The sequence below is a fragment of the Dysidea avara genome, chromosome 2, assembly GCF_963678975.1.
Source record: "Dysidea avara chromosome 2, odDysAvar1.4, whole genome shotgun sequence".
Lineage (NCBI taxonomy): Eukaryota > Metazoa > Porifera > Demospongiae > Dictyoceratida > Dysideidae > Dysidea > Dysidea avara.
The window spans coordinates 11618805-11762983 of NC_089273.1; the positions used below are offsets into that span (position 1 = coordinate 11618805).

A 144179-nucleotide genomic window follows, 5' to 3' on the forward strand; every position below is an offset into this window, starting at 1 on the left:
AATCAAACCACCAATACTTTAAGTTGATGATAGATTACTTGAACAATTTTGAGAGTGAATATCGTGGCATACGAAGAACCCTACGAACTGCTGCAACGAAAAATCACGTGATTTAAAGACATTTGTATCGTTTTCTACCAGAAGAAAGTGACAAATTTGGCTGCCACGCTGGTGTTATTCAAGTTACACTTAGCCTAACACATGACAATAGTTAGATAGTTGATTGGAGGATATCGATTTTTTGCGTTGCGGACCCTAACTAAGAAACGCACAGTGCCTACGTCATTTCCAGACCACAGATCGTAGAAACCCCTACGTCATAGGTGGGTTGCGCGCGTGAACCTCCGGTACTACGAATGTTTTAGATCACTCCAGAATACTATTTATAGGTCAATTATGTCATGCGGTCTAGAGGCACTATAAAAGAGCGCACAAACTACAGAGATCTTTATATGTCAGGCCAGGATTCGGAGTGCGTGGAATATTTTTATTTAAATACATTTTATAAACCAGATTTTATAAAGAAAAACAAAGCTATGCCACCCCTCGTACTACCCCAATTGGGGGAGCGAGGGGCAGAGATTGGTACGTGATTTTCAGTATAGTGTAGGGGTCGTTGAGCTAACGCTGTACCAGTCTGATATATAACAAGGGAAAGTTAGTTAGCAGTAAGTAGAATTATAGCTGAGCTATAGACTATCTTCAGAATTTAGTTGCACAAAACTGACAAAATGGTTGCTGGTTCCAGACTATCACATTAGTGTACTCCGGCAGCCAGACCACCTCTCATCTCAAAATAAATAATTTAGTTGTTACTGTATACGCATTTTAATAGATAAACAGATTTCTGCCGATGACAAACTACATGCCGTTGATTATATAATCCCAAGCGAAGAGAAGAGCAATCTACCACTAAACGATGAAGAAATACACAGAAATGTGACAAAACCAGCTTATCATTGGCATCAACTGAGTGATTCTTTGTGTCTACCACGACCATTTTCAGAGTCTTTTCTAAGGTTTACTGCAGCTCTACAGCCACCAGATGATGTTCTGTCAGTATCGGATATCAACAATGTGAATATTTCTACTATCTTTACAAATGATTCACATTTGTTAAGTTTTAATTGTACTTTGAAGGATGCATTTGAATATGGTGACACATTAGATACTGTAAGTAAAAGTAAATATTCTATTATAACTTCATTAGCAAATATGTATTTCCTTTTTAGCAACCATTCTGGCTTCTGATTGAAATAACTACATCATCAAAGCAGGCAACCCCAGAGACCTATTATGAACTAGCAGATAGTGATGAAATTCGACAGCAGGTAATAATGTGATATAATCCAATTTTATTTATTATTTTTGTTTAAGGTTATGCAAAAAGCAATGAAGAATAAAATCAAGCCGCTGAAATACACACTGGCATTAATGTTTCAAGTCAGTGGTAAACGATGTGTAGTGCCTTGTGAGCCAGACATAGTGATGTTGCCGTATGATTATGCTGAGATCATTGCCATACCAGATTGCACCGGTGCTTTTTTTCATATTGACTGTAAATGATTAGATGTCAGTATTTAGCTTTTTTGATTGATTTTATGAAAGTAATTATATATTGCTGTGCAGAAATCCAAAGAATCTCCGAACAATCGGTTACAGCCATTCTTCAGTTGCCTGGAGGGACACATTTCAGTACATAGACAATATACATAAAACTAAACAAAGCAAGGTATAACCGATACCAAGACAAGCAAAGCAAACAACTTACCACACAAAACCATGCATATAGTTACAATCATGTTAATATTGTCAAAGGAGTGAGTCACAGTGCTGCTTACGGACATCCACATACTTATAAAATGGAAAATTAATACAGTCATGATCAGTTATAGACAGCATTTTAGGTGTTTTGAGACTAAATAGACGAGACGCATCTTTAATCGCTATAGACGGCTTGAAGACAAGCTAGACGAGATAATTGCTCGAGACGATCACGTATTAAGTGAGAATCCCTGCAAGCACATTATATTCACTGAAGACTGAAGTGTCTATAGCAATGAAACCCTACGAGGCTATCCACTCTTGCCCATAAATTGTCTGCTATGACCACATGCTACTCCTGTACTTTATTACCTGTTGATTAGGTGTAACAGGCTGTTTAACCTTATAAATTACCTGTAATTAATAATAATAATAATAATAATAACTAGTGGTACCCGCGCAAAATGCGCGTGATACTAAGACAATTGTTATGTCCTATTGTGTGAATTTGTACATTGCTAATGATCAAGGGTAATCACATCATTACATACCAACAAAGACATGATTACGCTAGCTACTGATGTGCACGCATAATTTCCTCAATTATGTGTGGCACTAACAATGTTGGTGGAGTTAGGGAATTTCTGCACATCTGTGCAGTACTCATGCAGAACACAGTTCTAATGAAGGTGGTGTATCAAGATGTGTCCCAATACAACCATGCACATACATGAAAAAGATTAGTTTTGAGCAGCAGGGATGTACTCAACTTCATTTTGATGATGTTGCATGAACTAACATAAAGTGTATGAGTGTGGTATGAGGATCAATTTACCAATAGTTGATGCATCACCACAATGAGCTATGTTATAATTCAACTTGCTTTTGTCGCTTACATTTTGTATATTTATGTAGTCAATTTGAGTAACTGAATTGTAGCTACATTTCTACATCCTAGTCATGGTACTATGTTTACTTATTGCACGACAAAGTGTGTATGCAGTACAGTATTGAGTATGGGTATTCAAGTTTATCAGCTGTACTGAGCAAGGTCAACACAACCATGTGGATTTGGATAGAGAAGAGTTGTATTTTGTTGCGTTCCAAATCAAGGTGCATTACCAAGATGAATCCTTCATATGAAAAGTGGTTACTCTAGAGAGATTGACTGATTGAAAATTGATTGTTCGTAGAGAGGTTGTGTGTGTTCTATTAGGGTAGATATCACGATTAGGGTAGTTCAAAGTAATAGAGCTTCTAGAAGTTTCAGCTCTCCCTGTGGAGTTACCGAGGAGTGAAAATATGTCTCCCTGCACATTGAAGACTGCAATAGCACTCAGAAGGCCATAACTCAGTGCTCAAGAAACACATTAACCTGAAACTTTTTCCATCCACTAAGCTATGTTGATGCTCACTTTTGACTAAATTTCAAGTCAATAGCCTTTTCCACTCAAAAGTTATGACTCATCAAAGTTGATAAATCGGATGTGTGCGGAAGACCCCTTTTCGCAAGGGTTTCGTTACTTTCACATCGTTTGATGCCCTACGTAAAATTACGTAACAACACTGCGCTATAGGCGCTTTTATAAAATAATTATTATTACGCACACTGACACGCTTTATCAAACCTCGATTCTGGGGAGAGGTGACAGCAGCCAGTGGCCTGTGATGACGTGCTACTAAGGGGTCTGCCAGGATAACTAGAAGTGAGTTATGTATGCATGAGTATGTATCACATCACCACCAAGATCACCACTGTTTGTCTGGTTGTAATGTGCTATGAGCAGAATTCTTAACATAGACATGGTGATAATTCCTTTAGTCCAGATATATTTCAACTTGCCTTGGTCAATTATAGTAGAGGGGCAGAGGCTTAGATTGTCCCATGCAGTTGCAGTGGTGTTGATGGTTTTGCAGTGTTGGTAGTTGAACTAGACCTACAGAATCCCCCCCTTCCCCTTAGAATTGCCTGTGAGCATAACTACGTAGCTAATGGATAATACTATAGTACAATTTCTGAAACAATATTAACTGTAAATTTACAACAGGAAAATTTTTACAAAAGTAAAATTTGACAAATTAGTTAATTTGACCAATAAGCACCTCAAAAGTCAGTGTTTAGACCTGTTATTTTTTGCTTTTCATCAAATTTTATTTCGTCAAAGCTGATTAATAATATTGTGAATTCTTCAAATTTTTCTTTCGTCAGTACTTCCTGTTGTATCTGTAAAACTTTGTTAAATATCTGCATACCTAATCATCTGTGCAGCGCTGTCTGCCTTTCATTTGTGACAGTTAGCTATAGTGTGTGGGTCATGCCATTCTACAGGTGTATGTTATATATTACTCCACCATTACTGAAGCTCAAAGCAGCCACTGAAATCAATTTATTGTCATGCACAGTGCTGTATAGGTTGAGTAGCTGTATTGCTTGATTAAACACCTTAAATTAATTTTTAATATTTCATTGAATTAGTTAATACAGAAATATTGGCATTAAATTACATTTGCAATCTTTGCTGATAGTACAGTCTCGTGCAAGGCTTGAAACATGCTATTACTATGTAAAGCTGCTCCTGTACAACTGTAACTACTGTATCTATTAGACTGAATGTTGTTTAAAAATCCATTGCTTTCGTATCATGTACAGCACAGCGTGTTTTGTACTGCTAGGGACATTAAGTACGTATAGGCTTCAGATGAAGTGATCCAATTCATGTATGGTAACCCAGGGGTTTAAATCAAAGGTAAAGTGCAGTTGTGATTCTGTGTACAGTGAATATGTATGGGGTTTGTTGGAGAGTCAACTACGGAAAGGTTGTGAATAATACTTAATGGTGAAATCGTACTTAGAACAAGTAATGTCCCCTCTGTTGGAGAAGCGACAAATTCCTGGTGATAACAATCTGACTGAGTGTACAAATGATAATTATGAAGTTGTAGATGATGACACTCTTGAACTGTCTAAACTTACATGAACATTATTGTTAGTGTCTCTATTGATTATGCATTCACCCTCCCCCCACTGGATGCATCAATAATTACAGACTGTCCAGTATAATAAATAAAGACATAATGGTTTGGTTCCAAATTCAGAAAAGAAGACCAAATGGTGTGTTTCCTAGTACATATAAAACAGTGAATAGGCCCCGGCCGATTATGCCGGCATAATTTAAAGCATAATAGGCAGGCAAAAGCATCGAGCATAATGCTGGCATAATAGGCAAAATACACAAGCATATTGTTGTTTAATTTTACCAAACCTAGGCCATTCCATCATTCTTTGAGTTCCAGCTCGAGTTCCTGCAAACAACGATCTCTCGAACACTCTTCTAGAAGATCCAGCCATTAAGTAGCGCCTTAATACTAATAACTATAATTATTACAGAGTGGCGCTATAAATAAAGTGCCATGGCAGCTGGTGAAGGTGTACTAGCACAACTCAGTGAAGCGTCGTCTGCATCGAGTGATGAACAGGACAGTGATGTCGATGATCATGATACAGTTAGTTTAATATCTTCTACCTCGGGGACGTCTAAGACAACATCGCTAAGTGAATGTCATGGGGAAAGTAGGAGTACCTCTGCTACTGATAACGCTTTAAAGAGAGCTCCATCATCTCTTCTCTCAGTATTACAGCAAGCTAAAACATCAGATTTAAGTCGAAAAAGAGCAATTCGCAATAATCCACCTAAGGGAAAGAAAAGAAAAGTATCTACTGGCACTGGTTCATCTGCATCAACTTCAATGAAATCAGTGACCCCAAGAGATAGGTGCAATCGATTCCCGAAAGAGTACTTGACTGTGTCTGGTGGAAAGCTCTTTTGTGGATGTTGTAGAGAGGAGGTGTCAATGAAGCTTAGCAGTATAAAGCATCACATTGATTCCAATAAGCACAAAGTGAACAAGGAGAAAGAAGCCAAGAGAGTATGCGGTGACAAAACTTTAGCCCAGCAGTTGCAAGCATATGAAAGTGAATCTCATCCTAGAGGTGAAACTCTATCTGAATCGCACAAACTGTACAGAATAAAAGTAGTGACAGCTTTTTTGAAATCAGGAATACCACTTCAAAAGGTTGGCGGACTGAAAGAAGTTTTGGAGATTGGTGGATACAGGCTGACAGATGAAAGAGGTATGCGTGACCTAATACCATTTGTTCGTACTAATGAAGGGAATAAGATCAAGGAAGAGCTTTCAGGGAAATTTGTTTCCATAATTTTTGATGGCACTACCAGGCTTGGGGAGGCTTTTGCTATTGTACTACGGTTTATTTTAGCAGACAAAATTGTGCAAAGGTTGGTAAAGCTACAAATACTTGCAAAGCCAATGAATGGTGAGGAACTAGCTCGTGAGGTTATTAGTATTTTACAAGTTACGTATGGAGTAAAGTCAGATCAGCTCTTGGCATGCATGCATGACCGCGCATCTGTTAATGGTGCAGCCATGAGAACAATAAACGTAGTCTTTCCCTCACTTGTTGATATAGGATGCTACTCTCATACCATTGATTTGGCAGGAGATAAGTTTGATGTTCCAGTACTTGATGAATTTTTTCGACTGTGGGTCAGTTTGTTTGCTCACAGTTCACGGGCAAAAGTTGACTGGCGGACAACAACTGGGATTTCAATTAAGTCTCATAGTTGCACAAGGTGGTGGAGCAAATGGGAAGTGCTGCACCAAGTTTTCAAATATTTCGGTGATATTGTCTCATTTTTACGAAATACAGAAGCATCACCTGCAACTACAGTCAAATTACTGCAGTTGTTTTCTGACAGGCAAAAGCATGAGTATCTGCAGCTTGAACTAGCAGTAGTTATTGATGCAGGTGAACCATTTGTCAAGGCTACGTATAGCCTAGAGGGAGACGGGGCTTTGGCATTCAAATGCTATGAAATATATACCAAACTGCTTAGTGCTATAGAATTACAGCACTATCCCAATCTCTCTGCTGTGGCAAAAAGGTTGACAGGCAGTGTGCATTCCTTGCTTGACAGGTTTATGAAGTATGGGAAAGATAGGGTTACACCTGTTGTGAAGTATTTTAAATCTAAATTTTCAAATGAACTGTCTAAGAGTCTATCAATTTTTAAAGCTGCACGAGTCTTTGCTCCATCAAAAGTGAAAGAAGTGGCACCAGATGTTAGCATTGTTAATTCATTATCAGAAATAACCTTTTTGAACAACAAAACAACATTAGACAATCTCAAGTCTGAACTCCCGCAGTACATTGCGGTATCTGCAGATACATCGCCAGAAGTAGATGTCATGTCCTGGTGGGCTGAACATTCACAGGAGTTACCGCACTGGTCATCCGCTGCAATGATGGTTGCTCTTATACAGCCTTCATCAGGTGCTGTTGAAAGAGTATTCTCAATTTTAACAAACACTTTCAATGCACAGCAAGAGAGTTCCCTTCAAGATTATATTGAAGCATCCCTCATGCTGCAATATAACTATTAGTGACACTATCAGTGCATGTAAAAAACAATCAGTAATTATACTAAAACAATATACATGAATGTTATGTACTGTACTTGTAATGTAGCATAATAAGAAATGATGAGCATAATTTTGAGCATAATGGGCTATACTTTTGAGCAGTGCTCAAAAGCATAATGGGCAAATTTTTGAGCATAATAGGCCGGGGCCTAACAGTGAAATTGTCAGACCACATAGGACATTTGAAATAAAAGCTTCAGGGTGTTTTAGCAGGTCAAGCATTACTACAAATGAGCCACATTCCATTCATAAATTATTAGGGCTACCATCTGAATGTAATAGAGGTAACATACTGTACATGTTCTGTTACAGAAAGAAGTTACGGTAATATTGGATCTACTATAAAGATGTGATAACAAAGGGTTAGTTATTTGTAAATAAAAAGATGTGATATTTAAACAACAATAATATGATCAGTTACAGCATGTACATAAAACTTGGAACAAAAAGTTATTGAGCGATGTACCACAGTCTAGCATCACACTATTGCAAATGCTGCAGCTCTTCAGCAAAAAAAGTCACCCTTGATGATAGAGTTCTATGTACAATATGAGGAGATACTGGCCAATTTCACCTGCTGTGCGAGTAGTCATGACTGACCCACAATTAGACGATGACATCATTGCTACCTGCATTAACAAAAACAAACAAAACAATTACTATTGTATTTCATTTTACAGAGTATGTCTAAAAAAACTTTGCAAAATGACATTTGTATTAGGAGAACGGCAGAATTCTACATGGAAAGTTACTACTGTCATCAAAATGAAGAAGTGAACACATACATAGCTACAGAAAGAAACTCAGTCATTACTGATGTGCGTAACATGCGTATGTGGGTAAAACCCAGTGGGTTTTTCCCTGAATCATCTTGGTGCTGGATGGTTCAAAATTTTTACGTTTTGATTTCTTGTTGCTAGCCCTCACTCTCCATTGTTGTATTTAGTCTTTCATTATATTCTATTCACTTATGAATGTAAGTTTTCAGGTAATCGTGCTCCTGGACTTACGTATGGTTATTGTCTTGTATCTATGGTTACTAAGTATGTTGTTGGTTGTTTGGTAACAATGATAGATAGCCTGCTACAGTTGCTAGTGGTGCAAAAACCCAGATGTTATAGATTACAATGGGCAAACAGGGTGTGGGTTATTTGGAGTATGGTGGAGGGGGTTAGACTGTGACTTCAGAATCACCTGTTTAATTGTAGTGCTAGGCTTATAAAACAAAACACTAGGGGTATCACGTATCACTTACTAAGTCAATCTCAATCTGTGATTGTGGTCAAACTCACAGTCAACAGTCAAGACTACAAAATATCACTACAGTGGGAGATGGGAAGAAGTGTTAAAACTCAGAGTTACCTATAAATAAATATTAAAACTTAGGAGATAGAAAAACTTAAAATGTTTCAAAGCTCTGTAACAATTTCACTGTGATTTCAATGATGTATCTTTCACAGTTGTATATCAGAGGGGTAAGACAAGATCACGTGCACTACAAAGCACTAACAAAAATATTTTATTAAACCATAGTCATACTACCTATTGAAAGTAATAGATCATACAACAACGATTGTATTGTAATCATTGATGCCTACTGTTACTGTTGATGTGAAAGTCATGAGACAAAGTGGCAGTAAAGAGGGGTTTCTAGGGGTCTGGGCATACTCCCCAAGAATTTTGAAACATAAGTGTGCCATGATAGAACCTGGAAATGATTTTAGAGAATGAGTGAGATCTGGAAATAATTAGCAAGCTGAAGGGACAAAATAACTATGTATATAATTATGTGCATGAAAGCATTGATTTGATGAATGTGTTGATTTTCAGTTTATAGTGAACTGTAAGAAAGAAATTAAAACTAGTAAGGTAATTTTTAATCAGAGTAGTAGACCATGAAATAGAAAATTTTTGAAAATAGCTATCTCAAGATGTATCTTTAGACTTTTAGTCAATCCCTGTGGTAAATTGTAAAAGAGTTAAGAGGTACAATACGTAAGTATACTTTCCTGTAGTAAACCTGGCTATTTTGTCTAAATTTTAGAACTAGCCCAATCACCATTTGCAACTAGCCAAAAGCCATTTACAACTAGCTTTTTGGCCACAACTAGCCCCCCTTTTTAGCCCTTGCCGTAACAGTAGCATCTTTCCAATCATGAATCACACCATTGCAAGCAACAAACTAAATAGAGCAAAATATGTATCAAGCCCCTTCCTCTACTTTTTGTACAGGGTCTATTCAGTTCACATGAAATACTTTAAGTACTTGTGCAACATTATTACACATTCACGTGGTCTTGTCCTACTCCCCTGGTTATTATATAGGTAGCATGTATTAAGAAATTTTAAAGCACAGGACTGGTGTGTTTGGTAAATGGATATAATAAACCTAAATAGCTTCAACACTTAAAGCAACAATGAAGGTGTACGGATTTATATCTAGCTGGCTCACATGGCCCAGACAGCAGCTTTCTTGGTTTACTATAGCTAGTTATACTAACTTTTAAAAATGCTAAATGGCCACATTGGATGTGGCCAGGGATGAAAACCTAACAATTAAGCCTAAAACAGCAGGCAAAATTTCAGGAAGATGCATTCAAGTCAGGTCAAAAGCTGTAAGCCAAAGGCTAAGGTAAATTTTGTCTTTGACGCAGATCATCCAATAGTGAGTGCTTGTGTGACACCCCAGTGAAACAAACGTACACTAGGTCCCTATTAAAAGATGGTCACCAGTAGGTTGAAATATCCCTGAAGTAAATTATCACCATGCTTGTGCTAAGAATTCCGTTCATAGCATTTTAAAATAGTACACTCAAGGATAATGGAAGGTAACAGAGGTGATGTGATACATAATGCATACATACCTCTGTTATCCTAGGCCTGGCAGACCAATTAGTCGCACATCATCTTCAGTCATCACAAGACTGGCTGCTGTCACCTATTGAGTTTGACGTGTTTCAGTGCTTTATCAATGTGTCTATAATGTTGTTACATAATGGTATGTAGAGGTGCATCAAACAATGTGAAAGTAACAAAAACTGTTTCAGAAATTGTAAGATTATGTGAGTTTCAGACCCTTGGGAAAGAGGCTACAGTATTATCCATTAGCTACAGTTATGCTATTCCTCTAGTAAAGAATACTTCAACTATGAACACTGCTGCAAAACCATCAGCATCAACACCACTGCAACTGCATGGGACAATCTGAGCCTCTGGCCTTACTATAATTGACCAAGGCAGGTTGAAATATATCTGGAGTGAAGGAAATTGTTACCATGTCTGTGTTAAGAGTTCTGTTCATAGCATTACTAGCGGTATTGCAGCATAAAACATTACAACCAGGCATATTAAAGTGATCTTGGTGGTGATGTGATACATACTGCTGCATACATTACTTACCTCTGTTATTCTGGCAGACCCCTTAGTCACAGAACACTAGCTGGCTGCTGTTACCTCTCCCCATTAGATTCTATGTATCTGGTTTGATAAAGCGTGTCCCCAGTCAGTGCTTAATAATTATTTTATTAAAGCGCCTCTAACGCAATGTTGTTACGTAATTTTACGTGGGGCATCAAACTGTTAGGCGCAATCTGTGAATTTGCGCAGTTTATAAATTGCGCTGCGCATTTTGTGAATTCATAAAATGCGCAACAATTTATAAATTGTTGCGCAATTTGTGAACTACCGTAAGAGCTGCGCATTTTATGAACTCTTTGGATTCTGGTCCATTCAGTGTACCGCCATTACGTTCTTGGCTGATCAAGTGCGTATTATGGCTGCTTTCAGAGAGGTGTAATAAGCCCCACAGATTGGGAAGTTTACTGCTCTGCCCACAGATTGGTAGATGGCATGGATTGCAAATGATGCTACCAATAATTATCGTGTTTACGCCTGGTTATTAATGATTCTAATGGTCTAATGTGATCCAATTTTTTTCATTTTCTTTTATATAACTTTAATAAGCCCCTTGATAGCTATATGTTTACTACAAGGAACATGGGTCAAGACGGTTCCGCTTCCTCTGTATTGACTATCTCTCCCTCCAAGGTTCCTTTGCGTACTCTGCAGTTGGATTGGATAAGGTGTATTCTGTCTGATCAAGTTCCTGCATGGAGCACACATCCAACACCACGCCCCTGATGTACTAGATAGAACACAATATTTATATTCAGTATAGCTAGATCTAATTGATTTTTTAATATTCAAATTCAGCTTGTGACTAAGTTACAATCTTAACTTGGAATTAGCTCCAATACAGCAGTTAGCTATACACAAACACAGGCCCATTCTTTGAACAGCATGGCCCTACAAAGTTAAAACTGTTTTCGTCCTGTGAGATTGTCACTTCATGCCTTCTTAAGCACTGTCTGTGGTACCCCCATGAGCAACTATTGCACCTGACCTACAGAGTTCACACACATAAATACAAGATTCGTTAATGTAACTAGAGCAAAAAACCTTGATCTCACAGAATGTATTTATACATGGCTTGTGTAGTTATAACTAGGAGGTTTCACTGGTCAAAAAAGCTATAGCAGTCTACACAAAATTGGTAATGATTTGTACCTCTGAGACTCCGACTCCATGTGATCAGGTGGTGATGACGTATCATCTGTAGGAGATGCTATAGGAGATACAATTTGATTTGACATTGGTTTGTCAGGTAACAGTGGTGGCACGCTTTGACATGCTTGCTGTGGTGACATCCTTGAGCTAGATAGTGGTGATGCACTTCTACTTGGTCGCTGTGGTGACATCTTTGAGCTAGATGGTGATGTACTTCTACTTGGTCGCCGTGGTGACATCCTTGAGCTAGATGGTGGTGATGCACTTCTACTTGGTCGCTGTGGTGACATCTTTGAGCTAGATGGTGATGTACTTCTACTTGGTCGCTGTGGTGACATCCTTGAACTAGATGGGGGGTGATTAACTTCTACTTAGTTGCCGTGGTGACATCATTAAGCTAGATGGTGGTGATGTACTTCTACTCAGTTGTTGTGGTGACATCCTTGAACTAGATGTTGGTGGAAACACAGTTGGTGGTAATTCATCAAATAGCAGTGACACATCATCTAGTTGAAAGCGCCACATGATTTTTTTTACATCACTATTGAACCACTAACCATCTTTGATAAGATCAGTTAAATCCTCTTCCATTATACAATGGTCAACTCCTTCGGGAAGTTCAGCAAATGGGTTGGTGGCTGGCCAAACACCACTTCATATCAGCTTTGTTTTAAAGTGCAACACACTTGAACATTTAAATTATCTGCAAGGGCACATTACATATTAGTTGGGCTCATACTAGTACTTACATTGAATACATGGCAGCCAGTCAGTCCAAGATACACAGTTGGAATCCTTGTGCTCACATTTAAATGCTTGCAACTGCATTTCTACAAGATGGTTGCCCTTTTCAATTAAACCTTGTGACTGTGAATGGCGAGGTCTACCATTGATTATTGTCACTTCTCCTGGCCACGACTTCAATATCTCTCTAATAACTTCATTAACAAATTCCCTTCCATTATCTGACTGCAATATTTTGGGGAGCCCAAAATATGGGAAAACCTTGTGCGCAAGCCCACTAGCTACTTCAATGGCACTCTTGTTTATCAGTGGCCATAGCACGTGAAACTTTGACCAGTGGTCCATGTAATGTGCAATGTAGCAATAAGAATCATCTGGCATGTGCCTCATATCTATCAAATCAATCTAAAATAAGCAAGATTGAATAATCCTCTATGTAAATTATACTCTCTCCCACAACAAACCTGACAACGTGTTAAAAATCCTGATGAAATGATTGGCTTCAAAGGAGTAGCACAATTCTGTGGCTGCTTCAGCTGGCAAATATGGCATGTGCTACAAAAATATTGAGCTGCCTCCCTTGGCAAACCTTCATACATTCTTTGGACCTACAATAGTAACACAATTAGAAATTATGATAATTGTGGGAAAGTTTGTTAAATACACATACTTAAGAATGCCGGGAAATATAATTAGACATACAAACAAAAGTGGGCAAAGTGTGAAATAGGTACTGCTATCAAATACTAAAGAAAATAAATGGTGCCTCCCAGAATGTTGTAGTTGAAAACCACACAAATACGAGATGAAAATGAGTTTTGAATAGTCTTAGTGTATCAAACATCAATCCTGTATTTTTAAAAATCGTCAAAACCCATTTTTTGTCTGCCTGACTGTCTGTCTGACTTGTCACAATGTCAGAGGCCAAACCAAAGCAAGCAGTACATGGCCACCACAATAACAAACTCACGGATAAACCTTTCTGGTTCTGACAAGTGTCTGTTTTCTGTTATATTACATGATCATCTCCTTCATGCAAGGAAACCATAATAATAAGGTGTTAAATTTCTGTATAGATACTTTCCTTAGAAGAACAAGTCAAACAACTATTTGACATTTAAACGACTGACAGATACAATACATGTAGCTTCAATGATACAATGACATGACTGGACCACACTCTTAAACAATCAGAACACATACATGCCACACTTCAGAGCCACACAATTATGTCCTTTAATTGCAGTCAGCTGCTGTTGAAAACAAAACAATGGGAACTGCACTCCTATACCTTTAAGTATTGAAATCAAGACACTCTAATAAAGCAGTCATAGCCAAATGTGTATAACATAGCTATGCCATAACAAGAACAGTTAACACACTAGTGCAATCAGAAACAAGTTGATGTTGTGCTACTTCTAAAAACCAAGCACCATGCAGCTAGCTAACTCATCTGGAATTAACCATTACTATTTTACTATTTTAATCAATTCGTTATATCCCTGATAGATATATGCCAATATATTATGGTCAACATCCAAACCAAATTTTCAAACTCTTCTAAAGTAATGGCTATGAATATAAGCACTTGTAGTCAGTATATTCACTGTTCAAATTGATTTCTTTGCTAAATTTTCTACTGTATAGCACTATATTCCCAAAACTACTTCCACAATAGGCTAAAACATTAGTTGATCATCTCAGCAAAAGCCTGCATTGCACGCACGTAATGATTTCTTTTATTATCTCAGTATTATTTCCAACTCAGTACTCCAAGGAATGGGCTCACATGTTTAGTTACAAAATTAAATTAAACGTGGCTTTAATATAAACATAGGACCACCCCATCTTCACTATATTATGCAGTCTCAGTGACCAAAAAACTTGGTGACACTTTAATAATATGACAACATACACAATTCCCATACCTCTGCAAGCGTTTTCTTGTAGCCTACACGCCCATTTTCCGTTGAGTGCACACGCTCTAATATATCAAAACTTCTCAGCTGTTGCCACTATGCGATGATGACCAAAGACAGTTTTGTCATTATCATTCTGTAATATAGTTTTGTGAAGAGAGGCACAAAAAACCATCATTTCTTACTCTTTGCTTGGCTGGCAGACATAGGACATTTTCTAACTTCAACTCTGGATAGTTTAATAAAGCAAACTTCTTCGTTTTAATAATCCAGAATTTGAAGGAGTTTGAAATATCACTATGACTTCAGTCTTTCAATTCCATTCAAAACGTCTATGATTTTCTTAGCCTTCTCCTCTGATACTGTCTTGCTTGTAGTGGTGTGATCAAAATACTTCGTTCTGCAGAACTTTTCGAACAGCTCTCTGTGACCTTCTTTCGACATACTGACTAGCTAGCTAACTCGTTGAAGCTCACACCTCGCAAGCACGAGGAGGTCTCGTGAACCACCAGGTGTGAAACGAAATTAGGTCTTAAATCGCGTGAACTACCAGGTGTGAAACGATAGTAGGTCGTAAATTGCACACTCGATCGCACCGCACCGTGGCCTCATTCGAGCTGCGCAATTTATAAATTGTTGCGCATTTTATGAATTTACAAAATGCGCAGCGTAATTTATAAACTGCGCAGATTCACAGATTGCGCCTAACAAAACGATGTGAAAGTAACGAAACCCTTTTCGCAAATCCGGTCACATATTGTCCACGATTCGTAGCCTGGTAAGGTAGATGTATGTTCAATTAGAGTAGTTGAACGTAATCTTCCATTCTTCCTCTCTCATAATGGCGAATCTTCCTGTTAGGTAGCCTGATTGGAGTGATCATAGCTCGTTAAATTGCCACACCTACTACGACTGTTTCCTTCTCCCTTACAGTGGTGTTGCTGGTAATCCTACGTTTTAGGTCTGTCTGTAGTCCCTGACCTGCTTATATTCGTGTCGCAGTAGCTGACACTTCTCTATCCTTGTAGTGGACAGCACAGCAGGGTGCAGAGTGTGTGTATTCCCGGCGAGTCTTCCCTCTGTAGACTGTCAAGTAGCCCGATCATAGCTCGTAGACTTGCCACACCCACTACAAAACTCTCCTTTTATACTGGTGGGTGTGATAAAAAAAACTTTTTTAGTTGCCGGATGATAGCGTACACACCAGATCACATGATCAAATCCTTTGACAATATTAACATGATTGTAACTATATATTCTTTATTATGTTCCATTATAAAGTTATGGATACATACAGGTATCATACAATCAGTACTATATGTTAGGAATCATGGAGGTTTGCATATTCTCACAGTAAATATAATCTAATCCAAAACAGCCAAGCTGTAAAAAAAGAGTGCGGCCCTGAGAAAGGCTATGGTGAAAAAAGATGTGAAATCCAAGGTGGCGGCCAAGAAATGGCTGTGATGGTAGGTTAATGGTAAAAATTTTAATAACGACAATTCAAGTGAATTTTGTGCCAAGACCAAGCGGCACCAAATTCACTGAATTGTTGTTATTAAAATTTTTACCATTAACCTACCATCACAGCCATTTCTTGGCCGCCACCTTGGATTTCACATCTTTTTTCACCATAGCCTTTCTCAGGGCTGCACTCTTTTTTTACAGCTTGGCTGTTTTGGATTAGATTTCACTTCTTTTTGCATTTGTATACCCCAAAGCTGGCCTATGGCCAGCTTTAGGGCTTTTTAACCTGTCATTTTTTTCTTTACTACAGGAAGAAGAAAAGATGAAGCAGGGTGATTTCTTTGTAGCTGACCTCTCTGCAAGGTGATCCTTCTAGCTGATCCCTCTACCGGATAACTTGTTTGTAGCTGAACTCTCTACAGGGTGATTTGTTTGTAGCTGAACTCTCTACAAGGTAACTTCTTCTAGCTGATATTTCTACAGGGTGATTTGTTTGTAGCTGAATTCTCTACAGGGCGATTTGTTTGCAGCTAAACTGCTGAACTCTCTACAATGTAACTTCTTCTAGCTAAACTCTCTACGGGTGGCTTGTTTCTATAGCTGATCTCTCTACAGGGTGACTTGTTTGTAGCTGAACTCTCTACAAGGTGATTTGTTTGTAGCTAAACTCTCTACAAGGTAACTTCTTCTAGCTGATCTTTCTACAGGGTGATTTGTTTGTAGCTGAATTCTCTACAGGGCGATTTGTTTGCAGCTAAACTCTCTACATGGTAGTTTCTTTGTAGCTGAACTCTCTACAATGTGACTTCTTCTAGCTGAACTCTCTACAGGATGACTTGTTTCTAGCTGATCTCTCTACAGGTTGACTTGTTTGTAGCTGAACTCTCTACAGGGTGATTTGTTTGTAGCTGAACTCTCTACAAGGTAATTTCTTCTAGTTAATCTTTTTACAGGGTAATTTGTTTGTAGCTAAATTCTCTACCGGGCGATTTGTTTGCAGCTGAACTCTCTACATGGTAGTTTCTTTGTAGCTGAACTCTCTACAATGTAACTTCTTCTAGCTGAACTCTCTACAGGGTGACTTGTTTGTAGCTGAACTCTCTACAGGGTGATTTGTTTGTAGCTGAACTCTCTACAAGGTAACTTCTTCTAGCTGAACTCTCTACATGGTGACTTGTTTGTAGCTAAACTCTTTACAATGTAACTTCTTCTAGCTGAATTCTCTATGGGTGGCTTGTTTCTAGCTGATCTCTCTACAGGGTGACTTGTTTCTAGCTGAACTCTCTACAGGGTGATTTGTTTGTAGCTGAACTCTCTACAATGTAACTTCTTCTAGCTGAACTCTCTACAGGATGACTTGTTTCTAGCTGATCTCTCTACAGGGTGACTTGTTTGTAGCTGAACACTCTACAGGGTGATTTGTTTGTAGCTGAACTCTCTACAAGGTAACTTCTTCTAGCTGACCTTTCTACAGGGTGATTTGTTTGTAGCTGAATTCTCTACAGGGCAATTTGTTTGCAGCTGAACTCTCTACATGGTAGTTTCTTTGTAGCTGAACTCTCTACAATGTAACTTCTTCTAGCTGAACTCTCTACAGGATTACTTGTTTCTAGCTGATCTCTCTACAGGGTGACTTGTTTGTAGCTGAACTCTCTACAAGGTGATTTGTTTGTAGCTGAACTCTCTACAAGGTAACTTCTTCTAGCTGATCTTTCTACAGGGTGATTTGTTTGTAGCTGAATTCTCTACAGGGCGATTTGCTTGCAGCTGAACTCTCTACACGGTAGTTTCTTTGTAGCTGAACTCTCTAAAAGGTAACTTCTTCTAGCTGAACTCTCTACAGGATGACTTGTTTCAAGCTGATCTCTCTACAGGGTGACTTGTTTGTAGTTGAACTCTCTACAGGGTGATTTGTTTGTAGCTGAACTCTCTACAAGGTAACTTCTTCTAGCTGATCTTTCTAAAGGATGATTTGTTTGTAGCTAAATTCTCTACAAGCAATTTGTTTGCAGCTGAACTCTTTACATGGTAATTTCTTTGTAGCCGAACTCTCTACAGTGTAACTTATTCTAGCTGAACTCTCTACGGGTGGCTTGTTTCTAGCTGATCTCTCTACAGAGTGTCTTGTTTCTAGCTGAACTCTCTACAGGGCGATTTGTTTGTAGCTGAACTCTCTACAAGGTAACTTCTTCTAGCTGATCTTTTTACAGGGTAATTTGTTTGTAGCTGAATTCTCTACAGGGCGATTTGTTTGCAGCTGAACTCTCTACATGGTAGTTTCTTTGTAGCTGAACTCTCTACAATGTAACTTCTTCTAGCTGAACTCTCTACATGGTGACTTGTTTGTTGCTGAACTCTCTACAGGGTGATTTGTTTGTAGCTGAACTCTCTACAAGGTAACTTCTTCTAGCTGATCTACTTTTCTACAGGGTGATTTGTTTGTAGCTGAACTCTCTACAAGGTAACTTCTTCTAGCTGATCTACTTTTCTACAGGGTGATTTGTTTGTAGCTGAATTCTCTACAGGGCGATTTGTTTGCAGCTGAACTCTCTATATGGTAGTTTCTTTGTAGCTGAACTCTCTGCAGGGTGATTTGTTTGTAGCTGAATTCTCTACAAGGGAACTTCTTCTAGCTGATCTTTCTACAGGGTGATTTGTTTGTAGCTGAACTCTCTACAGGGCGATTTATTTGCAGCTGAACTCTCTACATAGTAGTTTCTTTGTAGCTGAACTCTGTACAACGTAACTTCTTCTAGCTGAACTTTCTACAGGGTGATTTGTTTGTAGCTGAACTCTCTACAAGGTAACTTCTTCTAGCTGATCTTTCTACAGGGTGAATTGTTTGTAGTTGAATTCTCTACAGGTGATTTGTTTGCAGCTGAACTCTTTTACATGGTGGTTTCTTTGTAGCTGAACTCTCTACAAAGTGACTTCTTCTAGCTGATCTCTCTACATGATGACTTGTTTCTAACTGAACTCTCTACAGTGTGATCTGTTAATAGCGGAACTTTCTACTGGGTGATTTGTTTGCAGCTAAACTCTTTGCATGATTGTTTCTTTGTAACTGAACTCTCTACAAGGTGACTTCTTCTAGCTGATCTCTCTACAGGATGACTTGTTTCTAACTGAACTCTCTACAGTGTGATCTGTTCATAGCGGAACTTTTTACTGGGTGATTTGTTTGTAGCTAAACTCTTTGCATGATTGTTTCTTTGTAACTGAACTCTCTACAAGGTAACTTCTTCTAGCTGATCTCTCTACAGGGCAATTTGTTTGTAGCTGAATTCTCTACAGGGTGATTTATTTGAGCTGAACTCTCTACATGATGGCTTATTTGTAGCTGAACTCTCTAATAGGTACCTTCTTCTAGCTGATCTGACTACAGGGTGACTTGTTTGTAGCTGAATTCCCTACAGAATAACTAACAAAGTAATATAACTGCGTACATTATAAATGCAGCCGAATGCTTTATTAGGGTGACTGTTCTATTAGAGTATCTCGATCTCGCATTTGCTGCACCTAGTTGCCTTTCGAATCATAACGCAGTGATTTGTTATCCAATTCTTCTGTACTACTGCAAGGACTTTCTATGATGATTATTCCAGCTACATACTGATTTTCAGCTCGTTGCTCTAAGCGGTTTGCCTGGTAGATACGAAAACTAATAGTTTTTTTATTCATAAAAATCGATCGCGTAATTTTGACACAGGTTGGGTTTCGTGTCATATCTCCATGGTCTTTATCCCGATTCCTTTCAAACCACAAAAAGGCACTCCTACGATGGTTGCTCCATCTACATATCAATTTTCAACTGATTCCTCCAAGGGGTTTACCCTGTAGGTGTGACAGACCTTCGACCTTATTTTATCGGTCATAACTCCATGCATGTTCATCGGATTCCTACCAAAGTTGGTACGGAGATCCGCCTTAATGAGCCCTTTAAGTGTGCCAAATTTCAGCCCGATCCGAGCACGCATTCGTGTTTTATGGCGAATTTTGCGAAGTGTGCGAAATGAAGATGAAGAAGAAAAAAAACGAAGAAATTAAAACGGAATTTTGTTCGCTCGTATCTCAGAAATGGCTGGAGCGATTTTCTTCAAATTTGGTATGTAGACTACCCTAACTGGGCGGCACGTCTCCAGCAAATTTGGTTCCAATCGGATAAGGGATCACAGAGCTACATAGGTGTGAAAATTGCGTTTTCTTTCTTCCGGTTAATATACTCACGGTGTGGCGCACCGGCTTCTTGGGCCGCACGACACACTATCGTGTGTCTTGATCTAATCCAAAACAGCTAAGCTGTAAAAAAAGTGTGCGGCCCTCAGAAAGGCTATGGTGAAAAAAGATGTGAAATCCAAGGTGGCAGCCAAGAAATGGTTGTGATGGTAGGTTAATGGTAAAAATTTTAATAACGACAATTCAGGTGAATTTTTGTGCTACTTCACAAAATTTACCTGAATTGTCATTATTAAAATTTTCACCATTAACCTACCATCACAGCCATTTCTTGGCCGCCACCTTGGATTTCACATCTTTTTTCACCATAGCCTTTCTGAGGGCCGCACACTTTTTTTACAGCTTAGCTGTTTTGGATTAGATTTAATTTCTTTTTGTATTTGTATACCCCAAAGCCGGCCTATGGCCAGCTTTGGGACTTTTTTAACCTATGTTTTTTTTCTTTACTACAGGAAGAAGAAAAGATGAAGTAGATGTACTTTAAATATTTTATCAGTAAATGTACAAATTATATATATAATACATAAAAATTATATTGATTACAGAAATCTCCATGGTGGTTTCTTTGTAACTGAACACTCTACAAGGTGACTTCTTCTAATTGCTCTCTCTACAGGGTGAATTGTTTGTAGCTGAACGATCTACAAGGTAACTTCTTCTAGCTGATCTCTCTACAGGGTGATGTTTTGTAGCTGAATTCTGTACAGGTGATTTGTTTGCAGCTGAGATCTTTACAGAATGGTTTATTTGTAGCTGAACTCTCTAAAAGGTAACTTCTTCTAACTGATCTTTCTACAGGGCAATTTGTTTCTGGCAGAATTTTCTACAGGGTGATTTCTTTGCAGCTGAACTCTCTACATGGTGGTTTCTTTGTAGCTGAACTCTCTACAAGGTAATTTATTCTAGCTGATCTCTCTACAGGGTGATTTCTTTGCAGCTGAACTCTCTACATGGTGGTTTCTTTGTAGCTGAACTCTCTACAAGGTAATTTCTTCTAGCTGATCTCTCTACAGGGTGATTTGTTCGTAGCTGAATTCTGTACAGGTGATTTATTTGCAGCTGAGCTCTTTAAAGAATGGTTTCTTTGTAGCTGAACTCTCTACAGGATGATTTGTTTGTAGCTGAAATCCCTACAAGGTAACTTCTTCTAGCTGATCTTTCTACAGGGCGATTTGTTTGTAGCTGAGTTCTCTACAGGGTGTTTGTTTGCAGCTGAATTCTCTACATGGTGGTTTCTTTATAGCTGAACTCTCTACAAGGTGACTTCTTCTAGCTGATCTCTGTACAGGGTGATTTGTTTGTAGCTGAACTCTCTACAGGTGATTTGTTTGTAGCTGAACTCTCTACAAGGTGATACTTCTAGGTTATCTCTCTACAGGATTCCTTGTTTCTGACTGAACTCTCAACAGGGTGATCTGTTCATAGCTGAACTTTCTATTGGGTGATTTGTTTGCAGCTGAACTCTCTAAATGGTGGTTTCTTTGTAGCTGAACTCTCTACAAGGCAATTTCTTCTAGCTGAACTCTCTACAGGGTGACTTGTTTCTAGCTGATCTCTCTACAGGGTGATCTGTTCATAGCTGAACTTTCTACAGGGTGATTTATTTGCAGCTGAACTCTCTACAAGGTGAATTCTTCTAGCTGAACTCTCTACAGAGTGATTAATTTTTTGCAGCTGAACTCTCTACATGGTGGTTTCTTTGTAACTGAACTCTCTACAGGGTGATTTGTTTGTAGCTGAACTCTCTACCGGGTGATCTGTTCGTAGTTGAACTCCCTATAAGGTAACTTCTTCTAGCTAATCTTCCTACAGGGCGATTTGTTTGTAGTTGAGTTCTCTACAGGGTGATTTGTTTGCAGCTGAACTCTCTACATGGTAGTTTCTTTGTAGCTGAACTCTCTACAATGTGACTTCTTCTAGCTGAACTCTCTACAAGGTGACTTGTTACTAGCTGAACTCTCTACAGATGATTTGTTTGCAGCTGAACTCTCTACATGGTGCTTTCTTTGTAACTGAACTCTCTGCAAGGTGACTTCTTCTAGCTGATCTCTCTACAGGGAGATTTGTTTGTAGCTTAACTCTCTACAGGTGATTTGTTTGCAGCTGAACTCTCTACATGATGGTTTCTTTGTAGCTGAACTCTCTACAAGGTGATTTCTTCTATAGCTGATCTTTCTACAGGGTGATTTGTTTGTAGCTGAACTCTCTACATGATGGTTTCTTTGTAGCTAAACTCTCTACAAGGTAACTTCTTCTAGCTGATCTCTTTACAGGACAATTTGTTTGTAGCTGAATTCTCACATGATTGTTTCTTTGAAGCTGAACTCTCTACAAGGTGATTTCTTCTAGCTGATCTTTCTACAGGGTGATTTGTTTGTAGCAGAACTCTCTACAAGGAAACTTCTTCTAGCTGATCACTCTACAGGGAGATTTATTTGTAGCTGAACTCTCTACACGTGATTTGTTTGCGGCTGAATTCTTTACATGATGGTTTCTTTGTAGCTGAACTCTCTACAAGGTAACTTCTTCTAGCTGATCTCTTTACAGGGTGAATTGTTTGTAGCTGAACGATCTACAAGGTAACTTCTTCTAACTGATCTCTCTACAGGATGATTTGTTTGTATCTGAACTATCTACAAGGTAACTTCTTATAGCTGATCTCTCTACAGGGTGATATGTTTGTACCTGAATTCTGTATAGGTGATTTGTTTGCAGCTGAGCTCTTTACAGAATGGTTTCTTTGTAGCTGAACTCTCTACAAGGTAACTTCTTCTAGCTGATGTATCTACAGAGTCACTAGTTTGTAGCTGAATTCTCTACATGGTAGTTTCTTTGTAACTGAACTATCTACAAGGTGACATCTTCTAGCTGATCTTTCAACAGGGTGATTTGTTTGTAACTAAACTCTCTACAAGAAAACTTCTTCTAACTGATGTCTGAACAGGGTGAATTGTTTGTAGCTGAACTCTCTACAGGGTGATTTGTTTGTAGCTGATCTCTATACTGGTTACTTATTTCTAACTGATCTCTTGAATTCTGTTCAGGGTGACTGCTCTATTAGGATGACTGCTCTATTAGAGTATCTCGATCTCGCACTTGCTACACCAAGTTGGATTTCGTGTTATAACTCCGTGGCTTTAAGTCTGATTCTTCTACACCATTGAAGAGCCTTTCTAAGATGATAACTCCATCTGTACAGCGATTTTCAAAGCATTACCCCAAGCGGTTTACCTGGTAGGCGTGGCAAGCAGTCGTTTTTTATTAGCTAATCTCGATTGCGTAATTGTTACACACTGTTGGTTTTTTCGTTGTATCTTCCTGGTTTTTAGCTCGATTTCTTTCAAACCACAAAAGGTTTGAGGTTCAATAGTTACCCTATTCACCCACCGATTTTCAGCTTCTTCCCATACGAGGTTTACCCTGTAGGCGTGACAACATATTGGTCTTATTTTTCGCGAATAATCGCTCATATCTCTTTGCCTGTTTATCGTATTCCAGCCAAAGTTGGTACAGAGATGCGCCTTTATACCCCCCTTCTGTGTGCCAAATTTCAAGGCGATCGGATAAGACTTTCGCGTTTTATAGCAGTTTTTGTAAGTGTGCGAAAAGAGGAAGAAAAATATGAAGAAAGAAAACGAAGAAACTAAGCCAATTTTTGAAGTCGCATATCTCGGGAACGCTTGAAGCGATTTCGCTCAAATTTGGAATGTGGAATGCTGAAGGTGGAGGGAGTGTCCACAGCAAAATTCGTGTTGTTTCATCAAGGCAGCACAGAGCTACGGAGGTGCGAAAAGTGCGTTTTCTTTCTTCCTGTCAATATACTCATGGGGTTGCGCGCCGGCTTCTTGGGCCGCACGACACACTACCGTGTGTCTTGATTATGTTGACTGGAAACCAGCCTCACAATACCGTCATGGTTCCTTGGAAGTACTGGTGAGGTACAGCTGTATAACCAAGCTCAAAATGCCTTCATTAATATTGCAACCATAATTGTTTCCATTAGGTTGCTCAGTACAAAAAACTTAGAACTGGAATGAACAAGGGGAATCCGACTGTTCAATTAAAACAAAGCATTGCGATGGCCGGTGATGGTATTGACGCAATGTGATTTCTGCCCAGTGCATCAATTTCCAATTATGGTAAAAACAGCTACAGTAATTATCAGCTTCTACTTATTACCAATCCAATTATTGATGCAACTCTACTTTGTACAATGCTCTATTAGGGAGTATCAGTCTGTTCTCATGAAATCAAGTTCCATAGAGTTTGAAATCTACCTAATATGCTAGCGTAAAGCATTGTGCTTTTTATTATGCTGGCATATTTGATGCAGGCCTATATATTCCACACACATTAAATTTATCTCTATACTTAGTTGAGTCACAACTACACATGAGGAAGAGCTATAGCTTGTAATATTGTCATATGTACATAGTTAAAGTATGAAGATTTTTTCAGGTTTGCATATACAGTACATATTAAATACACGTGCATCTTCATCAAGCTGATATAATTGGAGTGTGATAAAACTGAATAAATTAATGTCAAGTTTAGTAACACAATATAATGTTAAGTTTAAATGCTATGGATTTAGTGTAAAATACTTGCGCCTTGTTCCCCCATAGCACATTGACCTCTTTCTAATAAGTTATAAAGTGAAGGCAACCTACGTACCTTTAAACTAGAAAACATCAACTATTGTCCCAGAAAAGAAACAAATTGTCACCATGCAATTACTGTTTGACATCTGTTGTTTGCAAAGTTTTTGAATCTAGTATCCATGAGGGCATGGCATTGTTAGAACATTTATTCAACAATGGTTTGAAGTCACTGTGTCTACACTTTGCAGTCTTGTATGACGACCTCTTAAGTTGATTATAATATTATTAGCTCATGCTCAGTACAGAGAGTGTTTGGCCATATTTTGACTACATGGGTCTCTCTAGATTGGTTTAAACCAAATTCTGCTTGCTGTAATATATCAATAGTGGTTCCATGAATTTTGTTAACCAGTTTCTGATTGTAACTTGGAGTGGCAGCACCAGTTTCCTATACTACCCTAATGTCAACCCCTATTGTACATGTCTCACACTCACCTTTGATGAACATCTGAAGCTGCAGCTTTGGGGATATGTAGTTATGCTTTAATTGGTACACACAGTTTTTTACCCTAATAATATTTAAGTGTATATGATGCATTAAGACAATTTTAAATAGTTTCTTAACTTATTCGTTTAATGCATATTATTGCTGAAAGGTGTTTATGCAGCATGTGACATTCATATGTAAATTATTATGGTATTACATAGTACACAATTATGGGACATCATGCAAGCATTTAAATACTATAGTTCTTGTTACATGCACATTGCTAACTCCTTAAACGTCCTCTCATCTGATATCATGTACACAATAGCACATCTTTCACAGACTATCACAGAAACACCAATCATTAGTGCATACTTTGTGAATATAACTGTTAATATGTTAAGTGTTGTGGTGCTAAATAAAGTGGAACATGACATTATCACTGCAATTTTTTATTAAAAGCATTTGTGACTTTGGACACTTTTGTGGAATTGTTGTTCTTTGATAGGCAACAGAGCAAAATTCCACTAAAATATTGTGCACAAGATTTGGGTACTGATAACAAGGGTGAAAAATATTACACTAATGCACTGTATTGTGTAATAGGAGTAACAGTATAAAGGTCAATGGTACCCTTGCAATGTCCATCAGATGCCACATAAACTTCTTCCTGCATTATCATAACCAAAACTCTGCTGATGGTAAAAATAGTCGTCATTATAAATACTACAGCAATCAATCTCCAAAACAGTTTTTGTGTGGCTTTTATAGCAATAAAAGTGTAAAATGTTGCAAAAACAACCTCCATTTCTATAAAATTAGCACCTTGAAAGCTACTTGTTTCAAGGATTAAAAGTGTAATGCAAGCTCCATTCAGTGTCTTTACTGTGAATCTTGTTATATTGTGGGCAATCATAGCCATTCCACATACCACCCATATGATGGTATTAGCAAATGGATTGGAAGTGATGTATACTTATTTTGCTTGACTATAATAATAAGGATTGAAATATTCACAAAAGTTACAAGTAAGGTGACAAAATATTCCATAATTTGTATAAATAGGCTTGGCTTGGCATTCTTTCCTGGTTCACAAAGATTATTGATAGTAGTATCATTGACCTCCAGTAAAACTGCAGTAGTTTTCTGATCACAACTAACAAGATATTGATCATTGTAATAGGCAATATTCAGTTCATCACCAGTCTTTGTGATCTTTACTGTACAGTTATCAACAAGACAATATTCTGCAACATCCATTTTACTGATATTGAGGTCACCATAAGGGATTGTGCAGTTGATCAGATCCATTGAACATCCATTAGCCAAAAGGATTGCTCCAAAGAACAGAGTTGCTGTCAAAAACATTTTTGAGTTAAGGTGTGGAAACTGTGGATAAGAAGTGTGTAAAGGTATGCTTTTATAGGTGTCAAATGAATACAGATGCATCAGATATATAGATTGTCTTATACACCAATAGCAATTATTATTGTAGACATGGAATCTGATTACATGGAATTGAGTTACATGCATATCAGTGTATTTTACAATGAAATAAATACTCAGGTTATGGCAGTGTTCTAGGACTGTTAGGGGGGGACATCTCCTAAGACTTCCTTTAAAATTGTGCATAGCAACTTGACCACATACTGTTTTTAAAATGACATGTAAAACCATCTTCAGATTCATTCTTAAACAGTTTAATAGATAAACAGTAAAAGCTACATTGGTTATGGCTCTGAATTATTGCTAATAATTATACTACTATACAATCATGTAATCAGTGTTGAATAAAAAGTCAGTTAACAGTTTAATGAATACACCCATACTTAACATGCAGGTGGGAAATGGGAAACTATGAATCTATTGGAGTGGCCTAGAACTTCAAGGCAGGAGGACGTAATACCCAAGCAAAATCAATGTCGTTTTCTTACCACTGCCCAGTCCTCACTTTTGATGTCAGTTGTGGAAATAGCTGACCCAAATATTCTTCATTAAAATTACCAATAATGGAACTACACCATCGAGACTTGTTGCATGCAATATTTGTTCAGGTGCAATAGGACAATTTGTAAAGTCAACCCAGTTATATATAGTGTTGAAATCAGGTCAGGCTAACTGGGTCACATCTTGGTTTGATCATCTGCTTTATGTACATATATATTTGAGCCTGACCCGAACCCAAAGTAGAACAAGTATGAAATTAATCAACAAATTTGGTGATGTAGAAGCGTCATAGTCTAGTGCTACAGTAGCTTCTTTTGTGAGCCACATGAACCTGTAGGGATTATATATTACTGTCTATAGGCATACATAGTCAGGCAATTATCATTAGGTGTATTGCAGTCTGCAGGTATGCATGAAACAGTGTAGTTTGCTGCTGAGAAGATAAGACTATATTATGTATTTGTAATTATTTAACAAAGCTGGACTTCAATAAATGTATAATATATCATGTCATATTGCAATAGGGATGGCAGCTAATTATTGCTGTCTTTGTTTGTGGCAGTTACTGCCTGCAGGCTTATATACATGGAGCCACACCCCCACTAATTGATTGGAATTGCATTTGGTATTAAAATCAATGTGATTATATAAACACACTGTTATCGTATGAGTTGTATTCTATAGTCTGCTAGTGACAGCAAGCCAACTTCTTTTGTGAACTATGCCCACTTATTAGGGATATGTGATGTTTTTTTGCATGACGCTCATTTATCAGTAAGAATTTTGTAAGTATGTATGAAGCAAAATGCAGTATTTTTATATATGTAGATTTTGAAACGTGTGTTAGTTGTAAACCTTACCTGTTGCACAGATAAAACAGATAATTTATTGCATTTCATTGGCATTCGTACCAACATATCCTTTATTTCACTGGTCAATAAATGACAAATTTCATGATGTGTGGATTACATCTATAAATCTTTGCAGCAACTTGTAGTATGAAACTTGATGTATGCATGGTTACACAATGACACTTTATAAATTGAACTGTCATGCTCAGTATCATCCTAAATCACCTTTTAGCTGGGAGCACTTATTCATCTGCAGTGATATTAAAATTGCAGCAGGAATATAATCACACTAGACTAATTTGACCACAATAGTGGTTGAAACAAAAACACCAGAAGTGTGACATGTACATAGATTGCACCATGCTTTTGTGATGCTATTGGCATGGATTATTATACTTGATGACTAAAGACACACATAAAAAGTCTCCTGCTGCCACACCACTATTTCAATGCAAAGTTTTATTATCGATTAGAGATTGTAAGTGCCCGTGCTGAAAAGGGTCTGGTACACTTCCAATAGGAAAATTGTGACAACACCCAGCAGGAAATGTGAAGTGTTGATTACACCACTCAAAAGGCAACAAGCACATGTAAGGATTTGTCATTTCATGCTGAAAGTGACCCACTGAACCACACATATTTCTCGAATTAAATTTTTAGTAAAAAAGGAGTGGAAGTCAAAGTTTCAGCCTTGCAAGTTAAGGGGTCTTTGAGTTATAGCACTACACAGTAGGAACAGTTGACAATTTGTACAGCAACAATATGGCAAATATGTTACAGGTACTTAATGAATCGATCATAACTCAAAACCGAACAAGCTACTAATCTATTCATCATGAACTGACAAATAAGGTACAGTGCTTTTCCTGTACCCCTCCATGTGTATAAAGAAGCGAGCTATTTCAACATGGAAATTATGATGACAACCTACCACATTGTAAATTAGCACCCATAACTTACATGTCATTAGACGCATGCATGCAAAGTACATACAGTGTTGGGCAATTTACTTTTTAAAAGTAACTATTTACATATTACATATTACTTGCAGCTGAACTATTTAGTTACAGTTACATATTACCCATAAAATAAAGTAACTGTAATAATATTACAATATTACTTTGTGTCCACAGCCTTAAGCTGTCATGAGTGAAACTACCACCTTATCACGTGACACGATTGTGTTGTTGGACAATGTGCAAATCTTGATATAAGTAAGAAGCTGGTGAATAAGCCTCATTCAGTAGGCTTCATTACTTCGTTGTGGCTAGGCGTTACTCAGTAGATTACTAACGAGATTAGTTACTTCGTTACTTTTATTAATAATATTCCGTTATATTAGATTCGTTACAGTAACTATATTACTTAGGTAACGCGTTACATTTGCAAGCAAAGTAACTTGAGTTATATTACCTGTTTTTATAGCGTATTTCGTTATATTACTTAGTTACCACAAAAGTAATAATATTACGTAACGCGTTACATAAATAATGCGTTACTCCCAATACTGAGTACACAATACTTAAAATGCTTACATTAGTACTTTAATTATCCTAGTACTTTAATTATCCAAGTACTTAGCAAAAAAAAAAACTTGCACAAGAAATTTGAGGTAAAGCCAGTACTTTCAAATTTGTACTTAAGTATACTCATGTACTCGGACCCATGTTTGTAGCAGACTCTTTTCAGCTTGGGTGCTTATAATCAGCCCTTGTATTAAAATAGTGGCTAACATGTACAAAATACACACACAACACACAAAGCACCAAGTCAGCACCGGAAGATCTTCCTGGGACAGGACTAGTAATGTGCAGGAGGCTGCACCATGTCTCACAGGTGAAGGTGTGAGCACCAAAGTCCCACCTGGACCTTCAGAGACATGAACAGTTGGCATTTGGTTCTCCAGTTTATACCAGGTAACCATTAATGTTATAGCTGGGTGGGTTGCTACCCTGGTTGACTTTCTCATTATCTAACTACAAGACTGCATGCCCTTAGTTCATAAACCTTAGCCATTTCAAGAGCTCCAATCACAATTCTAATAAAGCATGGCAGCACAGCACATTTAGCTGGTAAGTTGCATGACCCCAAAATCAATGTACACTATATAAGGCCAGATTAATTGTTCTCATTCCTGCCTGTGTTACTTTCATCCTCCCACCTCAAACTTTATTAATCACATGCACACGTATTTTGATCATGGCCTTGCAGCACAGAAAAAATATATCTCCAGCTCAACAAAAGTAAACGATACTTTAAGGCTAATTTCTGCATAGCACATAACCTGCTTTTGCAGTGGTTTGTGAGCATTTTGTTCAACAATGAATAATGGACCTATCATCTAACCCCAGTACAGGCTTGTAGGCGAGATTTACCAACAAAATATCCTGCCACAGCCAAATATAAATTTTCCATTTTGCAATGGTTCCATGTCAGTTTACAGGTAGCGGCAGTATTCCAGCAGGTAGTATTTGCTTTGTTAAATCCCTAATTGATCACCACCCCAGCTGCCTGTACTGAGTAGTATGGGGTTGGCATTGATAGGTGTACACATATAAAATGACACTATACCGGCATGGCTGAGAAACAAGAATCAAATTTGCCTGTATGGCCTAATGGCAATACACTATGTCCTACCTAACAATTTCCATGCCCTCACTTGTAGGAATTGCAAGCCATGTTCTGTTCATACTATTCCCAGACTTATGGAAAGGGGGGGGGGGGGGGGGGGTCAAAAATAAACTGAGGCACTACATTGTCTCTGGTTTAATAAGGTGAGACCAAAAAAAAAAAAAAAGGTCACAGCCAGCTGACAATAGCTGCCCACCTCACCATCATAGTACGGTAAGTTTACAATCCTGATGTAGTGTACACATGATGAATGAAGTTCACAACCCATCATCATCCATCAACCACTTCACACAAGTCATATGTGAATATTTTGTAAACCACTTAGCTTATGGCATAACATGAATTCAAAACAGCTGAATCAAATCATAGCAAAGAGGTGTGCATTAGAATGTTAGTTCAAAAATTATCAATCAAAACTTGTCTAGGTTTAAAACTAACTTATGGGCTCTATACCACTATCTCACAGTAAAATGTGTATATAATAAATGTTATAGCTAATGATCTTTGAATAGATACATGTATACTGTATGTATACTGTATGTATACTGTATGCATATGTTAGTAAGATACTGCATAATTACAATGGAACCTCAAACTCCTTGGGACCAGGGATGGTCCATAAGTCTGAAAAGTCTGTATCTCTGAAGCTGTTTATAAATAACTTTAAAATAGTGTGAAGAACTTTTTAAAAATTTCAGTATTATCAAACTACTCTAATAGAACAGTCATTACTCTAATAGAGCAGTCATTTCCGTAGTTTGGTTAACCGAGAATCTGGATAAGTAGGGTCTGGATAACTGAGGTTCCACTGTATAATGAATTACTTTGCGTAAGCTTTTTTCTAATAGTTTAAAGTTTCAAGCCATAAATGTCATATACCTGCAAATGTTTTAGCCACATGAGTTCACAATAGTAATACAGTTTGCTAGAAAAGTTTACAAATTCCTCATTCTGTACAGATCAGCATAGGTTAGTGTGCAAGGTCCTGTAGGATCCACAATCTGAAAAAAAATTGCACCCAAAAATCAACTTAATAAGTACTATATTTTGCAGAGATAATGATTGTATCAATTAATTGCCATAACAGTGTCATTATTTATTCAAAAATTTAATTACAGCTATTCAGTGTTCTCATACAACACTTACTTGTACACGAGCACAATTGGCATAACATTCACTATCATAAGTTCTTCCATCAGTTCCACAAACTTTATCACTTAACTGAGGAGTGTCACAGGAACATGGAGTAACACAACGACCAATAACACCTGTAATACTAAAGTCAATACCAGCTTGTGGTAACTGAGCTGCTAAATGACGTTGTTCTATAGTACGTCGACCATTAGATTCCACTGGAACAATAACAATTATATTGTTCTTTACCACTGGAACACATCTGGTAGTTTCATCACACCTGAATGTATAAATTAACTAGACATTCAAAAATTTCCAACTCTGATGAAAATGCTATACAGTGATGAAACATTACAAGTCAGCTGTGACATATACTTACAGTAGATCATTACACAGGTAAACCATTATGATACTGTATCTCAGCAGATAAAGGCATAAGATTAAAATATCTGTGCATTCAATTGCTACCTATAATTGTAGGTGGGCCTGCGAAAATAGGGTATGTGATAAAATTTACTTACCTTTCCCATTCACAATTTGTGACTGAATTTTGGAAAATCACCCATATGGGTGCACATGACATAATTAGAATTTTCACGCTTAGTAGGTTGTTAATAAGTGCAGGGCACAGTTTTGAAAATATTTCAAGCATTTTCTTGTAATTTAAGGCATTGAGAATGGCTTAACACCATCAACAAGTAGATTTGTACTATAAAGTTTGTGATTTGATCATTAAATAGTTTAGGTGTCAAATGTGCCCATATGGGTGAATTTCCAAAGTTCGGTCACATTTTTGGATAGATGAGGGCATGGATAAATGAAGATCAGATAATTTACTAAGGGTCTACTGTACTGGCTGTTCCATTAGAGTACAGTATATATAATTATATATATATATATATCAGTCTTTATGTATATCAGTCTTTCTGTGATATGCATTCTAATAAGCAATAATTTATGCTAGTACACAAGTGTTCTGCCTATTATGCTAGCAATATGCTCAATGGTTTCAGGTACCTACTATGCTCATTATTATGCATAATTGGTGGTTCACTAATTATTTCTAGCAATTCTTTTTTCCTCACCTATTAGTATGATTATGTAATAAGACGGATGGTTGTGGTATTCAGGATTAATAGTGTGAGCATTGTAAACAGGAAGGAGCACTATTTCCTTTCCGTTTACAATGTGAGAACTATTAATCCTTAATACGACAGCCATATGTCTATAGTAAATTAATCCAACAACCATAACAACTGTTGCTAGGCAATAGAAATACAAAAAATAACCACTGCAAAAGACCAATCACACTTAGAAATGGTTGCTAGGGTATCAAAATATTTAGCAACGGTTACTAGTGGTTACCTAGTAACCATTGCTAAGTAACTATATTGTGGGGCATCTATCACTATGGCAACACCAGTTGTCAAGTTGGACATTTATTTCTAATAGAAATACACCACACTAATTTAGCAAATCAAATTATTATTACAGATTTTTGTCAAGGGACCTTGACAAACAAGTGTAATACCAATTCTATTGGCTATATTTCAAAATAATACATCAAGGTGATACTGAGAGTATTATATTGTAACACATTCACTTGTTGGATTATTCCCAAAATTATTCCTGGTAGTAATTTCAGAGTTGTCACTCTGAAATTTGGAAAATATATTCTGCCAGTAAAGTAGCAAATACAAAATTGGAAAATAATCAAGATCTATATTAATCATATAAAGGTAAAAATTCATCTGTCAATCTGACTACCCTCTCATCTGAGTGGCATCCAACAGTTCTTTTGCTACCCAATGCACGTATCAAAGGGAGGTTTGTGCCGAACAGAGTGCTCATCATATGAATTACAATGAAGCTTCTAACTGCCATAGATTGTCTTCTACACAGCTTTGAAGGTGCTGGTGTAGAGGAAAACTTAAATGTTCCTGCACATAGAGCTAGTACCAATGCTAGTGCTACATATAATAAAGTGGTCACCTAAACATTGAAATTCTCATACTGAGTCATAGTATAGCCTGGAATTTGCAGGAATCATTGCTGCACTCACGACCTCACTTTGTACAATATCTGAGGGTGCTTCTCTCAAAAATATTATATGCCATTTTGCAATTTCCTGATATTACTGCAATCATTCTGGTATTAATCTTTATGCTTTTGGTTCCTATCATTCCCAAAATTACACTAGCATGATTAAAACATTCATTTTTACAAAGGTTAGTATGTACATTTATTTAGATGTGAAATAACTAACTAAAATAATAAGTATTTTAAAACACTTTTTTTGTCTGACATATTATTCATAAAAGATCAAAGTTTCACCCTGCATGCATCTTTATGTAGAAACCGTTAAGTACATGGTCCATTACAGCCTTTCCCTTTAGTTAATGCACACATGTCTGCTCTTCACACCCTTACTGTCATTTGGTGATATAAAACATTATTTCTCTTGAGAAAAAATGCACTTTTTCTATAAAATGTTTAGCAGGGTATCAGCTCAGTGCATACATACTGTACTATAGTCTGAAGAGACCCCCAAGAGCTATTATACAAGCATAGGTGGTATTTCAATATTAATTTCTACTTATTAACCATCCTTTGGAGCAAATTGTATCGAGTACTCAAACTATTAGTGATAACAGTTATTGGCTAGCAGACCATTAGAGAGTGCTCATGAATCTGATTCTATAGTAGACAGCTGGAACTAATTTTAGCAGTTTAAAATGTCACACACATGATAGCTACAGTATGCAGCTGATTTTGGTAACTAAAAGTGACATGTACTTTTAATGGCTGTGTCACTGTTTAGTAATAAATTATTAGAATACTTTTTAATAACTGAACTAAATCTCTCCCACATACAAATAGCTTATTCATAAAGAATGCTTTCTACTTGATGACAAATAAGGCATTCTTAACCGCTTTGAAAAGTACAACATTCATAGATACATGACACCAGTATTACCACCATGCCTGAATTGCACAAATGTTCAACTTTGTTACACATGTACATCACATCAGTTGTGCAGGTCAAGCTAAAGCAGTACACATACATTTGGTACCAGTACTTGGTAATATTTTCAGCATGACAATAGTTGTAGCAACATACCTATAATCACTGCTATCACCAAGATAACACAATCCTTCTTCTTTAACATATTCTCTACAATAACGCTCCAAAGTATATTTACTAGTAGTGGCAGGGTTGAGTTGTGCTATTTCACCATAGGCCAAAGCAGTGTTGTAGACAGCAAGATATGAGATGGTACCACTGAATTGACCATTGACACTATGTACATGTGGTCCCTCGGGAATACCTCCAATAAGGAGTGTGTTAAACTGTAACAAGCAGTATTGTTGCAATTAGTGTGAATGATAAACAGTATTATGAATATTGAAAGATACATGTAATTGATGTACTTGAGGAAGTTTATTTGCATGTAGTTGAGCATAACATTATACCATAAGTTCTATTTTTATCCATTTGCATGTGGATTAATGTTGCTTGTCTGTTTAACCTAGGCTTACCCTGTTGCGAGTGGGTTGCCACTGTCAAGAGATGGTGGTTGTTTTGGTAGGTGTGCAGGGTTCCATGGATTCTCCTATTAAATCCTAAATAGGCCCCCTTTTCAACAGTATTACATGATTTATATAGCATGTATTACTACAAAGGTTTGGAGGTAGGAATGCTTGGGGGTTCTAGCATTCTATGAAGCCAAGAATTTCTGCTTACCACAATGTTCCTAACAGAAACCCTGCACTGTCACACCCTGAGCTAGCCTCAAGATGGAGAAGACAAGGGGAAAAAAGGGATTTACTAAGCTTCCCTGCTGGGGCTGTCAGTGGTGCATGCTTCACCTCCCCACACCCCCGTTATTAATTTTTTTCCTGGACAATCTATTACATTAAACCCCATCCAATAATTCCTCTGTGATCATTGTCTTCTAAAGTACTAAGATGAGATAGTTGGTAGAGGGGAGTGGTGTGGGTGGGTGGGACAAGATTCACCATGCATTCTAACACCTGTGCCTTTTTCTTGTAATGCATGCACAATGTTATTCTCCAATTATTGCCAATCCTTCTTATGTGTGCACTTGCCCAATTTTCCCTCCAGTCATGGTGGAGCTTCGGGTTAGTCACTGTCATAATACACTCACGCATGCTTGACTGCAACATTAACCTAGTTAAACTCCAATTAGTAAGTTGATAAGTACAGTATGTGAATTGGTTGCAAAGCATACATACAGGTGTATAAAGGGCCAAAATTTTGAGAAGAAAGATATGTGATACTTACTCCTGGTTGGAATTGACTGTCTGGGATATCTTCTTCCACACCAATAATCTCCCCATCAATAAAAAGGAGAGCTCTACTATTAGTACCATCTATTACTGCACTAACAGAGTGGTTGCAATCATCATCAATAGCCACATTCATAAAGGTTATCATATATGTTGTACCATTGACTGTTCTGCATGATAGTGTTATTTGACTTTCACTGGATTGTAAGTACAATGCCCAATCTACTGTGTTCCTGTCAGCACCTTTAGCAATAACATAACCGTCATTGTCACTATCTTGTTGTAGGATAGCAAATATGGTCAGGTCTCTATCAAGATCAGGGTGATCTGTGGCTGGTCTTGTGATAACAGTTAGTCCATCAAATTTGGTAGACGATGAAATGTAACTGGTCTTGTCACCACTAATTGTTGATGCATCAGACTTTAAGTAACCCTCACTAATATAAGATGGCTGTTCTTCTCCACAATAAAATCCTTCACGACAATCATCATCACTAGTACAAACTGAAAATTCACAATGTAATAATACCAAATTACTACATCAATACATTCTTACTTGGAGGAACATATTGACAAGTGTGAGTATCCAGGATACCTGGAAAACACCTCAATGATGGATCACACCTAATGGAAAGATTATATCACTTATATCTTAAATTGGTTAACAATCATGCAACATGGCATGTACCTTATATGTACAAATCACGAGGCACATAACTTTAATGGATTTTGCAATTGCTTTGTTGTCAGCAAAATTTCATCCTCTAAAATTAATTATGTATTATCTTTATGCTGTATAATAGGTAACTCAGAGTGAAAAAGAAGTGGCCCTCAAAAAGTAAACTTTAAAAGTGCTTAAAATTGCAGCATTAAAAAATTGTATGTTTATGGTAGATATTTTCATTATAAATATTTGTTTTGTGGAGAGCTTATTATAATCACTTAATACTGAACTGATGTTATCTTTGGTCAGAAAAACATTATTTATATATAAAGTGCAATAATAAAACATCAAGAAATGCTGTGTGCATAGCTATGAGCTACACTGTAATTATTCTGTTGAGTCTACCAAAATTATTTCCACCAAATCATAATTGCACAAACCATGGTAGCAATTTTTCATTCTCTTCAATCTTCGAAAACAGTAGCAGACCTAATAAGTGAGATTCTGTGGTTTCAACAGAATCATTTAGCTCTGTGGTAGTATAACTACATAGCTTAATTATTGTTGTATTGACAATTCATCATTGTACTAGAAAATTCCAAATACCACCGAATTTCAGTAGCATGCATGCAATTGCTTTTTACTAAAAGCTATTGAACCATAACAACACTTCACTTTCCACTCCCCACTCATTAAAAATGAGATTCCCCAATAGCTATAGCTTATATTTGTGCACAACGTTTAAAGCCCTGGAGACTTGTTCTGATGGAATAGTATATCTTAACCAAAACAGCCAAGCTGTAAAAAAGAGTGCGGCCCTTGAAAAGGCTATGGTGAAAAAAGGTGTGAAATCCAAGGTGGTGGCCAAGAAATGGCTGTGATGGTAGGTTAATGGTAAAAGTTTAAATCATGACAATTCAGGTGCAAAAATTTTCACCATAGCCTTTTTGAGGGTTTTGACATCAAATTCACCTGAATTATTGTTATTAAAATTTTTACCATTAACCTACCATCACAGCAATTTCTTGGCTGCCACCTTAGATTTCACATTTGTTTTCACCATAGCCTTTCTGAGGGACGCACTTTTTTTACAGCTCGGCTGTTTTGGATTAGATATCATTTCTTTTTGTATTTGTGTTCCCCAAATATGGCCAGCTTTGGGGCTTTTTTACCTATCTTTTTTTCTTCACCACAAGAAGAAGAAAAAGATTTGAAGCAGATTTTTAATATTTTAACTACTTCAGATTTTATCAGTAAATATACAAATTATATATTTATATATAATACATATCAAGACACACGGTAGTGTGTCGTGCGGCCCATGAAGCCGGCGCGCCACACCGTGAGTATATTGACAGGAAGAAAGAAAACGTCATTTTCACACTTTTGTATCTCGGTGATGGCTTATCCGATTGAAACCAAATTTGCTGCAAAGTTGCCCGCCAGCTAGGGGAGTCTACATTCCAAATTTGAAGGAAATCACTCAAGCCATTTCCGAGATATGAGCGGCCAAAGTTTCGCTTTTTTTTCTTTGTTTTTTTTCTTCTTCTTCGTCTTTTTGCACACTTGCAAAAATTGCTATAAAACGCAAACGCGTGCTCCGATCGCCTTGAAATTTGGCACACAGAAAGGAAGTCCAAAGGCGCATCCTAGCATCAAATGTGGTGCAAATCCGATGAATGGTTCAGGAGTTATTACCGATTATTCGCGTAAAACAAGATCGATTTGTTGTCACGCCTACAGGGTAAACCGCTTCATGGAATGAGCTGAAAATTGCTATGTAGATGGAGTAACCATCGTAGGAGTGCCTTTTGGTAGTTTGAAAGGAATCGAGATTAAGACCACGGAGATATGACACAAAACCCAACCTGTGTCACAATTACGCGATCGATTTTTATGAATAAAAAAGTATTAGTTTTTACGCCTACTAGGCAAACCGCTAAGAGCAAGAAGCTGAAAATCGGTGTATAGCTGGAATAATCTTCATAGAAAGTCCTTGCAGTAGTATAGAAGAATTGGATTACAAACCACTGAGTTATGATTCGAAAGCCAACTCTGTGTAGCAAATGCGAGATCGAGATACTCTAATAGAACAGTCACCCTAATAGAGCATTCAGCTAATCTATTTACTCCATTATAGAATTCTATTACATTACAAGTTATTCTGTAGGGACTTCAGCTGCAAACAGTTAATCTTATAGACAGTTAAGCAAGAAGCAAGTCACCCTGTGGAGAACTAAGCTACAATTATATCACTGTAGAGATTCAGAACATTACAAGTCACACTAAAGAGAGTTCAGCTATAAACAAGTCATGCACCCTGTAGAGAGTTTACCTACAATTAAATCACTCTCTAGAGAATTCAGCTACACACAAATCACTGTGCAGAGAGTTCAGCTACAAACAAATTATCCTGTAGAGAGATCAGCTACAAACAAAACACTTTGCAGAGAGTTCAGCTACAAGCAAATCACCCTGAAGAGAGTTCAGCTAAAACAAATCAACCTGCAGAGAGATCAGCTACACACAAATCAACTTGTAGAGAGATCAGCTACAAACAAATCACCCTGTAGAGAGATCAACTAGAAACTAGACACAATGTAAGGAGTTCAGCTACAAACAAACCAACCTGTAGAGCGATCAGCTAGAAACAAATCACCCTGAAGAGAGGTCAGCTACAAAAAATCACCCTGTAGAGATATCAGCTAGAAACAAATCACCCTGAAGAGAGGTCAGCTACAAAAAATCATCTTGTAGAGAGATCAACTACAAACAAAACACTTTGCAGAGAGTTCAGCTACAAACAAATCAACCTTTAGAGCGATCAGCAACAAACAAATCAACTTGAAGAGAGATCAGCTAGAAACAAATCAACCTGCAGAGAGATCAGCTACAAACAAATCAGCTTGTAGAGAGATCAGTTACACACAAATCAACCTGTAGAGAGATAAGCTAGAAAAAAATCACCCTGTAGACAGTTCAGCTAAAACAAATCAACCTGAAGAGAGATCAGCTACAAACATATCACCTTATAGACAGTTCAGCTACAAACAAATTACCCTGTAGAGAGATCGACTACAAACAAATCAACTTGCAGAGAGATCAGCTACACACAGATCAACTTGTAGAGAGATCAGCTAGAAACAAATCACCCTGTAGAGAGTGGACATGACTAAAACACAGAACGGACTGGGAAAACGGACTCACAAACGGACTGGAAGGAACTCACCTGAAAACGTTTTTTTGCCATAGAAACTCACTAAATCACTGCTACAAAGAATATAACACGTAACAACAGCCTTAAACAAACCTCTAAACGTGTGCTCGAGCCACCATTACTACCCTGAGATAATTTACAAAGCGCCAGTCTGCCAGCCGTCTGAGCGCCTGTGACAGTGAAGTTGTCGGTTAGCTACAGTTTAAGCAAACAAAGTAACACAGACTGTATTTGTAGTAGCCAGTTTCTTGCCAGCTGATTAAATACAACGTGGCCGTCACGAAGCCTACCTGTCACGAGCTGTCACCTGTAAAACTGAAGATCAGCCGTCAAAATAATTGCAGCAATTAACCAGACCATGAATTCCAAGTAACATAGCGTCTTAACAGGCTTAAAGCTTGTGTCTTGTCTTGTTTACACATGCGAAACGAAAGTGCGCTTTTAATTAAACACAAAATGAATTTAATTTCAGACTATCCTTAAGCTCAGGGCTTAATATCGACTTGAGCAAACTTCGACATCGTGTTCAGAGCAGTTCAGAGGTTTGTTTCAGGTCGTTGTTGCGTGTTATATTCTTTCTAGCACCTATACAGTGAATTTCTATGGCCAAAAAACGTTTTCAGACAAGTTCTTTCCAGTCCGTTTGTTAGTCCGTTTTCCCAGTCTGTTCCGTGTTTTAGTCATGTCCGTAGAGAGTTCAGCTAAAACAAATCAACCTGCAGAGAGATCAGCTACACACAAATCAACTTGTAGAGAGTTCAGCTACAAACAAATCAATGTGCAGAGAGATCAACTACAAACAAATCACCCTGTAGAGAGATCATCTAGGAACTAGACACAATGTAAGGAGTTCAGCTACAAGAAAATCACCCTTTAGAGAGTTCAGCTACACACAAATCAACCTGCAGAGAGATCAAATCACCTTATAGAGAGTTCAGCTACAAACAAATTGCCCTGTAGAGAGATCAGTTACAAACAAATCAACCTGCAGAGAGATCAGCTACACACAAATCAACTTGTAGAGAGATCAGCTACAAACAAATCACACTGTGGAGATCAGCTAGAAACTAGACACAATGTAAGAAGTTCAGCTACAAGCAAATCACCCTGTAGAGATTTCAGCTGCAAACAAATCACCCTGTAGAGAGATCAGGTAGAAACTAGACACCATGTAAAGAGTTCAGCTATAGAAGAGGTCACCTTATAGAGAGTTCAGCTACAAAGAAACCATCATGTAGAGAGTTCAGCTGCAAACAAATTACTCTGTATAGAGTTCAGCTAGAAAAAGTCACCTTGTAGAGAGTTCAACTACAAAGAAACTGCCATGTAGAGAGTTCAGCCTCAAACAAATTACCGTGTAGAGAATTCAACAACAAGCAAATCGCCCTGTAGAGGGATCAGCTAGAAGAAGTTACCTTGTAGAGAGTTCAGCTACAAAGAAACCATCATGTAGAGAGTTCAGCTACAAAGAAAGCACCATGTAGAGAGTTTAGCTGCAAACAAATCACCTGTAGAGAGTTCAGCTAGAAACAAATCACGCTGTAGAGAGATCAGCTAGAAGAGGTCACCTTGGAGAGAGTTCAGCTACAAAGAAATCACCACCTAAAGAGTTCAGCTACAAAGAAATCACCCTGTAGAGAGTTCAGCTAGAAGAAGTCACCTTGTAGAGAGTTCAGCTACAAAGAAACCATCATGTAGAGAGTTCAGTTACAAAGAAACCACCATGGATGTAGAGAGTTTAGCTGCAAACAAATAACCTGTAGAGAGTTCAGCTAGAAACAAATCACCCTGTAGAGAGTTCAGCTAGAAGAAGTCACCTTGTAGAGAGTTCAGCTACAAAGAAACCGTTATGTAGAGAGTTCAGCTACAAAGAAAGCACCATGTAGAGAGTTTAGCTGTAAACAAATCACCTGTAGAGAGTTCAGCTAGAAGAAGTCACCTTGTAGTGAGTTTAGCTACAAAGAAACCATCATGTAGAGAGTTTAGCTACAAAGAAAGCACCATGTAGAGAGTTTAGCTGCAAATAAATCACCTGTAGAGAGTTCAGCTACAAACAAATCACCTGTAGAGAGTTCAGCTAGAAGAAGTCACGTTGTAGAGCGTACAGCTACAAATAAACCGTCAAGTGGAGAGTTCAGCTACAAAGAAAGTACCATGTAGAAAGTTTAGCTGCAAACAAATCATCTGCAGAGAGTTCAGCTAGAAACAAATCACCCTGTAGAGAGATCAGCTAGAAGAGGTAACCTTGTAGAGAGTTCAGCTACAAAGAAACCATCAGGTGGAGAGTTCAGCTACAAAGAAATCACCCTGTAGAGAGTTCAGCTGAAGAAGTCACCTTGTAGAGAGTTCAGCTACAAAGAAACCATCATGTAGAGAGTTCAGCTACAAAGAAACCACCATGGATGTAGAGAGTTTAATTGCAAACAAATCACCTGTAGAGAGTTCAGCTAGAAGAAGTCACTTTGTAGAGAGTTCAGCTACAAAGAAACCATCATGTAGAGAGTTCAGCTAGAAACAAATCACCCTGTAGAGAGATCAGCTAGAAGAGGTCACCTTGTAGAGAGTTCAGCTACAAAGAAACCATCAGGTGGAGAGTTCAGCTACAAAGAAATCACCCTGTAGAGAGTTCAGCTAGAAGAAGTCACCTTGTAGAGAGTTCAGCTACAAAGAAACCATCATGTAGAGAGTTCAGCTACAAAGAAAGCACCATGTAGAGAGTTTAGCTGCAAACAAATCACCTGTAGAGAGTTCAGCTACAAACAAATCACCTGTAGAGAGTTCAGCTAGAAGAAGTCACGTTGTAGAGAGTTCAGCTACAAATAAAACGTCATGTGGAGAGTTCAGCTACAAAGAAAGCACCATGTAGAGAGTTTAGCTGCAAACAAATCATCTGCAGAGAGTTCAGCTAGAAACAAATCACCCTGTAGAGAGATCAGCTAGAAGAGGTAACCTTGTAGAGAGTTCAGCTACAAAGAAACCATCAGGTGGAGAGTTCAGCTACAAAGAAATCACCCTGTAGAGAGTTCAGCTAGAAGAAGTCACCTTGTAGAGAGTTCAGCTACAAAGAAACCATCATGTAGAGAGTTCAGCTACAAAGAAACCACCATGGATGTAGAGAGTTTAGCTGCAAACAAATCACCTGTAGAGAGTTCAGCTAGAAGAAGTCACTTTGTAGAGAGTTCAGCTACAAAGAAACCATCATGTAGAGAGTTCAGCTACAAAGAAAGCACCATGTAGAGAGTTTAGCTGCAAACAAATCACCTGTACAGAGTTCAGCTAGAAACAAATCACCCTGTAGAGAGATCAGCTACAAATAAACCGTCATGTGGAGAGTTCAGCTACAAAGAAAGCACCACGTAGAGAATTTAGCTGCAAACAAATCATCTGCAGAGAGTTCAGCTAGAAACAAATCACCCTGTAGAGAGATCAGCTAGAAGAGGTAACCTTGTAGAGAGTTCAGCTACAAAGAAACCATCAGGTGGAGAGTTCAGCTACAAAGAAATCACCCTGTAGAGAGTTCAGCTAGAAGACGTCACCTTGTAGAGAGTTCAGCTACAAAGAAACCATCATGTAGAGAGTTCAGCTACAAAGAAACCACCATGGATGTAGAGAGTTTAGCTGCAAACAAATCACCTGTAGAGAGTTCAGCTAGAAGAAGTCACTTTGTAGAGAGTTCAGCTACAAAGAAACCATCATGTAGAGAGTTCAGCTACAAAGAAAGCACCATGTAGAGAGTTTAGCTGCAAACAAATCACCTGTAGAGAGTTCAGCTAGAAACAAGTCACCCTGTAGAGAGATCAGCTAGAAACAAATCACCCTGTAGAGAGATCAGCTAGAAGAGGTAACCTTGTAGAGAGTTCAGCTACAAAGAAAGCATCAGGTGGAGAGTTCGGTTACAAAGAAATCACCCTGTAGAAAGTTCAGCTAGAAGAAGTCACCTTGTAGAGAGTTCAGCTACAAAGAAACCATCATGTAGAGAGTTCAGCTACAAAGAAACCACCATGGATGTAGAGAGTTTAGCTGCAAACAAATCACCTGTACAGAGTTCAGCTAGAAGAAGTCACTTTGTAGAGAGTTCAGCTACAAAGAAACCACCATGGATGTATAGAGTTTAGCTGCAAACAAATCACCTGTAGAGAGTTCAGCTAGAAGAAGTCACTTTGTAGAGAGTTCAGCTACAAAGAAACCATCATGTAGAGAGTTCAGCTACAAAGAAAGCACCATGTAGAGAGTTTAGCTGCAAACAAATCACCTGTACAGAGTTCAGCTAGAAACAAATCACCCTGTAGAGAGATCAGTTAGAAGAGGTCACCTTGTAGAGAGATCAGTTAGAAGAGGTCACCTTGTAGAGAGTTCAGCTACAAAGAAATCACCACCTAAAGAGTTCAGCTGCAAACAAATCACCCTGTAGGGATCAGCTAAAAGAAGTCACCTTGTAGAGAGTTCAGCTACAAAGAAACCATCATGTGGAGAGTTCAGCTACAAAGAAATCACCCTGTAGAGAGTTCAGCTAGAAGAAGTCACCTTGTAGAGAGTTCAGCTACAAAGAAACCATCATGTAGAGAGTTCAGCTACAAAAAACCATCCTGTATATAGTTCAGCTATATTTCTAGTCACCCAGTAGAGAGATCAGCTGCTAAAAAATATACTGTGGGGAATAATGGGCATGTAATAAATATATGTATATAATTTGTATAATTACTAATAAAATCAAAAATAATTGAAGTATTAAAAATCTTCTATAAGTTCTTTTCTTCTTCCTGTGGTAAATAAAAAAACACATGGGTTAAAAAAGCCCCAAAGCCAGCCCTATGGCTGGCTTTGCAGTATACAAATACAAAAAGAAGTGATATCTAATCAAAAACAGCCAAGCTGTAAAAAAGGTGCGGCCCCCAAAAAGGCCATGGTGAAAAAAGATGTGAAATCCAAGGTGGCGGCCAAGAAATGGCTGTGATGGTAGGTTAATGGTAAAAATTTTAATAACGACAATTCAGGTGAATTTTGTGCCACTTGGTCTTGGCATCAAATTCACCTGAATTGTCGTTATTAAAATTTTTACCATTAACCTACCATCACAGCCATTTCTTGGCCGCCACCTTGGATTTCACATCTTTTTTCACCATGGCCTTTTTGGGGGCCGCACCTTTTTTACAGCTTGGCTGTTTTTGATTAGATATTTATTACATGCCAATTATTCCCTACAGGATAACTTATTTGCAGCTGATCTCTCTACTGGGTGACTTGAAATGTAGCTGAACTTTCTACAGGGTGATTTGCTTATAGCTGAACTCTCTACAGGATTCTCTCTACAGGGTGACTTGTTTCTAGCTGAACTCTCTACAGGGTTGTCTGTTTGTAGTTGAAGTCTTTACAGGGTGATTTATTTGTAGATAAAGTCTCTATAGGGTGTAGCTGATCTTTCTACAGGGTGAATTGTTTCTATCTGATATCACTAAGGTAGCTGAACTCTTTACAGGATGAATTGTTTGTACATGATCTCTCTACAGAGTGAGTTTTTTTTCTTACTGAACTCTCTACAGGTAGTCATTCTCGCATGGCCAGACCCACTCTTCGCGTGGCGCATATCGATTGATAATTATATGTTCTTAGCTGCAAGAGGGTCTGGTATAGTTTGAATAGCAAAGTTGTTCTGATACCCTGAGCTTTATCAGGGTGATAATTAAACACCTGGCTAACTTTCATCACGCCATGTCATAGCTGGTGGCTTACTGTCAGAAAAAGGAATTTGTCAACAAGCGCAAAATGACATGGCATGATGAAAGTTGACCAGGTGTTTCATTATCACTCTGAGAAAGCTCAGGGTGTCAGAACAATTTTATTATTCGAATTATACCAGATCCCTTTGCAGCTAGGCACTTATAATTATCAATCATAAGCACCATGCAAAGAGTGGGTCTGGCCATGTGAGACTACTCTACAGGGTGATTTGCTTTTAGCTGACCTCTCTACAGGGAGAATTGGCTTCAAGCTCTCCCTACAGGGTGACTTGTAATGGTCTGATTATTTGTAGTTGCATGGTGACTGTTCTATTAGGGTGACTGTTCTATTAGAGTATCTTAATCTTGCTTTTAGAGTCAACTATCAATTATTGGGTACTATGGTTTTCGAACAGCTGCACTCACTTCATGGAAATCTATATAACAGCTTGGGTTATTGCACCACAAAGTAGCCTACACTAAGCAGCAATTATTCTCTAATAATCAGGTATGTAGGATTAATAGTGTGAGAGCTGCAGTTAATAGTATGCAAGGTCCGATAAATTCCAGGTTTGAACAAACTATCCATTTACGAACATTGCGTTTTACTACCAGAAAACAATGTCCAAAAAATTTTTTTTCAAATTTATGTATAATATACCTGTGTTCATGACCAGAAAATGGTTTCAATATCTTTAGCATGGAGGGAGTACGAGCCTTACGATATTTGGCAGTATTTCGGATGCTTTTTTTTTTTATTTAGCCATGTCCACCAGAAGATTTATCCTTCTGCAAGAAATGCACCAGTGCTAAAGTACAGAAACTGGTAAATAAATTCCTTGCATGTATAGAACTGTACTGTGAAGTTGATATAAAGGATATTTTCATTGTTTCACTGCATTTTTAGCTCCAACATGGAAAAGGTGTAAAAAAGTGAAAAAATGAAGTAACGAGAAGCAACCTCCTGACCATCCCTATATGTTAGTCTAGGTGGCCCACCACAAATACCATCATAAAAAATGAGGGACCATCTTTTTCTACCTTATATGGGCACATAAAGATGCACACTTTTGTCGAAAATTTGCTATTTTATGCACCCATATAAGGTAGATAAAGCATTACCCTTTAAACTTTATGGTTATGTTTATGGTGGGCCACCTAGGCAAACATATAGGGACGGTCAGGAGGTTGCTTCTTGTTACTTCATTTTTCACTTTTTTGTATGTCCTTCATGTAGGAGCTAAAAATGTAGTTCAAAAATGAAAATATCCTTGATATCAACTTCACAGTACAGTTCTATACATGCAAGGTATTTATATACCGGTTTCTGTACTTTAGCACTGGTGCATTTCTTGCAGAAACATAAAATCTACCGGTGGGCATGGTTAAATAAAAAATAGTCATCTGAAAATATAGCCAAATATCCTAATGCTTGTACTCCCTCTATGCTAAAGATATTGAAACTGTTTTCTGGTCATTGGTAACTACTGAACACAGGTATATTATACATAAATTTGAAAAAAAATGGGAATTGTTTTCTGGTAGTAAAACGCAATGTTCATAAATAGATAGTTTTGTTCAAACCTGGAATTTATTGGACCTTGCATACTAACAGCTGCAGCTCTCACGCTATTGATCCTACATACCTGATTACTGGTGGATAACTGCTGTTTTGTGTAGGCTACTTTGTGGTACAATAACTTAAGCGGTTAGATTTCCATGAAGTAAGTGGCAACTGTTCGAAAACCAAATTGCACGATAATTGATACTTGACTCTAGTTTGCTTTCAAATCATAACTCAATGGCTTGTAATCCAATTCTTCTGTATTACTGCAAGGACTTTCTATGATGATTATTCCGGCTACACTACATACTGATTATTAGCTCATTGCTCTAAGCAGTTTGCCTGGTAGGTGTGAAAACTTTTATTCATAATATTTGATTGCATAATTGTGACCCAATTTGGCTTTTGTGTCATATCTCCATGGTCTTTATCTTAATTCCTTTCAAACAACAAAAGGCACTCCTACGATGGTTACTCCATTTACATATATAGCAATTTTCAACTCATTCCTCCCCTGTGGGCATGACAAAATTTGACCTTACCTTATGCAAATAATTGGTCATAACTTGGTAAATATTCATCAGATTCCTACCACTCTTGGTACTGAGATTCACATTAATGAGCCCTTTAAGTGTGCCAAATTTCAGCCCGATTGGAGCATACATTGGTATTTTAAGGCGGATTTTGCAAAGTGTGCAAAATGAAAAAGAAAACCAAAATTTGGCCACTCATATCTCAGAAAAATGTCTGGAGCATTTTCTTCAAAATTGTATGTAGCCTCCCCTACTTGGCCAGCACTTCTGTAGCAAATTTGGTTCCAATCGTATACAGGATCACAGAGCTACATATGCGTGCAAATCATGTTTTCTTTCTTCTGGTGAATATACTCATGGTGTGATGCACCGGCTTCTTGGGTAGCACGACACACTACCGTGTATCATGATTGTCTTCTCTGCAACTTGTGTTGTATGTTTATAGCCAATTAAGGAGGGGGGGTTTGCATAACTATAGTATAATGGCATAAAAGGTTTGAATCAAAGTTTGAAAATGTAGGCAGCTTTTATGTGCCAACATACCCTATTATTACAGGCTATATTGATTTACAGATAAATACCTCCTAGATCTGCCACTGACAAAGACATTTCCCCTAAATAAAATATTTCTTAAATATTTTACCTGCTCTTCATACATGTAGCTAATTGATTTCTTAGTTAAGTTTCTTATTATTAGTAGACATATACCCCTTAAACAACTTCAAGACCTAACTGGACACACCCGGACAGACAATATTGTATAATAAGTTGGTGTATAGGCTATTTTTTCCTTCTTGCCAAAATAATAAGATCAAAACATAGGAATATACAAGTATAGAAATAGATACCTGTCCAAGTCTTCCAAACAGAATTCATTATTCTCTACAGTTGGTGGTGGACAAATCTCACCAAGTGTGAGATAATGAGTACATCGTCCATATCGTACAATACTGGTATCCATTAGTGAACACACTGAACTATTAGCAAACAGGTATCCATTAAATACTGCTACTTGATTGATTGTTCCACTAAGGTAACCAACATCAGGTGGTACCCCTCCTACTAGTAGGTTAACTGCATCGGGATCTGTGACCTGAGTAAATAAGTTTATGACAACTTTACAAATCTTTAATGTTGTATAATTTATAACTTACTCCTAAGTCAGGATTAACATTTGCTGCTTGTAGTTCAAAGAATCCCAAATTCGCTGCTCCTGAAAGGTCAACCTGCACATCATCCACAAACACTCTTATTAGAGGAAATGTAAACAACAGACAATGTTCATTTCCATCACTCAGTAAAGGAATATCAAATGTAGCTTGCTGACCATTGCTGTGTTGAATGATTAACCTGGTGCTGCCCGCAGCTGATACACCATCCAACCTCACAGCAAAGTTAATAGTGGTTGCATTAGTGCCATAGAAGAATAAATATGCTGTAGTGTTTGGGGCTTGACTGAAACTAGCATAAAATGTAAACTCATCTCCAAATTCTGGTCTTCTGGTTGATGGAATAACAACAAAAATGTTCTCATTAAGTACAACTGGTTGTTGTAGTAGTGTAGTGTGTGGTGGAAAATCATTTGCTCGACATTCTTTCTGGCAGAAATCTCCATATTCCTGCACACATATATATATTATATATATGTATACGTATAAACCTTCACAAATCTCATAACCATCTAACGTATCTTTAAAAACTCTTGCTTTCTTTGATCAAGCACAGTAAGTATTTAATGGTTTGTGTCAAAGCTGTCACTGACATGATGCTGCACATACTCAATAACATAATTTTAATGTTTTAATTTATTATTTATTAAGGCTTTACAGCACAAGTGCTGAAGGTCTGTAGGACACCTGGTCTTACAGCCTGTTTAGAGATTATACAGATGTACAGTATACTACAGAAACTTACAGATCCACAATGGCCATCTTGAATACAACCTGGAGAGCAAATAATTAATATTATTAACAAAACTATGCATTTAGTGCATTAAAATAAGGTAGATTACAAATCTTTTACTGACAGTATAAAGCTTTACAGTGGCCAGCACTGAAAGTCTGACAGCAACAAGTGCTGCAGCCCTTGGATTACCTAAGCTAGTAAAACTGGAACTGGAGACTTAAGAAAGATTACTTGATCTAGCTAACAATAAGGTGAAACAGAAAAGGGCCAAAGAAAGGAAAAAATCCCTCCTATTCCAGGATACGAAATGCAGGCCACCCAATATCTAGTTAAGCACCCCCACTCAGTCCTCCTCCAGGATTACAATTATACACAAAATGTATTGATTGAGCATTTGTACAAGTGTAAATTATTTGCAGGATTGGTAAACTGATCCAAGATGAAATTCTAAAATGCACTGTAAGCTTGAATGATAATAAAGCAAATGATATGAAGCTGAAATTTACAATTGGGGAGTAATGATTACCTTCATCTACCAAATGCCATGACAGAAGATAATGGCACTTGTCTTTATGATCAAATGAAAAAGTAGGACTTTTTTTGTGTGTGCTGACATTCTCTCCCAAAGTTTCATACAGTACGCATAATGCATACATGCCAACTAGACTGTGACCATAATATTATGCAGTAGAGTATTGCAATATAATACAGTATATAGTAGGTGTTAATGTTGCATTTAAGTCACAAATGAGACCAGGGGCGGTGGAGCTGGCTAAAGAGTGAGGGGGCCAGGCAAGACCATAAAAAAAGGTCACAGCCTGCTGACAATAGCTGCTCTCCACCAATTATATCTCCTTATTTATAACTACACATACGCAGCTAAGTAATTTGCTACACTGCTTCTCTGAATACTGTAACTGCTCTATTAGAGTATCTTGATCTTTTCTTGCAAACAGTGTCCCAAAAACGTGGGGGGGGGGGGGGGGCTATGCCCCCCCCCATCTCCACCACCTATGAATGAGAGACATACACCTTGTACAGGTGACTTAGTTTGTGCAATAGTGATATAACCTGAGGAGTAAACTTCATTCTCCATTCCTGATTCTTAAAATGCATTAATATACATATATACATATATGTCACATTAACTTGACAGTAGCATTAGTTAAATTCTTCAGTGAGTGAGTGATGTTTTATAGACATGTCATGTACATAAGTAAAAAAGCATTAGAAACAAAATCCCCATCGCTTACTCTGAGGATCAATGATAAGACCAACAGCAGTGTTAGGATCACCAAGTGTTACCCTACCACCAAATAAGGATGATGACACTTGTAATGATAAGTCAAACTCTTCCCATATCTCAACACTGTCATCATCAACAGGGGTCAGTGATATAGCAACAGAACTTGTTGTCATGCCAACTTCAAATCTAGCAATCTGACTGGTAGCGTTAAAGTCAACATCACCTGTCAAAGAACCCTATAAACAACTTGTTGTAGATACAGTATACAACACTATAATACCTTCAGCAGATTCTGGTAGTCGTAATGGAACATGTTCTGATGGTATAACAGTAACACCAAATGGAATACTTACTGTTCCTCCTACTAGTTCTAATGATACTAACAGATACCCTGTAGCTTCTGATCCATTAAATATGTCCTGTGTAAACCTCACACTGACACCTGTTAGCGTATTATAATGATACTAGGTCCCATTATGTGACCAATACACTTACAATCGTTATCCATTATAGTAACTGTAACTTCACTATAGTCTCCATCATTAACATAATCTGGATATGATAATGAGATGTTGAACACTTCATTATACTCCACTATAGTATCATCCACTAATTTAATAGGATTGGCATCTATACTGGTTACTCCAGCAGGGATGGTAATAGCAGACATTGTATTATTGTAATCATCAGTTTCTGTAAAGCATAAAAGAATCACTAGTCAATCACATCTAGCAATACTCACCAGTAGCTGTTCCATCCTCAACAATTACATTAACAGAGAAATCAAATGATGCTGGATTACTGAGGGTTATGGTTGGAACCAATTGTGTAACTCCTTCATCAACACTATATGTTGGCTGATCAAATGTTATAGTTACACCTGCAGATAAGAGAACAACATTACTTTGTACAAATAAAATGGATAGCAATGGACATTGCAATTATTGATGGTAAAGATATCATTCAAATATTATTTTGCATCATTAATAGATAGTATTAACATCATCGTAGCAAGGCTATATACACATTTTTACAGCTATTATTAGCAATAATTATTGTAGAGGCATTTAGTACTCACAAAGGCTATGTGTTTAACTCCTTCACAAATGGAAGGAGGAGTTTCCCCAAATGCCCCATGCTGGATCCACCAATGTTTTGTAACAATCAAGTTATGTGTGCTCTGTTAAAAGGATGATAACTCACTGTTATCCCCCTTAAAACAATTTCTTAAATTGGATATTATGTGCTTTTTTTCATTTTCTATCCACTAAACTACATTAATTAGACTGTGAAATCTACAGAACTTTGTTCTCCGATCAAAAAAATCTGTTTACTTTAAAAATTAATGGTAACTGCTAAATGATGTTTTGAATTACTGTACTGCATCATAGTCAGCAGTAAATTTACCACACCGATCACATAAAGGCAGCAGATTAGTGGAGGATTTTCTCATGTTCTTTTACAAGGTACATGACTTATGAGAAGCAGCTTACGTACCTTCGATATTAAGATTGATAGTTGCAGAATTATTACTCACACTACTATTAACATCAACTCTGTATGTTCCAGTATCACTAGGAACTGTAGTAAGTATTGTTAGTGATGAACTTAATGATGTATTGGTAATAGTGTAGTTTCCATCATTAATTATTGGTTGATTATTGTAGTACCACTGTACAGTAAATGTGAAGGATGATCCAGTACAAATAGTAACTGATAATGTAACATCTTGTAGTGCTGTCTCATTCCTCTCAGCATCACCAACAATAGTGACAGTCGTGATACCTGAAATGTTTACCAAGCATATAGTGCATGTAAATATAAAACATAACTGGCAGAAAGGGATGCGAGAGCATTTCCGACTATAATTGCACTGGGAATGTTGAGCACCCACAATTCAAAGGTGTGTTCATCATGTGAACTTCTGCAAGGTTTCCAGAAACTAGTCCACAAGATCAAGGTGCTCTAATAGAGCAGTCACCTCAATGTAGCAGACACCCTAATACCATAGTCAGGAAATAACAAGTAGAAGGAAAGATGAGATAAAAGAAAAAAATTGTGAAACAAAGGAAAAACTAAAAAGCAGTGAAGCAAGACAGGATACCTCTACCTGCAGATATACTAGTGGACATTTAATTCTTAATTTATTAATATCATAGTCATGAAAAATGAACCATTGCAAATGGTACCAAAAGACAAATGGTGCCAATCATGCCATAAAATGTAATTGTGTATCTGAATGCATGCCCCAACACTCTCACTTTTCAACTGAAATTACTTTGAAGTGACAGTGGTAATGGGGCTTCATTTTTAGCTATGTTCTGCCTGTTACACATCTTCTTTGTTTGTATGGATGAACTTTCTGTTGCAATTGAAAAGTTATCCATACTTCATCTCTGAATTAACAAACTAAACACAGAGTCAACATCAAGTTAAAAACTATCTAAAATGGTAGGAAACTTCCATACTAGCTACTTCTACTGTGGATGCTTTCAAAGGTAAGAAATTGGTGTAAAATGTGTGAAAATTTGGTACATGTAGCTTCTACCATTAGTGAGCTACAACACAATGAATACTTAAAACTAGCATTTCTCAATGCTTTAAAATAGGTAATAAGGCCGGTTTTCCCAGACTGGGTCACATATAAAGTTTGGCTAATTAAAATGTCATGCATAAAAGTTTTGCAAAATTTACCACACAGTGTTCAATAATAGACACCACACTGCAGAAGCTAATTGGCTGGTGAAGTTTGTTTAATTTACCAAATTACCAAACTTCAGTCATTTATGATAGTTAATTACCCATGCAAATACCTTCAAGTGTGATTAAAACAGCTCCACTGTTAGCTTGACTTGGTGTTAGCAGACCGATATAATCTATATTAGAACTTGAAATATTGCCATCTGAAAAATCTGGGCTACCAAATGAGAGGTAGTAATTGTTACCCATTTGTAGTGGGTTGGTCCATGCACGCAACACTACAGAGTTTCCTTGTGAATCAGGACGTAGCTGATTCCAACCAATGCATCTGACATTCTTCGGTGGAGAATATGGTGTCCCAGTCTAATTAGATCAAAGAAACACACAATTACAAATTGAAATTATGGTATGCAGTGTACAATTAAAAAAAATGCATATAAAATATTCTATGCATGCATTATAAAAAGCAATGTCAGGTAGGCTTGAACTAATTATATAATCCTTTGGCTCTTACGTTAATAAATAAAAGTGTTCTGTTAAATGCGAACGCCACTATAGTAGCTCGTTTTACACGCATGCGTTCAAATGCATATATCTCGTAAACAAAACATCTGGTGAATATACGGTTTGGACCACGCTACTCTGTGGTTAACGGATATTATCATACGCTTTATCCGAACATTGTAGCACAATAGAGTGTGATGTAAGGCGAATCTGCATTTGAAATAAGTTTCGGGCATTTTTAAGACAATAGTTGCTACGATACTACCTGTCACAAAGGAAAGACTGAATAAATAAGGTTAGTAAAAGTTGCATTGATGTTGTAGATCTATGCTTCATGAGTAGTTTAATGCAAACCATGAAGGAATAGGTGGTTCCAAGTATTTTTCGTAAAATAACTTTTGTTTTAAGAACTAAAGTGGCTTTAGGGGACAAAGGGTTATGCTTTGAAAATAGCCTATTATAATAAGGTATTATGCTTTGAAAAGTGCTCAAAAATCCAGCCTGTTATGCTGCTTTCTAAATATGAAATGCAGTATTAAGGTGTAGTGTGTTCATATTTTTGCTCTGTTATTGGCAAGCAATCATTGTGCATTTAAATATCAGAATTGTCTTATTATGCTGGCATAATGCTTGATACTTTTGCTAGCCTATTATGCTCAAAATTATGCCAGCACAATTGGGCATAATTGGTGCAAGCCTAATGTCAGGACTCAGTAGAAAAAGGCTTAAGCCTTTGAAAGTGACTATTTTGTATTTAGGTGTTGTTCATACTATCTGTATCATGCTCCATTGTTTGTTTTTTTTGTATCTGCTGAATATGTGTGTTCGGAAAACCTGCATTTTCAAATTATAACTGCTGCACTAACTGAGCATTTGCTATTTTCAATATATGAATATATGCTTATTTTATTAATAAATTTACAACATGATGAATGTTTAGACTTGTTAGAGCATCCTGATTTATATTAGTACTTTTCTTTAATAGGACACTGCAGTGTTTAATTTACTGTTTTTTTTTGGGGGGGGGGGGGGGGGATAGGAGCTTATCAGTAGTCATTATGAACTCAATGTACGTATAAGCCAAACCATTATATGATACAAATCATGCTTACATAATTAGTACATGCCATTATGTACAGTAGACAACCAAAACAGTTGATATCTGAAGCGGCCAAGAATGAATGTTGATATACAATCAACAAAAGTTGAACCTTTATCATTCAGCTGTGTTCTACATTTACTCTTGCTGCATTCTACATTAAAATTAATTTCTTTTAGCTGGAAATTTGGCAGCCTTTTTTTGCTCTATACACTGACTATTACAAAAAGGCAGCCTAATTATCAACCAATTAGAAAAATTAATTTAGGATACAGAAAGAATGCATGAATGTAGAACACAGCTTAATGATTAAGTCCAATTTTAAACTTTTGTTAATTGCAGTACAGAATAAAGTGTTTGGGGTCAAGGACACAAGGGACATATACATGTACCTCCCGTTGTCCTTCAAATATGTACAAACAAAATAATTTTATACATAAAATACATAGAAGACTGATATATGTATGGAAAGGCTAAATAATGGTCATCTGAGTTGGTTGGTCACTTCAGCACAATGGCTATATGACTATTGTTCCCTAAATAAGCTAGTACAGAAATAGTTTGTACCAAGTGGATACCTCTATTGTGTGTACTTTGGTATAGTCCAGTAGAATAAGTGGCTTTTTTGGCTGAACCTTGCAATATGGTCTATAGTTTATTTTATGTCACAAAATATTTCTCCATACTATGGACTACTCAAAACCACCTGCTGGACCTCCGTCAGCATTGGGCAAATTGGGATATTAACTCAGGAAATTCTAGTATTTTGGTCATTCCATGCTAAATTATCAAGAAATTAAAATGTTAACCCACTCTTTTCAAATTTCTTCAAAATAGGCACAAAGACAGTGCATCATGAGTCAAAGTCATACACCAAGTTTCATTTAATTCTTTTCATCACATTCTGTGTTATGCCTGTTTACTTTACTGGTATTTTATGGCATTTGTGATTGTGCAATACTTCTAATATTCAATTATACAATGAAACCTATCCAACTGGATCACTGTATAATAAGGTCACCTGATTTAAACTGACTATTGTAACAGTCTCCTAATTGTGTCATTTGTGTACACAGTGACTTTAACATGTTTAAGGGTGCTCTGTACAGTCCGCTTATATGGCTTCCCATGAAATTTAATTTGTTCTATAACTTACAAATGGTTTTAGCAAATGTCCTGTACTTTTTTACTGGATATAAGCTAACACTAGTACACAGTTTAGTCCAAACCCAACTGCTAAATTTGCTTTAGAACATGAGTTACAGTTTTTCCCTTTATACTAGAACTAGTCCTACAGTTTATGCACAAGAGCCTTGATACTTTTATGATACACTATGCTAAACAGCACAAACCATTGTGCGTTTTTATTTTTGTCTTTTAGCTTCTCAATCATCACATATTTATCTTTCGGGTTGACAGTCCCAGAAATCCTTTTTTCACTTCTACATTATTCATCATCTGAACTTGCTATTTCAAAATGGCAAACGCTCTTCTTTGGTAAAATTACTAAAGTAGCTTGTGTGAAAATTTCATGTCTATTGGATTAAAAATGACGGAGTAATTCTACTTTAAGTGATAGGGTGTAGAATAGCAAGATTCGTGTGCTTGTTGCTATGGGATACCTAATTTACAAGTACTAAAATGCGTCAACGTGTCACAGACTAATTAAGTGACCATAATATTTCTTTTAGTGCAAAAGAGACTATGTTTTGGGAAGCCTTGTACGAACTGTACAGAGCACCCTTAATGCAACCACCTCCTTAATAAGGCAGGCCTGCCAGAGGTGACTGGAATGAACAAGTTCACTATTACTTTTATGTTGAGCGATTAAGTAAATTTATACTAGTTAAATTAATGTAATCTCATTAACTAAATGGTTTTAGATATAAGAAATTGTCTAAGTTCTGTTTTCAACATCAGCTTGACTTTCTGCCTTAAATAGAGCACATGTAAAGTAGAAAATGATGGGATCCATGCCAAAATAGCCAAGCTGCAGACAGAATAGCCAATTTGCACCGCATATGTGTGTGTATACAACAGGCTGTTGTTGACCCCAATATATGCTGTTGATAAATGTCGATAGAGGAAATCATTAGTGGAGCAAATACAGTAGGTGGCAGCAGGAAAGACTTTTAAGTGAAATTTTGTTTGTGCAATATAATGTGATGGATGCTCTTAAAGGCTGGATTTGTGTCTTCCACATGCAATTCCCAATTGTATGGATAACTTTGGTTTTGAAATTTTTCTTCCTCCAATGCTTTATGTTATGACTCACAGCTGATAAAATTTCAATCAATAACTTATTTCAAATCTAAATTTAAGTTATGAATTATTAAAGTGGTAATTTATGGTGTGTAGAAGACTTTTCTTGCAAATTTGGTCACAAAATGACTGGTACATTGAGCACTTTTATATCATTGAAAGTTCTCTCTTACATACCAAATTGTAAGGTTACCAAATTCTCATGCAAGAGGAGCAGCATTAAAGTGTAGGAGAATAGCACACCTTAATAACACACACACGTATGTATGACTGTGTGCTACCTCTTATTTTTTATGTACAGTAAATAGATCATCACATGCCCTTTGTACTGAAGTTATGTCTGTTGTCACCCACTTCTGCTCATTCACTTCTGTCTGTTCATTTAGTTGCTTTCACTGAAATGGCCATCAAATCATATTCTTTTATATAGCTAGAGACTCTCACAACACTATTCTTGACACCTTAAGACTCCACTATACTGTAAGTTGTCCTGATCTTAGAGGCTTCAGAATAATATTGTGAGATCCTCTAGCTACATATATAAAATATAGCTAGAGGCTCTCACAATACTATTCTGAAACCCTACTATGCTGTTTTTATTGGAAAGTTGTCCTGATCTCAGAGACTTTATTGTATGTGTGTTTATACAAATGGGACCTTAGACAAAATAATATTCTGGTTATCACAGTGTCCACATTTCAGGGTATATAGGGGGTACAAGAGGCAGCTACTGTACTGCATGGATACCACATATGATGTCCCAAATGAGGCATAACTTCCATTATTTCTTGAAAATAAGCTAAGTTAGCTAGATGATAGTAGAGCAGGTGTGAAGAATCTAAATACCAGGCAGTTAATAAGCATAGATGAAGAACACACATATCCTATTCACTGTATAGTGAGTGCTTTGTAACATACTCTGCAAGTACATATATAGCAAGTACTAGTTATTGAGCTTACATTTGATGATCTACATAATTATTGTACATTTAACTTCTTTACACATAAAACTCAAATTCTATCATTAGCACCAATGTTATTTAACATTTTGTAATACTTCGCCTGATAATTTGTTTGCACTTCATGGACTTTAGCTGGAGAAAGGGTGTATTAGCTGAGCTTTTTCCACACCAGCAAAACCGAAAAGAGGAAAATCATTATCACCAAGACACTAGAAGCATTCAACAGGAAAAGGTCAGAATTAAATTTCCTACCACAAAACTGTGTTTATTCTCTCAAGTCTAAAAGTGATGGTAACCAACATAGTATAGCTTAAGCTGAAACAAACATTTATTATAATAAGCAGACTAAAGAAAGTCAAGAGAGCAAATGTGATTGGGCCTGTGAATATAGGGCATGTGAGCACATAAAATTTGTCTACTTTTTGAACTTTAATCACCCATACCTTTATGTACCAATGTGCTATAGCTTTGAAAATTTAAGCAGGTTACTATTAAGCAATTGATTGGCTTTATAATACAAGTAGCAGAATGCAAATATTTTACTCCAATACTGAGATACGTCCTGCTGTGTGACAGGGTATAGTTTGTGCCTGCAGGGCCTATGACAGTTATTGAGACATACGTAACTACGGCATGCATAATGATGCTTTCAGGGATTTATGGGACTATTTAATTATTCAGCTTTTTTCTGACATCAATTGTAATACCTCAGATTCGTTAAATAGTCAGATTATCAAACAATTTTGGGCAAAACTGAAACCCACAGAAGTTATTTGTGACCAGATTTTACAAAACCGATCCAAATCGAACATCAGGCAAAATCAAACCAACACCACCAGTGGATAGTTACACTATCGTACTACTAGTTTTGACCCTCAGTGCTACTCAAACTACTCGAGGCTGGTTTAACAGACGTCTTTTCTGGGTGGTGTGGAGTGCTCAAGTGGCGGTTTCAGGCCTTGTGAAGGACCTGGCTTGGCAAGAATCAGTGGTTTACTGGTGGACAGCCTTATAATGTTGGCCAGACGTTTTCTCTGTTGGTTTTGCTACACATCAGCCACTAAGGAGCCAGCACAGCCCTGTAATCTCGTGTCTGGACTCCAATCGTGGTCTCCCTCCATTTTGAGGTCTATCTCTTGCCCTCCCCGCCACCCCCCACCCCTTTGTGAGCACTCGTGATACTACTTCGCTCATCTAACTGCTCAGATTTTCTATCTTATTTGGTGGGAAACTCTACAAGCAGCTACAAGCACTGGAAGTGGCCTGAAAGGTAACAGATTGGTGCATCTGTTGTGTAAATTTCATACGCGTGCTTGCTATCCTTGGAGAGTTATGCTGGCTTTAATTCTTTAAAACCGTTTATCTCGAAACTTTTAATGTGCGATTTGGATCATTTTTCCAAAATTCAGTCACATTTTGTGAAATTTGTATGGTAGCTATGCAGCTAATTAAACCTTGGTTGCTATGGCAAAATGCCCAAGGCTGACACCAGTCCAGCAGGTGGAATATTGTTTTAGGTATACAGAACAATCCAAAAGTGCATTAAAATAAACTATAGACCATTTTGCAAACTTCATCCTGCTGTCTACCAGACTAGTACACAAAAAGATCTCTTACAAAATATCGAGTGATATATAGTCATGATCATGAGTAAACTAGTGGCAGTAGTTCATACTTCTATAGCACAAAGAATGCTCACATTTGTCTTCAACCTTTTACTTATACTATACATTATAGCCACTCCAAGGCTTTATTATACCTTATGGTTTGACCAGCTCCAGATTCATGATTATGCAATTACCAGTTCAATGACTTCAAACTCCAAGGATAATATAGGGAAAGCTGTGCTACTATAGGTTCAGTATCTTGCAATGGCAATTCTAGACCTGATATACAGAGGATAAAGTATGTATGGCTGCAGAATGTCAGGGGGTGCAACCCTCAGAAACTGCAGGAAACTTGCAATTTACATACAGGATTGAGAATGGCTTAAAATTATGAGTATGTGGACTCCCCTACCTGGTGGACAACTCTGCAGCAAATTTGGCTCCAATCGGATAATGGATCACTGAGCTACAAAGGTTTGAATTTGTGATTTCTTTCTTCCTGTCAATATTCCCACGGTGTGGTGCACCAGCTTATTGGGCCGCACGACACTTCAGCTGTCATCAATAGGGGAGTTTAGTATAAGCGTCTAGGAATGCAATTAGTGTTAATTGCATATTGCGCAACCACTGGATGCTCTGGATGCCCATAAAAATGTATTGAAGCCATTGGGAAAACGATGATAACCGACAATAAAACCTCCGTTGCTTACAAAGTATACGGTATGTTCCGATTTTCTGTACATAGATGGGAGCTACATTGATTTCCCTTTCGTTTCGTGGTTGTCTGCTGTTAATAGGATAAAGGGTTATCAAGTTATGGAGCCGTAAAGTTAAAGATTTTACAATACAACGCTTTCCAAGGCTGATACTTCTGAGTTTCTACTGGAAAACCACTCAGAACTGATTGGCAAAGCTTGGTAATAGATAATTTCATTGATTCCATGGATTATGAACGCTACAATCGACCAAACGGGCCGACAAGCAAACATGAAGTTTAGCGCGCTTGTAAACACTATCCAGGTGATCCTAATGCTTGTTCTTGTGTTGTTCTTCAATCAAAACATAGAAACAGGCATCTGCTTGCTTTCCTCGAAATCAGAACACTTTTTCGCCAGGCGTTTTCAACTTCAGAAGCTTGTAACTAGCTAACCACATACCCTATGACGAGCAGACAACCACCAAAACGCGTAGAAATCAATGTAGTTTCAGGAGCTGTTTACAAGACTAGCGTATCTCCTTTTGTTTCCGGATAACAAAGGTTTTAGTGTCCGTGGTCATCCGTTTCCCAATGGTTTCTGTACATTTTTATGGCTAACCACAGCATCCAGTGGTTGCGCAACAGCAATTAACAGACCAATTAAAATATTTCCGCTTATGCTAAACTCCTCTATTCAAACATTGTACATGTCATTGGATAGATCATGGCTTATCCAGTAGCTGACTTATTGTTAGCATTAGAGAGCACACCTATCCACCATTGGATGATGCAACAAGGACACATGATGTTTCCATTAGAGATGCACCAATAATCAGATCGGTGATCAGATTGGTTGCCGATATGGTAATTTCTAGCATATCAGTAATCGGCACAAACACTCTGAGAACCGATATCACTGCCGATAGTTTGCAAGGCAAATATGAGTACAATTATTTGCAGTATTGAAAAGACTTTTCACTCACTACAAACAAATAGAAAACCTCTCTACACTATTCCATAAAAGTGCTAAGTTGCAAGAAGCCATACGACTACTTGTGTAAGGTACTGCTATTTGTGTTAAAATATTCTTACCCAGATCTTCTGAAAATGGTAGCTGTTATACTTTAACAATAAAGAACTGCACCACAGGAAAGTTAAACTAATAATTTGTGTATAGTAACCATCTTGATAACTAGTCAAAACACAGAGTAATCCAGACAAGGGAGCCTGTATTAAAATATTTGTGGTGCCTAATTGTCTGGGTTGTGCAATAGAGGCCACACTACCATAGGTAACCAGATATTGTTGTGCCTTATACTTGTGCATCACTTCTGTTTTCATTTGAATATGCATCATGTAGTAGCTATACAACTGTAATTCTATTTTACACTTTACAGATTATATGTACGATAATCAGATCGGTATAATTGGTATTGGCTCTTTTAGGTACAGATTAATCGGATATCGGTACAACTGAAAAATCCTTATCGGTACACCTCTGGTTTCCATTCACAATCTTACACCAATCCAATAGTAAGAAAACCAATTTTGGTCTAGTGCAAGCCATGAACTTATTATCCTCCTGGGATTTTATTAATGGAAAACACTTAAGTATTTCTCATTCCCTCTGCTATGTGTGATGACTGTTCTATTAGAGAATCTTCCTGCAGTTCTGGAGGACTGGTCAATGCTGACACTAAGCTAGACTGTCTTATCATGCCCAGGGGCATAGGGAGGGGGTTCCAAGAGGTTCAGGATCCCCCCGTAAAATGTAGACTTCTGCAAGCAGGAGCCTAATGCACCATATAGTGTGGCAAGACAAAGTGAGTCAGTGATATAGTGTAATGGCACAGCACAACAATTTAGTGATAACGCTTGCATTGATCTAGCTCAGCTCTCAGGAAAGGATTTACAGAGGTAATGTAAGCCCTCTTCAAAACTTGTTACAAAGATCGATATACTCTAATAGAGCAGTCAGGTATAATTAGAGGTGTACCGATAATCGGATCGGCTACAATATCGGCCACCGATATGGCATTTTTTACCAATATCTGTATCGGTACAGAACAGCAGGAGGACCAATATCGCTACCGATATTTATACAGTAGCAATGGTTTGTACATAAACGGATTGTGCCATTGGTTTTCTACGTTATTCATGTGGTTCATTAGTGCCAGTGGCTTATTGTTCACTCTGCAACAAGCGCTACGCTACGAGAAGCCATATAAATGCACACGATTCTAGTGTTCAGTCTTTACAAATGAAGCAGTTATAGAGTACCTTTGTAATAAAAGAAGGGTCACAGGATAACCAAGGAAACTTGCTGTATCAGCTTCCTCACAAGTTATTAGAATGCGGAGTAATGCAGAAATATCCGTTTTAGGCTTCATGGGAGTATACATAAAAATATTTGTGGGTGCCTAATTGTCTGGATTGCACAACAGAAACTCAAGCTGTATACCACCACAGGTACAGTATAGCAATGAATACATGCACATGTTGTACATAGGGTAGGTAATTGTACATTTTTGTGTACTTAAAAAATATCGGATCGACTATCGGTTATCGGCTTCTTTGGTTGCATCAATATCGGATATCAGTACATGCCAAAAACCCATATCGGTACACCTCTAGGTATAATTATACTCTAATAGCGCAGTCAGGTATATATTCTAATAGAACACTGTGTATGTAAATATCCATATCCATTATGGAGTTTTTCAGACTTTCTAACATTAAATCATTACCAGAAATTTAGTTCATTTTTGGTCGTGTGCATTACTGTAGACAACCTGTGTAAAATATTCATATAATACAATCACTTTTGAATGCGATGTTTTTAAAGCTATGCATATGTTGGAATAAATGTCTAATGATTGAAACCAACACATTCCAAAGGGTTTGAAGCCATTTAGTTCCTAACCACGATATTATCTTGCACTAACCTCAAAATTTGCTTCTACTTAGTACACTTCAAAGCCATACTGTGTATGTAGTGTGTGTCTGTGTCTGCATGGTTTAATCATGGCACATTTATACCTCATAAATTAGAGTGTTAATCACATCAAAGGGATACTCGAAATAGCTGTTTGTGTGCTTTAACTTTCTCAGTTAAGGAACATTGTGTGAGATATAATTTAAGTAGCTAAAGTCTTTGAGCAGGCTGTAGGACCAGGTGTCCTACAGACCTTCAGCACTTGTGCTGTAAAGCATTAATAAATAAACTAGTGTCCATTTGGTTCTACTTGGGGTACTTTGAGATAATGAGTTACTCTCTAGAATTCCTATGGATATAGTTACATGAAAATAACAAGGAGAAAACATCCTGACCACCTGGTAGACTCCTGTAAGTGTTTGAGCGTAAATCGGATGGCTGCAGGTTCGAGGCTACCTAGGTCCAGTCATGGATTTTTTCTCCTTTCTCCAACTTTTCAAACACACCTTAAGTAGCTAAAGTCTTTGAGCAGGCTGTAGGACCAGGTGTCCTACAGACCTTCAGCACTTGTGCTGTAAAGCATTAATAAAAAAATTTTAAAAAATAAAAATAAACTGTTTGTTTGTTTGTTTCTTTTTTTTTTTTCAATTTCTGTTGTAATTTACAAGTACATGTTCCTTTATAGCCTGCAGCTCATCTATACAAAACCATTCATCCGGAAGCCACAAGTCACCGACTAAACTGATGATTGTTTCTAATGTGCATGCATGTGTGCGTGTTATTGCATTTTTAAATTAATTGAGTTGATTGACTATAATGTAGTCTGTATCACAACGCGTACGCCATAAGTGTCTTGTCCTGGAGGAAGCTGGTCTATCACATCATACTTCAGTCGTTTTGCTTTGTTATTATCGCTAGCATAACTAGTCGAGCAATTTTTGGTCCAAATTTATACCAGGTTTAACCTTAGATGGGTAAATTCTCAAAAAATCTTCTGTGGGGGCATGCCCCCAGATCCCCCTAGACTTTAGCATGCTCTAGGTTTTGCACTGTGTACGTGCATATATGCTCAAAACTCCTTACTTTAAAACAGCACCCATCATAGTCTGCTGATTTTATTACAAGCATTTTCTAGTTCGATGTACGTGATTTTAATATACCCTGAAAAGTAGACTATCTCATTTGGCGCCAGTTTCAGCTAACTACTACTTTCGTAGTTTACTTGCTGGAGAAAACAGAACACCTATAATTAGCTGGATTGAGCTTTCTAAGTAAGGTCAGTGCTGGATTTGCCTATTAATGACGATAGACTGAAGCAGTTTCTAATTTGTTGGAGCACCGCTGGACATTTATGGACGGCCTGGAACCACAAGTAGATGGCTGTATTTAGCGAAGGTTTTAGCCTACGCGTTAATAATAAGGTGAAAATGATTGGTTACATACAGATTCAACCGACTTCGTAGGGTGAGTGAGTTTATTGTATGTTAAACCCATACATTTGGGCCTACCGAACCATAGTCTGTATTGCCACATGTAGACGGATTCAATCCTACCAAATGGGTCATTTAGCCTCTATTATACAAAATTTCATTACCTTCACTGCAGAGCGGAAATTGTACACCGCTATTTGAGATGTATTGCCAATTCAACACTGTATGTCAATTTAATTTTTAATCAGTAGGCCCATGACCTCAAATTTCTGGTATTGTGCAAATCTGAGCATGACCTTATACTGCTGTAACTTTGGTGTGCAGTGTTTAGAACTCCTGTAATTTATCACTTGTGTTATGCAAAGTGAATTCATGCTATGCATATTTGTATAGAGCTATAATGTTTTGAGTGTAAGTCATGACATTTGTATCAGGGGATTTATGGTTCCTATACCAGTAAGATAACTATCACTCACAGATTACTATATGTATCTCTATGTGTTACGCTGTCTGTTTCCACTAGGTAGCTTTATCTAGAACTACCAGGGGCACTTATATGCATTACAATTATTGTACTTTTTGCATGGAATAATATTATAACAATTTGCTGAGTTTTGATTCATTAAAATATTGAAAGTCTCTCAGTGACTGGGCAAGGGCGGATTTAGGGGGTGCTTGGGGGGGCTGAAGCACCCCCCTCCAAAATGTTACAATGAGCAAACTAGGAAGCTTCTAGAAGCTGTAGTACAGATGCAGTTGCATTTTATACACATGTATGGGTAATGAAAAGATGGAAAGAGCAAGAGGAATAGCTATAATCTAAGAATTACTAAGAGGGGTTCAAAATTATACTTTTGATATAAGTCTTACCTTATAAGCTCCCAAAATCGAAATACTCTAATAGAACAGTCAACTACTCTAATAGAACATCCATCATTAAAACTATAATTTTCAAGAAGTTACCAGAGTGTAAGCTGAAATTAAACCTATTCTTCTAGACCTGTGCACTGCTACCCTCACCATTGTACCAAACATCCTGCTATATATCTATCACTTTAGAAAGGTTTATACCTTTAATGTATAAATTGAAAATCTATTCTGAAAACAGCCTTTTCTGTCAAATAGTTTATGTTTTTAGGCTCTGCTACAAACTTGATTCTTAGGTTGAAATGTTTCTCTTGTAAGTAAAACAAGTCACTCTTATTATAATAGTGAATTTCTTAGCATTTATAAAGTTCACAAGGCCGCAATGTCTGAGAGCTGTTTGTTTTTGTTCCCTTACTTGATCAAATCCTATTCTAAATCTAGCAGCTTCTGGAGTTTGCACTATCAAATCCCTTGAAACTCAACTTTAAATGATACTGCAGCATTTATGTTGTCATGATTATGTGTGCTAAAAAGGTGTTAGTTGTGGCCAAAAAATAGTTGTATTGTAGACTAGTTGTAAAACAATAATGATGGATGGATGCATCATTTTAAAAGTTAGATTGAAATAGCAACCTGCACCACAGAACAGTGGTAATATATATGAAGTAGATTCATATATTCTCCTTGACCTTACATTCAATTAACTATATACACTCTTTATTCTCTTTGACAAGCCACTATTATACATTCTCTTAAAATCCAATAACAAGAAACAGTGTATAGTTCTGTTTTTACTTCCAACTGAACTCATTCATCTTGTACCCACATTTGGTTAAAACATAGATAGTATATTCTATGGTACGTTGAATATACTATTTATGGTTAAAAATAGCTTCTAAATTCAATCTTGTGATAGCCATTTCCAAAATTTTCCAGGGGAGTATGCCACCAGAGCCCCCTAGCTGGAGAATTCTATACATGCTGAGTGCACATGTATACTCCACATATTGGTCAGTCTACTTACCCTCTCCACTCACACTTACCCTCTCTACTGTTTGGACAGCTAGTGTAGTTTGAGCCATGAGACTGTAAATTACGCTATACTTCAGAACACTAAAATTGATCATATGCAGCTGATACCCATATGTTTCCACTACTAGTTCTATAAGATTGACTTTAGCTACTGGCTGTGCTCTTTAGTTATATTGACAAACTGTAGGGGAATAATGGTATCACATTAAAGAGTGACATCATTTTTCACTCAAAATTACTACCAAATTCAATCTCAGTAAGCCAAATTTTTCTATGGGGGCATGTCCCCAGACAGAGCATGTATCAATTTTCTTGCCACATAATAAAGTGTCCATGTTAGCACTCCTCATCCTGAAATCCTAGATCCGCCCCTGCTGGGGGCTGTGCCCCCAGACCCCTGCTTCTGGTAACTCAATACTGCTGTTGGAACCCCCTTCAAAAAATCCTGGCTACACCCCTGATGTCTTTTATTGTCACATGACTCGATGTGCAAATGCATTAGATCTCAAATTCACAATAAAGGGATTCATTTGTCAAGTGTACAATTGGTCCTAATACTGCAGTGCATTGTTTCTACTTGTTATCAAGAATTACGTATCATCCAAAACAAGTCTTTCCTGGATTTTTGATTGTTTTTAATTTATTGTGGTGGAAATTTCACTATTATGCTGCAAATTAATATGCTCCATTATGCTAGTAGTATGCCTTGTGCTTTTCATATCCTATCACACCTAAGCATAATTTATGCAGCCTACTAATCATTAATCTGTAATAATTCATACTTATTAAGTTAGAAATTTCAACTACATTTTTAAAAATAATACACGAGTCACTCTGTAAGTAAGTATATGCTAATGTATACTTACACAGTAAAATTTTATTATTTCAACTTACAAAGAATGGAATACTTCCTGAGCGAGTATCCCAACTAACATACACTCCAGGGTAAGAAACACTCTCCAAACATGTCACTTGTAATGGACCATCCACAAACGTAAGTGCATGGTATAATCTGAACTGACCTACAATGGTTATATTGCATACAATACAGTATAATGGAAGCTCACATACAGCAGTCTTACTTTGGTTGTTATTGATACTTCCCTGGAGGTTCAAATAGTATTTTCCATCATTCTGAGAATAGTATACTTGGATCAACCCATTCCTTCTTCCATCTATGACATGCTCATATGGTGACACACAATGTACATGCAGTAATGCATTATGTTTCACACTACCTGAATTTCCAACTGTGTTAATTGTTACAGTAGTACCATTGCACTGCCATTGAACATCATCTACTGGGTGCCATAACTATCATCAAATTTAAATACAATATGTTTTATTATTCTCCACAGCATGTTTATCTTGAACCATGGTAGTGGTTCATAATAGAGACTTTCAATGTGTTTGTTTACCAAATACTAATATAACACTAACCAAACACCACCTTAGAAATCTTAGCTGGACACACATTTGAGATACTCTAGCAAAGCAGCCATCCAAAAGGCTACAACAGCCATGTTCGATAGAACAGTCACACATGTGTATCATTGCTTACTAGTAGTAAATGAGTTAGTGAAGTTAAATTAAATATAAATAGGTATCCAAGTGCTAAAAAGTAGTGAAACAAGATAATAGATTGATTGTATTGTAAAATAGCTCTCTATTTTGGCATTGAACAAAATAATTTTTGACATGCCAATGTTGGGATTTTCCGGTGCTATGCTATGATACCATCATTAAAAATATATCTTCAGTGTTGGGGCAATGACTTTTAAAAGTAACTCATTACATATCATGTACCACGGTAGTCATGTACCACGGTAGTGGTACATAATAGGGATCAGGCAGAAATTTTTCAAAACACTCTAATAGAACGCACGCCAAAAGCAGCCTTCCGGGCTTTAGATTTTATTTCTAAAACATTCTAGACCTTTCTTTTGTGTTTACAACACTAGCCAACAAGTATTAAAAGTAAGGGAAATGGTTTTAGGTGTTTTTTAAAATTTTGAAAAATGGTTAGATTCTCCATCTTCTTCTTTCTTTCTTCTTTCTTTCTTGTTTCGCGCGCCTACAGCTCGTATGAAGTAGATATCAGCCCTAAAAACGTATGGCGTATTTAAAAAACATTCGTACCCAGGTCTGTGTGGTATTAAAATCTTCCCTCTCTAATGCGATTGCGAGATATAGAGCAAGAATCACTCTTCGAGACGCCATTCGATCGAGAAGCCATACAGATGATAATATAGAATTGTTTAAAATTCCATTGCTTTAGCTCACAGGACTAAAATGCATCAAGTTGTATCACACTAAACATTAAACATAACTATTGTTCACTGAAACTCGGGTTTTAGACTTCCTTCATTACGAGACAGTGAAGGGGGTGTGGCCCGCACCTCGTCACTTAAACTATTACTGTACGCCTTTCGTGTATACTTTCTATTATATTCTTCAGCTGTTTACCAGCTAAGAGTCGACATAACAAGGCTTGTAAGCTATTGGAACACACTGGTAAATTTCGAATTGAAAAGGGGTGTGTCCCTTCCGTACGCGATTGAAAAATAAAAAGCGGGATACTCCGTATACTCAGCACTTTAATTGGAGTCGACCACGTTTTGTCAAGCGTGTGTTTTACTCGTGTTGAGATTTCGCACCGCTTCGTTGCAGTAAACGGTCACACTAGTGGATTTATCTACTCGTCAAAGGAAAGTGGTATTGTTTACTGTATTGTTAACTGTATTGTTAACTAATTGTTTATTAAACTTATTTATGTAATTGTTTATTGCCAGTTGATATTACAATGGGTTTCTTTATTAAACAATCATGTACTGTTGAACGTATATTTAAGAAGTAGTCCATGTGCATGGACATGAAAAAAATCATGAAACTAGTGGGGCAAAAAAATTATTAATTTTCAACAAGTAGAATAGGGATCAAAGATTTGATTTAGAAAAAAACTGTGTAAACAAGAAGTAATAGGGATGATAATCCACAAAATTCTATGCATCATCAGTTCAAAGCAAGTTATTTGAATAGTGTACACTCAATTTGCGATTCCTATTTCAACTTGTGGTTAAATTTTGTTAAAATGTTGAAATAGGAATCGCAAATTGAGTGTACACTATTCAAATAACTTGCTTTGAACTGATGATGCATAGAATTTTGTGGATTATCATCCCTATTACTTCTTGTTTACACAGTTTTTTCTAAATCAAATCTTTGATCCCTATTCTACTTGTTGAAAATTAATAATTTTTTTGCCCCACTAGTTACATATTACTTGCAACTGAACTTTTTAGTTACAGTTACATATTACCCATATAATAAAGTAACTATAATAAAAGTACACGAAAAGGATTTGGAATTTTCAACTAGAGTAGGGACCATAGCACATCGATGAAAAGTACTGAAACAAGTTGGAGCAAGAGTTCATAATAATTATAGTAGTGGGTCTTGGTTGGAGTAGTCCATGATATAAAATCACTGTAAAACATTAAGAAGTGTTATATCCCTACAGTGCTCAAGATACCATAACGGAAATACACAGTAGGGATATAACACTTCTTATTGTTTTACAGTGATTTAATATCATGGACTACTCCAACTTGTTTCTGTACTTTTTATTGATGTGCTATGGTCCCCACTGTAGTTGAAAATTCCAAATTTTTTCGTGTACTTCGTTGTTAACTTTTTTTGTAAATAATTTTATTATGACTGGTGAACCCATGCATACCAAATCGAAAAAGTACCGTGCGCCCAAGCTATATCAATTATCGTCTAAAAAGTGAAGTGTCCATTACGCCTCATTGTCAACTATGTTCAAACTGTTACACAGCATTACCTCTACAATCCATACATACAAAAGAAAGAAATCATGCCATGTGCCCCCCAATCATATTAATTATGATCTGAAAAGTGAAGTATCCATTACGCTTCACTGTAGGCTACAGTATGTTCAACCTGTTACACAGCAGTACGAATCAAGAACTGTTTGAAAAGCATCTCTGCAATCAAATTAGCCATGATGAAAAATACGGACGATTTCCATTTCGAAGGGAAGCCATCACGTGCTTGAGCCATATCGACATGTTTCCCTGTTAGCAAAGATGAATGGGACACAAAGGAAGACACTGGTAAGTCAATGAAGAATGCATTGTACGTACTGTGGTATGCCAAAAGGCACCTGTCGGACCGAAGCAACGTCGAACAGTGAAAATATCAAGCCTGTAGCCTTAGCCGTTATCAAGTTATGCTTGTCTGAAAGCATCAGTTAGTTACTCAGTCAGTAGAAAATTCCGTTTAATAATTTTTTTTTTAAATTCCGTAGCAACTTGTTCAAAGCATTTTGGGTCAATCTGAAAGCTTGTTTGGGCTTAGTTTTACCTTACCAATACTGCCTCATCGTCGTAAGGGAAAATTGAGGCTGGATTTTGGGTGATATTATTTCTTGGGCCATGCCTACTCCTTTGTGGTCCCTACTATACAGTTACTATTGTACTGTACGATTACATATTACTGTATATTACTTTGTGTCCACAGCCTTAAGCTGTCACATGTGAAACTACCACTTTATCATGTGACATGATTGTGTTGTTGGACAATGTGCAGATCTTGGTTATAAGTAAGGTGGTGAATAAGCTTCATTTAGTAGGTTTCATTACTTCGTGTGGCTAGGTGTTACTCAGTGAATTACTAACAAGGTTAGTAACTTTGTTACTTGTAGTAATAATATTACATAGTATATTAGACTTGTTACAGTAATTTCATTACTTAGGTAACGCGGTACATTTGTAAATAAAGTAACTTGAGTTATATTACCTGTTTATGTTACCCCAACATGTATATCTTGTTTCACTAACTTTTTATCACTTGGATTCCTACTTCATATTTAAATTAAGGGTGTTCTGTACAGTTCACTTATATGGCTTCCCGTGAAATTTAATTTGTCCTAGATCTTACAAATGGTTTTAGCAAATGTTCTGTACTTTTTCACCAGATATAAGCTAACACTAGTACACAGTTTAGTCCATACGCAACTGCTAACTTTGCTTTAGAACATGAGTTACAGTTTTCCCTTTATCAACGTTGAAACCAGGTCACTACTGCTGACCCGGATGACCCACTGACCCGGATTTGACCCGGATTAATTAAAGCCGAGACGTGTTTCGGCTAGTCTCGAGTGAGCGAATGAGTCTACATTTTGAGCGTTCGATTCGTGTTGAGTAAATATTGCAACTTCAGCCTAACTGTAGGTTGAAGACCAAAAAAAAAAAAAGGTCTTCACCTACTGACAATAGCTACCCCTCACCATAGATACCCTCAATTTCGTGCTACATACTACACTTATTAACAAATGAGTGTGGCTGAGCATATGTTGGCAATGCGATAAGTGGGCGTGGCTCACAAAAGAGCTACGCGATAGCGTTTATAAGTTTCCACGTCATCAAACGAACAATTTTGTTTCTCACGTGATCCAATCCGGGTCAGACCCGGATGACCCGGAGAAAATGTGACCCGGATGACCCGGAGAAAATGTGACCCGGATGACCCGACCCGGTTTCAACGCTGCCCTTTATACTAGAACTAGTCCTACAGTTTATGCACAAGAGCCTTGATACTTTTATAATACACTATGCTAAACAGCACAAACCATTGTGGGTTTTTATTTTTGTCTTTCGGCTTCTCAATCATCACATATTTATCTTTCGGGTTGTCTCTCCCAGAAATCCTTTTCTTAACCTTCCACGTTATTCATCATCTGAACTTGCTATTTCAAAATGGCAAACGCTCTTCCTTGGCAAAAGTACTAAAGTAGCTCATGTGAAAATTTCATGTCTATTGGATTAAAAACGATGGAGTAGTTCTAATTTAAGTGAGAGGGTATAGAATAGCAAGATGCGTGTGCTTGTTGCTAAGGGATACCTAATTTACAGGTACTAAAATGCGTCAACATGTCACAGACTAATTATTAATAAGTGACCATAATAATTATTTCTTTTAGTGAAAAACAGACTATGTCTTGGTAAGCCTTGTATGAACTGTACAGAGGACCTTAATAAGAATTTTAAATACACCAACTAATGCAGGGGGTTGCATAAGTTGTGTGGCTTTGTGCTTATGACCAATCCTCTAATTATGCATGCACTGTCTGAATGTTGAATAGGTCTATCAAAAAATTCAGTAGTGCAGTTTAAGTAGTGATCCACCCAAAAATGACACACGCCACCTAAAACTCCGCCTTCAAAAATCATCCTAGAGACATCTTGTGCCATGAAAATCACTTTTACAGAATAATAGTAGTCCATCTAACATGAAATACAGCATTAAAAACAAGAACATACTGGTAACTGGACATAGAAATTTTTTTAAAATTTCCAAAACTCGAAATTTGGTCTCAGTCACTCATGCATGCATGCACGCATGCATGCGCGCACACACATATACGCACGCACGCATGCACACACACATGCACTCACCCACTCGCTCGCTCACTCACGCAAGCCTACAGGCCAAACAAAGCAATGCACGGCCACCATTTTAATATGCCACAATAACAAACTCACCAGTTGGATGTGCCTTTTGGGATTCCGATGAGTGTAGGCTTTCTGTGCCTTGTTGTTTCTTTTATCTTCAATCATGTTGCTTGTCTTCTTCTTCATCCTATGAAACCAGATTGACGCGTTATACGTACTTTCTGTATCAACACTTTCTTTCAGCAGCATATTTAGATGCCACAGAATTATTTCAGAGCTGGATTTTTCAGAAGCGCTTTAGTCCTGGCAGGTACCGTATAGCATAATATTTAGAGGAGAAATTTTTCGCTGATTTCATGGTTTTGTGGGTTACCAGCAAAATTTTTATCCTTGAAATCTTTAGACCTGCATATAGTCTAATACATTTTGGGAGTGTCCGCAAATTCGTGAAAATTTTATTTTTAACAACATCGCTCATTGACCTCAAAAAATTTGCCCCTCGAAATATTTAGATTATATTATGTTATACTAGCTAGGTATCTGCAACTTTGCGATTGGGATCCCATTCGGGAACCTGTATTCCGCGGAATGCGGAATAGCGGAATAACGGAATACCAGAATTACGGAATAAGCGCAAATCACATTCTAAATATTTTGTTATTGTTTATAGCCTCTATAACGTTTTAATATACATTCCTAACCTCGTAGAGAACACAATCATGATGGCACCGATCCTTGGGGCGATCTTTCAATAGGATATGTACAAAGATATTCACTCTAGAACAATCTAACTAAGCTAAACTACCTTCAAATGCACTTCACTACACAATCACTAGAAAACTAGAAGTTCTCTGTGCTATACTTACTCATACCAGTTGTCACACATGAGTAACCGCCCGAATTTATTAGAGTTATATATATGAATTGTTAGAGCTGAGGTTGGAGCTCTGATGTTGGGAGCTGAAAGCAGTATTTATCCTCCAAATTTATTTGAAACACTTTAGGAAATGGTAACAGAGTTATAAGAAAAGTCAGATTATTCCATGCATGCAGGGTAGCTACCTAGGGGGTGGATTGTTTTGTCTTAAACTCTTTGGCCAGTTAGCTAGTTGCTCGTGTGTGATAGCTGGTATGAGCAAGTATAGCACAAAGAACTTCTAGTTTTCTAGCGATTATGTAGTGAAGTGTAGTTTAGCTTAGTTACTATAGATTGTTCTAGAGTGAATATCTTTGTACATATCCTATTTAAAGATTGCCCCGAGGATCGGTGCCATCGTGATTGTGTTCTCTGCAAGGTGAGGAATGTATATTAAAATGTTATAGAGGCTATAAACAATAACAAAATATTTAGAATCTGATTTTCGCTTATTCCGTAATTCTGCTATTCCGCTATTCCGTGGAATACAGGCTCCCATCTCATTCACAATAAGTTCCGCTAACACACCCATCAAATAAAGATCTAGGCGGAGACTAATGGTGATAGAGTGCGGATACCACACCTCTTAAAAATCTAGTTATCTACTTAACAGTAAACAAGATGACCTCACTCTTATTGGTTTGTCTAGCTGCACACCCTTTGTTGACTTGAGAAAAAGAACAGTCGCTCTAATACAACAGTCATGTATGATATTTTAATAGAACAGTGTCAAATTACACTGTAACTATAGCTGTGCTACAAAAAAAAAACTAAACAAACTAGTATTTTAAAAATTGTTAATTTAAAACTGAAGTACGGATCTATGCAACAAAAAGTAGTGAAACAAGAGATGAATGATGGTATTACAGCATAGCTTGGTGGAAAATCTCCACTTTGGCACATTAGCTATAATTTTGTCCACTGCCAATGGAAGTAGGGACTTTGCCACCAAGCTACACTGTAATACCATCATTCATCTCTTGTTTCACTACTTTTTCTTGCATAGATCCCTACTTCATTTTAAATTAGCAACTTTTAAATACTATCTTGTAACTAATATTAAAGCAATTCAGGAAGCATCCTTGGTAAGAGTACTTAAAATTCAGTTGGGGTGTCTGTGTAGTAGTGAGCTTTCAGTTTAAGGAACAAATTTATCAATAACCACAAGGTTTGTTGTAAGTTAAGGTTGTGTCCATCAGAAAACTGCACATGTGACTGAACTTGTCTAATTCCTTTTTCAATGCACAAGAAAATGTTGACAACTAAAGATTGTTACAACACATTCCTAATAGTATCTTAAAATGTACAGATAAAATTTACACCTAGAATTCCTCTGTTTATTTGCTGTCACTTAGTCACAGTGTGGTTGTGTAAGTTTCTGATGCCCAAAATATGTGACTGAATTTGACAAAACAAGGCTTCGACGCACAAAACTTCCTTAGGAGATATGGCGATTTTAAGTAATCATTGTGTAATAACTTCCCAGTGCCTATAGCTGTGCAAACAAACTTTGCACCAATTATTCATCTATTTACTAGCTATCAGTGAGTGGGTGTATTAATTTCAGATACCCAAAATTTGCCCTGTTTTGGGCAGCTTTTTTCGAGCGGGTAATAATATCACAGGTGGCAGTAATAGGGTGAGAGGGTGGGGGTGGTGGGTGGGCTTAATATAGGGGTATAAAATGAAGTAAGAAGATGAATGGAATCCAGAGGCCAAGTTTGGGCCCTCCATGGCCCTCAAATCTCTCCACATTGACTGGGAACACTATTGGTGAGCTCTCTGTGAAGTCCCAGCTCACCACACACCATTATCACAAAGCCATGGCCATTTAATGGTGCCAATCTCCCACTCGTGGCTTTGACAGTGTCAGAAGAAAGCTGCTACAGAAACCAGACTTGCCAGTCCTGAAGGAAGTACAGTGTGGAATATGATAGTGTGTTATACCAGCAATCCATTTCTGGTAAAAACGTAAGTGTGATTTTGTGTGTGTGTAAGCCTTGTTATATAAAATCCAGTCACACAATATTATAGTATAGCGGCACAATCAAAAGATTGTGCACTCTTTCATAAAACCATGAAGCTTTCCACATAAATGGTAGTCCTCAATCCATGCATTTTTTAGATAATGCCATCGCTGATTTGACCTTTGGTGACTTTTACAGCCATTTTTGTACAGAAAATTTATCATTTTTGGCTTTAACTCCCTGAGCACTAATTAACCTGTTAAAACATGGTACCAAAATAAAGATCGTTTTGATAAAAACAACTTGGTTATTATTTGAAGTCAATAGTTGATTTCATTATTAAGTAATGAGTATTTTTATTAGCTGCAAAATTTGACGATAAAATAAAAATGATCATAATTTTGCAGCAAAATCACCTATTGACTTCAAATGAAAACCAAGTTGTTTCTATCAGCAAGACCTTTCATTTGGTATCATGTTTTAACAAGTTAATTACTGCCACAGGGAGTTAAAGACAAAATAACCTATACAAAAATGGCCGCATAAGTCACCAAAGGTCAACTCAGTGATGGCACTACATGTAAAATTCATGTCATGAAGAGTACCGTTAATGTGAAAGTTTCATGGTTTTATGATAAAGTACACAACATTGCCAATTGTGGGGGCTACACCACTATACTAGTATGAGGCAGTGGGTGGGCTTCTTATGGATGAAATTAATAGAACAGTGAAGTTAAATGTGTAACCTCTATGGACCCTTTTTGCATTCAAATGGCTTTAAATTAGACTAGTCAGTCTTCTATTGCTTTTCCACCTCACTAAATATTTTAGCAATTACCATGGAAATTTAATGGTGCCAACCCTTCATTTATGGTTTCACTGGGTGTAGGAAAGTAAACCAGACCAGCCATTTTGAAGGTAAAATTAGTCATGGTAAAAAAATTATTTGATTTTGTATACATGAAAACCAAGCTATATATCTATAAAGATGAAATGCAAGGAGTGTTCTTAAGGTTGTTAAAACTGTCTTAATATCCGACTATTAAAATCACATATAGTTAGGTTGCTTAAAGCCAAATTTAAAACTAATGTGGACTCAAGTGACAGAAGCACCAAACATTCTCCACATATGTAGCACAACATTAACTTAAATTTTTTGATAGGATCCATCTTATTCTAAAAATGGCCTTTCCATAAAAGCATTTATAGTTATGTAACTGAAGAATTTCAATATCGGCAAGCCATATAAGTACTAGTTTTGCTCTATTTTATGCAAGAGAACATTATGCAGGGTTGAACATTAAACCAAGACCTGATAAACAGTAATATTACTCTCACAAGCTTTATTCAATGCTGGCAAGTAATTTTTTTATTCATACTGATTGTGACCAGATTTGCAAAAAGGTATCTTTCCACACACAAAATTCGACCCATTTTTTGAACTTTGAAGCTTCACAACTTTTTAAAAAGGCACATAATAGCCTGAAATTTCCATGAGTGTAACTACAGTAGTTGGCTGCATTTTGATACTAAGAGCAAGTTAATCAGTATAAGGAGTCAAGTGTTATATCATTTTGTTTGCTGGTATGTAAAATGTGTGGAAAAGGCACCTTTTCGCAAATCCGGTCACCTATAGTTTACAGCGTATACAGCTTGTATGATCCACAAACTGTATAGAGAAATTTCTCTATAGTTCCTCACTATGGAAATGAATATATACTGTAATATTTGTAGTAATTAGTTTGTGATAATATTATATAAATCTTTTACATAATACCTTTTATCTTTATTAAGGCTTTACAGCACAAGTGCTGAAGGTGTGTAGGACACCTGGTCCTACAGCCCGTTCAAGCGTTAATCGGATGACTGCAGGTTCGAGGCTGCCCAGGTCCAGTCATGGATTTTTTCTCCTTTCTTCACCTTTCAAACACACTTTATGTAACAACTTTAAACGGGCTGTAGGACCAGGTGTCCTACAGAGCTTCACCACTTGTGCTGTAAAGCCTTAATAAATAAATAAATAAATACATAAATACTGTAGTCATTCAGATGTCACATCTTATACAGGATTCATTTTGTGCCTGTTTGCGAAGTAGGTCATAGCTTGATAACTTACTAACTTATACTACACCAGCTCTTGTTATTTAGTACGAAAATATGTGTTATTGCTACAGTACATGCATGATTTTGTGTTTATGCTGAAATCACATGCATGACCACAACAATAAGGTTCTTCATACCATTAATCCAGCAGTACAGCTGTATGCCATGTACGATAAAAGTCCTTTACTCAAGTCTCAAGCTGAATTAATGCTAAAAATGTGTATCTGTAGTAGTGGATATAATGTACAGGATTTCACAGGGCTTGTGAGAGCAAAGTGTGATTTAAGTACAGTATAACCGTGGGATGCAGTCACCATAGATTTTTTCATGAATTTCCATACAGCTTTAATTAAGCAATGGTAGAGTATAAATGACTAACTACGTACACATAAATATAATTGCCTTGCTACCAGAACTTGACTGGACATGCAGGTATGTACATATCAAATGCTACAGTTTTAAAGATGTTTCAGACATATGATACAATTTAATGAAGTATTGCAATTTAAAAATCAAATTGTAGCAGTGAAAAATAACTTTTAGTATTGCATGTTTACATTCACCATTACCGTGAAACTTAGCAGCCAAAGATTACACATAGTTAGCTTTGACATGCTAGGTTAGGATGTAAAGAACACAGAATTGCAATATGTCATCAATCAGTTAACCAAAAGTGTAGAATTTCAACTATGATATGTTTGGCACAATTGTATGCATACAATATTGGGTAAGATAGCTGTGCTGAAATCACATGCAAAGAAGAGTTCAACTAGCACAGTGGTCATGGTAATTTTATTACTGTGTAGCAGAACTTTATAGATGACTGTTCTAGCAGTATTATTCTTTCAAATTCAATAAATCAGTCCTGCAAATTTAATTTTGACCATGAAGCACTGATTAGTTTTCAGAAGAACTCAGCTGTTTTTATCTTTCTGTTATGGTATGCTTGTTGTATTATAAGCAAACGATTGATGAAAATTAATGTACTCTACTAGCTTTTCCTATAAGCAAGTACATGGTTAAATTTCTGAGGGGGTAAACACTCCTAGATCTGGGCCCCTAGGCTGGAAATTGTACACTTCAAAGCAAGCTAATCCAAAAATTCCATTTGTCAAAATACGTACATGCTTGAGGAGAGTGCCTATGCACTGACCACAACACAGACTAGGGATACTTGTGGTGGTGTATGGTGAATTATTGCATGCTTTAGGTGATTTTGGTACAAGTGAATGTAAAACAGAGTGGAGATGTGCTTTGTGTTACAGGACTGGCTGACTGCTCTAATAGAGTAATTGTGAATAAAACACAAAAACATAGACATGTGTTGATAAATATTTAAATTAATGACATAATTTATACTTTAATGACATACTTTATAATTTAATGTCACTTGAAATACTCTAGGTTATTCTAAAGTTTCAAATTACTATTTAAAACACCAAAATTGCAAACAGGCATATTTCTGAGCCTTGGATGGCTTCCCAGCAAGGATGCCTGAGGTGGATCCTATCAAAAATTTTAATCTAATGTGGTAAGGAACTCACAGAAAAAAAATGGTGCTTTTGTCAGTTGCGTCCCCATTTTTTGCTAAGCCACCTAACTAATATGCACTAGATGAATAAAAAATTGGAAATTTTAAAATAAGAATAGGGATTGCTGAAAAAAGCCACAAAACAAGAAGGGATCGCTGGGGTGGTAATGTAAACCACAAATCCCTATTTTGACTCTCTGTCATAAATCTTTACTTAAATGCTCTGTCATTTTGAAGTGAGTCAAAATAGGGATTTGTGGTTTACATTACCACCCCAGCGATCCCTTCTTGTTTCGTGGCTTTTTTCAGCGATCCCTATTCCCATTTTAAGATTTCCAATTTTTTATTCATCTAGTTTGTGTACTTGTTATTAATTCAGTAATGGATTATGAAGAAGACTGTTGTGAATAATGTAATTTTGCATTCTGTATAGTACTGTAACACTGTCAACATTTCAGTACACACATGAAACTGATCAAATTGCAATGTACATACAGACTGAGAGTCTCCTCATATGAGCTACAATTTACATTACTGGTGCCTTTAATAGTTGTCAAATTTGCTGTTATACACTTGACTGCATTATACATCAGGGTGAACTCCCTTCAGACTGGAAGAGCACATATGTAACACCAGTACACAAGAAAGGCCCGCAAACTAATCCAACGAACTATAGACCTATATCATTGACTAGTATTTGCTACAAGTTGTTGGAACACATCATCTCCTCAGCAATATCTTCTCACTCTATTGACTACAATATCATGTGTACAAATTAACATGGATTTCTTTGATTGATAATGAAAACTGTGGTGAATAGTGTAATTTTGCATTCTGCATAGTAATGCCGTCAATGTTTCAGTACAAACATGAAACTGATCAAATTGCAATGTGCATACAGACTGAGAGTCTCCCAATATGAGCTACAATTTACATTACTGGTACCTTTGATAGCTGTCAAATTCAGTGTAAGGATTGTGTAATACACTTGACTGCATTATTAGAGTATTTACATGACTGCTCTATTAGAGTATTTAATCTGGATAACCCACCCACGTACAATAATCACAGAGTGAAAAAAACCATCTTGCAACAAAGTCATCAGCCCAGATTAAGCTTCCTGGTCTATACTGAGTTTAATAAAGACAAATTCTGTTAGCCACAAGCAGTGCACACCAAAAACCAAACTTTGAGTGTGATCTTGTATGGCTTCTCGAGCGTAATGGCATTTTCGCAAGAAGAAACGGCCCAGTTTGGGCTGTTTCCATCCGAAAACAAAATCAAAAATAGGTCATGGACACACACAATGATCCATTCAGCAAGCCTTGCTACTTTTTATCCCAGGATTCTCCTTGTAAACTTCGCTATGCCTGTGAAAGAATAATAATATCTAATCCAAAACAGCCAAGCTGTAAAAAAAGAGTGCGGCCCTGAGAAAGGCTATGGTGAAAAAAGATGTGAAATCCAAGGTGGCAGCCAAGAAATGGCTGTGATGGTAGGTTAATGGTAAAAATTTTAATAACGACAATTCAGGTGAATTTTGTGCCAAGACCAAGCGGCACCAAATTAACCTGAATTGTTATTAAAATTTTTACCATTAACCTACCATCACAGCCATTTCTTGGCCGCCACCTTGGATTTTACATCTTTTTTCACCATAGCCTTTTCCAGGGCCACACACTCTTTTTTTACAGCTTGGCTGTTTTGGATTAGATTTCACTTCTTTTTGTATTTGTATACCCCAAAGCTGGCCTATGGCCGGCTTTAGGGCTTTTTACCTATAATTTTTTTTCTTTACTACAGGAAGAAGAAAAGATGAAGCAGGGTGATTTCTTTGTAGCTGACCTCTCTGCAAGGTGATCCTTCTAGCTAATCTCTCTACTGGATGACTTGTTTGTAGCTGAACTCTCTACAAGGTAACTTCTTCTAGCTGATCTTTCTACAGGGTGATTTGTTTGTAGCTGAATTCTCTACAGGGCGATTTGTTTGCAGCTGAACTGCTGAACTCTCTACAATGTAACTTCTTCTAGCTGAACTCTCTACGGGTGGCTTGTTTTTAGCTGATCTCTCTACAGGGTGACTTGTTTCTAGCTGAACTCTCTACAGGGTGATTTGTTTGTAGCTGAACTCTCTACAAGTTAACTTCTTCTAGCTGATCTTTCTACAGGGTGATTTGTTTGTAGCTGAATTCTCTACAGGGCAATTTGTTTGCAGCTGAACTCTCTACATGGTGGTTTCTTTGTAGCTGAACTTTCTACAATGTAACTTCTTCTAGCTGAACTCTCTACAGGATGACTTGTTTCTAGCTGATCTCTGTACAGGGTGACTTGTTCCTAGCTGAACTCTCTTACATGGTGGTTTCTTTGTAGCTGAACTCTCTACAAGGAGACTTCTTCTAGCTGATCTATCTACAGGATGACTTGTTTCTAACTAAACTCTCTACAGTGTGATCTGTTCATAGCGGAACTTTCTACTGGATGATTTGTTTGCAGCTAAACTCTTTGCATGATTGTTTCTTTGTAACTGAACTCTCTACAAGGTGACTTCTTCTAGCTGATCTCTCTACAGGATGACTTGTTTCTAACTGAACTCTCTACAGTGTGATCTGTTCATAGCGGAGCTTTCTACTGGGTGATTTTTTTGCAGCTAAACTCTTTGCTTGATTGTTTCTTTGTAACTGAACTCTCTACAAGGTATCTTCTTCTAGCTGATCTCTCTACAAGGTAATTTGTTTGTAGCTGAATTCTCTACAGGGTGATTTATTTGAGCTGAACTCTCCACATGATGGCTTCTTTGTAGCTGAACTCTCTATTAGGTACCTTCTTCTAGCTGATCTGACTACAGGGTGACTTGTTTGTAGCTGAATTCCCTACAGAATAACTTGCAATGTAATATAACTGAGTAAATTATAAATGCAACTGAATGCTTTATTAGGGTGACTGTTCTATTAGAGTATCTCGATCTCGCATTTGCTGCACGTAGTTGCCTTTCGAATCATAACTCAGTGATTTGTACCCCGATTCTTCTGTACTACTGCAAGGACTTTCTATGATGATTATTCCAGCTATATACTGATTTTCAGCTCGTTGCTCTAAGCGGTTTTCCTGGTAGACACGAAAACTAATAGTTTTTTATTCATAAAAATCGATCGCGTAATTTTGACACAGGTTGGGTTTTGCATCATATCTCCATGGTCTTTATCCCGATTCCTTTCAAACCACAAAAAGGCACTCCTACGATGGTTGCTCCATCTACATATCAATTTTCAACTGATTCCTCCAAGGGGTTTACCCTGTAGGTGTGACAGACCTTCGACCTTATTTTATCGGTCATAACTCCATGCATGTTCATCGGATTCCTACCAAAGTTGGTACGGAGATCCGCCTTAATGAGCCCTTTAAGTGTGCCAAATGTCCGCCCAATCCGAGCACGCATTCGTATTTTATGGCGAATTTTGCAAAGTGTGCGAAATGAAGATGAAGAAAAAAAAAAAAACCAAGAAATTAAAACGAAATTTTGTTTGCTCGTATCTCGGAAATGGCTGGAGCGATATTCTTCAAATTTGGTATGTAGACTCCCCACCCTGGGCGGCACGTCTCTAGCAAATTTGGTTTCAATCGGATAAGGGATCACAGAGCTACATAGGTGTGAATATTGCGTTTTCTTTCTTCCTGTTAATATACTCACGGTGTGGCGCGCCGACTTCTTGGGCCGCACGACACACTACCGTGTGTCTTGATTATGAATAATAATAATAATATGAACAAAATGGCAAATTTCAGTTTTGTCCCAATTACACATACTGTTTCCTTTTCACTTGATACTTACTAGTGGACCTATACTAATTGCAAATAACCAACAGAGGGTGGTTTTGAGTTACAGGATGCTTTCCAAGGTGGTTTTTAGGTGTGTGTTCTATCAAAGTTTTTGCAAAAAACATGGGCGACCCTTATTATGAACCCACTATCGTGGTTCATGATAAAATTGTAAGTGTAACTATATGTGTGAATATTACAGAACTTACAGATCCACAAAATGCATCTTGAATACAACCTGTGAAACAATAATTGTAAAGTTGAAACAACTATTACACAAATTAAACCACCGGACTTGAGTACTCAAGTAGTGGGTTTCTTTTGGTTTTTAATGCCACTTCTGTTAGGCACATTGTCAATTACACTTTCTTCAATACACTCGTTGTGTTTTGAAGTATACCTATACAGTAGTCCATCTATTATCCAGTCATAAATTATCTGAACATGATTCCATTATCTGAACTACTAGAGTATCTGTACATTCTATTTGAGTATTTGAATGGAGTTCTAATATAAATGAATGGGCTTATAATTATCCAAACATTTTGATTATCTGGAAATCACCCAGGGCCCAATAAGTTCAGGTAATGGAGGAAGCACTGTATTATGGAAGCTATAGTAAGTTTGCGGATTTAATAAAAACTGCTAGCTGGCCAACTATTATTTTACTGCGGATATATGGTAGACTGACAATTTATGTACAGTGTATATGTGACCGGGACTGTGAAAACAGGGCGTGTGGGCACAAACTACACCCCCATCACTATACAGGTCATATCTCAGTAATGGAACAGTATTATTTGCATTCTGTAACTTATATCATAAGGCCAATTAAATGCTTATTAAGCACTGAATATTGCATTGCCACAGCATAATGGTACAAAATGTTACAAGCAAAGAAACTTTAAAAAGTAGACAAAAATCATGTGCCCAATGCCTTGTTTATGCAGGCCTAGTCACATATCATAATTATAGATAAGATTTAAAGTATTCTTAACACTGTATGCATATAATACTCACCCCTTGTGTGTATGATAATATCAACTGATCTGTCATAACTTTGAGATGAAGAATATTCTACACTAGAGCGAAGTTCAAACTGGTATGTCCTGTTCTCATCAAGCTCTCCACTAACTACTATCTGTACCATCACAGTTCCATTATACTCTTCAACAATATTGACAACGTCATCTCCAGCCTCTCTATAATAATAAATTTCTGGATTAACAAATTGATAAGAATGTCCTGTTCCATTTAATGAAAAACTAGAAAATTCTGATTCTGTTCCATTCATTTCAATATTCACTTCACAAAATCTAGTATTTTCCATGATTAACTGTGCAGTAAAGACAATAGTTCCAACTGGAGCAGATGCATTGACACAAAATTCGTATTGTGTAGCATTGAACAACGTGTTGTATCCACCAGTGGGTACTGAGGTATATACACAGTAATACAGAGGTAGTAATACAGAGATAGCTTCAATGATTATAGCCAAAACAATTATAGAAAGATTTAAAAAGATGATTTCTTCATTTATAAAGCATGTCCACACAACAAAAATAATGTGAATTGAATACATATTTATTCAAATTACTCACATCCACATAGAATGCACATTCAAATTGAAAATGGACTACATGAATCCACCTCCACAGGTGGTTTGAATGTGAATTGGCTGGCGAATTGGGATTCGGTACGTCATAATAATACAATGCTAAAGTAGTTATCACGTGTGGGCTTGGCACATTTGTGTATGACCTTTGTAAACAACAGAGGGTAGAAATACATACAGAAGCACTTGATGTGATAAAAGCATAAGGATGTGTCGAAGCAGTATTTCATCATCATAGCTTGCTCTATGAGTCTGAAAGGACAACAATCCACACACCATCAGTGGTTGTTCATAATCTACTCATAGAAATCCTTGTGGTACATTATAAACACAAGAATAAGTGTTACTATGAGCTATTCCTTTCATTCTGTTGTTAAACTTACTGTTCTCTTTGTTGGTACAAATGAGTGTGTTCTCAACCATTTGATTACCTATTTCCCACTCTAGTAAATTCGTACATGTGATTACGTACATGTTAATGCATGTGGACATGTTCAAATCAGATTCAATGTACATTGCCTAAATTCCTTTTCTATCTGGTTCTTAATTTGAATTTGGGTGGACATACCTTAATACAATAATAAACCTTTGCATTCTACATGCATAAGGTGAGTCACTGTTGTAGTTAATGGTTATAATTATAATAAGACCTATAGCAGTTATAGTCGATACTTGTTCTCCTGAGCCCCCAACAGTGATATCAAAGAGTACATTCTTTTGTAAAGTAAAGTGTTTGCACACTTGAATCATGCATACTAATTATATGGGAAAATTTAAAAGCCTCATACCTCACTTGTTCTTGTCATGTCGAAGAGATCTTTGACTCAGGAGAATGTTAGGGGAATCATTTACTGTGTAAGTTTGTCCTTTTATTGCCTTTCTTCATTGGATACAAAGGCAAATTTATGAAGAAAAATCGATTGCATACGATCGTTTACACGTGACATAAACAAATGCTCATAACTTGGGTCTACTGCAGCGAAACAAAGATTTTCTAACTCCTCTTGAGTAGGTGAATAAGATGATATCCCGGTTTTTATTGTTAGTCCCTTCTTTCACTAAGAAAGAGGCATTCAAACAATTTACAGATGTTTTTCAATAAAACGCAAATATTTCACCAATTGTTTTCAATGCTTTATACTGGAAATTGAGGCTTGCACTATTGTGTCAGGTTTTCGCAGATCTGGTCACACATGTACAATATCATATGAAAGCCTGAACCACAGCATTTTGTGCTTCATATGAGTATGTAGCTTTCCTGCAGCAGACTGAGTCACACCATTATTGAAGTATTGTATACTACAAATTTTATTATATGTTTTGTTATCATAATTATGTGACCGAACTTTGGAAAATCATCCATATGGACATACCTGAAAAAATTACAATTTCATGTTTAGTGAGTTACTATTAACCCTTAAACCCGCAGCTGTTTTATAAAACGCAAGCACTGAAAATGCATAATCCAGTAAACTGGATCACATGCATGCCTTGTAAAACTAACACAAAAACTGTTGAAGCTATCTAAAAATGACATGCAACATCTTACTCACCATTAACTTTTGGTTTAAATAGTCCCGTACTTTGTCACGTTCATCCAACCTAGAGATACTTGCTTCCCTTTGTAAGAGTACAAGAACTATCCCACTGTCTTCCTTCTTCACATAACAATGTACAAAGGTCCATAACTTGGCTGTACTTTGTCACATCAACTTTTGCTTAGTCTCATTTTACTCCTCACGTTATGGCGATTCAGTTGATATATAGGTATCACATGATAATGTCACTGTCGGACGAGCACAGTGGCGATATGAACGTGGAAGGACTGAAAATGATTCAGCACATCGTAGTGGGTGAGTTCCTTGTTTGTATTTATAAACTGGCAGATAGCTTACTCTTTGCCAATTAATAAAATCAGGTTTTCAAAGTGATCAGATAAATGCTACATGAGATGAGCTTTTTTGTAACCACCTATGTAGATTGGCAAAAGTATTGTGCATTTTCAATTCGTTTTTTATCTAATCCAGTTTTCTGGATTGTGCGGGTTTAAGGGTTAAGAGCAGGACACAGTTTTAAAAATATTTCAAGAATTTTCTGGTAATTCAAGGTATTGATATTAGCTTATAATCACCAATGAGTAGATTTGCTCTATAATGCATGTTATTTGATCATTAAATATTTGAGGTGTCAAATGCACCCATATGGTTGATTTTCCAAAATTCGGTCACATATGTGACTGGGCCTACAAAAATAGGGTATCTAGACACATGATTTTCGCCTACTTTTTCAAACTTCTATCACTCATCTAAATTTTTATACTATTACGCTATGGCAATGTAATTTTTAGCTCATAGTTAGCCTTTAGTTGACTTTATAATGGAACTACGAAATGAATATATTCTGCTCCAGCACTGAGATATGACCTGTAGTGTGATGGGATGTAGTTTGTGCCCACATGCACTGTTTTCATAGGCCCAGTCACATACTGTCACTTTCATAATTATAGGTGACCAGATCTGCAAAAAACCCAACATACGTAATGGCACAAGCCTAAATTTTCAGTATAGGCTATTGATTGCAGTGGGTAAAATATTTGCGTATATGAAAAAAATAGTAAAATTGTCAAATGCTTTGTTCTTTGTGACGAAAGGATGTAATGATAAAAACATGGATATCATCTTATTCGCCTACTCAAGGGGAGTTCGAAAATCTTTGTTTTTTAGCAGTAGCCTAAAGGATATGTGAGTTATGGGTGTTTGTTTATGCCACATCAAAGCGATTGTATGCAATTGATTTGTCTTCACTGATTTCGTCTCTGTATGTAGTGAAGAAAGGTGGTAGGAGAAAAAACCTACCGCGTAATGGACTCTCCTATTCATGTTGAACATGATAGTGCAAGTTGCAACTTAGTATTGCATTGCATTTGTAAGTAACAGTTGCTTTTTTAAGCACCTGTATTGTATTTCACCAATACTTGCTGTACAAATCAATCTTTCTGTTGCTGCTACTTTGTAGGGCTGTAACTCCAAAAGTTGTTGACATACAAGCTGAAATTTGGCCAGAGCATACGCTCAGCTAAGTAGATTATAAATATTCAATAATAAAGGATTTTAAAAATGTGCTATTATGTCGGGTTCTCACAGATCCGGTCACAGAGAAGCATCATTTAGTTAATTGATAGGATCAAATAAGTATTCTGAAACACATAAGAGATACATCTACTGTAATATACTGTGCAAAGCTAAAGGAACACAATATCTCAAGTGTATATAACAGCATTAAATCAAGCCCCACATCTTTTTAAATTTAAAGTATAGTCTTGCGTGGCCAAACTTTTCTTTTTTCCTTTTGCGTTGGTGTAGGGACCAACACAAAAGAAAAAAAAATGGTCTGGCTATAGTTGAATAGACCACATGTACCCTTGCTATCATAACAGCTGCTTATGCTCACTTGGTTCACAACTCCTCAACCGATCAGTTGTCGCAACATCAACACTTCCAGTAACTACTCCAAATGTTTCTGATGGACATGTCTCTACACATTCTCCACTATCACCATCAAGGTAAGTTGGGTAGATGGTACATCCATCTGTGAACAATGTGGAATTAATAATATGCAGTACATGTAAGCATTCAGTACTTTGATTTCTACCACAAAAAGCTTCATAGGTGAAATGTTTTGGTATATCAGTATAATAGTTTTGATAAACAAAATATTCACCTGAAGTTATACACAGTATATTTTTACTTTTTCTTGGCAATATTGGCTGTATACAATCAAGCTCAAACATGCATTGCATTCAGGGTGAACCTAAATACCTAAAAATAGCTGGTTTTCATTAAATTTATTTTAATCAAATGACTATTGATTGTTTGACTTACTATCACTTTCAGGCTTTTAGAGCATAGATGTTAGACCCAAGGATAATTATAGCATTAATATCAATTTTGATTGATTGCTGTATTAAGGTGACTGCATGCGACATTAGAGTATCTTAATCACGATATTTACATGCATAGCATAGAATTATGGATACACAACCTGAGTCCAGGTTTTTGGCTACTCCCCTGTGTAGAGAAATTAGGGAGGTTACCTACAACTGAGGGAATAGTAGTGGACATTTAGGTGTAATTTACTGCTTCACAATAAATTGAAGTTAACATGCTTGTTGTGGGTGCAGGATATGTACTGTACCTGATTATAATCATTATGACCTAAGTGTAGTGATGTTAGATTGGTTACCAAGATATGCAGCTCGTAAATCAGTTTAACAAGTATGAGGTGCCATGCCATTGAAGATTGGATGGTTATGCTGTACAAAAAGCTCACATCCACCATTACCATAGATAAATATACGTAGATCACAAATATATACCCATATCAAACAGTATGGTAGTACTGTTTTAGTTGGCATTATCTGAAATGATGTGTACCGCCAAAAATGCTGCATTTTAAAAACCAGCTTAGAAACACCTTACGTGATGAAAATCACCTTTACGAAATAGTATTATTCCATCTAACATCAAATGTAGCATTAACAACAAGAAAACGTTAACTGGCAGCCAGATAAAGAATTTTTTTTTAAAAATCGGCAAAATTTGAAATTTTGTCTGCCTCATTCACTGACTCACTGACCATATTCGCAAGCATAGAGGCCAAACAAATGCAGCGCATGACCACCATTTTGCATCACAATAGCAAACTCACTAATGGGATGTGCCTTTCAGGTTCCAAAGAGTGTGTTCCCTCTGCACCTTGTCTTTTCTTTTATCTTCAATCAAGCTGCTTGTCTTCTTCTTCATCCAACGAAACCATATCAAGGCATTAAGTTTCCATATCAACACTATCTTTAAACAGCATAATAGACGTCACAAACTTATTTAAGATGCTACGACTATGCTACTGTACAGAGGTACCAGTACTAGAAAGCTCTACTACCTGTATCTTCACGGTAGTTCACAAGATCATGCCCGTCTTCTACGTAGTATCGATCTATCGATCCAGACCACTACGACCACACCTATTTTATGACGCTAGCTGTATTTGTGACCACACACCTTCAAGTTGGTTGGTTGACTCAAGATACTCTAATAACTGATCAAAACCACAATGACCACGTCTCTTTTTAGGTAAGCACACATCATTGCAGGCTGACTCGAGATACTCTAATACAGCAGTCACCCTAATAGAATAGTCAAATGTATATAGCTAGCTGTATGATTTAACAAAAAAATCTAAACAAGCTAGTATATTAAAAATTATAAGTTCAAAAATGAAGTAGCGATCCAAGTGATATACAGTAGTGAAACAAGAGATGAATAATGGTAGCTATTACAGCATAGCTCAGTGGGAAATCCCCACTTTGACACTGAATACAAATAATTGTTATACCATGGCAAAGTAGGTATTTTCCTCTTAGCTATTGTGTAATAGCTACCATTGTTCATCTCTTGTTTCACTACTTTTTATTGCTTGGATCCCTACTTCATTTTTAAATCTATTATACTATGTGTCTTGCTATATGTGTATCATATGGTCATGTATAGGTTTGTACTTTGCTTCACGACTAACTAATAGCTATATACATGTTTATTTTGATAGGTGGTGAGTGAGGATTGAAGGCAGGCAAATTAGACGCTAGTTATGTACTTGTAAAGCTTTGTAAAACTGTACAAAAACTAACTTAATTGACATAACAGCTTTCAGTGATTATATCTGTTATGTTTGCCGGGTTGCTATTGAGCAATTGCTGCAGTTTTATATGACTCAACAGTTTGCTATATCATCAGTTAATGTTCGTTTCTCGTTTTGTTGTTGCCAATCCCCATCTGCTGATGGTGATTGGGTTTGGTCACCATTCTTTGAAGTATTATGGTGTGCGAAGAAGAGTCACTGGTTCACGAACAATTGCTACTCTGTAAGGGTTCACCATCACGTAATTGAGCTGAAGTGGAATTCCAGTTCTTCCTAGGTTTCTTCATGTGGTCTGCAAAGCCAAGGATTGGTTTTTGATGTTTCAACCATCACGGGGGCATGACGATACAATGAAATCACAACATAATATTTTCAATGACAAAGCTAGATCTGTCCATTGATGTTCCCAATGTAATGGCCACATTATCCGCTACCACCCATTATCAGAGTCATGAGGTACGTATGTCTACATAATATAATGAATCCATTGAGTGGACTATTACTGGATGGAGTAATTAATCACCCAGTGCTACAAAGGCTATTAGCCTGAACCAGCTTTGGTGCCTGCCTAAGGCTATTGGCCTGCTATGATTGTGACTTGTTTATGAGCCACATGACCTCCCAAGTCAGTATAATATAAACTTAGCATATAATATTGTATTTGACTGAATTTGCAAAAGGGTACCTATTTCACATACAAACTTTGACCCATTTTTTGAACTTTAAAGCTACATCATGGCATATAATTGCCCGAACTTTTCCATGAGTGTAGCTACAGTATCTGGCTGCATTTTACTACTAAGAACAAGTTAATCAGTATAAGGAGTCAAGTGATACACCATTTTATTTGTTAGTATGTAAAATGAGTGGTAAGGTACCTTTCGCAAATCTGGTCATGTATACTCTCTTATATACCACTGGCCAATCCTTTGAAGTTTCATGTGATCATGGTACGTATATATGGATATAATCTATGTACATTACTTACTGGTAATGTTATGGTACACAACACCTGGAGAATTACATAGAAGTTGACTAGTAGGTGAAGACGTACAGTCCAGTAGTGTTTCTTCATTTCCAGTACAAGACCAACTAAGAGGTAGTGATGCTGATCTGTCATGTGTTGGATTAACATAAATGGTTGCAGCACCAGCATAACCAAGCTGCCTGCAAACTACATTTGCTTCTACAATTGACCAATCACCGCCATAAGTGGTGGTACACAAAGTCCTCCAACTGTCATTGTACCACATCTCAACACCACCCTCTGACAATCGGGTACCACCAACCAAACAAATTAGATTATTTCCTTGTGATTCTAATAAAATATAATACATCACAACGTGATTGTATTTATGCATTAATCAATTTATACTTTATGTTACATTGTTTCATCAGCAGTTGTTTGAAACTCATAATTATGTGTCTTCAAGGATTAAAAAAAATAACTGAAGTAATTTCAATAACCCTCAAAGACACCATACAGTAATGATGACTGACAAAACATTTTAGACTACGACAAACAAACAGGGAGTTAGTGTAGAGAGTTTGTATGGTACACCCAAAAGGATTTTAGGAAGTAAAAGATTTGAGAGGTCTCTGGAAGCAGTGGAGCATGATAATGGTTTGTAAATTTGATGAATCTGTGTTTGAGGCTTTACAGATGTATTATATAGAATGTGTTAGAATGGTAGAAAGTCACTGCCAGCATAGCTGTCTAGGCCAACAGAGCAATACATGATTACTGTGGAGAACACCATAACAAAACTAATCTACATGTAGGCTTCTTTAAAAGCTAGTTAACAGTTTAATCACCTTTGAAGAACTACAGGCCCAAAACTTCATGATCCATAATAGCTTTACATAAAAATTATTATTATTTTACTTAAATAATGTAGTAATTATTTATTTCATGACCTTACCTTTGTCCTCCTTTGTGCTAACAATGCAAGGTGTCAATTCACAGTAGTATGATATGACTTCCCTCTGGTGTTGACTAGCTATCATGCTTATCATCTATATTTATGTAGTGGCTGGATTGATTGCGGAGACACTTCTCAAACAGTTCTTTGTTTGTAACCCTGTGTAATGGGTAGAACATACAGCTGTACAGGTGTGTGCAACCAACAATGAGCACCTCCACTTTTCAGTACATAACTGATTGTTGGGACATGTGTTCAGATGCATAATAATGGCATGCCTGGTGCCATTCTTTCTTTTAATGTGATATATAGTTATGATTGTGTTACAAGTACACAAAAAATTGGAATTTTCAACTAGAGTAGGGACCATAACATATCAATAAAAAGTAGTGAAACAAGCTAGAATAGCACACAATAATAAGTTACAGTAAAACACTAAGAAGTGTTATATCCCTACTGTGCATGATGGTATAATGAGAACAGTAGGAATATGACACTTCTTATTGTTTTCCTGTGATTTAATATCATGCACTACTCTAGCTTGTTCCAGTACTTTTTATTGATATGCTATCATGGTCCCTACTCTAGTTGAAAATTCCAAGATTTCGTGTACTTGTAACATAATCATAACTCTATAATATTATATCACATTAAAAGAAAGAATGGCACCAGGCAAGCCATTATACAGATGATACGCATGATAGCTAGTCAACACCAGAGGGAAGTCCTATCACACTATTGTGAATTGACATCTTACACTGTCAGCACAAAGGAGGACAAAGGTAAGGTCATGATACATACATTGTTTGTACTGCTGTTGACAAAAAGCTCTACACTTATATGACCAAACTCGTAAGCAATTTGTGCACAGCTTATGAAATAGCTACTGTACGTATATGTATAACAATGGTTCAATAAACTGGAAAATTTGTTTCACTATAATTGTGTATATACGTATGTACTTTCCTTGTGCCTTAAATAGAAATAAGATAATCTCAGTATACTGTTTATTATTTATTTATTTATTTATTTATTAAAGACTTTACAGCACAAGTGTTGAAAGTCCGTAGGACTCCCGGTCCTACAGCCTGTTTAAAGTTGTTGCTGTAATTTTAAACAAATCATACCTTCAACATTGAAATCATTATCCACTATAGTAATTACAGAGGTATTCCTTGTAGAGTCAATTGTTCCACCCAAAGAGGAATTGTAAAGTGTCACTTCAAACACCTACATGTAACAGAACACATAAAGCTACTCAATTGAAATCTTCATATGAATATAAGTAAACTGAAGTAATGCCATAATAAGACTCATAAAATTCAATTAGGCCTATTTTCTAATAATACTAAAAATTGTAGTAATTGGAAACAGGAAACTAGGAGATGCCACTTCTTTCATTATACTGACCATGCCAAGTAGGTACTGCAGCTAAAGTGTGTAACATAACCTGATTAACATGACCTCCTCATGTGTCAAGTAGGTATCAAACACAGCAAAGGTGTGCTTCATAATCTTCTTAGACCAGTGGCGTAGCCACGAAAATAATTTTACTGAGGCAAAGTTTATATATTGAGAGTGTTCATTATCTTTATGCTATGTAGGTTACTGATTTGACAGGTGTATATACAAAAATGGAAAAAAAAATTATACAGTGTACAAAGTACATTCTGAAATGCAAAGCATGAGTCATTTATGGGGGTCTGGGGGCATGCGCTTCAAGGAAAATTTGGAAGATATAGTTTCCTGAGATTGAATTTGGTATTAAAGTTTGACAAAAAATTCAAGTAGTCTTTTACCCATAATTACTTCTTATTTAGTTATACAGCAGCTATATATTTAGATAGGAATAGTAGTAGTATAGCTATAACCAGATAATGATCATACTACATCAACGTGCATATGGTATAGCAATATGGTCTTTCCCTGCAAATTTATGATTGAATTAGTTTATCTGGCTACCCAGTCTTACACTCTAACTGAACTGAATTGCAACTCTATAGAATAATTCAAGTCAACATTTACTGCGTACTTATTGTGACCGTATAAAAGAAGCGCAGCTAAGATGTTTCTCTTACAATTTGATTTTGCAAATCTTTTTAGAACATTAACCCTGTCAATGGCTTTGTATTAGTGAATGTGCATCAGAGCTAGGCTATTCATTCTCTCCTGTAGACACTCTAAACCTTCAGACATCTCATGTATGGAAACAAACGTTCACACGGCAGTGAGCCCACTGGCAAAGTTTAAAAAACTTTCTGCATGCAGTTTATTTTTGATTATGACATATATTATTGTCAAAATATTAAACTAAACAGCACAACTGTTGACAATAAATATGTATGGTGTATCAATTGCCTATAACTACTAAACTTAGACTTGGTCTGCTCCTGACTCAACTGATTCACAAATGTTTCAAGCATGGGTGCTACAGCATTTGTATACAGGTTCACTCTCTGGTTGGATGGAAGAAAGTGTTTCAGAGGACGTTTTTCTAATCTTAAGTAATGCTCTAGCTTAGTTAATGCTACAGTAACCATGCTTCAATTATTAGACTAGTTTTATAGCACTCAACCCTTACTCCATAGCTCTAAGATATTTGAAGTAGTCAACAATCAATGGACTGCAACAGAAGTCAAAGTCATACTACTTTTTATTGATCTAATGTGATATTTAAGTCATGCAGAGATTATCTCTTTTTTGTGATACTCAAATGCATGTGGTAAGCGTATACATGTCAGGCTAGGGAGTCTGGGGGCATGCTGTCAAGGAAAATATAATGTGCTTTGAAATGGCATGTGGAGGCTATTTTAGATTGTAACTGCTAATGCATAGTGTGCATGATCAATTAGTTAAATGAAATGCCATATTGAAACTCATTAACATAAATGTAAATGACTTAGACCAAGAGAACAGTGGCTATAATCTGTACTGAACGCTTTATTAGAGTATAACAATGACTGCTCTATTAGAGTATATTTTGATGACTGCTGTATTAGAGTATCTTGACCTTTTTACAAATTCAAGTAGCTGAAGGCTGGACTGTGGGCTCCACTGTTGATTGACTTTACTACAGCCATAAGTTCGATTATGTGTGGGACAGCAATGTTGTCTAGTGACGTTTGAGTAGAAAATTCGGGGTTCCAAAACTCAAGCCTGCTCAGCCTGAATTCAGTGTTGAGAATTTTTTCTACCTAGGCAGCCACCAAGGCAGCTGCCTCAGTTTCCGCAATGGTAGCTATGCCACTGTAGATGAGATCAACCCATTATTGTGGACAGGTCTCAAAATATTTTTGCATTTCCATGATCTTATTTATCAACATTACTTACAAGTAAAAATTTTAAGTTGAGCAAAAAGTAATGAAACAAGGAGAACAGATAAACGTATTGACAGTAGTATATCTACAGGTATGGGCAATCTACCGTTTCACTGCTTTTTGCTATTCCCTTGATTGACTACTTTATTTTGATCCTAATCAAAATTTAAAATCCCTAATTTCCCATTCTTGTTTGATTATGGTGAATCATTGCATACTACATCAAATGGTAGTGATAGTGCCTGACATATCATATAATTGATTTTTTTATGCTGAATGAGACCCCCAACTATAAGTAATTACTGAAAAGCAAAAGCCAATATGCTTTGTTTTCAGGTATGTTCAGCCTGTTACACAGCATTACAGACAAAGGACAGCATGACAAACATCTTTTCAATCAACATTTTCCAATTAATCCAGCCACTACATAAATACTGACTATTTTGTTATAAATGTGGTAGTCAGCAGTGAGGAAACCGTATGCGCTGCCACAAATTGACACCTTGACAAACAAATGGGACATTAAAGAAGACAGAGATAAGTCTACAATGTGTGCATGTAAATGTGCATGTATAACAATGTATGATTACCTCGGGGCATTCAAAAACTGTGTCATCGATGATAGAAATTGTAAACACAGCTGAAGTCTCTTGACCATTAAACTGTACACTGGTGCTATGCAATATGTAATCATTATTTGTGGTACTGATAGATATTGCTTGAATATTACACTCCACTCTACTTCTTTCCACATTACTACGAGTGACCGTGACATTGAATGTTCCAACATTCTCATCTGAATAATACAGCAGAACTCAAATTAAGGTTTACATTAAAAATTTCACAGTGGCTAATGCTGTACATAATTATACAAAATTGTACACAATGTGTAGTCCCATTTGTGTATGGGATTTCCTATGACCATAAGGGGCAACTGTTGCTCCCTCTCATAGACAATATATGGGAAACAAAATATTATATCTGTTCTTTCAAAAATTGAAGAGATTACTTTAATTAAACATTGACACCTATGTAGGCATATGTTGCTAAGGTTACCTGTGATTACCATGTGCAATAATGCCTTATCATTATAGCTGTCTATCAACATGAGTGAACAATGAAGGTGTTCTGAGTGTTTCCAATAACATTACGGCACCCTCAAATGTAACGTTGTCTTGTGAGAGCGATTAACAAACTTGCTAATTAAAGGCGTGGCACCATTTTGCTCATGAGTATTCATCCCAAATGAAACTGGATGAATGCTCACCAGTGCCACACCCTTTAATTAGCAACTGTTTAAATTGCTTGCACTCTCGCAAGACGACATTACATTTGAGTGGTACTGTATAAACCTTTTTGTTACATAGTGAACTTTTACCTTTAGTTTACATAATTATGTATAAATGTTAGGTATTATGATTTTGAGCTATTCTGTTCAACACTATGTTTAGTTATTCCCTCAATTACTGTTTTATCAGTGTTTATATTGTGATTGTGAGCATTTTATTAGTATCAACATGCGATGACTGTTCTATTAAAATATCTCAATCTCTAGTATTGCAGCTGCACTCTTCTGACACTCAGTGCACAAAAAATAGTGCTGGAACTAAGGGAGTTATGTGAAATGTTGGAAACTATACAAATTATTTTGTGACAGGATCTGGATCATCCCAATTGCATGTATTTAGCAACCCACAACTTTTGTGAATAAGATATAAGCTTGATTTTGTTCATTTTGCTCCCGTTGCGATGTGATTTTCAGATGATAGATTAAAATCATTACGAGTTATGATTAGTGAAACTTGATAATTTGGAAAGGCTATATAAAACCCTTTTCACAAATCCAATCAAATTTAAAGAAACATCACATCACCATCAGCATTACCATTGTAAGCCATCATCATTAAAGATATTTACAGATTAAAGATACATACAATATCACATGCTAGTCATGCATAGATGGCATTAATGCACAGCATATTGCATTAGTAACTAACCAACTCTTAGCCACAAGTCTGCTATAGCCAGTGAATCATTATATAATGGATAATCAGCTGGAAGTACCGGTTCTGCACCAGGCACACTTCCTGGTAGTGCTAGCATGTTGAGTGTGTTAATCACTACAAATTGTACATCACAAAATAAATTATACAAACAGGGTCACATAGCTTCTCTTTGCCATACATACATGTATACATTTTCATAATCCAGTTTGAAGCACAATAGGTAGCTATCCAAGGCTTTAGAAGAAAAATAAAATGAACTTTATGGACAAACTATTATTTTTATGAGGTTCATGGAGAATATAAAAAAGAGTCTCTCCATGTGCATAGCACACATTAGGTTATACTGTAGCATAAGTGACCTATTATCGGCACGTACTTATTATCATCAGTTGTTGTACTTATTATCGGCTGCCATGATTTACATGCTTTTACAAAAATATTCGAGATTGATGTGAGCATTGTGAGTGATGGTGAGCTTTATACAAGATTAACGATACAATCTTCTTATGTTTTACGTTTGTTATTGTTATTTTGCTCTTGTAAGTTATTAATGTTCGTAGTGTCCATTGAATTCAATTGCTTTATTTGTGTTTAGTGCAATGCCACGTGGAAGACTGATAAAGAAGCAGATATCACAAGAGAAACGATCATCTTCTGCTCCACAAGTGATGGAATCACCAAGCAAATGGTTGAAATGGACAAACCAGTCAATGGTGGCAGCTATGAAAGCAGTGGTTGAGGGAAACAGCTCCATTAATAAGGCTGCCACAGAGTATAACTACTCTATAACTGGAAAAGTTTTGGGGAACAGAACTAAACCCAGGCCTAAGCCTTATCTGGACAAAATAGAAGAAAAGGAATTGGCTGAATTTCTCCAGACTACAGCAGAGATGGGCTATGGTAAAACTAGAAAGCAAGTAATGAACATTGTAGAATCAACAGCAAGGGAGAAGGGTTTACTGAGAAAGCGTAGAATTAGTGATAGCTGGTTCTGGCATTTCATTGAGAGACAGCCACAGCTTAGCTTACATAAGGGTGATTCCACTGCATTTTTAAGCATGGATTCCATGAAGAGACAGCAAGAATTAGATAATTATTATCACTTTAAAGAATAATGTTCTCACTGAAAATAATTTGATGGACAAACCAGGGCAAATCTACAATGTAGATGAGTCTGGAATGCACCTTGATCATCGTTCTCCATGTGTAATAGCTAGAAGAAGACAGAGATATTCTACATCAGGAAATAAGTCTCAGATCACTATTGTTGCCTGTATCAATGCTATTGGCCAGACTATGCTGCCATTTATAATTTTTGATGCCAAAAACCTCAACATAGAATTGATTAGAGGAGAGGTCCCTGGCACTACTTATGGTCTGAGTGACAGTGGTTAGATTGATACTGAGTTATTCAAATAGTGGCTTTCCAACACTTCTTTGTCATGCCGGATCAAGCTGGCCTTTACTTTTATTACTGTACTAGTAGATGGCCACTGTTCATATTTCAATTTAGATGTAGTTAATGCTAGCGATAACATGTCCTTTGTGCCAACCCTATTTAGCGCACATTATCAATAAACCCAACTTCTAATCCTTATTCCTGGGTTTTGCCATCTTAGACCGCAGTATTTTAATGGCAAAACAACATACTTATGTCTCACAAAGCTAGAGCTACTCTTATACGTTCAACTCACTATTCTCCAATAGGCTCCTGTACAAACTACACTCCCAGCTATAATATCATGGACGCAACATGGAAATGAAACGACAGTATAGCATTCATAAAACGGATAGTATACAGCACTTATATAGCTTCGTGTACTTTTGGATAACACCCATTAGTGGATATAAAACATGTGGTATATATCCATTTGATACAAAGGCTGTTTTAGACCATGATCCTTGTGAATAGGTAATCCTGCAAACTAGTGGTATTGATCCAACAACTGCCAGTATTTTAGTGCAGAGTGATACTAAGAACAGTGACAGTGTTATTGCATAAGCAGCCTTTACTGAAGAAGAAAAGAAATTCGCTTTGCTAAATGTTACAGTGAAGGTTATGATCTGGCACCTGATCCCAGGCACTTGCAGCGGCTCCAGTTAAACCATCTTGAAGAAAATGATAGAAGCATATTAAATGATTATTTTTCAGATGTACCTCTTACTGAACCTTTAAAACTCGGTACTGCAGCTGACAGATATGCCTCTATCTCACACCTTTGTGTCTAATAGTGAACATATCCAATGTGCCATGTGCAGATCATACACCACATATCTCCCATTGTGATGTTTCTTGTGGCTCCACTGATGTCACATCTAGCTTAACTCTAACCCGTGTTTCCCATATCTTCACACGGCCTATTTCATCTCTTGCTGATGCAAATAAACCGGTTCCACTACCCAAGCACTCCACATCGACAAAATTACTCCCTCATGTTGTAGTTCTTCTCACCACTGTGTAACTGCCGTAAGTAATTCACAGTCTAAGTCATCTGGTACACATACTACTAGTGCTATTTTGAAGTACCTAGTGCAGTATGTAGCTCCACCACCATCAAAAAAGAATATTGCAAATACAAGGATCACTGGATCACGAGTATTAACAAGTGCAGAGGACTATGCAATATTATGAGAAAAAGTGGAAAAGAAAAAGAGAAGGAAGAAAAAGAAAAGAAGGAACACGAATGAATCGAGAAGAAAAAAACTAAAGAGGAACTGGCCAAGAAGAAAGCTGAAGAGAAAGCAAGGGAGGTATCAAAACAGAAGAAACAACCAAAACATAAAAGATTAGTCACTTTGCAGGTGTCATAATCAAGTCCTCCTTCACAGAACTTGACCACAGAAGAGGAAATATTAACTTCTAATGTCACTGCAGAGAATACTGTAACACATATTGCTGAACATGATGCAATACAAGCAGCAGCCATATCAGAACCACAAGATCAGGACTATGAATGTTGTGAGTGCTTTGGAACGTTTGAGGACGATATAGCATTAACTAATCAAGCAGAGTGGGTATGTGTGTGTGTGGAAAATGGCTGCATGAAAACTGTTTCAGTGAAACTGTTGTGGATGCAAATGGAAAACTTAGAATGTGTTCTAGCTGTGTTGTGTAACCTTTATTATAATATTGTGGCTTCAATGACTTCATGCTTTTGATTTATTTTTTTAAATCCGTGCATTATTATTAGATGGTTTAAAAACTAGTAGCTACATAGGTGCTTAGACGGTGTGTCTGAATAATAAGTATGGCTGTCAAAATTTTTATGAAGTGTCTATGGAGCAAAGAACAGTGGAGATGCCGATAATTGTACTATGGAAAATCAGGATGACGATAAATAGTACGTGGTGATGATAATTGGCAGATCGCATAGGGTTGTGCTATAAGTACTGTAGCTACACATAAGTGCTGAAATGAAGAGAACAGGTGACACACTGGTACACTACATACACAACTACCTCCATGTAGTACACAGTTTATGAAGTAAGTAGTGAAATGAGTCAATAACAAAGTGTGATATTCATCGTAGCAGTGTGAAATACCAGTTTTAAGTGGTAGTAATAATTAGAGGTTAAGTGTATCATAACTTAGTACCACCATTACTTTAGATGTTAGGCCTAGCTATGATACGTAACTCACCGAGTAAATGTTGAAAATCCATTCCACACTGAGGAGTCGCTTGGTGGGTCACACAAAGGGAAAGTCTATCGCCGTCAGCTTTACGCCAGACCTTCTAATAATGTACGGTATACGTCACGATACTATGCATCTAATGGGGCAGTTGGCACTGGACTTCTTCAGTGAACTTGTTTATCCCTCCGAGGGCGTGTCAAATAAATAATAATCTAACCAAGCGTTTAAAAATAGTGCGACTCCAGTGTGAAAAAACAAGTGAAATCCCGCAAGGTGGTGGCAGCCAAGAAATGGCTGTGATTGTAGGTTAAAGGCAAGATTATTTTAACGACAATTCAGGTGAATTTGCATTGCCTTCACGGAGGTGTGTCCAGTTCTATTTTACGGACCAAACCGGAAATAGTGTGGGTGCTTGTGCAGGCATGCGCAGGCATGCGCACGTGCAAACAGTTCTGTCATGATTGGCATGTTTGTTGAACAGACTAAAGTCACGCTGATTGTAGAAAGAGCTGTTGAGTATGTCTTTCGTAACATTAACAACAGAGTTGTTTTGTTTCCATAGCAACACAAACGTTGCAGCCATTCTCCTGAACAGTTTTGTACAGACGATAGCGGATATGTGCACCCTTGAAAAACGGTGACCCATCCCAAGCGGTAATCCAGTTTCTGGTCCACCAGCTGCCTACATCCAGTTTGCAAAAGTGCAAGATTTCACCATTAGGAAAAAGGCACAGCCTATGATCCTGCTCAAATGCATAATACAAATCAATCATAAAAATAATGATAATCAATTCAATGTTCATAGAAAGGTTTCTATAATGAGATTAATGAATCAGCATTTACGATATACTCTGGTAAGCAAACTGTTCCCATGATTGCCGGATTACTCAGTTCGAAATTGTGTAGCTAGCTAGTACCTTACATTCTTGTGAAACACTCCTTATATCTTTAACTTGTGTAAGCAAGTGCATTATCTATTGAGAGGAGACTTTGTACCCTGAAACACTCGTTTAACGTATATAGCTACGAAGTTATTGATGGATTAAGGTGTACTTATAGCTAGCCATTTGTTGAAACTACTTAAATCCTCAGTGGCCAAATTAACCCTGCAGCTGCCAGGTGGATGAGAAACCTGACAACAACTTGGAGTAGCCTAATTGAGAACTAGTAAGCTCCACCCTGAGAAAATAATGTTTGGTCATGTAAGACTACCTCCCCAAAGTTGCTTTATTTTAATTGTAAAAAGAGTAATAAAATTTAATCTAAGGGTATATAGTGATAACATGCATTGTTACCTGATAGCTAGCTGGTTTAGAATCCTGCCATAGAATGCTCCATAGCTATATCTAGTGTTCAGCAATAATATTATGGCCAAATTTTTTTGATACGTGGTACAATAATGATAAGCAGTATTGTTTGTGTTGCTATGGAGATGAAATAACTCTAATGCAAATGCAAAATTGTGATAGTTACAGTAATAGAGTAGTCAAGCACAGAAAACATTCTTTTAAAGTAAAACTATTGGTAATCAAAGTAATTGATCAGGCTCATTTAATAGCTTTATTGGATTCTTCTTGGTTGAGTTTAAGTGACCCTTTATCTCAATTATTCTATCTGCTGAGCTTACTGGTGCTCTCCAACTTTTGGTCAGTTTTTTTCTGATTGTGTTGAATATGGTGCAAAATACTTTCAGGGCTTCAAAGCTATGTTAAACCATAGATATTAGCGCCTTCTATAGGTTCTAGTATATCTAAGCTGGAGATATATGTTTAGAACGGAATCTAGGTCTGCATAGTATGCTAACCTGTGTAACTTTTATTGCTAATGTTTTGCAGGCCCCTCCCCACATTTAAGCAACACAATAATACTCATACTATATACGTATATGCAAGGGTACAGCTATTACCATGCTATCACATTTGCACATTTGAGGCACTAATATTATACAGCGTCTGTCTGATTGGTTGAATTTGTTGAATGGCATTCAACATTATACTCTGATTGTTCCACCATGTCAGATAAGAATTAACAATTTAATTCAATAACAAACAAGGAGCTGCTGCTGTTGCAAAGTGTTGTCAAAGTTGGAGTGTCTAACATCCAGATGGTTGATGTAACTGCTGGGGTAGTTACTGATAGTCAATAGGCATGTTTGTTGTGGAGTACGGTAGCTACTGTATTTAGATAAGTAATAATATTGTTGACTGCTGAAATATTTAGTAAGCTTATCTTACATGGAATCAAAAATATGATACACTGTACATATATCTACACAGTAAATTGACTGGAATTCACCGCAACTGTAGCATGGAAGACCCTCCTTATAACTGCAGGAGGTCCCAAACAAACAAATAATTATAACAATCAATGTCTTGTCATAAGAGAGAGCAAAATCATCACAACCACAACTGTGACATAACAGAGACTCAATGAAACACTAGATTACACAATTTATATGCTACTTACAACATTGACCTAATTTCACATCATTGCATGACCTAATTTCACATTGTGTAATGTTTATTGTTTGTCACATTAATCAAATCAGTCTTGCCACTTGCTACATCACACATATACAATTTGCTGGTGCTCCTGTTTTGATAACAGCTTATCGGACTCCAAGAGGTAATCTTTCAGTGCCAGCAAAAGCTCGACTCCTTACATGCACTAAAGGCAGTCTTTGCGCTAGCTTGTCACTTTTTGATTTCCTGTACATGTGCCAAGTCTTACATGGACAAATCTTTCTATTCATGTGCAGGCACAATAGTTGCCAAGGATATAGTAAAGAGCTACCGACAAAAATTGTGCATTTTTGATTCAGTAAAACCCACTAGCAATCAGCAAATGTAAAGCCAACAAACCTCCATAACACAGCAGTATAGTTTGGTAATCCCTTTATGCACAGCACAATGCAAACTTCTGAAAGCTTGAAACAATAGAGTCAATTACTCTAATTGTTATATCTACACTATTTTTGAAAAGATGTATAACCCTTAATCTCCCAGTATCTGTTTAGTGATATATTTTTTGCATCTAATTGAATTGTTTTTGCAGCTGTATGGTAAGTGTTTTGTTTAAACCACCCATTTTTATCCGTTCAGTAACTTCTTTGCAAAAGCTAGAAATATAAATTTCCATATTAGGATCTTGTTTATACAAGATGACAATAAATTGCCTATACTTTCATGTGCCAATAAATAATCTTATTAAATCATTATAGAATATCCATTTCAGAATCAATTTTTCTGCTTATAGCTGAATACTGTGGCTATTCAATTAAACACTAAGAATTGCCTATAAATCTACCATACCCTGTACTTTTGGTAAAAATTATTGTCAATATTGTTTTTACATTTACATCTATCACAATCCTAAGTGGACTATTCTATGATCACATCAATGTTTTCAATTGATCACTGGACAGTGTAGAGAGCTAATCCTGAAAATTTTGTCATGATTGTTTTATGCATGCATGTAGGAGATAAAAACAATACGTGGAGTAGTGTAAAATAATTGTGCAATACTTGGGAGATTAAGGGATTATCCGGGAGTGTACTTTAAGAGTTGAATAAAATTATTAGCAACATAACTGGAAAGAAAAAATGGAATGCTACCAGAGAACAGCCTATGAAAATTCCATGATAAACCATGAGATTTCATGTAATTTTCATCATAGTCAAGGTATATTATCTATGGTTTCATGAACATTGCCTATGAAAATTTGACAATTCATCAGCACTGCAACCATGAAATTTTCTTGTACCATAAAATAATTTGTCAGTGCCATGAAATTAACATGAAATCTCCACTTTTCATGAGTATTTAATGGAATGAATATTGTATTATTATTGAAATGACTTTCACGGGAATTATTTTACTATTCAGGATAATCCATGGGTGTTTTATGGTATTGTTCTCTGGTAGCTGTTTTGTATACACTGAAGAAAATTAGTAGCATAGTCTTACACCACTTTCTGTTGGCTGAATAACCAATGGGTCTCTTCTCTTTAGGGTAGCACCACAATTATGCGACATTGAAATTCCTTAAAGTGATTAATTCTGTAAGCACACACCTATTGGTTGCTTCATTAAGACAATATACCATAAAATTATCAGTATTAGCTTATGTTAGTATTAGATTATGGACAACAAATCAAAGTAAATGAAATAATAGTAGGCGAAAGGTCTGTTAGTCTGTCCATTCATTCCAATACTGATCTAGATTGTTCATAAACTTGTTTAAACTATCTGATATGATCACGCATTTGGGAAGGGAATTTCACTGATTAACAGACTCCTGTAATGTATTTGTTACACAATAGTCCTTTAGCTTGATTAACAACCTTTGGTGGGGAACACTGTTGAAGGCTTTTTGTTTAATCAACAAATACTACATCAATTGTATAACCTAGGTCAATAGATGCCGTACAATCTTCAAATGTTTTGAGCAAGTTGGTGAAGCAAGATTTTTGGATAGCAATAGTTGTAGCTACTTACTTGCTATAATTGTTAGAGTTACTCACCATTGTGTGTATAATAATCACTTTAAAATGCAGTTTCACATGAAATATCTTATATGTTGGCCTGTGCCAAATGTACTAACATAATTAGGAGTAAAATAGGTAGACAAATGCATTGAGCATAATGCCAGCATAACATGTACAATTATTGTGCATCGGGTGTCAAAAAAGTTAAAACTCAGCACATTTTGCATGATATAGACTGGGCCATCTGACAAAATAGCAAACACAATGACTAAAATATATATAGATTTACATTTAATTGGGAAAGAGTGACCAAAGCTGCTATTTACGAATGATTTCTAGAGACATAGCTAGTCATTGGGAAGTTCTAGCACCTTGAAATATCATTGACTAGCTAAAACACAACATGGACAGCCTTTAACAGTTACCCAGATGTTTCCAACATGATTTTTTTTTTCATTTTCAGTGGCACATGTGGTCTTGAGTGCCCAATATTATGGCTGGAGACATCATTAATAATTAATATTCACATAATAATTGTTCCCCCACCCCACCACTCCTACCACAACCCAGCTTGTTTTTGCAGACATCATCGTGAAAAAGCGCTTAAAAATCAAATTCATGGTCATATCAGTAGCTAGCTTGTTATGCATTAAAGTGTGTTGAACACTATGGTTGGCTGCATTCATGGTGAACATTTTAAACTTGTAGCTTTGACCTTCCCACGCTATACAGAATTTCATTGGTGCCCACCAATAATTTTTGAAATTTGAGTACTTTAATTTGATATTGAATCTGAGAGCATTGTCACTTACTGGAATGAGTGTAGTATGGTTATCATTAAGATATTGTACTGAAGGCATTTCTTGATTTATGTATAGATACATGTGTTAATGGAGACATATTGAATAAACTGCATAGCAGAATCAACTTGTATGTTTCTGCTGAATGTTCTATCAGAGCTGTAGTTGGGTGACTGCTCAGAGTGTCTTGATTTTGATTGTTCCCAGCACTGATTCACATATTACTCCGTCCTTGCATAACCTTTATCACAAACCCTACAGAAGAGTCCATAACATAATAACTATTTATTGATTCTTCTTTGACTTAAAAGGGGGTAGTAGTAACAGTACTTTAGTAGAAAAAGTGAGGGGTACTGCCCTCCACTCTTCAAAGTGGGGTAGGGGGAAGTTTCCCCTTAACCCATATCTTTCCCCTGCTGGATTGAAATGTTTAAATTGCATATCTTACTTTCTATCGTTGTGTGCAGATCGATGGTTTTCCCAGATTAGGTCACAAACATTGTTGTAGCTGTAAACTTTATGGTATTTAATAAATTAGCTATCTCTAGTGGTAAATAGTATTTGTGGTCTGTTCATATTTTTTGTGTGAGAGTTTAATGTCATAAAACGAGACATACGCACTGATAGCAGTGCGTATATCTCGTTAACATTTTGAGTCGGTGTGATATGTGACCCTATTTTGGAAAACCATACATTTGGGCACATTGGCCAATTTTCTTTTTTTATAGCTACAATGAAGCACTGAGTGGTTATCTACCTTGTGTGAAAATTTTGTGACGATACATTGAAGCATTCCAAAGATATGGCCAATTTACTGTCTAGCGATAGTACATTACAAACTAACTTTTCATTATCACTTTATATAGAACTGTATAGTGATCAGATGTGACAAATTGATGACAAATCGCTTTGTTGACAAAGATCACCAATCTTACAATATAAAATTAATGAAAAGATATTCTTGAGAGTTTAATCATGTGTTCTTTGTGCTTTTCTCAATTACATCACTTATATTACTGACTAAAGACAAGAAAATGTTTGGTTTTGGGAATGAACAAACCACCCAATTTGTAAGTTAATTTTGTCCCATGCATTGTGAAACTACTACATGGTCTGATATAATTGAGTATATCTCCTAGAATAAAGAAGCTATGGGTTTGAAATTTCACAGCAAGAAGGTTTAATAGTAGCTTTATCAGAATATGTAAAAAAAAGTTCATTTTAAAAAAATCTCTGAAATTTTCAATTGAGAATTCCCACAAATTTTGCATGTGCCAAAATGTATGGTTTTCCAAAATAGGGTAACATGTGTGATATATGTGACTGGATTTGCGAAAAGGGGTCTTTGACATACGTCCAATTTATGAACTTTGACAATTCATAACTTGATATTAGAAAAAGTTGTTGACTTGAAATTTGGTCAGACGTGAGCACCAACATAGGTTAATAGATGGAAAAATTCCAAGTTTGTATCTTTTTTTGAACACTAAGTTATGGTCTTCCAAGTTCATAGAATTAAATGTGTGTGGAAGATCCCTTTTCACAATCCAGTCAGATATATGCACTGGCTTTCCTTTGATCTGAGGTGTGAAAGTGGTACACACACACACACACACACATATATACTGTATATATGTATATATATATATATATATATATATATATATATCTAATCCAAAACAGCCAAGCTGTAAAAAAAGTGTGTGGCCCTCAAAAAGGCTATGGTGAAAAAAGATGTGAAATCCAAGGTGGCGGCCAAGAAATGGCTGTGATGGTAAGTAAAATTTTTAATAACGACAATTCAGGTGAATTTTGGTGCCGCTTGGTCTTGGCACAAAATTCACCTGAATTGTCATTATTAAAATTTTACATATTAAATGGTGTTATTTTATATACATAAATGCAAAATGGTGTTGTTGTGGAGCTTACATATGACATAACAACTGCTTCACAAAATTATTTAGTTTACCAGACAAAGTGTAAAAAGAGCATTATTGCTCATGTTACATCAATGTTTGCTGTATGGCATATTTTCTTCCATAAATGTAATGTGAGTGCTAATATTCAGTTTATACAATGTCTGGAACAGTACCTATACAATTTACTGAAATAATAGATATATTATGAGTATTCACTTTAAAAGTACTGTTTTAAATAAACAAAACTTGTCTTATAATGTCATATGCTGGCTCTGAAAGAACTTGTCTTATATATAGTCTTTTCACAGTTCTCATTTTCACAGGTCATATTCTTTTTTCTGTACAGTCTATGCATGATATTTGGTCACATTAAACATCATCATAGCACATTAATTTTGTCTGCAGAAGTTTCAATCTGGTAATTGTTTCAATTTGAATAGGCTTTAGTGAGAGTAAATGACACAAAAGTCTATAGGACTGTTTTATCACGGTGACAGAGTCTACAATTACATATTGCAACAAATATAAGGAAAATTAAAAATCATGTATTTAAGTAGGGATGATAGAAATAAAAAGCAAGGAATCATCTACACCTGCAGCTATGCTAGTGGACATTTAGTGGTGTATAAGACAACATATATATCTGATACATCTGTATTCATTTGACACCTATAAAAGCATCACTTCCTATCCACAGTTTCCACACTTTAACTCAAAATGTTGTTGACAGCAACTTTGTTGTTTGGAGCAATCCTTTTGGCTAATGGATCTTATCAACTGCACAATCCCTTATGGTGACCTCAATATCAGTCTAATTGATGATGCAGAATATTGTCATGTTGATAACTGTACAATAAAGATCACAAAGACTAGTGATGAACTGAACATTGCCTATTACAATGATCAATATCTTGTTAGTTGTGATCAGAAATCTACTGCAGTTTTTCTGGAGGTCAATGATACTACTATCAATAATCTTTGTGAACCAGGAAAGAATGTCAAACCAAGCCTGTTTATACAAATTATGAAATATTTTGTCACCTTACTTGTAGTTTTTGTAAATATTTCAATCCTTATTATTTTAGTCAAGCAAAATAAGTACACATCACTTCCAATCCGTTTGCTACTACCATCAAACATCATATGGGTGGTATGTGGAATGGCTACGGTTGCTCACAATAAAGCTAGATTTACAGTAAAGACACCGAATGGAGCTTGCATTACACTTTTAATTCTTGAAACAAGTAGCTTTCAAGGTGCTAATTTCATAGAAATGGAGGTTGTTTTTGCAATATTTTACACTTTTAATCGCTGCTATAAACTTTATTCAGTGTTGTCTGAAGAAGCCACACAAAAACTGTTTTGGAGACTGATTGCTGTAGTATTTATAATGATGACCATTTTTACCATCAGCAGAGTGTTGGTTATGATAATGCAGGAAGCAGTTTATGTGACATCAGATGGATACTGCAAGGACGCCATTGACCTTTATACTGTCACTCCTATTACACAAAACATTGGTGTAACTTTTTTCACCCTTGTTATCAGTACCCAAATCTTGTTCACAATATTTAGTGGAATTTTGCTCCATTGCCTATCAAAGAACAACAATTCCAGATAAAGTGTCCAAAGTCACAAGTGCTTAATAAAAATTGCAGTGATAATTAATGTGTCATGTTCCACTTTATTTAGCACCACAACACTTAACATATTAACAGTAATATTCACAAAGTACGCACTGATAATCGGTGTTTCTGTGATGGTCTGTGAAAGATGTGCTATTGTGTACATGATATCAGATGAGACGACGTTTAAGGAGTTAGCAATGTGCATGTAACAAGAGCTACAGTATTTTGAATGTTTGCACGATTCTTCATATTGATTGTGTACTATATATTTGTGTATGACTGTTATGTGCTGCATAAATATTTTTCAGCAATAATTTGAATAAGTTTAAAAGCTATTTAAAATTATCTTCAGGCATCATATAACATTAGGATGAAGAATTGTGTATACCAATTTTACTGCATGACTATTATATAATATATATAACATTTATATCCCCAAAGCTGCAGCTTCAGATGTACATCAAAGGCACGTAAGTGTGAGACAATGGTCGACATTGGGATGCCTATGGGAAACCAGCAGCTGCCATTCCACATTATAATCACAAACTGGCTAACAAATTCTTAGAACCACTACTGACATTAAAACAAGGAAAACTTAGTTGAAACCAGTCTAGTCAAGAATGGTTAAATGCTCTTCGTGCTGATCTTGACATAATAATTATAGAATCAAACTTAAGAGCTTGTAATTGAATGATGAGTGACTTAAGTTTATATATATATATATATATATATCATTGACCAAAACTCACCTATCACGCCAAGACAAGCACCTGCACCTATCCTGTACCACATGGATATGGACATATCACATTTCATACACTTACCATTAAATTGTCTGTATGATATAAGATATGCATGATCATATACATGCAATAACTGTTTTGTATAAGAAGTATTTATAAACAGTACATATGGTAGCAATAAAGCTGAGTATGAGCTTGACAAAGCCAAGCTTTTCAACAGGTACTTTCACTATTTCTTCACTCATAGCTCTTTAATCTACCTAATGTAGAAGATATAGTTACAGTATATACCCAGCTTACCACTTATTTAACCTGCATCGGTCTTAGCTCAACCATGGCACAACTTTCAATTGTTTTCTCTAAGTGTAAACAACCATAAATTTCCGGAAAATTCATTCTGTTGTACCCATCTTCAAGTCAGGGAATAAAACTTCAGCAAGCAACTATCGTTCCATATCCCTTTGTACATCACTTCTAAAGTTCTGGAATGACTAATCTACAACCAAGTGTTTAAAGGTATTTCTAGCAATATTTCACACCACCAATTTGGCTTTCAAGAATCTAAATCTACACTTCAACGGTTATTATTATATTTTCCAATACATTGTCTCCAGTCCTGATGAAGTGGACACAATTTATCTAAAAACTTTTGACTACACAATTAACTGCTGGTAAAACCCTGATCTATTGGCATTACTGACTCATTGTGGCAGTAGTTTTGCTTGTTGTTTTAAGGACAGATCTCAGTGTCAGAATTCTAGTTAGTGCTAGTCATCTCTTGGGTACTGCAAGGCAGCATCCTGGGTCTGCTGTTATGCTTACTATAATTTATATAAAATTACAGTGGAACCTCTCTTATCCAGACCTCTATTATCTGGGAACCTCCATTAGTCATGTTGCTTGTATAGTCTATTAACCATAAAGAAGTTTGGGTTAGATGAAAGCTCAAGGAGGGAGCCTAAAGGTTTACCTGTTAGGTGGTTTGTTTATTCTACTAATAATAACTACCAATTGGTTGCTGCAGTAGGTGATAATATTTTTAACAGCTTATGAGATTGACCATGAATGCTCTGTAGTAACTTCTCCTCCACCAATTAAACTTTATGGCAGTATCTGATAGCAACAACAGCCATTCCTTGTATTTAAGTCAGTAAGTATTAGCATGCATTTCTTAGTTACTGAGATACAGAAAGTAGTATGTACCAGATAAGACTGAGGTCCCTTAGTAATGGTCTTCTATCTGCTATCAAGTTTGCTTGAGCACTTCTTTTCACTGATGACACCAACTGGTATTATATGAGAATTAAGGACACTGTGTACATACTCCATCTCCAAGAGGATATCAATTCTATCTTTTCATAGAGTACTACAGACAACCTACTACTAAATTCCAAGTATGAATTCTTACATTTAATCCTAGTCAACACACATCACATCACCTTAGCACCAACACCCAACCATCTGTCACTTCCTACAAAAATCTCACTCGGTTGAGTCAGTTCTTTTGAGTTATGATTATGAGTAAACTGTTGCTAAAGCCCTCAGAACTCTCTGTCTGCCACAGGCAATTGAGCATCAGCATCTGTTATACAACAAAGAATCCATAGTGCAATCTTGTTTACTCCTCCATTGTTAACCTCCTTGGAGGCCACACTTAATAAGATATTACCTTACTTGCACTCAGCGTAGATCAACCAAGATTATCCTTAATGACTATACTCTTATGATTATATTTCTTGTTTAATCATCCTGGGAATGTTCGATATCCTGTGTTTACCAAATCACTAAAGTTCTTTGAGAATAGCTTTAGCATCCTCAATTTCATTATCATTCAGTAGTAATAATACCACATCATCTTCATCTTCTTTCAATAATTCTTACTTTCATGTATTAAGAACTCTCTCCCAGTGACTAATACCTCCCTTCCCATTCATTAATTAAGAAACAGCTATAAACTTATCTAATCCAAAACAGCCAAGCTGTTAAAAAACAGTGCGGCCCTCAAAAAGGCTATGGTGAAAAAAGATGTGAAATCCAAGGTGGCGGCCAAGAAATGGCTGTGATGGTAGGTCAATAGTAAAAATTTTAATAACGACGATTCAGGTGAATTTTTGTGCCACTTGGTCTGGGCAAAAACATTCACCTAAATTGCCGTTATTAAAAGTTTTACCATTAACCTACCATCACAGCCATTTCTTGGCTGCCACCTTGGATTTCACATCTTTTTTCACCATAGCCTTTTTGAGGCTTGGCTGTTTTGGATTATATTTCATTTCTTTTTGTATTTGTATACCACAAAGCCGGCCTATGGCCGGCTTTGGAACTTTTTAACCATTATTTTTTTTCTTTACCACAGGAAGAAGAAAAGATGAAGCAGATGTACTTTAAATATTTCTGATTTTATCAGTAAATGTACAAATTATATATCTAATACATATATTTATTACAGAACTCTCCATGGTGGTTTCTTTGTAACTGAACACTCTACAAAGTGACTTCTTCTTGCTGCTCTCTCTACAAGGTGAATTGTTTGTAGCTGAACAATCTACAAGGTAACTTCTTATAACTGATCTCTCTACAGGGTGATTTGTTTGTAGCTGAATTCTGTGCAGGTGATTTGTTTGCAGCTGAGCTCTTTACAGAATGGTTTCTTTGTAGCTGAACTCTCTACAACGTAACTTCTTCTAACTGATCTTTCTACAGGGCAATTTGTTTGCGGCTGAATTTTCTACAGGGTGATTTCTTTGCAGCTGAACTCTCTACATGGTGGTTTCTTTGTAACTGAACTCTCTACAAGGTAATTTCTTCTAGCTGATCTCTCTACAGGAAGTTTTGTTTGTAGCTAAACTCTCTACAGGTGATTTGTTTGCAGCTGAACTCTCTACATGATGGTTTCTTTGTAGCTGAACTCTCCACAAGGTAACTTCTTCTAGCTGATCTTTCTGCAGGGTAATTTGTTTGTAGCTGAACTCTCTACAAGGAAACTTCTTCTAGCTGATCTCTCTACAGGGAGATTTGTTTGTAGCTGAACTCTATACAGGTGATTTGTTTGCAGCTGAACTCTCTACATGATGGTTTCTTTGTAGCTGAACTCTCTACAAGGTAACTTCTTCTAGCTGATCTCTCTACAGAGAGATTTGTTTGTAGCTGAACTCTCTACAGGTGATTTGTTTGCAGCTGAACTCTCTACATGATGGTTCTTTGTAGCTGAACTCTCTACAAGGTGACTTCTTCTAGCTGACCTTTCTACAGGGAGATTTGTTTGTAGCTGAACTCTCTACAGGTGATCTGTTTGCAGCTGAACTCTCTACATGATGGTTTCTTTGTAGCTGAACTCTCTACAAGGTAATTTCTTCTAGCTGATCTCTCTACAGAGAGATTTGTTTGTAGCTGAACTCTCTACAGGTGATTTGTTTGCAGCTGAACTCTCTACATGATGGTTTCTTTGTAGCTGAACTCTCCACAAGGTAACTTCTTCTAGCTGATTTCTCTACAGGGAGATTTGTTTGTAGCTGACCTCTCAACAGGGTGATTTTTTTTTTGTAGCTGAATTTTCTACATACAAAGTGATTTGTCCTAGCTGGTCTCTCTACAGGATGACTTGTTTCTAGCTGAACTCTACCGGGTGATCTGTTCATAGCTGAACTCTCTACAGGATGATTTGTTTACAGCTGAACTCTCTACAAGTGATTTGTTTGCAGCTGAACTCTCTACATGGTTGTTTCTTTGTAGCTGAACTCTCTACAAGGTAACTTCTTCTAGCTGATCTCTCTATAGGGTGATTTGTTTGTAGCAGAATTCTCTGCAGGGTGATTTGAACTCTCTACAAGGTGATGTTTAACATGTTTTCTAGTTGATCTCTCTACTCAGTCTGAATGACTTGTTTCTAGCTGAACTCTCTACAGTGTGATCTGTTAAGTTTCTACCTGATCTCTCTATAGAGTTATATCTTGTTTGTATAGCTGAACTCTTTTACATGGTGGTTTTTTGATTGGTTGCTGAACTCTCTCTCCATGGTGACTTGTTTGTAGCTGAACTCTCTACAGAGTGACTTACTTGTAGCTGAACATTGCATAAAGTAATTTGTTTGTAGCTGATCTAGATGAACTCTCTACTAGGTAACTTTTTGTAGCTGAACCCTTTATGCAGTGACTTGTTAGTAGCTGAATTCTCTACAGAGTGACTTGTTGTAGCTGAACTCTCTACGAGGTGACTTGTTTATAGTTGAATTCTCTTCAGTGTGACTTATAATGTTCTGAATCTCTACAGCAACATATTTGTAGCTGAACTCTCTACAGGATGACTTGCTTGTAGCTGAATTGTCTATAAGATTAACTGTTTGTAGCTGAACTCCCTACAGAATAACTTGCAATGCCATATAATTCTATAATGGAGTAAGTTATAAACGTAGCTGAATGCTTTATTAGGGTGACTGTTCTATTAGAGTATCTCGATCTCGCATATGCTACACGTAGTTGGCTTTGGAATGATAACTCAGTGGTTTGTAATCCGATTCTTCTGTACTACTGCAAGGACTCACTGTGAAAAAAGAGGGATATAAGATGGTATTTCCAGTGGCTTATTGAATACAAAATAGCTTGATATAACCTGTATTATACTAACAATCTCATGTAAGACTTCAGTTAATGTGTTAAATATACTGAAACCATATATGCGATGGTATAGTGTGAGCATTATATTAGATATAAGCTATTTGTGGTAATGTGCTAAATAAACTGAAACCATATATGCAATAGTATAGTATGGATTATACTAAAGTATAAAATGAGTATAATACAGGATTTATATTAAGGCTTATTTGTATTCAATAAGCCACTGGAAATACCATATTATATCCTACTTTTTGCACAGTGACTTTCTATGATAATTATTCCAGCTACACACCGATTTTCAGCTCACTGTTCTAAGCGGTTTGCCTGGTAGGCGTGAAAACTAATAGTTTTTTTAATTCATAAAAGTCGATCGCGTAATTGTGACATAGGTTGGGTTTTGTATCATATCTCGATGGCCTTTAACTGGATTCCTTTCAAACCACAAAAAGGCACTCCTACGATAGTTACTCCATCTACATAGCAATTTTCGGCTCATTCCTTCAAGCGGTTTACCCTATGGGCGTGACAGACCTTCAACCTTATTTTACGCAAATAATTTGTCATAACTCCGTGTTCATCGGATTCCTACCAAACTTGGTACTGAGATTCGCCTTAATGAGCCCTTTAAGTGTGCCAAATTTCAGCCCGATCCAAGCACACATTCATGTTTTATCGCGGATTTTGCAAAGTGTGCGAAAAGAAGAAGAAAAAAACGAAGAAAAAAACCCAAACTTTGGCTGCTCGTATCTCGGAAATGGCTAGAGCGATTTTCTTCAAATTTGGTATGTGGACTCCCCTACCTAGCCGGCATATCTGAAGCAACTTTGGTTTCAATAGGATAAGGAATCACGGAGCTACAAAGGTGTGAAAATCGTGTTTACTTTCTTCCTGTAAATATACTCACGGTGTGGCGCGCCGGCTTCTTTGGCCGCACGACACACTATCGTGTGTCTTGATCTTTGGAATCACTTTGTTAACAACTTTGATGTAGGCAACAATTGTACTGTCCATTACTTGTGTCCCTGTTACAAGTGCTCTAAGCTCTCATGTCCTGTCAATTATGTTATTGTAGCTAAGTATAAGTGTCTCTGTATGTTGATACATTTCGGAGGAATCAAGAATAAGTAATATACGTTGGTTGGACCACCACAATGTACCAATACGCAGTTAGTTTGATCAGAAAGTGTACATACAGTATGGCATCATGTTGCATATGGGTTGTTCACCTACACAGAGCATGAAATTACATTGTTTGTCTTACATAGTAAACATCACATCTCAAAGATACAATGTTAAGTTAAGACCGCACTATATATCAAAACTTCATATTAGTGAGACTCGCTGCGCTACTGCATGAAGAATTCTTACGATATGTGTAACATTACTAGTCATTGTCGCTGATCTAATGAAGGATTACATCCATAATAAAGTTAGCAGACTTGCACAAGTACAAAATCAATTACAATTTAACAGTTTAATCCTATAATCATTACTATAATAGCATGAAATATTGCATCACATTAAATTATCAATAAAATTCTGAAGGTTATTATACTGTGTATAGCCCACACTTTTATAACCATGAATATCCATGATCGATCTTCAGATGTTGGTGCATAAAACACATAGTGAATGTTTAGTAGACCTTTCACTGCACTTAAGTACAGCCATATATCACAAGTTTTGAAATTCTCTTATATACACCGTCAATCTCTAAATCTGTGGTCCTCTTGCTACAGGTACATACACAGCAAAATTTCCTATTTATACTGACTCCATCATTGTCCAAATACTATCCTGTCTTAAGCCCATTGTGGGAAACCTGGTCTAAAGAAGGATAAAGTACTGTATATACTTGGGCAATGACTGAGTCAGACTAGGTAGTGAGAAAGTTACCTAATGACTGTGGTATAATTAATGAGATGCATCCATAGCCACAAACACGGCAGAATTCATACACAAAATAATACTGATTGTATTTATTCTGCCTATGTTTTGATGTTGGAACTAATAGTCCAAAAATTCTACCTTGGCTCAAACAGAAACAGACCACAGCCCCCAATAGTGAATAAAATTAGAGTTAATTTTGTCTTGTTATAGGGAGTTTTTTGAGATAGTTGTTCCAATACTGCATAAAGACGGGTTAGAATAGTTAGTATTGGAACACTATCTTTTTGTTGTAAAAAGTTCTACTGAGTTATGTAAATGTAAAGATTTCTTTATGTCCACTTTTAGGTACAGGATGCTTTTGAAATTCCCTACTATACATTTATGGAAAACATCAGAGTGTTTATCATTATAGTTGAACTTCACAACTAGTGTGACATACACAAGTACAAGGATGTCAAGTTAATTGATGAGGGAGTGTAATCAAATTGGCATGCAACACAGTGGCCACACCCCTTTACAAAATATATCATTTTAAAATACAACAATATGCCCAAGGGTTGCTTATTTTCTTAGGACAGGGTGTCAGTTGGTTGGAATGTTTGGATCCTTTAGTAAACCACAGGTTTTTCCTCATACATCACACACCTTATTAGTACATCAGACCAAAAGTTGGAATTGGATGTTTAAAATGTAAACTGTCTACAGACAGATCGATTTTATGCTCTGTGTATTACTATTCAGAAAAGTACTCAAAACTGTTTTGTTTCAAATATCTTGAAATGCCTCTTGATTAAATTAACTGGGTTCGATTTATGTATTAGTACATATATGTAATTAAACATTGTTACACACGCATATTTTGTATAGTTTGATTCATTGCAAACACAGTCATATTTAAGTGGGGTAAGCACTGTGTACTGTCACTGCACTTGATATTTCAACATTTTCATATTTTTTACACTAAACCATTCCATATAATTATAATAAGGTATAATATTTCCACTAGTGATAACTGATAGGCATGCCCATACTGACAGCCATTTACTTAGATGTAAACTTTCCTGGCAGTGCAAGCTTCACATAAAAATTTCACCAAAGGCTTTTGTAGTGTAAAAAAATATGAATATATTGAAATATCAAGTGTAGTGACAGTACGCTGTGTTTACCCCACTTAAATATGACTGTGTTTGCAATGAATCAAACTATACAAAATATGCATGTATAACAATGTTTAATTACATGTTCAGTCACTTTACACCATTAGTTACTGATCAAATGATTTGTACCAAATGATTCAGTAACTTCATTGGGTACTTATGTAATAGAATGTTTAGGCTTTAGAGAAGTAAAATTTAACTTTATGATTTAACCTACTCCTATATACAGAAGGATATCGCTGACTTATAATAATACGGGTTGCTATTGGAATGATATGGATTGCTATTGGAATGACGCTTCAATAACAGCTAATCAGATTGTGAATAACCAAGTTCTGCAGCTCATAAACATTGCTCATTAATTCTTATGATGTGCAGTACGCATATTATTTACTGCTATGAAAATTTTAGTTTTAAATGCACATATCAAGTTTGTGAAATACCAGCAACTATACAAAGCATAATTGAGTTAGCAGCAGCTGTTAGTGGGCGTAAAGAAATCTACATAAATGCATGAGTCTGCGAAAGTCATTGAGTTCTTTAGATTAAAACTTGTTGTACTTGAAATCAGTGGAAATCAGATCTTCCACAATATAATCAGTGTAGATACCCTCCAGAATTCATTCTCCCTGGTTCCCAGCATTAATAGCATACTAACACCTCCCAGGTATGTTCAGGTATGGCCATGCATAGCATAGGTCACCTTGCTTAACCATGAATGGTGGAGTATCAGCAATCTTCATCAGTTGAGTGTCTTCATTGATCATCACATCACTGCCCATAAATCGTCCTAAAGAAAACAGTTAAATGTGTTTGCAATAGTATTTTGAAAGTCATCTGGACTTAGTCAAGCATTACAAACAGAAAGTACATTGGCATAGCTGGGATGGCTTTCAGCAGTATCAATAGAAGGGGTCTGGGATACAGCCACAGCTGCTTAAAAGCCTTGAATAATGTGATATATAGTTTAATAAGATTTTTTGCATAAGCCTGGGACACACTATGCAGCTAATGGGCCTACACATAGTCACATACAGACATGCATCCACTGATGGGAGTTTGAACAAAGCATTATAATTATTTGATTTTAATATAGCTAATGAAATGTATATATTAAGGCCCAGGCCCCCGGCCGATTATGCCGGTATAGTTTAAAGCATAACAGGGGCGGATCTAGGATTTATAAAAGGGGGGGGGGGGGCTAACTCAAGGTACTAATCTCTTGGGTAGAGGTGTGCAAAGCTTCCCAGCATGCAAAGCATGCTGGAACTAGGGGGGTCTGGGGGCATGCCCCCCCCCCCCCAGGAAATTTTTGAAAAATAGATGCTAAAATACTGCAATTTGGAGACATTTCCACATAAAATTCATAATATTTTCTGCCTGTAGATATTTTATATACTGCCTTTAGATTATAGGTATGGCTCTCTGAAGCATTTTGTTAATGGAAAAGTTTGGGTAGGTACAGACAACCAAGTACATGATGCACCCTCTCACAATTGCACAACACTGAATAGGTGCATGTTAGAATAATAATGCTGAAAGTGGAAAATTTTGAAATTTGAACAATATAAGATTGAATCTGAGAGCCTTTTCAATGGAAATTGTGTACCTGAATTAAGTATTGCCATACATATTAACTACACAAGTAGATGAATGAAGCCCTTTAAACAGACCACTGCACTTCAGTGTATGTATAGGTGCAAGCAGATTTGGAAAAAATCCATAACAGAAGTAACTATATGCTTCCAGTGAATGTTTTATTAGAGTAGTTAGCTGACTGCTCTATTAGAGTATCTCGATCTTTTACACCTCCAATACTGATCCGGGTCCTTGTTGCATAAACTTTAGCATAAATCCACTGATAATACCTTGGAAAGATGTTTATAAGGTGGTTTTATGAGTATTTGTATTATTAGTGATCATATAATTATGCTAAGACAAAATTTCATTATAATACTCAGTATATTGATCAAGTAAAGCCTAAAAGTGAAGGGGGGGGGGGGGGGGGGGGGGGCTTTAGCCCCCAAAGCCCCCCCCCTGGATCCGCCCCTGCATAATAGGCGATCAAAAGCATAATGCCAGCATAATAGGAACGATATTTGAAAATTTAATTAAAATGTGCAGTACGCGCGCCCGAAAGAAAGTAAATAATCACTGCCAATAGTATTATTAGTGCATTTCATATTTAAAAACACGTAATATATAACTTATTAGACCGTTTCTTTGTTGGTTATTCACACTTTGCAGTAACAAGATCGAGATACTCTAATAGAGCAGTCACTTACTCTAATACAACAGTCAGGGAAGGCTGATATATTCTAATAAAACAGTCAGTTCTAGAGCATAATCTTGATTTTGAAAGCATAATTTTGAGCCTAACAGGCTTAATTTTTGAGCAATGCTCAAAAGCACAATAGGTAAAATTTTGGACATAATAGTAAGGCCGGGGCCTATATATATCACAAATTTGTCAGTGAATAATGTAAATATAGAAGTTTAAATTCCTTCATCCTACTGAACAAGGATACACAGTATGCTTGAAGGCCAGTTTCATTTGACACAGTTGAAATTCTGAGTTCACCCTGTATTACTACAGTGTAGTAGTAATCAGCCATCTTTACAATAGTGTTACTCTTACTGGCTTGATACTGTATGTTTGAACATGTTCTGTCATTTCTAGGATGATCATTGTGGTTAAATTCAAACATTTATAACATTACGCAGAGAGGAAGCCACTTAACTATCATTTTTACAGCACTGTACAACAACAAAATGTTCTGCTCTCCCGTATTGCTAACTGCATGTTGATTATTTGTACTGTATGTGTGTATGTACATGAGTCCATATGTGTATATTTGATGCTGTATAAATTACTAAGCAGGCAGTAGCACAGCTGATTACCCTGTGAAGTAACAACAATGTTATCAGTTACACTAACATGGTACAATCCCTTCAGTTACACTGGCTGTTTACTTTGACCAACTAAACACTTAGTACACTTCCAGTATGAAGTACTCTAATAGAACAGTCATTATTTACTTCATTAGTTGTAACTGTCCATTGAATGTGGTTATTTAGCTAACTCTTCTGACCATTCTATATGTTGTGTACATGTCGTGGCTGACTACTGTATGACCACAACTAGTGAACAAACCTTAATGTATTTGAATATTAGGCACTGCTAGATTATATTTCCTGTGTACAGGATTCACTCTAACTCTGCAGTATCTATCTACAACTCTATGTGTATAGATTAGGATCCCAGCCAAAGGTTCTTGATGTTCTCACCTCAGTTTTTAAAATTATGAAGAACCAAGGCATCCAACTTTGAACACGGTTTGGTGCTTAATTTTAACCATGTTATACTCTTGGAAATCAAAGACAAGTTTTCATAACTAGTGCATTATACTAAATACTACACAGTGAATGTGCTTGAAGTCTAAATATATTACTCAGCAAGTTTCTAACCAACCCAAGGAGGATTCTGATATGCCAGGAGGTTTCTTAGTGATATTAGATACCTCATTCAATATCATGCCATGCTCTAAAGTGATACAGTAAATAGCTGTGCTTTCCAAAAATGTTAAATGACCAGATACATAGAACTCCAGGACTTAATTATTATCATACCCTACCATCAGTAAGATACCATCTCTAGATTCGTTACTGAGTAAATTTGTTAGTCTATAGCAGTGGTGATTTTTATTAAGTCGGATGATGAGTAACATCATGGGTAAGCCATAGTGTGAGTCTTTCCGTGTTTGTTATATAAATTTTTAGGAACAGTTGGACTGGTCAGATGTACGGTTGAAGCAAACATTACCAGGGGAAGGTTCAACTCACATTAGTAGTCTTGCTGGCTATTGACACATCTAAGCTTTGCAAAAGATTTCTACTGGTACAGTGTACAGGATATCTACTATGACATACTAGATTTTACTGTAATAAGTGATTAAAGAAACATTGTTTGTTGCTTCAGTAACCTCTGCAGAAATTCTGTTCTTTTTTGCTACTCACAGTGACAAGCAGATGAAGATAATGGCTTAGGTTTCTTGGCAACAAGCTACGAGGTAAACAAATCTTTTCACTCTTCCCGTCTTCTCTACTCGTTTGACTAAAAAGACCACCACACTATAGTACATTTAATGTAGAGTGGGATAAAAACAAGTTAAGCTATGCTTGCACTAGTAGGATATTGCCATTATACATGACAAATCATACAGTATAAGAGGAAGCTCTAGGGTTTGGAATGGTGCACCAAAGTAATAGGTATAATATATTATATGGAGCAGAGGTCCTGGCCCCAGAAGCTGAAGCGATTTCATATATCTCAGGACTGAAATTTTTGATTTCATGTGGTTTTATCTAAATCATATGTACTGCTTTCTAAGTGATCACGAGTTGTGTATATATAGGGATAAGTGAAAATCATGAGTAGTTCAGTTAGGTATTATGAGCCTACCATGTGCATTTCATTTGTAGCAAAATATTCTTAGCAGGTTAAGTATGCCCATGCAAGGAATTATAGTCCTGCAGATGCTAGTTTTCATATTCAACAACTATGGAGAATTTTTACTAATCATACTGTTATGTGTGGTGATTGTTCTATTAGAGTATTTTACTGATTGCTCTATTAGAGTATCTCGATTTTGTATTATGTTGTTTTTTAGAAAGATGGGGGAGTGTGTTATGCCTCCCCTTGGATCTGCCATTCACCCTATGATAGTAATATTAGGGAATCATGAAGGTTTGGGCTTTTCTGGCCAAAACTATCACTATCACCCCAAAACCAGCCTCACAATACCTTCATGGTACCTTGGCAGTATCATTTAGGTATAAACAAGGTAAAAAATACCTTCAATGTAACCTGAAATGCTTCTACAATGCTGCTATGAAATCTAAACAATGTATTTAGTGGAATTTTCTACTGACTTGCTACCTGATTACTGATTCCTTCAAACAAGGATAAATAACAATTTTCACTTTTCAGTGTTCGACATCGATTCAGCCCGGCAGGTGCCTTTTGGCATAACACAGTACGACTAAAGACAATACATGTTTCATTGACTTACCTGTGTCTTCCTTTGTGTCTCATTTATCTTTCCTAACACCACAAAGTGTCAATTCGTGGTAGCTGCGTGATGCTTCACAGGAATCATCTGAGTTTCCATTGTGACTGGGTTGATTGCAGAGGTCCTACTCCTTATGTACCTAATCAAACTGCCACGATTCCATGAGGGTATTATGAGGCTGGTTTCTGGTCAATATGTATTGTGAGAAGGTGCAGCCTCTATGATTGATAACTGGTAGATCACACTGTGACCTTGTGATGGGTCAGGTGTCTAATTGTGCCCTACATATCCTTTTGAATTTCAATGAAAAGCTAAACAGAAATTGTAGAAGTTGTAACATGTGTATGTCTGGTGTGTTAAAAATGATTTGTTATATCCTTTTGTGTTTTCCATGAAAATCCAAACAGAAGTTGCACAAGTTGTGATGCTAACAATATCATGTAACTGATTAAGGTAGTGATCATTTTCAGTGCTTCTTAACTACTACATCATTGAGACTCTATTAACCAAATATATTGGTGGTTAATAAGTTTTACTAGCTCTTACCAGTGACAGCACACACAAGGTTAAACAACTGATAAATAAGTCAATCATTGCATGTGTATTGTTTAAAGTCTCTTTATGATGTGTTAACGAGCATGAATAAACATGAAAGAAATGGTTTTAAAGATACATATAACACTGGCTGTCATACATATTGCACAAAGGATCACAACACAATGGACACCTTGTGGAAAACTTAACCACTGGTACAACTGTGGCTGCAAACTACATGTTTGTGCTCAGCACCATTAAAGATCATTAATTTAAAACTCCACAGTAACTGACTAATCAAAGCGTATAGGGTTCTAGAAACCCTCAGGCCCTGTAGTAGAACCTGACTGCTACTGCTGTACTGGGCCTGAGAGTTTCCAATCCTGTATTTAAAACCTAAATTATTTAGACCACAGGTTGGTTTTGCACCTTCACAGCTGCTTGAAATGTATACAAGCCCATTACTGCACACGCTAAATGCAATGCATTGCCAATGTTACAGGCTATGTTTTGTATCACCCCAGATGCAGGGGTGCATTGCGATGAAAACAAGGGGTCTACCCTGTATATAACCAATAAATTCATCTTGCTGTGGTCTGATTAGTGGTTTGTGTGATTTACACTACCTAGGAGAGAAGTGGTGGTGATGCTATCACTCATAATGTAATGTGTGCCACACACACATGCATTAACACAAACTACACAAACACACATATATACACACAATCATATATCTGTGATGTGTATGCACTCTTTCTTACCATGATATTCACTGTATGTAGAAACCTGCTTAAAAATTTACATCTATTTCCTGCAGTGAACCAATATGGTTGAACACACACATAGACATTTTCAGTATACACTTTTACCATTTAAAGCAGTAGATAATATTATTTTGTACGCTACGTCTTCACTTCCAGGCCCATTCACAACAGAAAATTTGCATTACAAAAGTAGGGATACCATGCAGATGATGCTACCACAAAATGACACATTGCACTGTCAGGATAAATGAATAAATGGGACACAATGGAGGACACAAGTAATTCCATTATGCCATGCATTGCACATACTATGGTATGCTAAAAGGCCCATGTTAGAGTGACATGTAACAGTGAAATAATCATTCCTGTAGCCTTAGCCATTGTGCTTGTCGGAAGGCATCAGGCAATCATGTAATTATTCAGTAGAAAAATATGTTTTTTAAACTTTTAAAATTCCATAGCAACTTATTGGAAAACATTTTTGGCCACTCCAAAGACACTCTTTTAGGCTTGATTCTATGTACATATCTAACCAATACTGCCAAGATGCTATTATGAGGTTGGTTTCTGGTCAATATATTTTGTGATAAGGTGCAAGCCTCTATGATGCCAGTACTACTGACTACTGTAATGACAACTCCTTTCAGTGTTATGTTAAGCAACTGGCAGAATGTCACAGAGACTTTGAGATGGGTCAAGTGTCTGATGGTGACGACATGGAGCTCAGAGATGTGGGCAATGAAATAGTCTACACAAATAGTGTGTCCTAAAAAGAATTTGTCATATCCTTTTGAAATTCCATGAAAAGCTAAACAGAAGTTGTAGAAGTTACAATATATGTCTGGTGTGCTAAAAATGATTTATTACATATCATGTAGCTAACTGATTGAGGTAGTGACCATTCACAGTGCTTCTTAACTGCTACCTTGATTGAGACTATATTGACCATCATAAATTAATACGTTTCACTGACTTAGTGGCTCTATTCATGCAGTGGCAGCACACACAAGTCTAAAAAACTGATAATCAAGTAAATACAGTAAATCATCACTTGTGTATTGTTTCATAATCTCTTTATGATGTGTTAACTAGAGCAGGAGTACAGATCAAAGAAAATTGATTTTAAAGATACAGATAACACAGGCTGGCGTACATGTTGCATACAGTATCACAACACAATGGACACCTTGTGGAAAACTTAACCACTGGTACAACTGTGGCCGTTAACTACATGTTTGTGCCCAGTACCATTAAAGATCATTATGTTAGCACTCCATAGTAACTGACCATTCAAAACACAAGATTCTAGAAACCCTCAGCTTTGTAGTAGTGCCTAAGTGCTACTACTGGGCCTGAGGGTTTATAATCCTGTGTTTTAAAACCTAGACCACAGGTTGGATTTGTACCATTGCAACTGCTTATGTTATGAGAAATGTAGCAATATTAGTACAAACAAGTCTATTACAGCACATACATATGTTGTTCAGTTAAATGTGATCCATTACCAAATTGAATATTACACAGGCTATGTTTTGTATTACCCCAGAGACAGGGATGTATTGAGATGAAGACAAGGGATCTACCCTGTATATAACCAATGAAATTCAAGTATTTTATCTTGCTGTGGTCTAATTAGTGGTTTGTGTGATTTGCACTACCTCGGAGAGAAGTATCGATGCTATCACTCATAGTGTAATGTGTGCCACACACATGCATTCTCACAAACTACACAAACACACACAATCACATATCCGTGATGTGTATGTATTATTTCTTATGTGATTAGTCTACGTGTACATATTATGTATGTAGAAACCTGCTTAGAAATTGAGTTGCCTTAGCCATTATGCTTGTTGCAATGCATCAGGAAATCATGCAGTGATTCAGTAGAAAAATCTGTTTCAAAAATTACTTCTAAAATTTCATAGCAACTTACCAGAAGGATCTTGAAAAACACTTTTGGGCTTGATTCCATGCATGTACCTAACCAACACTGCCAAGATGCCATGAAGGTATTATGAGGCTGGTTTCTGGTCAATATATTTTGTGAGAAGGTGCAAGCCTTCATGATCCCAGTACTACAGTACTGTAATAAAAGCTCTTTTCAGTGTTATGTTCAGTAAGAATGACACTGAGACTTTGAGATGGGTCAAGTGTCTGATGGTGACAACATGGAGCTGGGCAATGAAGTTTTATAGCCCACACACATATTGTGTCCTAAAATGAATTTGTCATATCCTTTATGAAAAGTTGCAATAATTTTATGGTCTGTGATAAAACTAATTTGTTACATCCTTTTGTGTTTTCCATGAAAATCCAAATAGAAGTTGTAGAAGTTGTGAAGCTAACAATATAATGTAGCGACCGTTTACAGTGTTTCTTAACTACTACATTAATTGAGACAACCTCATGTTGACCACCACAATTAGTGTTTAGCTCTAACCAGTGGCAGCACACACAAGTCTAGAAATGAACTGATGAATAAGCAAACATTACGTACTTGTGGAGAATCTCTTTATGATGTATTAACTAGTTAACTAGAACAGGAATACATACAGATCAAAGAAAAGTGATTTCAAAGATACATATATATAACACAGGCTGGCATACATATTGCACAAAGGATCACAACACAATGGACACCTTGTAGAAAACTTAACCACTGGTACAACTGTGGCTGTTAACTACATATTTATGCTCAACACCATTAAAGATCATTATGTTAAAACTCCACAGTAACTGACCAATCAAAGCATATAGGGTTCTAGAAACCCTCAGTCCCTGTAGTAGTGCCTCGCTGCTACTGCTGTACTGGGACCGAGGGTTTCCAATCCTGTGTATTAAACCTAAATTATTTAGACCACAGGTTGGTTTTGCGCCTTCACAGCTGCTTGAAATGTATACAAGCCCATTACAGCACATGCTATATGCAGTGCATTGCCAATGTTACAGGCTATCTTTTGTATCACTCCAGATACAAGGGTGTATTGAGATGAAAACAAGGGATCTACCCTGTATAATAACCAATGAAATTCAAGTATTTTATCTTGCTGTAGTCTAATTAGTAGTTTGTGTGATTTACACTACCTAGGAGAGAAGTGGTGATGCTATCACTCATAATGTAATCTGTACCACACACATGCATTCACACAAACCACACAAACACACACAATCACATATGCGTGATGTGTATGTATTATTTCTTAATGTGATTAGTCTACGTGTACATAATTATTATGTTAAACCTGTTTAGAAATTGCGTAGCCTTAGCCATTATTCTTGTTGGAAGGCATCAGGAAATCATGCGGTGATTCAGTAGAAAAATCTGTTTCAAAAAAATTCTAAAATTTCATAGCAACTTACCTGAAGGATCTTGAAAAACACTTTAGGCTTGATTCCATGCATGTACCTAACCAATACTGCCAAGATGCCATGAAGGTATTATGAGGCTGGTTTCTGGTCAATATATTTTGTGAGAGAAAGTGCAAACCTTCATGATCCATACTATTGTACTGTAATAAAAGCTCTTTTCAGTGTTATGTTCAGTAAGAATGACACTGAGACTTTGAGATGGGTCAAGTGTCTGATGGTGACAACATGGAACAGTGCAAAGAAGTATTACAGCTCACACACATATTGTGTCCTAAAATGAATTTGTCATATCCTTTTGAAATTCCATGAAAAGTTGCAATATTTTTATGGTCTGTGATAAAAATAATTTGTTACATCCTTTTGTGTTTTCCATGGAAATCCAAACAGCAGTTGTAGAAGTTGTGAAGCTAACAATAAAATGTAAGGGACTATCCATAATATTTTCAGTTTTTATGCAAGTGTACAAAGAGTACTCTTTTTTCTAACCCCCTTCCTCCTTCACAAAGCATACTGTATAAATGTTGATACTATGTACAGTATATACACGATGATTATTCATCATTTTATAAGCGAACGCGTGATTTAACCCCCTCCCCCCTAGCGTACTCTTTGTACTCTTGCATAAAGGCTGAAAATAATAGATGACCCCTAACTGATTGTGGTAGTGACCATTTACAGCATTTCTTAACTACTACATTAATTGAGACAACCTCATGTTGACCACCACAATTAGTGTTTAGCTCTAACCAGTGGCAGCACACACAAGTCTAGAAATGAACTCATGAATAAGCAAACATTACTTGTGGAGAATCTCTTTATGATGCATTAACTAGTTAACTAGAAAAGGAATACATACAGATCAAAGAAAACTGATTTCAAAGATATATATATATATATAACACAGGCTGGCATACATATTGCACAAAGGATCACAACACAATAGACACCTTGTGGAAAACTTAATTACTGGTACAACTGTGGCTGTTAACTACAGGTTTGTGCTCAGTACCATTAAAGATCATTAATTTAAAACTCCACAGTAACTGACCAATCAAAGCGTATAGGGTTCTAGAAACCCTCAGGCCCTGTAGTAGAACCTGACTGCTACTGCTGTACTGGGCCTGAGAGTTTCCAATCCTGTATTTAAAACCTAAATTATTTAGACCACAGGTTGGTTTTGCACCTTCACAGCTGCTTGAAATGTATACAAGCCCATTACTGCACATGCTAAATGCAGTGCATTGCCAATGTTACAGGCTATGTTTTGTATCACTCCAGATACAAGGGTGTATTGAGATGAAAACAAGGGATCTATCCTGTATATAACCAATAAATTCATCTTGCTGTAGTCTAATTAGTGGTTTGTGTGATTTACACTACCTAGGAGAGAAGTGGTGGTGATGCTATCACTCATAGTGCAATGTGTGCCACACACACATGCATTAACACAAACTACACAAACACACATATATACACACAATCACATATCTGTGATGTGTATGCACTCTTTCTTAACATGATATTTACTGTATGTAGAAACTTGCTTAAAAATTTACATCTGTTTCCTGCAGTGAACCAATATGGTTGAACACAGACATAAGCATTTTCAGTACACACTTTTACCATTTATAACAGTAGATAATATTATTTTGTACACTATGTCTTCACTTCCAGGCCCAGTCACAACAGAAAATTTGCATTACAAAAGTAGGGACTCCTTCTAGCTGATCTTTCGATAGGGTGATTTGTTTGTAGCTGAATTCTGTACAGGTAGCTGAGCTCTTTACAGAATGGTTTCTTTGTAGCTGAATTCTCTACAAGGCAACTTCGTCTAGCTGATGTCTCTACAAGGTCACTAGTTTGTAGCTGAACTCTCTACATGGTGGTCTCTTTGTAACTGAACTCTCTACAAGGTGACTTCTTCTAGCTGATCTTTCTACAGGGTGATTTGTTTGTAGCTGAACTCTCTACAAGAAACTTCTTCTAGTCGATCGCTCTACAGGGAGATTTGTTTGTAGCTGAACTCTCTACAGGTGATTTGTTTGCAGCTGAACTCTGGTTCTTTTTAGCTGAACTCTCCACAAAGTAACTTCTTCTAGTTGATCTCTCTACAGGGAGATTTGTTTGTAGCTAATCTCTCTACATAATGGTTTCTTTGTAGCTGAACTCTCTGCAAGGTAACTTCTTCTATTGATCTCTCTACAGGACGATTTGTTTGTAGCTGAACTCTCTACATGGTGGATTCTTTGTAGCTGAACTCTACAAGGTGGTTTCTTCTTGCTGAACTATCTTTTTCCATAGTTGCATGAACTCCCTACAAGGTAACTTCTTCTAGCTGATCTCTCTACAGGGTGAATTGTTTGTAGCTGATCTCTCTACAGGGTGACTTGGTTTCTAATTGATCTCTTGAATTCTCTTCAGTGTGACTGCTCTATTAGGATGACTGCTCTATTAAAGTATCTCGATCTCGCACTTGCTGCACCAAGTTGGATTTCGTGTTATAACTAAGTCTGATTCTTCTACACCATTAAAGAGCCTTTCTAAGCTGATTACTCCATCTGTACAATGATTTTCAAAGCATTATCCCAAACGGTTTATCTGATAGGCGTGGCAAGCAGTAGTTTTTTTATTAGCTAATCTCGATTGCGTACTGTCACACACTGTTGGTTTTTTCGTTGTATCTTCCTGGATTTTAGCTCGATTTCTTTCAAACCACAAAAGGTTTGAGCTTCAATAATTAACCTATTCACCCACCGATTTTCAGCTTCTTCCCATACGCGGTTTACCCTGTAGGCGTGACAACATATTGGTGTTATTTTTCGTGAATAATCACTCATAACTCTTTGCTTGTTTATCGTATTCTGCCAAGGTTGGTACCGAGATGCGTCTTTATACCCCCCTTCTGTGTGCCAAATTTCAAGGCAATCGGATGTGGCGTTCGCGTTTTACAGCAGTTTTTGTAAGCGTGCGAAAAGTGGAAGAAAAATAAGAAGAAAAAAACGAAGAAACTAAGCCAATTTTTGAAGTCGCATATGTCGGGAACGCTTGAGGCGATTTCGCTCAAATTTGGAATGTGGAGTGCTGAAGTTTGAGGGATTTTTCCCCGTTAAAATCGTCTTGTTTCATCAAGGAAGCACAGAGCTATGGAGGTGCGAAAATTGCGTTTTCGTTCTTCCTGTCAATATATTCGCGAGTGTTGCGCGCCGGCTTCTTGGGCCGCACGACACACTACCGTGTTTATTGATATGTGACCCAGTCTGAGAAAACCGGCCTTATCGCCCATGTCAGCAGATTCGATTTTTCACCTAGGACACAAAGCTACATGAATAAACTATCTAATTCCACAATCAAAATCAGCTAGACTTGAGTGGTCTGGTTTTGCTGGCTGCTTTTCCCAAACCCAGTGGCGATCCGTACGTACTGTACGTTTGGTGTGGGACCTTAATGGAGCTCTGGTCAGCCTGGGGATGGCTGTATGTGGCTGTACAGCTCTGTGGAGTTGAATAAGTACCTCTACTGTGAATTTTCTCTCATTTTAGCCAGTCTTGAGACCTCAATGGCCCTAAACTTGGCCTAGTTCACCCCTTGGCCTTCCTTTTCAATTTTTGAACACCATCTTGCCCGCCACCAACCCAATTTGCAGCTCGCCTGATACAGTCAACCTCGGTTTAAAAACTATCTAAAATGGCGGGATACTTAGTTGTTGGGTACTTGCACAGTGGAAGCACTGGAAGGTAAGGAATTGCTGTAAAACGTGTGAAAATTTGGTACACATATATAGCTTCAACCATTGGCGAGCTACAACACACTACTTAAAACGGGCGTTTCTCGATACTTTTAAAATAGGCGATAAGCCCGGTTTTCCCAGACTGGGTCACATATTTTTATGTGGGAACAAACTGCAGTTAATGTATCGCTATTGAAACAATTGGCAAAAATACAACGGTACCACGCTACCTGGCAGGAGCAGCAAAACACAAGCAAACAGCCGGATACCCCTGCAAGCGGGATCAAATATTGATGTCCTAATGATGCAATTTGTAGCATTGTATGTATGGAAGTGAACAGACCACACTCCCATTGCCAAAAGCAGAACATCACACATGCCAACGCAAAGGATGCTGGCTTCATTTACTATGGTATGGTACATAGATTTGCACTGTATCCATTCTACGCCCACACCAAGGTATGTTTACCCAGTTATACTGATAGTAAATGTCAGTATATGGAACATAATTGTTTTACTAAGTTTTAAACTGTCAGTAAAACATCAGTGAATGTGGGTTTACTGAAAAACTACTAAAATAACAAATAATTAACTGTTCCATACACTGGGGATATACTAGTCTACTCTAGTAAACTAAGAAACTTCAAGCAGTGTGTACGTGTGTGTGCATCTGTGCCGTGTCTGTGTGCCTGTATGTGTAGCCTTCAGTGAACACTTGATCTTAAGTTGTAGGCAATAAAAAGTGCCGGCTATATCTGGCTATGCAAGACTGGAAGTTTTAACACAGTACATTGGCTTAGTACGTAGTTATCATACGTAACTGCAGTACTATCTCACTAGGGACTTGTGAATACTGAAGAGCATGCACAAGCAGTCAGAATAATGACATTAAAACTATAACCACAATAATTATCGTTGACTGAATGTGCTCATTTATCATGACATCATCAGCATTACATCATATCCTCTTTTGAAGCTATAAATATCAGTAACTGAACTACAAGATAGTTATTTTGTTACCTGTTGATACAGGTATGGAGCTCTTAAAAATGACCATAGCTGCTGTTCTGTTAGTGTGTTTGTTCAGCCAAATTGAAGGAGACAGTACAGTGATGCCTGATAGGCAATCTTGGAACAGTGGTGGTGAAGACTTTTCTAGTGGTTCAGGTGGTGGAAAAAAGAGAGGTCAGGATAAACTTAAGCTTCCCTGTTGTGTATCTGGAAACTTTACCTTTCATTCAATTGATGACATTCTAAATAACATCTCCAGTGATAACACCATTGTCAATATTACAACTGATGTTGTGTTGTCCTCTAATGTGATATTAGAAGGTCTTGAAAATATCATGATAATAGGACACAGAAATCCTGTTGTAAAGTGTAATGATGTTGGTGCAGTAAAGTTTATCTCCTGTAAGAATATAACCATTGAAGGTATCCAGTGGGAGGAATGTGGCTCTAAAGATTATCCAGGAATTGAATTCTACAACTCATCCAATGTTTCTTTTGCAAGATGCTCATTTCAAAACTCCAAAGGGAAAAGTGTTTTACTTTCAGAAGTATCTGGAAATGTGCACATTAACAATTGTAATTTTACACACAATAATGAATATAGTGGACATGGAGCAGCTATACATTATTTACTAGACACTAATAGCTCTGAGTCCACTAAATACAAGTTAGTGATTCAAAACTGCAAATTCATTTTCAATAGAGCCACACAAAGCGTAGTTTACATTGATGGTTCAGGTAGCAGGATCCCTGGTCATGTTTGCTTACAAGACAATGTGTTTGTCAACAACACAGGAGTACCAATTTACATATCACATACTAAACTTCATATTAGAGGTAGTGTGTTGTTCAAGGGTAATACAGCAAACTCTGGTGGAGGAATTTATAGCAATAATTCCACTATCATATTTTATGATAAGTCTGATGTGAATTTTATTAGTAACTCTGTTACAACTAATGGTGGAGCTATTTATCAAATTCATTCTACAATCATTTTCGAGGAACACTCAATGGTGACATTTAAGGACCACAGTGCAAAATATGGTGGTGCCCTACACAGTGATAATTCTGATATCATATTTGATGGCAACTCAAGTGTAACATTTAATAATAATACAGCCAGTGATGATGGAGGAGCTGTATTTTGTTTGCAATTATCTCATATCACATTTGATGGTAACTCAAGTGTAACATTTAATAATAATGAAGCCAGTGATGATGGAGGAGCTGTATTTTGTTTGCAATTATCTCATATCACATTTGATGGTAACTCAAGTGTAACATTTAATAATAATACAGCAAGTGATAATGGAGGAGCTATTTATTGCAACACACAGTGTATTGCCTTATTCTATACAACTGCAATGGTAACTTTTATCAACAATAGTGCAATAACTGGTGGAGCTATATTCGGTCAAAGTTCTTATATATCAGCTAAAGAAACTTCAACTGTTCAATTTATACACAACAGTGCCACACATGGTGGAGCTATATTTTTGAGGGGTCAAGCCACTGTCTTATTAGAAGGAAGTTGTGTAATAGCATTCAAAGATAACAAAGCTACTGAAAGTGGAGGAGCACTCCACATTACTGCCTATTCCACTGCTTTATTTACTGGACACTCTGAAGTGACTTGTTCCAACAATGAAGTTACCCAATATGGTGGAGCAATATACTGTGGCGATAATTCCAACATTACACTAGACGAGAATGTTACAGTAAAGTTTACAAACAACACATCTGAATATGGTGGAGCCTTGTCAATTACACATTCAATCTTGACATTTAATGGAAACAGTTTAGCAAACTTCACAAGTAATATTGCAGAGCGAGGTGGAGCATTGTATGTTTTACTGTCCAGTGTAACATTAGAAGGAAACATTGCAGCAAACTTCACAGAAAATAAGGCGGAGAATGGTGGAGCTATTTCTGTGGTGAAATCATTAGTAACATTTGCAGAAAAATCTCGATTGACATTTTTCAGCAACTCAGCTGCAAGAAGTGGTGGGGCCATGCATCTAAGTGATCACTTTGGTGTAAACATATCCCATAATTCTCATATTAAATTTTATCACAACACAGCTAATCGCCGTGGTGGAGCCATATATTGTGACCTAACAAAAAGTACCAATAACAAACTTACACTGAACACTACAGATATTGTATTTTATAGCAACACTGACCTCACTAGTTCTGATGTTTATGTCGATATACCAACATCATGTGATGAGACCTGTCTAAACAACAGCATCATAAAAAAAGATTATTCTCAGTTTGGTGGGGTCATTAACACTTCTCCTAGAAAACTAGAATTTATTGATACAGCAGTTACATGTATTGATTATGACAATGATACCAATTGTCAAACTTATCTAACAAAAAATATAATGCTTGGTCAGGAAATTATAATCAATGCTTGTGTATTGGATTATTACAATCAACCTGCTGGATCAACACAATTTGTACTGAGCAGTGATGGTCACGATCATCATATTATTGGATCAGACCATGTGATAATATCATGTACAGCAGTGTTTGAAGGAGTCCGTATAAAGGGAGAGAGAGTTGTGGAGGCAACTAATTATTCAATAAACATAAATTCATATGATGGTAGTATATCTGACGTAAAGAAGTTTTCCATTGAGCTAATAACTGAACTATCACCATGTCACCCTGGTTTTCACTATGATGATATAACACAAACATGTGTATGCTACAGTGATAGTGATATTGTGTCTTGTTCTGGTAGTACATCATCTATCAAAAGAGGTTACTGGTTTGGTGAAGTTAATGATAAAGCTACAGTGACAATTTGTCCCAATAGTTACTGTAATTTTACTTGTTGTAAAACAGCTAATGGATTTTTTAAACTTTCACCAGTCAGAGCAAATCAGTGTAATTCACAACGATCTGGTACTGCTTGTGGTAGCTGTAAAAAAGGGTATACTCTTTCATTTGATTCTGTAAGTGTTGACAATTGTACAACTTTTCAACTACTTCTTGTGGTCATTTTATCAGTTATATACTGGATAACTCTGGTTATTGCCGTCTTTGCTATGATGTACTATAGAATTGGGATTGGTTATTTATATGCTATTACGTACTATTACAGTATAGTTGATATTATACTCAACCAAAGTTTATACACAACACCAGGATTATTTACAACTGTTAGCATTGTGTCCAGTATTGCTAAAGTCACACCACAATTTCTGGGAAAGTTTTGCTTAATACAAAATATGAGTGGAATTGACCAACAGTTCATTCATTATATCCATCCATTAGCTGTCACATTCATTTTAGCAATGATCTGCTTATCAGCACGGATATCATGCAAGTTTTCATCACTAGTGAGTAGGGGAATTATTCATGTTATTTGTTTTCTTTTGCTGCTATCCTACACTTCTGTGGCAACAACCTCATTACTAATAGTGCGACCATTGAAATTTACAATTGGAAATACAGTTCAAGTTAAAACATACTTGTCACCTGATATTGACTACTTTCAGGGTCGTCATTTACCATATGCTATTGTGGCAATATTGTGTACAATATCAATTGTAATTGGACTTCCACTTCTGCTTTTGCTTGAACCATTTCTTAACCGTAAGATCAACTTCATCAGAATAAAACCATTACTAGATCAGTTTCAAGGATGTTACAAAGACAAATGTCGTTTCTTTGCAGCTTATTACATGATATGTCGACTGGTAATCATTGCAATCTTTATTTCCAATTTCTCTAACAACAACACAATACAGTATTTAATGCTTGCTGTAAGTGCTGTATTTGCTTTAATACATTTTGTGCAGAAACCATATGTAAATAAAACACTCAACTTGTTTGATGGATTGGTTTTAGTATCAGTTACTTTCATTGCAATGATCCCACTTATTGATGACTCTGGCTTAGATTTACTGTTAACAGTTACTGTTCTATTTCCATTGGTCAGTTTTATTGGATTGATAATGCTAATTCACAGAAAGAATATCAAAAAATTTATGAAATACTTCAAGCCAACACCTCAGGCTACCAACAACAATGTTGAGGTACCGATGAGGGAGTATGGTGTTGTTGTCGATGATAATATGAGGAATAATGCTACTATTCGTGAAATGTAAGTTAGCATAACTATGTGACTGCATAATGATATACAAATACCTGATTATTCATGTTGTAGCCATTATTGTCAATATCACATAAAACAGCAGCTCAATAATTTGTACCTTACTATTATATATTATGTCAGGAAAAAAATCTATGCATGAATTGTGATGGGGTTATAAATATAATTCTATATACTAGTTAGTCACACACACAACTGAACATCAGAATTTGGCAACAGTTGAAATGAAAAGTGAAAATGCAAAACTGAGAAGGAAGAAAATGGTCAAAATTAATTTTATGCATGCTTTACGGAAACATTACCCTAATGGCCACTTTTACGGCTTCATTATAAACACCAAACTATTACAATGTAATTATAGAAGATATCTATAGGCCCAAAATATAAAGTTTCATCATTGGCATAGGAAAGGGATTTTCTAGGGTTCTGAAAACCCCTCAGACATTTGAACCTGCAGCATGCAGGAACACTAAACTATCGAAGTTTATGAGCACAACATATATAGAAAAGACAAAATCAATGAAATACCGTATAACTAACAAGGAAAACTTACTTTTGAAGTGTTATCAACAAAGGCAGAACAAAGGTATATACAAAATCTTTAAAGATTGAGATACTCTAATAGAGCAGTCAAATGTACTTTAATAGAGCAGTCAAATGTATTTTCATAGAGCAGTCACAGCTACATTAATAGAGTATTTATAAACGCCATTACAGGATCAATATACACAGTAGTGTGTCGTGCGGCCCAAGAAGCCGGCGCGCCACACAGTGAGTATATTAACAGGAAGAAAGAAAACGCAATTTTCACATCTATGTAGTTCTCTGATTCCTTATCCGATTGGAACCAAATTGGCTAGAGAAGTGCCGGCCAGTTAGGGGAGTCTACATACCAAATGTGAAGAAAATCGCTCTAGCCATTTCCGAGATACGAGCGAACAAAAGCTCGTTTTAATTTCTTTTCTTCTTATTCTTCTTCATCTTAATTTCGCACACTTCGCAAAATCCGCCATAAAACGCGAGTGCATACTAGGATTGGGATGAAATTTGGCACACTTAAAGGGTGCATTAAGGCGGATATTAGTACCAACTTTGGTAAGAATCCGATGAACATTCACGGAGTTATGACCAGTTATGGTCGTAAAATAAGGTCGAAGGTCTGTCATGACTACAGGGTAAACCCCTTGGAAGAATGAGTTGAAAATTGATATGTAGATGGAGCAACCATCGTATAGGAGTGCCTTTTTGTGGTTTGAAAGGAATCGAGATAAAGACCAAGGAGATATGACACAAAACCCAACCTGTGTCAAAATTACGCGATCGATTTTTATGAAAAAAAAAACTATTAGTTTTTACGTCTACCAGGCAAACCCCTTAGAGCAATGAGCTGAAAATCAGTATGTAGCTGGAATAATCATCATAGAAAGTCCTTGCAAGTGTACAGAAGAATCAGATTACAAACCACTGAGTTATGATTCGAAAGGCAACTACGTGTAGCAAATGCGAGATCGAGATACTCTAATAGAACAGTCACCCTAATAGAGCATTCAGCTACGTTTATAACTTACTCCATTATAGAATTATAAGTTATTCTGTAGGGAATTCAGCTACAAACAGTTAATCTGATAGACAATTCAGCTACAAACAGTTAATCTGATAGACAATTCAGCTACAAACAGTTAATGTGATAGACAATTCAGCTACAAAAAGTTAATCTGATAGACAATTCAGCTACAGGCAAGTCACCCTGTAGAGAGTTCACCTATAAACAAATCACCCTGTAGAGAGATCAGCTAGAAGAAGTCACCTTGTAGAGAGTTCAGCTACAAAGAAACTACCATGTAAGAAGTTCAGGTTACCTTCTAGAGACAAAGAAACCACCGTGTAGAGAGTTCAGTTGCAAACAAATCACCCTATACAGAGTTCAGCTACAAACAGATCACCATGTAGAGAGTTCAGCTAAACAAACAAACAAATCACCCTATACAGTGATCAGCTACGAACAGATCACCCTGTAGAGAGTTCAGCTAGATACAAGTCATCCTGTATATATAGAGAGCTCAGCTACAAACAAATCACCCTTTAGAGAGATCAGCTAGAAGAAGTCACCTTGTAGAGAGTTCAGTCACAAAGAAACTGCCATGTAGAGAGTTCAGCTGCAAACAAATCACCCTGTAGAGAGATCAGCTAGAAGAAGTCACCTTGGAGAGAGCTCAGCTACAAAGAAACCATCATGCAGAGAGTTCAGCTACGAAAAGATAAACCTGTAGAGAGTTCAGCTAGAAGAAGTCACCTTGTAGAGAGTTCAGCTGCAAATAAATCACCCTGTAGAGAATTTAGCTACAAACAAGTCACCCTGTAGAGAGATCAGCTAGAAGAAGTTACCTTGTAGAGAATTCAGCTACAAAGAAACCATCGTGTAGAGAGTTCAGCTGCAAACAAACCACCCTGTAGAGAGTTCAGCTACGAACAGATCACCCTGTACAGAGTTTAACTACAAACAATTCACCCTGTAGAAAAATCAGCTAGAAGAGGTACCTTGTAGAGAGTTCAGCTACATCATGTAGAGAGTTCAGCTGCAAACAAATCACCCTGTAGAGAATTCAGCCACAAACAAGTCATCCTGTAGGTAGTTCAGCTAGAAGTCACATTGTAGAGAGTTCAACTACAAAGAAACTACCATCTAGAGGTCAGCTGCAAACAAATCACCCTGTAGAGAATTCAGCTACAAACAAATCGCCCTGTAGAAAGATCAGCTAGAAGAAGTTACCTTGTAGAGAGTTCAGCTAGAAGGATCACCTTGTAGAGAGTTCAGCTACAAACAAATCACCCTGCAGATACATGTAGTTCAGCTACAAACAAGTCACCATGTAGAGAGATCAGCTAGAACGATCAGCCTGTAGTGTGTTCAGCTACAAAAGCAAATCACCATTAGAGACACAGTAACCCTGTAGAGAGATCAGTAAGAAACAGATCACCTTGTAGAGAGTTCAGCTACAAACATAAAATTACCCAGTATAGAGTTCAGTTACAAACAAATCAACCTGTAGAGAGTTCAACTACAAACAGATAACCCTGCAGAGAGTTCAGCTAGAAACAAGTCACCCTGTAGAGAGAATCCTGTAGAGAGTTCATCTACAAGCAAATCACCCTGTAGAGTTCAGCTACATTTCCAATCACCGAGTAGAGAGTTCAGCTGCAAACCAGTTATATGTAGGGAATAATTTACATGTAATAAATGTATGGATTATATAATTTGTACATTTACTGATAAAATCTGAATTAGTTAAAGTATTTAAAATCTCCTTCATCTTTTTCTTCTTCATGTGGTAAAGAAAGTTAAAAAAGCCCTAAAGCCGGCCATAGGCCGGCTTTGGGGTATACAAATACAAAAAGAAGTGATATTTAATCCAAAACAGCCAAGCTGTATTAAACAGCACCGAGTTGTCGTTATTAAAATTTTTACCATTAACCTATCATCACAGCCATTTCTTGGCCGCCACCTTGGATTTCACATCTTTTTTCACCATAGCCTTTCTGACGGCCGAACCCTTTTTTTACAGCTTGACTGTTTTGGATTAGATACTATTTTTATAAGAAAATAGGACTGAGGAAATTTACGGAAAGCATCATTAAAGTTTTTCACTTCAGTTTGAGAATTTGCAGATGCGTTTGGATCACTAATGCTGATACCTATTTCATGACTACTCTTAAGACATAATGTTGTAATATAAATGGAACAAAGTATTACTTTAAAAATCATCCATGGAATTGTGTATGTAGTAGATGTTCAACTATTTGATATCCATAATCTGTCAGCAGCTGAGGGTTATCAGATCTCTACATGTGTGACTCACTATCAAATCTTGAAACTACTTATGATAATTCCTATACTACAATATCTCATTAATATTATTTCCAGACTACCTTGGTCATGTAAAGTATGCCCCAAGCTAAGAACACTAGCTTTAAGGTTTTCTCCTCAATGAAAATCTGTTATGGTCCCAGATTCCCAGATATTATACTATAGTATTGAAATTGTGTAATTAATGTATAACACATGTGACTTGAGTAGTATAGATGTCCTCACATTATCATCGAAGTACACCATAGATTTCTTGGAAGTGCTTGGATATTGTCATCATATACAACGAGAGCATGAAGGTCATCTGATAAATGAACAGGACTACATGACATAATTTATTTATATAGTAAAGAGTGGCCATGATGTGAGATTTTTCTACTAGAATATAATTAAGATTGACCATTTTCTTTCATTTCAGTTTGGATTCCATTCCTACTGTTTCCAATTACTTAGAAAATGTGTTTAATTCTAAGTCAATGTATCAATAAACTAAAAGTATGGTCTCTGATATTCTATGAGAATGTTAAAAAAGGGAACAATTTAAACTGGTGAAATGAACAATACCGTGTATAGCTGATTTATTTACATGGACGCACTTATAATTATTTTTACAGATCTGATCAAGATACACCAGATAATCCAGAGTCTGATGATGAAAGGTACATTCAGTATCATGACTCTTTCATAGAAGTGATGAATAAAATTTAGGACTGATCATGTGCACATATTACAGTAGTGAGTGGTATGAACACATAGTAACTTACAGTAGCCATTTATATTATATACACATGTACTAGCTGTAGTATTATTGTAACATTATATTACCTAGTATACTCTTCCTACTGAACATACTGTACATAAACTACACATGTATAGCATTACTGTAAGTTTCATTATTTTATTATATTCACAGACAATGTTTCTAATAGTGAGGGGTGGTTCTAAGGGTTTGCCTGTAGGCTTCTGAACTAATTAACTTAAAAAGTCAACAATTATTATTGTTCAAGTAAATTTAATCTAATCCAAAACAGCCAAGCTGTAAAAAAAGAGTGCGGCCCTCAAAAAGGCTATGGTGAAAAAGATGTGAAATCCAAGGTGGCGGCCAAGAAATGGCTGTGATGGTAGGTTAATGGTAAAAATTTTAATAACGACAATTCAGATGAATTTGGTGCCGCTTGGTCTTGGCACAAAATTCACCTGAATTGTCGTTATTAAAATGTTTACCATTAAACTACCATCACAGCCATTTCTTGGCCGCCACCTTGGATTTCACATCTTTTTTCACCTTAGCCTTTTTGAGGGCCACACTCTTTTTTTTACAGCTTGGCTGTTTTGGATTAGATTTCACTTCTTTTTGTATTTGTATACCCCAATAGGCCGGCTTTGGGATTTTTTTAACCTATCTTTTTTTTCTTTGTCACAGGAAGAAGAAAGATGAAGCAGATGTACTTTAAATATTTCTGACTTTATCAGTAAATGTACAAATTATATATATATATATAATACATATATTTATCACAGAACTCTCCATGGTGGTTTCTTTGTAACTGAACACTCTACAAAGTGACTTCTTCTAGCTGCTCTCTCTACAGGGTGAATTGTTTGTAGCTGAACGATCTACAAGGTAACTTCTTCTAGCTGATCTCTATACAGGGTGATTTGTTTGTAGCTGAACGATCTACAAGGTAACTTCTTCTAGCTGATCTCTATACAGGGTGATTTGTTTGTAGCTAAACTATCTACAAGGTAACTTCTTCTAGCTGATCTTTCTACAGGGTGATTTGTTTGTAGCTGAATTCTGTACAGGTGATTTGTGTGCAGCTGAGCTCTTTACAGAATGGTTTCTTTGTAGCTGAACTCTCTACAAGGTAACTTCTTCTAGCTGATCTTTCTACAGGGTGATTTGTTTGTAGCTGAATTCTGTACAGGTGATTTGTTACAGCTGAGCTCTTCACAGAATGGTTTGTTTGTAGCTGAACTCTCTACAAGGTAACTTCTTCTAGCTGATCTTTCTACAGGGTGATTTGTTTGTAGCTGAATTATCTACAAGGTAACATCTTCTAGCTGATCTCTCTACAGGGTGATTTGTTTGTAGCTGAACTATCTACAAGATAACTTCTTCTAGCTGATCTCTCTACAGGGTGATTTGTTTGTAGCTGAAGTCTCTACATGGTGGTTTCTTTGTAACTGAACTCTCTACAAGGTAACTTCTTCTAACTGATCTTTCTACAGGGTGATTTGTTTGTAGCTGAATTCTGTACAGGTGATTTGTTTGCAGCTGAGTTCTTTACAGAATGGTTTCTTTGTAGCTGAACTCTCTACAAGGTAACTTCTTCTAGCTGATGTCTCTACAGGGTCACTAGTTTATAGCTGAACT

General features: G+C 36.7%; 3 protein-coding genes and 2 long non-coding RNA genes across 7 annotated transcripts; 3 read left to right on the forward strand and 2 right to left on the reverse strand.

The window, feature by feature from the left end:
- Positions 1-429: 429 nt before the first annotated feature.
- Positions 430-1632, forward strand: LOC136243231 (uncharacterized). Its single transcript, XM_066034750.1, has 4 exons — positions 430-585; positions 836-1173; positions 1233-1331; positions 1378-1632. Exons 1-4 carry the CDS (start codon positions 453-455, stop codon positions 1564-1566), a joined length of 759 nt encoding a protein of 252 aa, XP_065890822.1. The 5' UTR covers positions 430-452; the 3' UTR covers positions 1567-1632.
- Positions 1633-3360: 1728 nt separating this feature from the next.
- Positions 3361-8351, forward strand: LOC136246608 (uncharacterized). Of its 2 annotated transcripts, XR_010696667.1 has the most exons (3): positions 3361-3470; positions 7576-7625; positions 7681-8351. It is a non-coding gene; the product is annotated as an uncharacterized lncRNA (long non-coding RNA). The 2 variants fall into 2 exon arrangements; XR_010696666.1 differs by lacking the exon at positions 7681-8351 and having other exon boundaries at positions 7576-7662.
- A 4114-nt stretch (positions 8352-12465) lies between these two features.
- Positions 12466-15137, reverse strand: LOC136243239 (uncharacterized). Of its 2 annotated transcripts, XR_010694810.1 has the most exons (5): positions 14678-15137; positions 14502-14628; positions 13038-13181; positions 12579-12978; positions 12466-12532 (listed from the first exon to the last, which is right to left on the reverse strand). It is a non-coding gene; the product is annotated as an uncharacterized lncRNA (long non-coding RNA). The 2 variants fall into 2 exon arrangements; XR_010694806.1 differs by having other exon boundaries at positions 14502-15137.
- A 16438-nt stretch (positions 15138-31575) lies between these two features.
- On the reverse strand, positions 31576-102279 carry LOC136247811 (uncharacterized). The gene is made up of 25 exons (XM_066039635.1): positions 102101-102279; positions 98452-98574; positions 97045-97250; positions 94265-94367; positions 92270-92533; positions 88972-89109; positions 84927-85340; positions 84116-84144; positions 68337-68412; positions 68181-68273; positions 67993-68120; positions 53817-54066; positions 52501-52788; positions 51746-51883; positions 51499-51696; positions 51284-51445; positions 51011-51226; positions 49767-49795; positions 49007-49471; positions 48701-48945; positions 36714-36781; positions 36153-36661; positions 34968-35197; positions 31859-32126; positions 31576-31713 (listed from the first exon to the last, which is right to left on the reverse strand). Exons 1-25 carry the CDS (start codon positions 102120-102122, stop codon positions 31648-31650), a joined length of 4728 nt encoding a protein of 1575 aa, XP_065895707.1. The 5' UTR covers positions 102123-102279; the 3' UTR covers positions 31576-31647.
- A 34543-nt stretch (positions 102280-136822) lies between these two features.
- LOC136243248 (uncharacterized) lies at positions 136823-142595 on the forward strand. The gene is made up of 2 exons (XM_066034768.1): positions 136823-137928; positions 142417-142595. The coding sequence occupies exons 1-2, from the start codon at positions 136868-136870 to the stop codon at positions 142508-142510; spliced, it is 1155 nt and encodes a 384-aa protein (XP_065890840.1). The 5' UTR covers positions 136823-136867; the 3' UTR covers positions 142511-142595.
- The last annotated feature ends 1584 nt before the right edge of the window (positions 142596-144179 follow it).

Coding starts and splice junctions, on each gene's coding strand:
- LOC136243231 (XM_066034750.1), top strand. CDS start 453: ATGTCAGGCCAGGATTCGGAGTGCGTGGAATATTTTTATTTAAATACA. Junction 586..835: donor GGAGCGAGGGGCAGAGATTG/GTACGTGATTTT, acceptor GCATTTTAATAG/ATAAACAGATTTCTGCCGAT. Junction 1,332..1,377: donor GTGATGAAATTCGACAGCAG/GTAATAATGTGA, acceptor TTTTTGTTTAAG/GTTATGCAAAAAGCAATGAA.
- LOC136247811 (XM_066039635.1), bottom strand. CDS start 102,122: ATGGATTTTCAACATTTACTCG. Junction 97,251..98,451: donor AGACTTGTGGCTAAGAGTTG/GTTAGTTACTAA, acceptor TGTATTATTCAG/ATGAGAATGTTGGAACATTC. Junction 68,413..84,115: donor AAGATGCATTTTGTGGATCT/GTAAGTTCTGTA, acceptor ATTTGATGATAG/TTATGGCACCCAGTAGATGA.
- LOC136243248 (XM_066034768.1), top strand. CDS start 136,868: ATGATGTACTATAGAATTGGGATTGGTTATTTATATGCTATTACGTAC. Junction 137,929..142,416: donor AATGCTACTATTCGTGAAAT/GTAAGTTAGCAT, acceptor TTATTTTTACAG/ATCTGATCAAGATACACCAG.